General features: G+C 41.8%; 1 protein-coding gene across 1 annotated transcript; it reads left to right on the forward strand.

The window, feature by feature from the left end:
• The first annotated feature begins 5,509 nt into the window (after nucleotides 1-5,509).
• LOC105482516 (membrane bound glycerophospholipid O-acyltransferase 1) lies at nucleotides 5,510-117,376 on the forward strand. Its single transcript, XM_011742648.3, has 13 exons — nucleotides 5,510-6,322; nucleotides 67,250-67,395; nucleotides 68,762-68,839; nucleotides 74,188-74,283; nucleotides 87,348-87,403; nucleotides 89,811-89,865; nucleotides 91,709-91,892; nucleotides 93,807-93,999; nucleotides 99,856-99,959; nucleotides 103,065-103,129; nucleotides 105,474-105,606; nucleotides 108,345-108,496; nucleotides 115,996-117,376. Exons 1-13 carry the CDS (start codon nucleotides 6,224-6,226, stop codon nucleotides 116,120-116,122), a joined length of 1,488 nt encoding a protein of 495 aa, XP_011740950.2. The 5' UTR covers nucleotides 5,510-6,223; the 3' UTR covers nucleotides 116,123-117,376.
• Nucleotides 117,377-144,179: the final 26,803 nt, after the last annotated feature.

Raw genomic sequence — 144,179 nt, forward strand, 5'->3', positions numbered from 1 at the left:
CCCTTCTTCGAAACTGACATGAGTACTTATTGGTAGATTTTTTTTGTGATCTCTGTGAATATCAAAACTTACTTTACAGGATACTCAAGGAGATCAACCAATCCTGATGGAAAAGTGTTTAGAAAGGAAATGAAAGTTGCAGCAATTATACATTAGGAGTATAAGAAGAGAGCCTAATGAATAGGGGCAAATACGTACTTTAGTGCTATAAATAACATTTCACTGTACACTCAGCATTTAGGGCTGGCTAGTCTAATGTGCTGACGGAAGCCCACACAGACTCAGAACAACAAGCTGGGTCATGAGGACTTAAGTGAGAAGAGAAGGGACAGTCATGAGTTCAGCTGGCTGCATTGATTGCCAGGAAACTATCCACCCATTCATTCCAAAACATTGTTGTGCTTGGTACTATCATTGGCCCTGGGAAGCGGGCCACAGAACAGAGTGAAGAGTAAAGGAAAAATACAAGAGTTGAGGGAGATTCCAATTCGTCTCCAAGGCAAATAAAAAGTCTTGGGTTGAGGGGTTAACACTGTGCAGCTCCCTGAAGTCTAAGGTAGCAGTGGCCTCAGCAACAACACCCAAGGTGGAGTTAGGGTAGAGGATGGGGAGGGCGGGGCCAAGCATCTCAGAATACCCAGTGGCTCCAGGGCATTAGGCAAAGCCCCAGCTTGCTCTTTTTTCTTACTGCAGCCAACCATGGAATCTGGGTAGCACAGGTTTTTGTCTGTCTTTATGTACTCAAACATTATCTTCAATCACGCTTTGTTATTCATAGGACACTTCTTTGGCAACAGTAACTATGTGGAACACAGTCAAAGAAGTAGGAAGTATGGAAAGTGCCTCTGAAACAATGGCATGGAGGGTAGAATGGCGTGGAGTTTATCTGCTTAAAATAAAAATACTTCACTTCTTTAGGAACTCCTTAGGCACTCTGCCAAAGCCGAGTGACTCTACGGCAATTTGTAGAGCTCCCCAAATCACAGGACAACCAAAGTAGCAGGCAAGGTAGGAACAAGTGAAATATGAGAGCAGAAGGGGAGATGGAAAAACTAGAAAGCAGACACAGTAGTCGAGAAAGTGTACCTCTCTGGGCATAGTTTAGTGCAAGGACAAACTCTTTTTTTTTTTTTTGAGACAGAGTTTCATTCTTTTTGTCCAGGCTAGAGTGCAATGGCGCGGTCTCGGCTCACCACAACCTCCGCCTCCCGGGTTCCAGCGATTCTCCAGCCTCAGCCACCCGAGTAGCTGGGATTACAGGCATGCGCCACCCTGCCCGGCTAATTTTTGTATTTTTAGTAGAGACGGGGGTTTCTCCATGTTGATCAGGCTAGTCTCAAACTCCTGATCTCAGGCAATCCGTCCCCCTCAGCCTCCCGAAGTGTTAGGATTACAGGTGTGAGCCACCACGCCCTGCCGCAAAGACAAACTCTTGATGTGTCAGTGGACTTCAAGACATTGCTGTATTGCAGGATGGGTTCCTGTTCACAATAATGCCTGAGTCATCAGTAAGGATTAAGGTAAGATCACTAACTCTGTTTTAGTATTCAGGGTCATGTGCAATGCATTTTAGAACGATCTCCCTCCCCTAAAACGAAGGCAAAAATAAAACGTTAGTGCATAAAGGGTAAGCTTCAGTTCTTTTATGTTTTTTGAACAAAATCTCTCCTTCAGTTCTTAGACCTGCTGCAAGGGATCATTATTCTTATTCCTACTTTACAGAGGAGGTTACAGAGGAGGAAGCTGGGGCTTCGTGAAGTTCATTGATTTGCTCAAAGTCCCCAAACTAGTAAAAGGCCGCACTGGGTTTTCATACCCAGTTGTTTTACTCTAAAGGCTGAGTTCTTGGCCTCCTGTCCTCAAGACACCTTCCTGCTTTGGCCTCCCAAAGTATCAGAATTGCAGCGTTGTAATTCCTGTACTGCGCCTGTAATTCCTGGTTTAATACAGTATTCTTAAACAAAAAATGCTATAACATAGCTAAATCTGGCAGATGTTCAGTTATATCAGTTTCTTCATTTTCTGAACATGTACAATGTTTAACTGTGATCCCCACTTGGAAAATATGTTAAGTAGGCAGGTTGCAATACAGGTTCCAAGCAAACACATATCAGTTGAGCTAAAACATGAAGAAATGGATCATTGATTGAAAAATATAAATTACCTGAAGTTTTGTGGATGATGCTTAAAGAAACTGCTCAAAAAACAATGGTGATACCTATCATGGGTCAATTTTGACCATTCTTTCAGATCAGCTCTCAAATGTTAAGCCTGGAGTTTAATGTCCTATGTAGGCAACAATTTCTGCTATTTCCTGAAGGAAAATAGTATTATCCTCTTAGCATAATAAAAAGTATAATAAAAAGATTTCTGTATAGTTAAAAAGAACAGTAGAATACCCAAGTTTGAACCCTACACTTGCTGTTTACTGGATGGATAAGCTAGCTGCAATTTATTAGAAACAGTATTCATTTGACTGAAAATTGAGATGACATAATAATACAAATGAAAATAACACCTGCCCTTCCAACTTTATCATAGAGTTATTGGGAGGATCAAAGGGGATAAGTGAGTATGCTCTGTGAATATATAGTATCATTACATTAAGTAGTATTATTAAAATGGTAATTCTCTTTTTACATGGGTTATATCATTTCAGATGGCTTAAATTTAGTTTTATTGGTCATTGTTTTTTATTGAATATAGACTGAAGGTATCAGTAGAGTTTTATCACCTTGAGGGATTATACTTTTGTAAACTTTGAGGATGTATTTAATTCAGTTTTGTTCTTTGATTATCAGTTTTGTTGTTTGATATGATTTGGTATGTGAAGTAGGAAGTATGGAAAGTGCCTCTGAATATCCACGATAGAATGGCTTGGAGTTTATCTACTTAAAATCAAAATACTTCACTTCTTTAGGAACTCCTTAGACACTCTGCCAAAGCCTAGTGACTCTACGGCAATTTGAAGAGTTTTTATCAGTCCATGGTAACATGCAGCCTTCCCAATACGCTAGAATCTTTTTCAGGTCTTTTTGTGCCTGGCTTTAATTTTTGACCAGTCTTCAGGATGTGCAGTGGATCTCCTGGATAATGTCACATTCTGAGTATGGCTCCATAAGGAAGATTTATAAAACTGACCTTGATATCAAGCCTCACTCTACTGCAAATAGAAAACAGGAGAGACAGACAGCGTGTCTGTGGCATCACCCCTAGCATCTCATTTTGAACAGTAAATGTAATGCCTTGTCTACAAAAATGACAAGGCTGTATCAGGTGTGTGGGCTGGCCTCTTGATAAAGAGAAAAATGCTATGTTTTAGAGAAGGCAATGCCTAATGAATAAAGAGCCCAGGCTCTGGAATCAGACAGACACATTTCCCTTAACCTCCCTAAATACAACCAAGTTACTTAAGCTCCCTTAACCCCAGGTTTCACATCTATAAAATAGATTATTGTAACTACCACAGGATTATTAGCACTGGTAAATGAAACAGCTTTTGTAAAGTGATATCTAACATGTAATAATTATTATGAACCTACGAATGACAGAGGATGGCAATAGAGATACTGATGAAGGAAAAGAGAGCAATGTGTCCATGGTGCTGCTGTTATACATCTGAGCATCATGTAAACAACTTCTTCAAAGTCTGTTTCATTCATCTGTAGTGTAGCTGAGCTACTGTCTTGGTTCTGGGTTATCCAACAGTAGTTTTTTTTTTTCTTTTTTTAAAGCATTAATTATACTACAGTATCAATAGAACAGAACTATTAAGTTCTGTGCCATTTTGTTTGTAAGCTCTAACCATAGTTACTACATTTTTATTTTTATTTTCTTTTCGATGGAGTCTTGCTCTGTCACCCAGACTGGAGTGCAGTGGCGTAATCTCAGCTCACTGCAACCTCCGTCCCCTGGATTCAGGCGATTCTTCTGCCTCAGCCTCCCAAGTAGTTGGGATTATAGATGTCTGCCACCACACCTGGCTAATTTTTGTTTTTAGTAGAGATGGGGTTTCACCATGTTGGCCAGGCTGGTCTTGAACTCCTGACCTCAGGTGACCTGGCTGCCTCAGCCTTCCAAAGTGTTGGGATTACAGGCCTGAGCCACTGCACCTGCCATTTTTAAAAGAAAAATTTAGACTAGGTTATGAATTGTGTTTGTTGAAGAGAAAAAAACCTGTGTAAGGCTAATATATGTATATATTATATATATACATATATACATATGTATATATGTAAATTAATATAGTTATATATAAATTAAATATTTATGTATACATTTATTTATAAATATATAAATTAAAATATTTATATATAAATATATATACACACGTATGCACACACACACACACACACATACACATATATATATAGCCTATGTGAGGACTATTCTTTGAAGTCTTGAAAGACATAGCTTTGTGAAAATTATAAAGGGTTTGAGGCACTTGCTCCAGAAATACTTCCCAAAGTGACCTACTTCTGTTTTTCAGCAACTCATATCTGAGTGTTAATTTTTTTTTTTCTTTTAAAACAAAGCCCCGTCTGCTCTCATATGTCTCACTTCAGCTGTCATCTAGCTCCAGAAAAGATCAATGTTGCTCCAATGCTGGTCATTTTCCAGGACTATATGATATTAAAGGGACCTATCTAGCCTAGTGATCCTCGAGTATATGCCTGTGTGCGTGTGTGTGTGTGTGTCTGTCTTTCTGTCTGTAGTGTGGGTTTGCTTGTGAGTGGTAGAGATTGTCATTTGGTGGTGACATCTCCATTCGGTTAGGTTGTGGGAGTGGTGGTACAGACTTTTTTTTTTTTTTTTTTTTTTTTTGGCCTCCTCCATAGGGGACATAGTTTGAGAAACTCTGGCCTGGCAATTTAATGCTCTGTGCAGTTTAATGGTGATAAAACTGAAGAAGGCAAGAGTGAGGCTTGAGTCTTGGAGGTTATAAAACTCCTGAAGAAGGCAAGAGTGAGGCCTGAGTCTTGGAGAGAAAGTGGTTGTCAGTGCCTGAAAGGCCTTCGGTTTAATTTGAAGCCAGAGGCCACATTGATAAAGTCTGCCCCGAAAGTCATTGCTTGTCTGCGCGAATGCTCCAGGGGTTTACCCGGCGGAGCCTGGGGGCCACGTGAGCTCACTTTCTTTCGTTTTCTACCCGGCAGCCTGGAATACTGCCTTCCTGAAACCCCTTTTCATCAGCTAGCGATTCCTGGAAAGGCTTCAAGATTTTTATGTTTCTCAGAACCTAGCAATAACTTGGAAAAGTTTTCCGAGTAACAGTGATGCATGGGTGTCTGGGGGCAGAGAAGGAGCAAGGTGCCTTTTTTGAGGACCTGTGGCATGCAAATGACTTATCAGAATGAACACAGTATAACAGTAAACACCGTTTCTTATAGAGGTGAAATAATTCTCACTCCACAGAGACGGAAGTGACCCGAAGCTAGCAGTCTCCTCTATTTGCTTGTGTGACACCGAGCATGTCAGATCAGGGTGTAGGAAACTATGCCTAGCGCAGAGGAGGGTAAAGGAAGTAGGGAGTCTGGTGGCTGCGGCATTCTGGAGCAGCGCAGGGTCTCTCGAGCTTCCAGCCACTGGCAGAGGAACCCTTTGGGGCTTGAAAGGGAAACGCAGCCACTCAGCCGCTTCGACTGCGGCGGCGACGAAGAAACCAAAACAGGGTGGGGCGGGGTGGGTGGTGCTCTGTAGTGGAAGGCGCCCGCTGGGTGAGGTCTTTGCGTCTGGCGGGGGGCTAGGACGGTCAGCCCAGGAGGAGGAAAGGCGCGTCCCGCCTCCAGCTGTAGGGCCAGGCGGCGGCGCCCGCTGGCGTCGCTTTCACTCTCCTGGTCCGCCTCGGTGCAGGCCGGGCTGGGCGGGCCGGGCGGCGCTCGGGGGCCGGGCTCGGAGTCCCCACTTTTCCTCCCTCCTTTCCTCCTCTCGGGGCCGTCCCGAGCGGCCGGGCCAATGGGCGTGGAGAGGAAGGGAGCGGGAAGCGGGGCGCATTGGGCCGGGCCCTCCTACGGCGCCCGTGGCTGCAGCGCCAGCGCCAACGCCAAGTTTGCGCCCCGAGAGTTTGCGCCGGTTCGTGTCCCCCGGTCTCCGGTTCGCTCCCCCGCGAGCCAGGCGGCCGTGCGCCCCTCGGGGCAACCACCCACGAGCACCCGGGCGGGAGGACGCCGAGCAGGGGGTGTTGCAGGCTGGGACCGGGGCAGCCACCTCCCGAAGATGCAGGATGGCAGCAGAGCCGCAGCCGTCCAGCCTCTCCTACCGCACCACGGGCTCCACCTGCCTGCACCCGCTCAGCGAGCTCCTGGGCATCCCGCTGGACCAGGTAACTGTGGGCCGCGAGCGCAGCGACCCCAGCTCCCCAGCGATCGCGGGCGTGGGGCGGGCGAAAGTGTTATCCACCGTCCCTCCGCCTCCATGGCGAATTTTACAGCCACACACTAGACAGTTGGCTTTTTTTTTTTTCCTTCTTGAGTTGATGTTAGTGTTTTTGTGTGAAAAATATTGGTACAGCCTGCGCGGCAAGTTCGACTGACTGAACTTTTTTTTTTTTTTTTTTTTTTTTTTTTTTTTTTTAAGATTTTTTCTTTAAGTTTGGGATTGCCTCGTTTCCTGTAATCAAGTTCAAGTTCTGAAGTAGTCTGATAAATGAAACCAGAGTTTCTTTCATCAGTGTCCTCAAGTCGTTATTATTTTTAACTTAGATGACCCTACTTAAAAAATAAGGGCGATTAATCTGTAGACTGTAGTCTATAGATTTTGAATGCAAGACCTGGGTTTTAGACTTCTGCGGCGAGGCTTGTTCAGGGGTGACAGTTACTTTGTACCATGTGTGATGCGGGACACACAAGGACACTTCGGTTTTCCCAGGGTTCGGTTGGCTCATATGCCTGGGGCTGGAGCTTCTGAGTAGGACAGGTTAGTGGGACGAGAGGGGCCCCAGTAAAGTTATTTGAACTGTCCAGGAATTATCTACAACCATTAAAATTAAAAATGGCAACAACAGCGATTCCTGGCAAGAAACCTTCCTGAAGATGAAGCCCGTCTTACGCATTTCCTTGTCTCTTCAGGTGCTGCAGGCTAGGTCTGCGGGATACTTAATAGTGACCCAATCAGTAAATGTTGATTTAAATGGAAATGGGCAGGGCATGCGGGGGGAGGACCCAATGCGCTCCTGTTTTCTTTCATGCTTTTTGCCCGGTTTTCTTCCCCTTCCTCTCACCAGTGCTCCTTTTCCTTTCCTTTTAACAAGAGCACACCTGCTGCCCTTTCCGCACACCCCTTCAGCAACGAGAAAGTGAAACCTGGACATTTGCCTTATTCGGGTCCTGTTTACTGAGCCACCCTCATACCTGGCTCACTCTGAGGACCTGACTGAGAACTCCACCTGACACGACCATTGTGTTCTCATCAGTCGCAAAATCGAGAAAGTCAGGAACTTGGGAAGGGTTTCAGGTGCCAAAGCATTTGTGCTTTTGTAAATTACTCTTTAGTTTCTGGTGAGGATGAGATAGACCCAGGGACCCAGGCAGAGGCAGACATAATAGCAAATTCTTTAGTTCTGAAATTAAATAAAACTCATAGCTGAATTTCCTTAAGGGGAGTTTGTTTTGTACTTACCTCTCCACTCCCTATCAGAGGGTATTTTAATTGCATTTTCTCTTCTAAGCTCTTCTACATAGCTAGAAAGCCTCCAGGAAGGCTTTTTGTATGGCTACAGGACCGTGACAAGTTACGGCTGGGAGGTGCTAGAATAATGTTTTTAATGTCTTTCAATTGCATCGCCTACTTTCCTATAAAGGTAATTCTGGTTTTAATTCATAAAAAGGAACAAAAGAGCCTTATGGATGTTTAAGACTGGGAGGGAGGGAGGGACTTCCGGGGTAAACCGAAGGAGAAATGTTTGCCATGGCCAGGAGCACCTGAGATCTCTTGGCTCTTGGGTCAGTCTGACCACCCTCCAGCAGGAGCGAGTCTGGATGACCCTTGGTGGAAGAAGCACTTAAAAGGCAGTGCCCCAGGTAGCTTATTTTAGGCCCAAGGAGGCTACATTGTGACTTGCGAGTTTGGAAGCTTTGTGTGTTTTTCCCTTTCACATTTTTAAGGCTTTTTAAGGGCTTAGATGTCAGACTGACCTGGGTGCAATTCCAGCTCTGCCAGCAAACTTCCCTTCGTGACTGCCAGCTGGTACTGTACCCTCTTGGAGCCTCAGCATCCTTGTGTAAAATGGGAGATGACAATAAGACCTACATTTTGAGGTTGAGAAATTTTATATGATGTAAAATGCCTTACATTAGGAAGGTTCTTGTATCAGACAGGGTGCTTGCAGGAAACAGGAACCAACCCCATTGGCTGAAATGAACGAACTTTAATGAATTACTTAGAGGGGCATGGGCAAGGTTAAGGGAATCAACAAAGGATGTTGAGGTGCTGAGATCAGAAGTAGGGGGCAGCTGAAAGGGAAAGTGGAGGAACTTCACTGCCATTTGTGAGAGCAGGACCAGCTTGGACGTCGTGAAGAATAAGAGAGAACCTCAGTCCTTCTTCCTACCTTGTAGCCTTTTCATCTCTTCATAGTGACCCCCAAAAGTTACTGGCCTCAGCCTGCAGGGGCTCCTCCTATGGCACAGGACAGGCAGGGTAACGGTGGAGCCAGATCTGAGGGGTAACCCGAGGATAAGAGTGCAGGCCTTGATACGTGTTTGCTCCTGTCCTATTAGAGAGTGACTTTTGATTGGTCTGGGATATGCTCAAAATTATAAAATAAATATCTCAAGTTACTCAAATAGGTTTTTTGTATGCCTCTTAAGGACACTGAATCATTTTCCTAATGTCTTAACATCCTAATTCCTGATTGATTGCACTCCTGTGAATGTCTTTAGCCTCTGGATCCTGTGTCAAGTAGTTTATTATCAGCAAAAATGGAAATACCTGGTAAGCATTCTGCTTCGTATGTGGAGAACTCTTTATTCATTCTTTTTCATCTGATTCTTGCATTTATCTGTTCTGTTAACTTTGTGGCATCCTTAAATAGGAAAGCCTGAATGGTTAGGACTACACTCAGGAAAAGTCTATGATTTTTTTTTTCCAGGGACTTTGATTAGTCTGACATCCTTCTAAAGATGTGAAATGTGGCCGGGCGCGGTGGCTCAAGCCTGTAATCCCAGCACTTTGGGAGGCCGAGGCGGGTGGATCACGAGGTCAGGAGATCGAGACCATCCTGGCTAACATGGTGAAACCCCGTCTCTACTAAAAATACAAAAAACTAGCCGGGCGTGGTGGCGGGCGCCTGTAGTCCCAGCTACTCGGAGGCTGAGGCAGGAGAATGGCGTGAACCTGGGAGGCGGAGCTTGCAGTGAGCCGAGATCGCGCCACTGCACTCCAGCCTGGGTGACACAGAGCGAGACTCCGTCTCAAAAAAAAAAAAAAAAAAAAAAAAAAAAAAAGATGTGAAATGTAAAATTATCTCCCTTAATTAGAGACAGATAGAGCATAGTAATTCAGATGCAGAATACAGGAAATGGGATGATGACTTGTGGGCCTCTCTAGGTGCTTCAAAGATAAGCTTGTTGAAAACTTTATTTCTAAATGATGGGCCCCTGTCCAGTGAGCAAGTACAGAGCTACGGTAGTTAGTAGGATTACTCCAATAAAAACCTTCACTTAGGATAAATTAGGCAAGCACTTTTCTTTCCCATTTTGGGGGAATCAAGGAATCATCTGCTCCTGTCCTCCCCACTTTGTTTTGGTTGTGGAGTGTAACTTGATGTGCCTTTAAACTAAAGGTTTGCAAGATTGATTCAGTTGCCAAAACAGATGATAATGTTGACGTTAGTACTTTGTGTAGTGCACAGTTATGTCCTAGGAGATGTGAAAGCTGAAATGGAAAGTTTTTCCAGGCTTTAAGGAACTTCCAGTTTGGTGGTTGGAAATTCTGCCCACCACCAAAGCATTTTTGGGGTATTTTACCTGATGGTGACCCCAAACTCTGTGTGTGTGCGTGCATGAAGTATGAATTCAGGGTTACACTAGGACTCTCTGAGGTGTTTCCCGCCCCCCCCCCCCCATTTAGCTTCAGCAGAAAAAGGGGCAACGGGAAAATAGACCAGGAGATAAGAATCCAGGAAATAATTTTGAGGTTAAAACAGCGAATGTTTAGGATTATTAATGTAAGCTTCTGTCACCATTTAAAAGTCTGAATGAATGAAGACCAGCTTTAAAGACGTGGCACTCCATACTAATGGTGATACCAGGAGTAAGTTTGATTATTTCACCTGGGCCCATGACTACAACATTTCTTTCTTTCTTTCTTTTCTTTTTTCTTTTTTTTTTTTTTTGAGACAGAGTCTAGCTCTGTCACCCAGGCTGGAGTACAGTGGTGCCATCTTGGGCTCACTGCAAGCTCCGCCTCCCAGGTTCACGCAATTCTCCTGCCTCAGCCTCCGGAGTAGCTGGGATTACTGGAGCATGCCACCATGCCTGGCTAATTTTTGTATTTTTATTAGAGATGGGGTTTCACCATGTTGGTCAGGCTGGTCTCGAACTCCTGACCTTGTGATCCACCCACCTCGGCCTCCCAAAGTGCTGGTATTAGAGGCGTGAGCCACTGCACCCTGCCGACTACAAAGTTTCTTTACCTCTCTGGAGCTGTCAGTCCTGGTTGCTTCCCTTGGCCATGCTTGCAAAGCCCAGCCTTCAGTTCTCTTCTTATCTAAGTCTTGTCCTTCATTAAAAGCTCAGCTCACATTCCAGTCATTGTTAAATCAATTAAATATTTATTTAATGCTGTTAGTGCCAGGTACCTGGCCATGTGGTAGAAATACAAGGATGAAAAAAAATCAATGTCCCCATCCTACAAGGGCTTATATACTCTAGAGGAAACAAAAGGCCGATGTAAGTGTATAGGCTGTATATGGTCACAGACCTGTGTAGGCGCTGTACAGGTTTGTAGATGGTGCCGTGGTAGAATAGAGAAGGGATGCCCACAGGACATGCTGGACTCATGTAGAATTGACTGTTTACATTTAATGCTTGGTAAATGTGACCTTCTATTGTTAGTTATCTTGCTGGGTTTATAAGCTTAATTCCAAACTAACTTAAAGTCTCTTTGTAGTCAAGGCTTGAGTTCCCATGGAACTTTATTTATGGATCCTGAGATCTAAATTTCATGTAATTTTCACAAGTCTTGAAATGCTCTTCCGTAGATTTTTTTTTTAACCCTTTAAAATGTAAAATGCATTTGTAGCATGTAGGCCACACAGAAACAGGCAGTGGGCTGGATTTGGCCTGATAATCAGATCTCCTCAAATATGGTGCATGGATTGTCATCAGAATCTTCTGCCATGGGTGTTTCTGGGATCCCGCCCTATCCTGCTGAATTTGAATATCAGGGTGTGAGGGCACTTCCCGAGTGATTCTTATGCCAACTAAAGTTTGAGAGCCATTACTGTAGTCAAGGGAGGATATTGCGGGGTTTAAGTTGTGAAAAGATTTTCATTTTGTGAAGGGGTATGGAAGGTCCTCACTGAAGGAGGTAGGGATGGAGGAGGAAGCAGGGGTTTTGCGGATGAGTGCAGGGTTAGAGAAGTATTTAAGGGAAATTGAGCAAGCACTGACAAGGTCAGTTGAATGAGCCGCTGAATATAATCAACCTACTGACAATTATACATTTTTAGACCGATGAATATGCACAAATACGTGCTTTGTTTCTTTCAGCAGCTCCTTTCAGGAGCAAAAGTGAAACAGAAGTTTTCAGAGAAGGTTGTTGGGAAGTTAAGAAGCTCGGATGTTAAAAGATGCTGACAAATGGTTGGTGGTGATAAGAGTGAAGAGGAAAACTTCTTGAGATGGTGGTTCGTGGAGGGGCAGGTACAGAGGAAGTGAGAGAGCTGGAGGGCTGGGATATGCGAGTGAAGGATTTCTAGTGAAGTCTTTCTGGGTGATGATGAAAATCGGGGTATGCACCTGTGGGTTGACCGGGGTGAAAGTCTGTTCACTGTAGCAAGCAGGGGAAATGGGGTATTTGTATTTGATGGATTGTCCTTCTTGACATTGACGGTATCCAGGTGAATTTGGGGAGTTGCGGTGGAAAAAACTCTGAGGTCCCTAAGGTGTCCAGGAATATGGAGGAATCACCAGAGGTGGGTAGATTCTGAAAGCAGGAAGAGGGAGCAGAGAGGGTGTGACCTGGCCTGCTGTCTGTCATGCACTCAGCCTGCACCTCTGCCTGCATCTTCTCACATAACATTAGGAGTGTGGGGGAGTCTGGAGGGACGAAAGGTTTCCTATGAGGATAGTGGAAGGAAAATAGTACAAAGCGGCTGGGCTTGGTGGCTCACGCCTGTAATCCCAGCACTTTGGGAGGCCGAGGGGGGCCAGATCACCTGAGGTCAGGAGTTTGAGACCAGCCTGGCCAACATGGTGAAACCCCATCTTTACTAAAAATTCAGAAATTAGCCAGGTGTGGTGGTGCATGCCTGCAGTCCCAGCTACTCGGGGGGCTGAGGCAGGAGAATCACTTGAACCCAGGATGGGGAAGTTGCAGTGAGCCAAGATTGTGCCACTGTGCTCCAGCCTGGGTGACAGAGCAAGACTCCATCTCAAAAAAAAAAAAAAAAAAAAAAAAAAAAAAAGAGAAAAGAGAAAAAGAAAACAGTGCAAAGCAGCAATGGGGGGTTCTGGGAAAGCCCTGACCTGCTGCTTCTGACCTTGGCTTTGCTGTCATGGTGGTAAAATGAGAACAGAGGGCGGGCTTTGTGAAGGTCAGCAGTAGAAAGGAAGGGAGTGGGAATATGAGTCACAGAGGAGGGGGAGAAGGAAGTCAGGGGCAGCACATGGATGCAAGTTGAGAAGTGGCTCTTGCAAAACGCGAGTGAGGGTTGGAGAGGTGTGGGAGGGGTCTAGGCAGCTAGGGTGGCCCCCTAGGGTCTCAGAACCCTGATGAAGCAGTGTCCAGTGACTGATTTTGAACTTTGCAGTCCTTCCTGGAGCTGCACGTTCATGTGGTGGAAAGTTCCTTTGTGGTTCTGAAGAGCTTGCTGGTGGCAGGTGGGGGGGCCTTTTGGAAGCAGCCTGAGGGCATTGAATGTGGATGTGTTGGGGGTAAGATGGTGAGGTATAAACCCCCAGGTCCACACAGTTGCAGAGGACAGGGCTGGTGGAGTTGGGGACCGTCCCTCTGAGCCTGTGTGAGGATGGGCCATCTCCATGGTGGAGAATTCCGGGTAAGTCCAGAAGGTGGGCTGGCCTACTGGAAACTGCTGGCTGGTGTCACAGTCTGGTGGCTAGATTTGACAAAAATTGAAGGGAGGACAGAGAGATCACAGGTATGGCCATATATTCCCTGGCCATTTGAAGCAGAGGCCTAGTGTGTCCTGGAGCTTTAGCCTTCCTGTCATGGAACAAGAGGTGGTTCTTCACAACTTGGCCTCAGTTTACCTGTCTGGCTTAAGGACACTGACAACTCCATACATTGAATGCTTATGCTCCCAGCACTGCTCTGCATGCATTCTCTCAGTTAATACAGTACTAAAAGTTATTCCCCAAATTTCTTCCTTCTTTCCCCCAATTTTTTCTTTCTTTTTTTTCTTCTTTCCTCCTTCCTTTTCTCTCTTTTCTTTCTGAGATGGGATCTCACTCTGTTGCCTAGGCTAGAGTACGCTGGCTTGATCATGGCACCCTGCAGTCTCAAACTCTTGAGCTCAAGCAATCCCCCTGCCTCAGCTTCCCAAGTAGCTGGGACTAAAGGTGCACACCACCCCACCTGGCTAATTTTTTTGTATTTTTTGTAGAGATGTGGTCTTGCCATGTTGCCGAGGCTGGTCTTAAACTCCTGGCCTGAAATGATCCTCTCGCCTCAGCCTCCCAGAATGTGGGGATTATAGTCATGAGCTACCACACCCAGCCTGTTCCCCAAATTTCAAGTTAGGAAGCAGCCCCCAGGGCTTATGTTACTTGCTTGTAGCTGGGCAGGGGCAGAGGCAGGACCTGAACTCAGGTCTGTCACTGGAGGCCGTGCTCCTGGTTGCTGCACTGCATCCCAGCACCGTTTTCCCTGTGTGCTGTGCTTCCACCACAGTGGACTGTTTACTTCCTATCCCTCAAACACGGTGTGTCTTTCACACCCTCCAGCCTCTGCACACACACACTTCCTTCTCCTTGGAGGTTTATTCCTCGTCCTGGTCCTCAATTCCTATTTCCAGGCTGGACCCTGAAATCCTTTCCTCCTCTTTTCCCTCTGCAACCCAGTTCTCCCTCCCCACCAGGGCCAAATGGACCCCTTCTTTCTCTGTTTCTCCATAGCATTCTGTCCATATTCCATTGCTCTGCCTTTCACTTTACGTCTTCGATATTTATTGGTCTTCCTGTCCTGCCTGACTGAGGCTTCTTGCCATAGTTACTTATTGAGCGCTGTGTGCTAGTGGGCTAAATGGAGATACAGAGATTAGTGAATTACCTGTGCCTTCTATGAGATAGACGTGTAGACACTTGGTAAACTGCTGTTTGCCTGTAAGCCTTGAAATACATGTGCTCAACGCACACACCATTGCCGGAGGACGCGGGGCCTCGGCATCTCTGGGCCTCTCCTGAGACGGTGCTGGGGGAGAACTTCCTGGGAGCAGCTGCTTTAGAAGCAGGAGGGAAATTAGAGGGGAGAGGGACCAGATGAGACCGTCAGAATATTCTGGGAGGAAGAGAAGAGAGTCACATTCTTTGTGGGCAGGGATCGTTATCCAAAAAGAAAATATCAACAAATTGAATGTAAACATCGGATTGTCTTTTATTAGTGATTCATGAATCAGGCATCATCCCATCTGTAAAATGGCAAGGCTGAGCTGAGCTGAAGAGGTGGACTTTACAGGTAGAAAAGGCTGAAGAAAGCAGAAGCAAAGAATAAGAAGCAAAGTTACTTTCCTTATAAGATTAAAAAAGATGGGACTTCCTTATACTGGCTCAGGTAGCCTGGGCCCCTTTTCTGTTGGTTGCTGTGAAGCTCCTGTTTTTTTTTTTTTTTTTTGAAAACGGGCCCATTGTAAAGTTGTTTGTTTATATAGCTCCTAGTACCAGTGACTCCATTCTGGTTTGGTCTGGTCTGTGGGGCCTAGTGCAGGAGCTCGATCCAAAACAATCGTTCCTTATTAATTTTATTTAACACCACCCAGGATACATCTTCGTCATCTTTGTATGCTTAGGACAAAGTAGGAGCTAAATACATGTTTGTTGAATTGAAATGGAATTTTATTTACATTTTTGGATTGGAATGAATGACTTAATTAAGATAAAATTGGGAGCCAGTTCTTTTCACCAACTGAATTAGGCCTGTTTATTATTTGGAACCTGAATATCAGATTAAATGGGCCTAATTTCTAATTTGAAAATTAATTCATGGCTCAGTTGCTGATAGTGAAATGTTTATCTTGGATTATTTAAAGATGGCATACTCCATTCCCATTTTCATTGTGTGCAGTTCATATACTCATCACCTCCAGTTATAAATGCAGCTATTAGTATCATTTTTTTTGGCCCAGTTTTTTCAGATTTCTGTGAACATGTAGAAATTTCCTTTAGCAGTCTAAAGTCAAGTCATACATACAAAAGATGCCATATAGTCAAATACTCTCAAGTATTCTGTAGCTTGGCTTTGGAATTACATTTTTTTGTTTTATATTTACTTTTTATTGAGACAGGGTCTTGCTGTGTTGCCCAGGCTGGTCTTGAACTCCTGGGCTTAAGTGATCCTCCTACCTTAGCCTCCCAAAATGCTGGGATTACAGGCGGAAGCTACCATACCCAGCTAGGAATTACATTTATAAAGGAAAATTTCATTAAAAGATTATATCTAAAGAGATAAAATCTGGAAATATCTTTTGTACCAGTGACTTGTATAAAGAATTCAGTCTGTGTCACTTAGTAACAGTGACTGTGTGCTTTTCAACGGTTTTCTATTTTAAGTCAGCTCTTTTAGTAAACAAGATAAAGGGATAACTTATTGCAGTCTCATTAATAACAATTTCTAGTAGTTTTGCCATGCAAACACAAAGATAGAGAGTCATCAGTGGGAAAAGTAACTCCAAATAGTTTGTGCTGGTTAAAAATGTGCTTTATTAAAAGATAACTATTTCTTTGGGCTTGAGAAATATAACTATCTGCAAAAAGATTAATTCATTAACCTATTTGCATTGTGATTTTTAGTTATCAAAAAAAAAAGAAAAGAAAAGAAAAGAAAAAAGGCCCTTGGTGAATCATTTATCAACTTCCTTTTATTAGTGGAGCTCTGTTTTTAATTGTTTAAAGTTATCAGTGGTTAATCTTTTATGCATTAGTAAAACTGATTAATTTGAGAGATGGGTTTGAAAGTCCACAATCACCTTAAAGGGTTTAATGAAGGTTTCTGGGCTGATATTGCTGGGGATTTCCAGCAAACTACCATTTTATTATAAATATTCCACTCTCAGGTTTATTTACCAAAAAAACACAAACAAACAAAAAAACAAAACAGGGAACTCAGGTTCTAATGTAATTTGGAGAAAGGCAAGGGTACCTTGGAAAAGTTTGTGTTCAAGTTGTCCTAAACTCTTATTTCAAACAAGGAGTTAAAATCTTAAAATATTCTGTTATGTATTTATTTATTTTTTAGCTTTGTCTCATTCATCATTCTGTGGCTGACTTGAAACAGGTAAGTCAGCAAAGGTAAACAGCAAAAGGTTGCTAAGACTTACAGGAAGTTACTAAACTCAAAAGTCATTTCATGAAATTTCATGAAGTGGTTTAACTGTGAGTGTCACTAGATTGGCACTTCTTTGTTCCTAAGACTCCCCACCCCCTACCCCCTACCCCGGTATTCTTTTTTGCTCTCTGTTTTCATTTTATTTATCTATCACATTCTTTTAAATTTTTATTTTTTATTGATTTTTTAAAAGCTTTTATTTTATACAGATACAGTTTACAAAAATCACTTTTCCGGCCGGGCAGGGTGGCTCATGCCTGTAATCCTAGCACTTGGAAGGGCCAAGGCAGGTGGATCACTTGAGGTCAGGAGTTCGAGACCAGCCTGGCCAACGTGGTGAAACCCCGTCTCTAATAAAAATACAAAAATTAGCCGGGTGTGGTGGTGCACGCCTGTAGTCCCAGCTACTTGGGAGGCTGAGGCAGGAGAATTGCTGGAACCCAGGGAGGCGGAGGTTGCAGTGAGCTGAGATCACGCCACTGCACTCCAGCCTGGATGACAGTGTGAGACTCCATCTCAAAAAAAAAAAATCACTTTTCCGATTAGGTAGTACAGGCACTTACTATCGAAGTCACAAGCAGAAAATGGGATATAAGGAAAGGTCCATCTCTTTCACCGCTGCTTCCCCTGTTTCCAGCTGGCCCGATTTCCATGGTTCAGTTGCATGGTTTCAGAGATAGTCTGTGTCTACATATGCCCAGAATCTTTTTGTCTCATTTTTTGACATAAGTGATAGCCTATGGTTCCCTCCCTCCCTCCCTCCTTCCCTCCCTTCCTTCTTTTCTTCCTTTCTTCTTTTCAACTTAACAATGTCTCTTAGGGATTGATTCATGTCTGTATAGATAGAGCTCTGGTGACTTTTGAACTTCCTTTCTGCCTTTTCTGAAAGCTTTGTTTCTGTTCTTCCAGTCATGGTTTTGTGTTATGAGAAAAATCTGGAATTATAACTCCCCCACAAACTGGGAAGGAGCTGAGAGACCAAAGAATGACTCAGACAAGTCCAACTTGGCAAGTAGATGAATTTATTAGGACTTATATATGGGATACTCCTGGGTGGCAGCAGGACAGCTCTAGACATCTTCATCACCTCTTGTGTCTAAATTGCTTTGGAGATGATTTTCTGGCTCTTTGCCTCCTGTGTTTGAGTGATGCAATTGTGTATTTTTTTTTTTTGGATAGGTTCACAGATACTCTCTGGGATGTTTGGGTTCTCGGGGACACCTGCTCCTTGGCTGGGCACCATGACCTTGGCTGACTGCCCAGCCTTCAAGGTTCAAGCAGCGGACGTACACCCTTAAATAACCTGGTGGGGGACTGGTCACCCTACACTTTCTCCTTTAACAAATGCTGCAAATGGTGGTGGTGGGGGAGTGAGAGGGTTGGAGAGGGGTCCTTTCATGGTGACACTGCCTCCTCTGCTCACATTCCCAGGAATATGGACACCCTGGAGTGCTACTTACAATGGGATCTGTGAGGGGAAGAGCAATGAGCTGGGGGAGGCAGAAGACTTGGGGTTTGTTTCCAGTGTCCCCTTAAATGGAGAGAAGTGACTTGGGATATGGGCGTAAGGACATTAACTCTTCCCTTATCTCTTGTGCCTTAGGGATAAAAATGACTCTGCCTCCTACTGGCCTGGTGGCAGTAGACTTCTCTAGAATTCTTGATATCCCCATCTCCTGGAAACAGTGCTCTTTAAGACCAGTTTGGCTCTGGAATTTCAAGACCTTCGACCTTAGTTCAAAAGGGTTGGTTTTAGCTTGTAAAAGAACACATTTTGAAGGTAAAGATGACAAACCAAGACTTTTTTTCTTCCAATTTTAGTGGACTTAGCTAAAAAGATTGTACCTCTATAATTTGCTTTCTTGTTTCTCCAAATGAAATGTGTGCCATTCACCACATGTTGGGTGAACTGAGTTGGCCTTTGGGGCTCTGGAATCTTCTATCTTCTTTCACCTCACCTAGAGTAAGGCCAGGATGCCTTAGGAACATGTGAACTATACTCTGGCAGAAAGATGTTGCAAAGAGCTTCTATTTTTTGTCCATTAGGAATGTTGAGGTGTTTATAGCCTCCTTTCTGCATTCTAGTAAAAGATAATTGCCTATTGTCTCCAAACAATAAATGTTAACTTACCTGCATATTATTTTATTATTTTATGTTTTTTGGGACAGAGTCTCACCCTGTTGCCCAGGCTGGAGTGCAGTGGCATGATCTTGGCTCACTGCAACCTCCGCCCTTTGGTTTCAAGAGATTCTCCTGCCTCAGCCTCCCAAGTAGCTGGGATTATAGGTGCCCGCCACCACACCTGGCTAATTTTTGTATTTTCAGTAGAGACAGGGTTTCACCATGTTGGCCAGGCTGGTCTCAAACTCCTGACCTCGTGATCTGCCTGCTTCAGCCTCCCAAAGTGCTGGGATTACAGTCATGAGCCACCACGCCGGGCCCTGCACGTTATTTAACAAAAAGGAGGGAAATCAACATTTATACAGAATTAAATTCAGAAAGTCAGTTTATATAAATTGTGGAAGGAAGGACAAAAAGAGGGTTTTCTTCTTTCTTATTCATGTATGCAGACTGGGGAAGAGTTTACAAAAAGGAAATAAAAGACTATGTTTTCTTGTTTTTGTTTTTAGTTTTTTTTGGTACTTTCATTCTTGTTGAGTTAAAGTTTACCTGGTTTCATATTTAGTTTTATTATGGTACAAAACTTAAGTTGATGTACATGGGTTTTTTTTCTGTCTACAGATGTATTTAGAGTGTCTTTAGAAAATATATTCATCTCATTACCAGTTTTGTTAGTTTAAAAGAAGGGCAAAGTGAGGCTGTATATTAGAACAATCATTTCATCAAAATAGACGGTGGAGCTCTGTTTCATCATAATGATAAAATAAAAACTTTAGCCGAATTAGATTTAAAGGAGTTAATTGAGCAATGGGTGGTTCCCGAATCAAGCAGCCTCCCAAGCCAGAGTAGGCTGTGAGACTCCAGCACGGCCACGTGGTGGAAGATTTATGGACAGAAAAAGGAAAGTGAAGTACAGGAAACGGAAGTAAGGTACAGAAATAGCTGGATTGATTACAGGATGGTGTTTGCCTTGTTTGAAGAAGGTTTGAATATTTGGATACATTTGATTGGCCAAAACTCGGTGATTGACACTAGTATGTAGGTACGGTCTGTTTACACCTCCACTTGTTGAAGTTTACGATGTACAGAAGAACATTTAGGTCGAAATTAAAATATGTAAGGAGGCAACTTTAGGATAAACTTGATTTAACATTAACAATGAATGATGAATTATTGCTGTTTCTCTTAGCTGGTTGCAATTGCAGAGAGAATCCTGAGGAAGCTAGTGGGCTATAAAACAATTTAGAAATTGACTGCTTATGACTTTTTGTGAGAGCTGAAAAACCTCTTGTATACTTGGCAACCTTCAAATGTTTGTTAGAGTAATATGTGTCTAGATTTGGTTCGCTGCTGCAAAGTTTCTAGAAGAACTGGAGAAGTTAGAAAAGAGCAAGAAAAATGGTTACAAGAACAACTAGGCTGAAAATTGCTAAACAAAAGGAAATGAACTTAAATGTCAATGAATTGACTAAGAAAAGTCACAAGATGGTAGAGTGACCATCAGTGAAGACTGGAAAATGCTAGTTAGGCAACCATAGATAGGGTGGGCCACTAATGCATCTCATTTCCTGAAGAGGGTCTTGAACTTGTTGGTCTTTAGAGAGCACCTTTGTTCTGTTATTTTGCAACGAACCTTCTTTACCTCAAGTGAAAGTGCCAAGGGTCTCATGGGCATTTCAAAAAGTGACTTGCAGGATTTTAAAAGATTGCCATTTGTTTCGTATTAGATGGAACAAATTCTTAGGTGATCTTTTCTTTTCTTTCTCTCTCTCTCTCTCTTTTTTTTTTGTTGTTGTTTTTTGAGACAGAGTCTCGCTGTGTCGCCCAGGATGGAGTGCAGTGGTGTGATCTCTGCTCACTGCAGCCTCTGCCTTCCAGGTTCAAGCGATTCTCCTGCCTCAGCCTCCCAAGTAGCTGGGATTACAGGCGCCTGCCACCATGCCTGGCTAATTTTTTTTTTTTTTTGTATTTTTAGTAGAAATGGGGTTTCACCATGTTGACCAGGCTGGTCTCAAACTCCTGACTTCAAGTGTTCCACCCGCCTCAGACTCCCAAAGTGCTGGGATTACAGGCGTGAGCCACTGTGACCAGAGAGGTGATTTTTTAAAAATAAACTTTTAATTTTGTAATATTTTTAGATTTAAAGAAAAGTTGTAGAGATAGCCAGGTGTGGAGTGTGAACCCAAAATATCTGAGACAGGTCTCAATCAATTTAGAAAGTTGATTTTGCCAAGGTTAAGGATGCATCTGTGACGCAGCCTCATGGGGTCCTGACGACATGTGCCCAAAGTGGTTGGGGTACAACTTGGTTTTATACATTTTAGGGAGAGAGGAGACATCAATCAATTTGTATAAGATGTACATTGGTTCTGTCCTAAAAGGTGGGACAACTTGAAGCAGGGGAGGGGGCTTCCAGGTAATAGGTAGATAAAAGACAAATGTTGCATTCATTTGAGTTTCTGATTAGCCTTTCACTGAATACACAATTTAGATGTGAGAGGAGCATAGAGGAACAGTCACTTTTGCTTAGTCTGGCTTAGTGAAACCATAGGGCAGAGGAAGCCATTGGATATGCATTTGTGTCACATGGGCAGAGAGATGGCTTTGAGTTCTGCTTGTCCTTTGTCCACAAGGAATCTCCTTGTGGGCAGATTGTGAGGGTGGTTTGTAGCTTTTTTATCTTTGTAGCTATCTTATTTAGGAATAAAATGGGAGGCAGGTTTACCTAATGCAGTTCCCAGCTTGACTTCCCTTTGGCTTAGTGATTTGGGGGTCCTGAAATTTACTTTCCTTTCACGGGAGGCATGTGCTTGTAAGCCCAGCTACATGGGAGGCTGAGGCAGGAGGATCCCTTGAGCTCAGGAGTTTGAGACCAGCCTAAGCAACATAGTGAGACTCCCATCTCTTTAAAAAAAAAAAAATTATAAAGATAGTATGGAGAGGTTTCACATACATCTCACCCTGGTTACCCCAGTGTTAACATCTTACATGACTGTGGTATATTTTTCAAAACTACAAAACCAATATTAGTATATAACCATTAAATAAACTTCAGACTTGAATTTCACCAGTTTTTCCATTAATGTCTTCTTTCTATTCTGGGATCTCATTACCTTACCTTATAATTCCCCTATGTAAAGTGTACAGTTCCCTTTTTTTTTTTCTTTTTTAGATGGATGGAGTTTCGCTCTTGTTGTCCAGCCTGGAGTGCAATGGTGCTCTCTCAGCTCACTGCAACCTCCACCTCCTGGGTTCAAGTGATTCTCCTGCCTCAGCCTCCTGAGTAGCTGGGATTACAGACATGCGCCATCATGCCTGGTTAATTTTTGTATTTTTAGTTGAGATGTGGTTTCACCATGTTGGCCAGGCTGGAGTGCAATGGTGCTCTCTCAGCTCACTGCAACCTCTACCTCCTGGGTTCAAGTGATTCTCCTGCCTCAGCCTCCTGAGTAGCTGGGATTACAGACATGCGCCATCATGCCTGGTTAATTTTTGTATTTTTAGTTGAGATGTGGTTTCACCATGTTGGCCAGGCTGGTCTCAAACTCCTGACCTCAGGTGATCCGCCTGCCTCAGCCTCCCAAATTGCTGGGATTACAGGTGTAAGCCACTGCACCTGGTCCAGTTCACTGTTTTTTAGTATATTCACAAGATTGTGACAATGGTATTGAATTTTAGAACATTTTCATCCCATCTAAAAGAACCTTGGATCATTAGTAGTCCTCCTTTCCTCCCATATTCTACCTCCCTATCCCCCCTTCTTCCTTAACCCTGGAAATCACTAATCTACTTTCTCTCACTCAGTTTGCCTCTCCTGGACATTTAATATAAATAGAATCATACAGTATGTGGTCTTTGTGACTGGCTTCTTACATTTCCAAGGGTCTTTGGTGATTTTTGATTGGGTGCTTATGTTCTGTTGTGCAGTATCTGTGGAAATATTTTGAGACCAGATTTAAAGTGGAATCCTTTTGATAGAATTTAGGCTCCTGCAGCTGAGGTATTCCCAATCCAGGCTCACTTAAAATGCATTTGCTGCTTTGGATTTTTGTTGACCACACACGGCATGTGAATTTAGGCCCCCAAACTCTCATTCTCAGGGGAGGCTTTGCACTTTTTGTCCCTCTACCCAGAGACAAGGCCCAAATAAGAACACATTTGCTGTTTCCCTCTGTGGGGAGGACCTCATCCCTGTAAGGTGTCTCCCTTCAGAATTTAGGAGGGGTCCTGGCTTCGGGATAAATCTTAATTTTATGCACAACCTTCGTTTCTTCCTTCCACCTCTCCCTTCTCAGCCTGCTTTGTCTCCTTTGCCCAAACTCTAGGCCACCTGGATGGATATATACCCCAGGGAAAAATGCCAGCTCCAGGCATGCTTGTATCTCTGATTTTTGGTTTTTCTTGCATTTCTGGCATCTGAGGAATCTTCTTACTTTCTGACAGTTTGGTTGTGCATGAAGTGATCAGTGTATCAGTATGAACTCATGTTTAGTTTAATATAGATACAGATGGTTACATATAAGCATATTTATAGATCGGTGTATATTCAAGGATTTGTGTGCATGCATACACACACACACATACGCGCGCGCGCACGCGTAGTTTCTTTCCGTGTCAGCTGAGACGTATACAAAAGGTGACAACACCATTAGCAACGAGTACACTTAAGCCTGGATCTTGGTTTCTAAGACCATTTTCCAGTAAAAGGATCCAGGCTTTTTGGAGAAATGCCTGATTCTAGCACTGGACCAGAATATATACAAGATGAACCTGGAACATTTTGTATGGTAGAGTGTATGGAAGAATTCCAACAGAAAAACCAAAAGTCATAAGAGTATGTCAAATGGACATAGGAGCCAACTGAAGCTGCTGTCAGTGGCCAAAGCTGCAACAGTCTGAGCAACAAAATAAAGAAGCATTCGATTATAGAAGTATAGATTAGATAGAGAAGTCTAGGCTGGCACAGTGGCTGATGCCTGTAATCCTAGCACTTTCGGAGGCCGAGACAGGCAGATCACTTGTGCCCAGGAGTTTGAGACTAGCCTGGGCATCATAACAAAACCCCATCTCAACAAAAAATGTAAAAATTAGCCGGGCATGGTGGCATATGCCTATGGTCCCAGCTATTCAGGAGGCCATGGAGGGAGGATCCCTTGAGCCCGGGAGGCAGAGGTTCCAGTGAAGCCATGATTGAGCCACTGCTGATTCCAGTGTGGGTGTCAGAGCCAGATCCTGCCTCAAAAAAAAAAACAAAAAAACAAAAACAAAAACAAAAACAAAAAACTTAGATTATAGATCTATAAATCTATAATCTATAGGTTATAGAAATTTTGGGTTGTAACTCAAAGTATAAAATAAACATCTGTGGGTTCATACCGATATAAATAAATGATTGAATAGGCAAATAAATAGAGAAAATGGACAAATCTCCCTGCAGAAGAATTGCACATAATTATGTAGACACTCACCCTTAAGATGGTGGAATGTAACTCTCCACTCCTTAAATGTCAGCTGTGCATAGTGACTTCCCTCCAGAGTACAGTGTGGAAAGGGGAGTGGGGAGAATAACTTTCCAGTGGAGAAACCTGTCAGACACTACCTCAGCTGAGTGATCAAAGTCAGCATCAACAGTGGTAGCTCTGTGGATAGTGTGTTACCCTTAATATGGTGTGGTGAAAATGGCACTTTACATCTGTGGTCTTCCTCGCAAAGACCTATAACCCTTAACCCCGTCTCTGAGAAAAACATCAGACAAATCTCAATCGAGGGTTTCTACAAAATACCCGAGCAATACTCTTCATATGTGAAGGATTTTTGGTTCCTCTTGGCTCTTTAGGCTCCTCACAGGTAATTTTCATGAATGAATAGTATTTTAATAAGGGAAATATTTTTATCTCCCCATAACATCAAACATCAGAGCCATACCCAAATGACAATCTTCATGCATTTACCATTGCTCACCAAGGTAGCCTCTCATTAAGTTCCGACCTTGGAAATGCTATTCTGCCTCTCAGGTACCGGATTCAGTCTCTCCTTATTACAGAATCATTCTAAGCATATCTTGTGTAAGCCACAAGAATCCATGCAAAAATCTGCTTATGAGAAATTATAGCGTACCAGCTGAATAAAAGTAGACAAAACTTCAGATCCAGGTTGTGTAACCGATGTTTGGATTTCCTCCTGAGGTGTGTCCTGTGAGCTCACCTTGCTATAGTAATGGGAAAAACACTGGCATAGGACTAGGAAGAGCTGGGATCTAGGCCTGGAGCCAGTATTTATTAGGCGTGTGACCTTGGGCAAGCTATTTAAACTTTTGGAGCCTGATTCCTTATCTGCAAAATGAGCTAATCATACCTACATGAAGGGGTTGTTATGAATATCAAATGAGGTTGGGGAAGCGTGGGAAAGGTTTTAGTGGACTCTTTTTTTTTTTTTTTTTTTTGAGACGGAGTCTCACGCTGTTGCCCAGGCTGGAGTGCAGTGGCGCGATCTCGGCTCACTGCAAGCTCCGCCTCCCGGGTTCCCGCCATTCTCCTGCCTCAGCCTCCTGAGTAGCTGGGACTACAGGCGCCCGCCACCGCGCCCGGCTAATTTTTTGTATTTTTAGTAGAGACGGGGTTTCACTGTGGTCTCGATCTCCTGACCTTGTGATCCGCCCGCCTCGGCCTCCCAAAGTGCTGGGATTACAGGCTTGAGCCACCGCGCCCGGCCTTTAGTGCACTCTTTAGGCAACAGATAGGCATTTTTGTTTCCTGTTATTTCCCATTGTCAGCCCCATCACATTTTTGAAGCCAGTAGAGAAAAGGCTTCATTGTTACAGCACTGAATGTCAGAAATAGACATTTTCCGTCTTGTAGGACTTTATTTCTGATGGTCTAAGTTGGACAATTGTCAGGCTCCACTGAAATGTCTTGGACTTAAATGTGTTCTTGGGACTCTCTTAATGAATAGATAGGATGCCTGGGCGGTGAGGAGGGCGTGGGTGGTGTTTGGAAGGAAAGTTTGGTTTTTAGTTAGTAGCTGGAAGAGAAAGAAGAGACTCAACTTGGAGGATAACAAGGGGATGATAAAGTAACTTCTGCTACTTTAGGGCAGAAAAGATGAGGCAGAAGAAGGCAATAAGTGAGAAGTAGATGACAGATGGAAAGAAAAACATTTTTGACTATTGTGAAATGGGAGGGTGGAAATCTAATCTGAAATGCAAATAAGTTTAGTGTACCCAGGAAGTGTGAAAGAACCTTGCAAAGGAATGACTTTTTATCAGGTAAACATTAGTTCTTGTCAGTGGACTGAAAGGTTGTTAGTTTGAGTGTATTCTTAGTCACTCGAGTGCTTCATCTGTGGGAATTAAAAAAAAGAATTAGTTGTTTTCTAAAACAGATGCTGAGCCACAGTGTTTACTTATTTTCCAACTGGTTGGACGTGTAAAAGATATAACTTCTTTCTGTCTCTTCCAATGTAAAGGAAAATATGCATAACTCCTGAAAAGGTATAGGCCATAGGTACCCTTATTTGTTCTATCATATGGGAGTATTTCTACCTTCAACTTCTGGTTATAGTGCTAATATAGCTATAAAAGCTATAAATACGCTTTTTAAAACTGAGTGCTTCCTATATTATTATATCGAGCTAAATACATGGGTTATCTCATCTCTGCAATTGCCCTGTTGGGCTTGTCCAATGTGGCGAAATGACTCAGAGGACTTATTTTGCTGTTATGTCTGCAGCAGGTGATACTGTGGCAGGCAGGTGGCCACAGTGGTCCACTCTGTGCTGGTCAAGTCACCACTCACCCAGGTGTTCAGTGGCTTAAATCTGGGTGTTAGCTTTTAGGAGGGACACTGGCAAACTGAGGTGTAGCCGAAGGAAAGTGAGCAAGAAAGTGTGGCCTTGAACCTATTTCTTATGAGGAGACATTGTTGGAGGAAGCGGGGATGTTAAGGTAGAGAAAGCCTTCAATATAATATCGTCTTAGTCTTTTCTTGCTGCTATAGCACAATGCCATGGCCTGGGTAAATTATAAACAGTAGATGTTTATTGGGTTCAAAGTTCTAGAGACTGGGAAGTTCAAGAGCGTGGTGCCAGCATTTTGACAAGAGGCATCCTAGGGTGGAAATTAGAAGGTGGAAGTGAGTGTGTGAGACAAAGAGGCACCAGGGGCTAGGCTTGCTTTATAGCAACTTATTTTCGAGATAACTAACCTGGATTTTACAGTAATGACATTAATCCATTCTGCCCTCATATATGTTGCATCGGGGATTAAGTTTCCAATGCATGAACTTAACTGAGGGACATATTCAAACCACAGCAGATATGATAGGAATTATTGGCAGTTTGAGGAGAATAATTGTTCTGTGTCCTTAGCAGAATTAAGCCCAATGGATGGAAACTTTAGGAAGGTAGGTTTCAACTCATCATAAAGTAGAGTTCCTTTGTAAATCAATTTTGATCACTGCTGGAGTTGATGAGTCCCCTGTCCCCCGTGGTGGTCAGGCAGAGGCTGTCTGGTAATGATTGCCATCGACAGAAACTAATTCCTGCCTGCCTGATGTTCCTACCTATCTGCCCGAAGTTCTGCTTTTTATCTAGCTGCCAGTCCACAGCGGTTCTTGTTTTAGTATTAATTGACAAATAAGTGGTTTAAGCAGTGGCCTTTCTCAGTGGCACTTAAAGATAGAAAGATTCCTAAATGTGAAGCAGTAGAGGAATAGATTTAATTATGGTATACTCAAGCTATGGAATTATATGCAAGTATTATAAAAAATGAGGTCACATTGAAAAGTACTCATCATACTGAGTGAAAAGAACAAGTGGTAGAGTAGTGTGTATTATGACCTCATGTCCCATTAAATTTAAAACGTAAAAATACTTTATCTTCCTATCTATGTAGTTCTGAAATGGCAGTCATTAAAATAAAGACAGAGGTTATGTTGACCGTGACTCTCTCAATCACCTGGCTTACTGGGGAGGGTGGAGAAGACTTTTACTTTTTAATTTTTACATTTATATTTTTTAAACAAGCATAGTATTTTCGTATTTAAAAACTTAGAGCGGCCAGGTACAGTGGCTTATGCCTGTAATCCCAGAACTTTGGGAGGCTGTGGCGGGTGAATCATAAGGTCAGGAGATCAAGACCAGCCTGGCCAACATAGTGGAAACCCATCTCTACTAAAAATACAAAAATTAGCTGGGCATGGTGGCGGGTGCCTGTAGTCCCAGCTACTTGGGAGGCTGAGGCAAGAGAATTGCTTGAACCCAGGAGGTGGAGGTTGCAGTGAGCCGAGATTGTGTCACTGCACTGAAGCCTGGGTGACAGAGTGAGACTCTCTTGAAAAAGGTAGAAAAAAAAAAAAAACTTAGAGCTTTCACAATAGCCAGGATATAGAATCAATGTTAGTGTCCATCAACAGGTAAATGAAGGAAATGTAATATATAAATAGTGGAATACTACTTAGCCTTACAAAGAAGAAAATCCTGCCCTTTAGTACAACATGGATGAACCTGGGGGACATTATGCTAAGTGAAATAAACCGGACACAGGTAGACAAATGCCATATGATCTCAAAAGGAAGTGGAGTCTTAAAAAGTTGATCTCATAGAAGCAGAGAGTAGAGTGATGGTTACCAGGAACTGGGGTTTGGAAGGTGGGTGGGGAGATGTTCCTCAAAGGGTACAAAATTTCAGTTAGACAGGAAGAATAAGTTCAAGTGATCTATTGTACAACATGGTGATGATAGGTAAAATAATAATGTGTTGTATTCTTGAAAACTGCTACTTGGGTATAGTGGTGCATGCCTGTAATCCCAGCTATTTGGGAAGTTGAAGCAGGAAGATCACTCGGGCCCAGGAGTTCAAGGCTATAGTGTGCTATGATCGCACCTGTGAATAGCCACTGCACTCCAGCCTGGGCAACATAGTGAGACCCTGCCTCTTAAAAATAAAATTACCTAGAAAGTAGATTTTAAGTGTTCTCACCACAAATAAATGATGTGTGTGAGGTAATACATATGGCAGTTAGCTCGATTAAGCCATTCCACAATGTGTGTGTATTTCAAAACATTTTTTATTCAACTGAAGAATATGTGAAAATGTTAAAAATAATTTATCCCAATTTATCCTTCAGAAGGAGCCAGGTGAATGGAAATGATCAAATGGTAGATGAGTCTCAAAATGTCCTAAGGACCTAAGGCATTCTTAGGGGTGCAAAATGTCCATAGTTTATAGCACTGATTCTGAAAACAGTGATCACCATCAGGATCTTCTGGGCAGCTCTTAAACACATGGGTTCCTGGGCTCTGTCTGTGATCTTTCTTAGTTGGAATTTTCTAAGAATTCCAAGACTCCGAGGGAATATAAAGAAGGAATCTATCCCTCAGGAACTGTGAGGGGGGAAAGGAAGAAACTGGTCAGGCACGCATTTAGGATGGGTCCTTGGTTGAGTTCTTTCAAACAAAAGAACAATGTGCAGGCACAGATAAGGGAACTCGCACAGGGGGCTTGCCTAAGACATGCCCACAGCCACACAGATAAGAAAAACTATACAGGTGACTTTCCCAGACATACCCACAGTGGAAATTTCCATCCCCTCATACATGTGCAGTAAGGGGAACAAAGTAATATGGAGTAACTCAAGCTAAGGGCCTGCATGTGCATTAGGAGAATGGCATGGAGCTACCAGAAATTCATACCTTATGCAAATGAGACACCCAGCCCTCATCAGTTTCTTATAGAAGGCTTTGCATTCAACTGTAAAAATGGCAACCCTCTTCTGGGCCCTCTGTCTGCGGCAGAGAGCTTTCTTCTTTCGCTTATTAAACTTTCGCTCCGACCTCATCCTTTGTGTCCACACTCCTTAATTCTCTTGGTCGTGAGACAAAGAACTCCAGGTAATACCTCAGAATGAGAAACTACTACACTGTGGTGCATTGGTGAGACTGTAACAGAACTACCTGGGATATGCTGAGGGTCTTTAGGAGGAAGCAAGATTTTCTAGGGTGTAAGTATGCTGTGTATGGTATGGTTTGTCTGAGCATTTACTCCTTTAGGGACTTGTTCTAAATTTTTGCTCATGTGGGAATTTTGTGTCTCCCATGATGATTAGGCAGCTTGCTATTTCTAAGGCCAAGTCAGCTTTTGTGTGTGTATGCATTGTGTTATTTAGCATTCTTAGCCTGCAGTTTCTTATCTCTACAAAGACTGAGGCATCTCTGAATACCCTCTAATCCTTCTCATTAGATGCCCTTGTAGTTCATAGGGTTGCCTCTTATACATGATCCATATAGTGCTATAACTTTACTTTTAAACGTAGGTAGAAAACCTATGCTCTCTTATACTTCTCTCTCTCTTTTTTTGAGACAAGGTCTTACCCTGTCACTTAGTGCAGTGGGGCAATCTTGGCTCACTGCAGCCTTGACCTCCGGGGGTCAAGCAATCCTCCTGCCTCAGCCTCCCATGTAGCTGGGATTACAGGCATGTGCCACCACACCCAGCTAATTTTTGTATTTTTTGTGGAGATGGGGTTTCACCCTGTTGCCCAGGCTGGTCTCAAACTCCTGGCCTCAAGTGATCCTTCTGCCGTGGCCTCCCAAAGTGCTGGTATTACAGGTATGTACCACCGGCCTCCTTCCCTTTTTGACCTGACCATAGGCATTATTCTTTTTTGACTTATTCTTTCATATTAATGAATCCAGGGGTCTACCACTTATTGGTGTGACTCTTTTCCTCCTTCTCTTCTTTGTTGAAAATTGAGCTAGCTGAATCTTTTCTGGTTTTGTAAATGATTTTAAATTTGTAAAACTAGAATTTGAAACTATTTTCAGTGGGAAAGTGGGAAGGAGAAGGTGAACTCTCTGAAACCACAGCAGAGACTTGCCCTGAGGCACACTTCCCATGAACACCCCCCGTGTGCATTAGTTGCATGTGGAGGGGCCATTTAGATGCTTGTGCAGGATGTGTTGTATTTATCTTGTTATGGAATTTTAAGAATTATCCTAATAATAATCCTTTTCCCTCCCTCACTTGCAGGTGAGACCTAGACTCGAGATTAGATTTATGTGCCCAAGGCAAAACTGATTGGCACCAAAGTCCATGCTCTTTCCAAGATGGCATGCTTGCTACTTTACTCATCCTTCAGAATCAGTAAATGTGGTACAGTACGGAGGCTAGACATCTGAATTCGTTTAGTGCCAGTAGAGTTGTTGGTCAGCGTTTAAACATTCCAGGCAGTTTAGGAATCCTGTCTCATGTCTTTGGGAGGACTTTAATATCTGAACGAGCAAGTCATGGTAGTCAAAGATGTTTTAACAGAATAAACATAAAAGGTTATTTTTATCCCAATATGTTTAACTTTGCAATAAACATTTCCACCTAACTTGGTAAATTTGTTTCATTAACCATGTTTATAGGCTGCAGGTTTTGCTTAAAGCTCAAAGGCCCAGGTGCCCACAGCTTATGCTTTGCTTTCTCCATGTCAGAGTGTAGAACCTGTTAAATTAACTAGAAATTGATCATTGAGCCTGACCCAAGTCTCTGTGGTTTTTCCTCTGAATTTCTGGTTATTTACTTTCAGAAGTACGTGTTTTCTCTCTCATGTAGTGGTCCTAAGTCCCAGACCCAGATACAGTTTTTACCTCCTTACATTGCCACAGGTGTACCTTTGATAAAATATTCCCATATGTGCTACTTCTTCAAAGACTCCCCCAGGACTCTGCCCCAAAGTGATGGCATTTCAGGCTGGCCTTGTTGGGGACCCTCTGGATTCAGAGACCCACTAGCTCCAGGGAAGAGCTTGCTAGTCCACTTGGTTCAAGGCAACAGTTTCTTCTCCATTCTACATAAGAGCTCACTGTAACCTTAAACTCCTAGACTCAAGCAATCCTCCCACCTCAGCCTCCTGAGTAGCTGGGACTTGAGTCATGTGTCACTGTGCCCAACTAATTAAAAAAAAATTTTTTTGTAGAGGTGGGGTCTCACTATGCTGCCCAGGCTAATCTCGAACTCCAGGCTTCAAGCGGTCCTCCCACCTCAGCCTCCCAAAGTGCTGGGATTATGGGTGTGAGCCACTATGCCTGCCCTTACACAGATGAATAAAACTTGTTCTTGTCTTCAGAGAACTCAAATTTAGCTAGAACACACACACACACACACACACACACACTGCAGTTATAATGTTAGGTATGCATAGGTAGTATAGAGGTGGTACAGAGGTAGTTCAAGGCAGACGTCTAGCCCAGCATGTGTGTGTGCTCAGGGGTTGGGGACAGGAGGGTAAGGATGAGGGGAAGGTTTCCTAAAAGGGAGAAGGAGGTAGGGAGTAGAGGGAGAATGATAAGATGATGGCAGGGTTCCATTCTGTAGGGAATGAGGGTATACATAAAGGGCTTTCAGCCTGGGAGAGGCACAGCTGGATTTGTGTCCTCCATGGTTCATTTGGTGGAGGATGGTTGGGGAGGGACACACTAATTGCTCACCACAAAATCTGGGGCTTATAGACACACAGGGGCTTGTCATCCTTCAAGGGATTGAGGTGTAGCCTGAACCTTGGCTTAGTGACTAGGATCCACTTCCAAGGGTCATTGTCCATCCCTTGCCCACCTGTCTGCCAATGTGGGCTTCCAGTGTGGGCTACACTAGATAGTCACCCTCTGTTCTCTGTCCACCTGCTGTGATGTGATATTACTTTAGTGTCCCGTCCTCCACCTGGCCCCCCTTACCAACTCCATCTGCATGGGGACGAGAGGTTTTGCCAACCTTGGTACTAACTTTGCCAGCCAGGCTGAACTTCCACATCAGCACTGGCATCTGGGTGGTTCCCCACATACCCTCCCCTCATGGGTGGGCCTGATGCAGGTGCCTGCCTCTTCCTGCCCCTCTTGCTTTGAGTTCCTGTCCAAAGACTCCATGCATTGTTAACATACTGTTAAATTTAAATGGAAGAGTGACATGGTTTGTCTGTGTCCCCACCAAATCTCAACTTGAATTGTATTTCCCAGAATTCCCATGTGTTATGTGAGGGACCCAGGGGGAGGTAATTGAATCATGGGGCTCGGTCTTTCCTATGCTATTATCATGATAGTGAATAAGTCTCACGAGATCTGATGGGTTTATCAGGGGTTTCCACTGTTACTTCTTCCTCATTTTTCTCTTGCTGCCACCATGTAAGAAGTGCCTTTCGCCTCCTGCCATGATTCTGAGGCCTCCCTAGCCATGTGGAGCTGTAAGTCCAATTCAGCCTCTTTGTCTTCCCAGTCCTAGGTATGTCTTTATCAGCAGTGTGGAAACAGACTAATACAAAGAGGTATCAATGACATTTTGGGGTTGGCAAGCGTTTTGGGCAGGGTGTTGCCAGCAGCAATACTTTTGTGCAGTCACAACTGTTCTGGGTACTGTCCTTAGCTTTGCTAAGTAATCTGATTTTTTGTTGGTGAACTTACATTTGGCAGGGCTTAGAGATGGATGCCAACCAGACGGAATGCCATTTTATCCATTTCCTTTGACTTATACAGCTAATAAACAGGGTGAAAATACTGATGTTGGATAGCCATTGCTTTTATATCCTGTCTAGGAGACTTTCCTGGCAAATTCAAAGTATAATCAGAAGCAAAGGGAGTTAGCTGGGTGGACATCATAGTCATGGTGGTTGAGCCAAGCTGGTCAGCTGGACCCAGGTGTGTCGTGTGGCTGTACCTGGCTCAGCTGGTTGTGGCACCTGCTCACCTATAGAGGGCTGGGAACATCCTCACATAGTCTTAGTAAACTTATTTTTTTGGTTTGTTTTAGTAGAATCCTTGCAGACTTCTCCTTTCTGTAAACACATTTTTTTTTTCCAGGTAGATCATACCATGGATTATGTTACAGTTTATTTTAGTTACTTTCCAGCCTGGAGGACAGGGCAGTCTGCCAGGTGCCTTCAGTGAGAGAGTCATGAAGGGGAGGTGACACAGAGGACAGGGAGCCCTCTGTGGCTACAGGTTGGCCTCTCTGGAGAGGAGTGGGAGATCAGGCTAGGGGATCTTCACTGTCTGAAGAGCACTTTATATTACTTGTTCTTTTTATGCATGTACTGTCAATCCTTTCCATTGTGTTTTCTGAAACTGTGTCTATCTGTGAAAACTTCCCTGTCATCTCCCATAGTTATAATAATGGTTGGGGTTTGAGAGTTCCATTGTCACCCCCTCCTATGAGTTGACAATCAATCGGAAAACACACACAGGCGCCAGTCAGGGTTCCAGATATCAACTTTAATGTGGAGAAAGCTAAAATGGATGTGTCAGTATGGACCTGGGTTAAGGGAGGAGCTCCTGCAACCTGAATGATGCTGATTTTCCCCTACTGTGGTTGGAGCAGCTGCACAGTATCACAGGGGTTTGGCTCACTGAGGGCAGGAGGAAGGGGCAAGGGGCAGTCTGTGGGCTGGCAGCTTAGGAAACAGGCCAGAGAACAGACCCAACACATTGTTCCCCTGGGAGAAAGGGTCTCCCAGAGTCACTCATTCCCTTCCCTTGGGCAGACTGAGGGAGAGAATAGAGGAAGGTCTCTTCCGAGTGTTCTGGAAATGAGAGGTCCTCAATTCTGTGTGGACCCAGGAGGAAAGATTAGCAGTCTGTTAGATGTTGCTATGGTCTGAATGTTTGTGTCCTTCCAAAATTCATATGTTGAAACCTAATTCCTAATGCAATAATATTAAGAGGTAGGCCTTTGGAGTGGGAAATGTGTTTTTATAAGAGACTGGAGGGAGCTTGTTTGGCCCTTCCACTGTGTAAAGACACGTAGAAGGTGGTGTTTATGAGGAATGGGTCCTCATCCAGACACCAATCTGCTTGCTCTTGGACTTCCCAGCCTCCAGATCCATGAGCAATACATGTCTGTTGTTTATAAATTACCTAGTCTAAGGTATTCTGTTATAGCAGCCTGAACGGACTAAGACAATGTCAAATACTTTCCATGCATTACTCAGATTCTCCTAACAACTCTGGAAATAGGCATTAGACATCTATTTTATAATGAAGGAATTTGAGCAATTTATCCAGGGTGACCCAGGCACCTATGTAGGTTACCCTGTGATCTCTGTAGATGAGCGGGGATTTAAACCACAATTGTTCCGACTCCAGAGCCCAGGCTCTTGTATCCCATAGTGTTGTCTATGAGAAGTTCTGTGTGCTGGTAGCCCTTCCTTAAATTTACTATAGATGTAAAATAATCTCTCATTATTCATTATTCAGAGGCACTAAATTATAAACATATATACCCTGCCCTTTCATAGCGCTGTATACTGGGAAACACAGTCTCTACTTAGAATGATCCCTCCCTCGTCATCTGGTCTCCATGCAGGCGTGCACCCTCCCCTTTGGACGCCCACAGGGTGTGTGTTTCACATGCGTGAGCACTGAGGCCACCTTATGTGTAAGTGGTCTGCTATGCTTGTTTTACTTCTTTCTTTAGAAGGTGGATAGCAAAGCTTCTGCCATTTTTGTAAGCACAGTACGGTGTAGCACAGTCCCTGAACTCAGAGAGAGGCTCTCTGGGAATTTTTATTTAATTGAATGAGTCTGTAACTACTTTCCATCCATTTTGGAGTTCAAGAAAGAGGAAAACAGATGGACGCAAAGGCCAGCAGGAGAAAATAGAATCAAGTGGGGGTGGATGGGGGAGGGGAAGAAGAAGGCAGAAGGGAGATGGTAATAGGAGGAGAAAGAAAAGAAATCTAAGAAAGGAAGGGTCTCACCCTGGGCAGGTGAAGTGCGCCAGGGAGTGGCGTTTCCTCCTCCACCTGTGGTGGTTCTATCTTTTTTGAGATGCTCTGGCCATCCAGAGGTGGCCTGGGGTTCCTCCTCTTAGGGTGGCACCTGGGGAGGGGGGAGTCACTATAACAGTGGAAGTTGTGGCCAGATTGTCATTCATAATTCATCTCTCCCCACTGCAGCCACAAGACGGGAAATGCCCTCAACAGGCAAGTACTTTGGCAGCTGAGAAGCAGGCAAGATGAAATCATCCTGTTTCTATTTTTAACTGCTATTAGCACTGCCTAAAACTGATTGGCTCAAGGTAATCGTTTGCTAGTATTTCTATTTTAATTATATGTCTCATTAGGCCAAATCAAACTGGTTCCTGGTCATTTCGCTTTCTTTAATTCTTAAATTTTAAGTTCTAATTAAGCCTTTCTAGGCCTCCAGTTGGAAAACATGTTGCAAGTTTACGTAAGACATGCCATTTATTAAATGAAAGTTTTAATTAAATGCACTTGCCCATGGATACATTGTATGTCTCTGAATTTAAAACATCAGAAGTATCAAGTAATTGGTATTTACTAAGTGGCCAAAAGGGAGAGATGGTGTCAAATTTAAAAGCCAGAAATTCGTATTTAAAGTCCAGCAATTCTCGTGAGGGTAAGGGCAGCTCAAAGTGGGATTTTGTTGTCAGGTTCATCAAGTGTGGACAAGTCTTGAACTTAATGCCAAAAACTAGAGCAGCTCATTCTATGAGGGTCAGAGAGTAGGATGTGAGTGAGGCAGAGCCGTGGTGTTTATTGGAGCAAGAAAGGGGAGAGCGAGCTGTCTGAGGGGCCCCAGAGTCCCCACTGGGGAGGCCCTCGGGAGATGGCAGGGGTGAGCCAATAAGGGAAAATAGCAGGGCTGAGGGAGGGGGAAATGGCAAGTAATGAGGGCAAGAGTGAGCGGAAGTGGTTGGGAAAAGGAATGAGGGGGAAATAGGAGCAAGTTGGAGGACATCAAGAGCTGTCAGGGTTTGTTGAAAAGAGCCCATGAAAGTGTCTGCTCTCTGGGCAAGGGGAAGGTCTACTGGGTAAGGGTCCTCTCTTCAGAGAAGAGCCAGGCTAGTAATGGAGATGACATATCCGCAGTTACTTGTGGCAGAAGACTGTCTGTCATGGGTGCAGTAGGCTGGCAGAAGCAAATTGCAGTGTCACCGAAAGGAGGGAAAGATTCAGGGCTTGTCTCTTTCCGGTTCTTGTGGGGAAGTTACTGTTGTTTTATTTCTTTAATCCAACCCCCGGCAAATTCCCAGTGCCTACTAGACACCTGTGTATGTTCTGGTGAGCTGAACTTTGAGGAGGAGTGGATGTTTGGTGGGATAACCTTGCTGCTTCTATTATGTGGTCAACAAACATATGAAAAAAAAGCTCAACATCATTGATCTTTCAAGAAATGCACATCAAAACCACAATGAGATACCATCTCATACCAGTCAGAATGGCTATTATTAAAAAGTTAAAAAAACAACAGATGCTGGTAAGGTTGTGGAGAAAAAGGAGCACTTGTACACTGTAGGTAGGAGTGTAAGTTAGTTCAACCATTGTGGAAGACAGTGTGGTAATTCCTGAAAGTCCTAGAAGCAAAAATACCGTTTGACCCAGCAATCCCATTACTGGGTCTATCCTCAAAGGAATATAAGTCATTTTAAAGATACATGCATGGATATGTTCATTGCAGCACTATTCACAATAACAGACACATGGAATCAACCTAAATGCCCATTAATGATAGACTGGATAAAGAAAATGTGGTACATATACATCATGGAATACTACGCAGCCGTGAAAATGAATGAGATCATGTCCTTTGCAGGGACATGGATAGAGCTACAAGCCATTATCCTCAGCAAACTAATGCAGGAACAGAAAACCAAATATTGCATGTTTTCACTTATAAGTGGGAGCTGAATGATGAGAACACATGGACACATGGTGTGGGGGCGGAGGGAACAGCGCACAATGGGGCTTAATTCAGATTTTCTCCCGTACAAGAATGAGATCTTGAGAGGCAACTGCATGCAGCCTAAGCACCTCAGTTTGACTAATGGAGCTGCCTACAGCTGAGTGTTTTGGGGCCATTAACTTTGTGTGGAGTTTTCTCAGTAGCACATTGAGGGTTGTTGAGAAGATTAAATGAGATAGTAGACTTGAAACATGCAGAATAAAAGTCAACATTTGTGGGGTGTGGAGGTGGGGAGAGGGAGAGCATCAGGAAGAATAATGAATGCTGGGCTTAGTACCTAGGTGATAGGATAATATGTGCAGCAAACCACCATGGCACACGTTTGCCTATGTAACAACCTGCACATCCTGCACATGTATCCCTGAACTTAAAAGTTGAAGAACACAAACAAACCAAAAAAAAACATTAAACACATTTATAGGAGTTTTTGAGTTAGAATCTTATGGATCATTAATATGATCTTCTAATTTTCCTAGCTAGAAAGCTTAGCCCCTGAGGGACTAGATGAATGGTCTGGTGTTCAATTCATACCAGGCAATGATTGCATCCCATGGTGTGCTTGTCCCAGAGCTAGGTGGTGGCTGGTTCAGAATCAGGGAATGAATGTCTTCACCCTGACTCCAGGTGTACTTGAGGTATACCTGGAAGGACTGTCATGTTTAGAACAACAACAACTATTAATTTTGAAATATTTACTTCCCAGAATTCTATGATGCTTTTCCAACATGTGTGTTCCAGGGATTAGCGTTTGGATTGCAAGGATGAGCTCTTCTTTGAACTTGGTGGCCATAGCAAGGTTAGCCTATTCTCCGAAGGGAAGTGGCGTCCTTTGGGACAGGTTAGAGGATTATTCATTGAATCAACATGTTTTATTTTTATTTATCAACAAGTTTTATTTTTATTTATTAACTTTATTTATTAACTTTCCTGAGTGCCCCTCTGCCTAATTGCAACCCCCTTGCCCACAGAACTTACATCCCTGGGGACTAACTAGTCGCAGCAGAAAGTGACTTCCGCTTCTCCTTGGAATGGTCCAATTTAAATGTAAAACAGAAATAGAAAACAACCACAGTGGGAGACAGGAAGTTGCATCTTGGCTTAGTGGGGTTGCAAAGTAGTAGATTTTTTAAGTTTATGCCACTGAAAAAATTAATTGTGTACTGTATAGGGCTAAGGGGTTTACACAGAAAACCAAAGTATATTTCCTTCCACATGGGGATAGAGTAGCTTTAATGTCAGAATAGAGCATTGAGAACCTTTCAGGTACCTGCGGGACATGAATCTTGCGAGTGACACTCAATGTCAGGGAGTCTCCCCAGGTATCCATTCTACCAAGACGAATTTAGGGGAACCGGCTTCAGAGTAAAGGGAAAGAGGGAAGTGAGGCTGTAGAGGTGGTGGCGGTTAGGCTGAGCTTTGGGGGAAAGAGACAAAAGTGAGTAAAGAAAAAAGTGTCAGAGAAAGCAGACATTTTAGGATAATGCCTTGGAAACATTTGCCACGTTTTATGGGAAATCAGAATGCTGTGCTTTGTTCGGGCACAGTGGCCCACCCCTGTAACCCCAGCATTTTGGGAGACTGAGGCAGGAAGATCTCTTGAGCCCAGGAGTTCAAGACTGGCCTGGACAACAAAGTAAGACTGCATCTCTACAAAAAATCAAAATAAATTAAAACAACCAACCAACCCCAGATGCTGTGCTTCACTTTATTGTCCATATCTGAGGACCTTGGTGGGTTTTAAAATGGATCTGTTTGTTATCATTCCCAAGATAGGTCTAAACCCATCTGTCGGCTGCTTAAGAAAATGAACCAGGAGAAAATGTACCTTACTGAAGATTGAAGGCCAAGCACTGGCAAAGGTGACAAAGTTCTGGCCTATGTTTAATTGTTGAAACACCGCCCTGGGAGGTCTTTTAGTGGTTTTCTTCAGGGTGCTGATTGTAGGCAGGACATTCTCAATGGTAGGTTAGACGACTATGAAATGTTTAGTGTTTCTAGTATGTGTGAAGTAGCTTTGAAAATTGTGGAGTTCTGACCATAATTATAATGAATGACTATGAAGCTAGACCTCGTTGTAATCTTTGAAATGGAATGAAAACTGATAGTAGGCTGGGTGCAGTGGCTCACACCATGCTTTGGACTTTGGGAGGGTGAGGTGGGCGGGCCACCTGAGGTCAGGAGTTCAAGAGCAGCCTGGCCACCATGATGAAACCCCATCTCTACTAAAAATACAAAACTTAGCTGGGCGTGGTAGCACGTGATCCACCCACCTTGGCCTCCCAAAGTGCTGGGATTACAGGCATGAGCCACCGCGCCCGGCCGGCACGTGCTTTTAATTCCAGCTGCTTGGGAGATTGAGGCGCCAGAATTGTTTGAACCCAGGAGGCAGAGGTTGCAGTGAGTGAAGATTGCACTATTGCACTCCGGCCTGGGCGACGGAGTGAGACTGTCTCAAAAAAAAAAATAAAAAAGCTATTTCTGAAGTAAAAATCATCATCATTATCACAACAAACACTTTGATAGTCCTTTGCCAGTACTGTTATCAGTATTAATATTTTACACATATTAACATATTAAAAACTCACAATTACTTGATGAGGTAGGACATGTGTCTATTTTCTAGAAGAAGAAGGTGGGTAGTGGACCCCAGGTTTGGACCCATGCAGGCTCCAGATCCTGTGCTCATAGTCGTGAAACTGTATTGCTGTATTATATTAACTCAAACAGAAGCAGAAGCACAGGCTCTCATCGTGAAGTTCTAAATAGCTCTTTGCAGACAGTCATTTCATCTATTGGCCTATATGACACAGGTTGTAATTTTTTTTTTTTTTTTTAAAGACAGGGTCTCACTTTGTTGCACAGGATTAACTGCAGTGGCTCTATCACAGCTCACTGTAACCTTGAACTCTTGAGCTCAAGCAATCTTCCTGCTTCGGCCTCCTGAGTAGCTGGAATTACAGGTGCACACCACCATGCCCAGCTAATTATTTTGCTTTTGGTAGAGACGGGTTCTCACTTTGTTGCCCAGTCTGGTCTTGAACTCCTGGCCTCAAGCAATCCTTCCACTTCAGCCTCTCAGAGTGCTGAGATTACAGAAATGAGCCGCTGTCCTCACCTTGTTTTAATTGTATAGATCATTGTCAGCAGGTGGTACTGTTTCTTCAGTTTCTTGTGAAGAGAAAAGTATATATGTCTTTAAAGAACTTGAGCATTGGCTGGATGCAGTGGCTCATGCCTGTGATCCTAGAACTTTGGGAGGCCAAGGTGGGAGGATCACTTGAGCCCAAGAGTTAGAGACCAGCTTGTGAAACACAGTGAGATCCAGTCTCTACAAAAAATGAAGAGGCCAGGTGCAGTGGCTCGTGCCTGTAATCCTAGCACTTTGCGAGGCTGAGGCAAGTGGATTGCCTGAGCTCAGGAGTTTGAGACCAGCCTGGACAACACGGTGAAACTCCATCTCTACTAAAATACGAAAAAAAAAAAAAGAAAGAAAAAAAAGAAAAAAAAAAAAATAGCCAGGCGTGGCGACGTGCGTCTGTAGTCCCAGCTACTTAGGAGGCTGAGACAGGAGAATCACTTGAACCTGGGAGGCAGAGGTTGCAGTGAGCCAAGATCACGCCAGTGCATTCCAGCCTGGCCAACAGAGTGAGACTCAAAAAAAAAAAAAAATTAAAAAAAAATAAATAAAATTAAAAGATTAATTGGGTTCAGTGACTCGTGCCTCTAGTCCTAGCTAGTCGGGAGGCTGAGATGGGAGGATCACTTGAACCCAGGAGTTTGAGGTTACAGGCTTATAGTGACCTATAATCTCTCCACTGCACTCCCGCCTGAGCAACAGAGACCCCATCTCTAAGAAGAAAAGAACCTGAGCTTAAAACTCTCAACTTAAAAAGAAGTGGTGTCTATGCTAAAGGCAATTTTTCTTTTTGATTCTTTCTCATTATATTATTTTTAGTAATTAAATTGTTTTTTCTTTTGTGGGCTCTTATAGGAGATCAGCACTTAGGAGAGAGAATGGTTTGTGAGGTGTTTCTGTTTCCTTTGCTTGCCTGCAGAAGTCTTCATTCTGCCTTTAGTATCTACCAGACAGTGGCTTTTCTGCAAACCTTCTTGACTGTCTTATTAAATGGTGTGTTCAGGGTGAATTAATTTGCCTCTTGTGACTAATACTGCCTCACTTCTGACATGTACCCCAGTGTCAGATGTGAAAATAACAAAGAACTTTAAAAAGTCATAACTAACTTTTTGCTTTGAAAAGTCCCCTTCAAAAATTGGTTAGCTGATATAGTTTGCCATCAGTGTGGATCCTGTGTGTGGAACTGGTTTCAAATACAGTCATGTACTACGTAACAACGTTTTGGTCAGTGAAGGACCATGTATTCTATAAGTGTCCCATAAAGTTACAATGGAGCTGAAAAATTCCTATTCCCTAGCTGTCGTAATGTCATAGCACACATTGCTCACGTGTTTGTGGTGATGCTGGTGTGAACAAACCTAGCATGCTGCCAGCTGTATAAAAGTGTACACTCGTGTCCTAGGTTCACCACCCTCTCACTGACTCACTCAGAGCAACTTCCAATCCTACAAGCTCCATTCATGGTAAATGCCCTGGACAGGTGTACCATTTTACATTTTTTTCTACTGTATTGTTACTGTATCTTTTCTATGTTTAGATACACAAATACTTGCCTACAGTATTCAGTAGAGTAAGATGCTGTACAGATTTGTAGCCTGGAAGTAATAGGCTCTATCAGTAGCCTAGGTATGCAGTAGGTTACACCATCTAGGTTGATTTAAGTACTCTATGATGTTTGCGTGATGACGAAATTGCCTAATGACATGTTTCTTAGAACATATTCCCATTGTTAAGCGATGCAGGATTGTACTTCTTATGTGCCAGGCACTGTGCCAGGTGCCAGGGATCCAGAGTAAGAAGCCACTCTGTTTCTGTCCATGAGACCCTCACATTCAATTGGAAAAATAATTAGACTCTGTCCAGAGTTTTTATTGTTTACACTGTGCGGTCGGTGCTAAGACCTTGTCTGATGTTTATAACTGTCTTGTGAAGAACCAACTGTTAACACATCCTTTTTGTCTTTCCTCTTCGCACTTATTTCCTATCCCCTACATTTTTGTCTTTCTCCTTTCTTTGTACTTTATTTATTTTGAGACAGAGTCTCACTCTGTTGCCTAGGCTGGAGTGCCGTGACGTGATCCCGGCCACTACAACTTCTACCTCCCTGATTCAAGCAATTTTCCTGACTCAGCCTCCAGAGTAGCTGGGATTGCAGGCCCCTGCCACCATGCCTGGCTGATTTTTGTATTTTTAATAGAGACAGGGTTTCATCATGTTGGCCAGGCTGGTCTCGAACTCCTGACCTCAACTGATCCACCCACCTTGGCCTCCCAAAGTGCTGAGATCACAGGAGCGAGCCACCGTGCCTGGCCCTGTCTTATTTAAGCCTGGTATTCCTAAATATTTACTTGCACTGCCTAGCTCTGTGTGTAGTACTCAGATTTAAAAAGTTGTCTGATTTCTGGTCTGTTTCTTCATCAGTCTCTGATATGTCTTTCTATTCATGAACAGTCAAATGTATTTTGACTCTATTTCAGGTATTTTCCAAAATGAGGCTTTAATCATTTCTGATAAAATATTTCCGTTCAATGTGATATCTATTAAAAACCTGTTTTGAGATTTTAAGTTCTAGATTAACTTCCAGAAGTTTTTTGTTTTCTTTTTTTCTTTTTTCATGGATGCAGAAGTCTAGAAGACACCAGTTTCTATTACTTAGAGGCCACAAGTTTCAATTTTGTGTGATATGGATGAAAACTCACATTTTCGTCATAGAATCCATCCGTATTAGTCCATTCTCACACTGCTATAAAGAAATACCTGAGACTGGGTAATTTATTAAAACAAACAAAAAAAGACTTAATCGGCATATATGGTTCTGCAGGCTGTACAGGAAGCATGGCAGCATTAGCTTCTGGGAGGGCCTCAGGGAACTTACAATCGTGGTGGAAGGTGAAGGGGGAGAAGGCATGTCCTGTGGCCAGAGCAGCAAGAGAGAGTGAGGGTGGAGGTGCTAAACACTTCCTAACAACCAGATCTTGTGAGAACTCACTCACTATCACAAGAACAGCACCAAGGGGATGACAGTAAACCATTCATGAGAAATCCACGGCCATATTTCAGCCACCTCCCACCAGGCCCTGCCTCCAACACTGGGGATTACAATTCAACCTGAGATTTGGTGGGGACACTGATCCAAACCATATCACCATCCAAGGAAGCCAAATCATGCTTTTCCTCTTTTTACCCCCTATATTTTTGAGCATCCTATCATATTGAAACATTTATTAAATATGCTATTGATGGTCTGTGTAGATCAGTGTTATATTTGCATATACGTATTTTACATTTATTTGCTTGCATGCCTTTTCATTGTATTTCTCTTTGGAATTGTCTTTTTTGGAAAAAAAAAAAAACTTAAGCACACAAAAACTTAGGGTATTTGCTAACTACACTTTGGGCAGGCAAAAAGGCTGACTTCACATTCTGTTTGGTTTTAAGAGCAAGAGTTGAGGAAGCAAGGCACAAGAGGGTGTAGATAGTATGAGAAACTTCAGCCATCCCTAGGAATCAACATTTTTTGTTTGTTTGTTTGTTTGAGACAGTCTTGCTCTATTGCCCAGGCTGGAGTGCAGTGGTGCAGTCATGGCTCACTGCAACCTCTACCTCCTGGTTTCAAGAGATCCTCATGCCTCAGCCTCCTCAGTAGCTGGGACTACAGGCACTCACTACCATGTCCAGCTAATTTTTGTATTTTTAGTAGAGATGGGGTTTTGCCATGTTATCCAGACTGGTCTCAAACTCCTGGCCTCAAGTGATCTGCCTACCTTGGCCTCCCAAAGTGCTGGGATTAAAAGCATGAGCCACCACCGCACCTGGCCCCTAGGAATCAATTTTTTACGGTTGTTTCTATCAGTCACATTACACTTGCTATCTTCCTTTTCTTTTTCTTCTTCTTCTTATTTGTTTTGTTTTTTTAGAGATAGAATCTCACTCTGCCTCCCAGGCTAGAGTACAGTGGTGTGATCATAGCTCACTGCTGCCTTGAACTTCTAGGCTCAAGTGATCCTCTTGCCTCTGCTTCCCAAGTAGCTGGGACTATAGGTGAGCACCACCACATCTGGCTAATTATTTAATAATTTTTTTTTAAAGTTTTTTGTAGAGATGGCATCATGCTATGTTGCCCAGGCTGGTCTTGAACTCCTGGGCTCAAGCAATCCTTCTGCCTCGGCCTCCCAAAGTGATGGAATTACAGGCATGAGCCACTGCACCCAGCCTAAGTAACTTTGATAATTAAAAGACACCTATATCTTAGAAAGGAACACTTTTACTGAAGTCACCTATAGCTCTAAAACATTCCATTCTTAAACATCAGGCTTTCAGTGAAGGTTTTCTCAATGTCTTGTAGAGGCCTGAAACTGTATTTCTTTTTTCTTTTTTAAAATCCTTGCCAGCAGGAAGTTACCAAAACTGTATTTCCTACAGAATAAAGAGTAAGTACGGTCTTTAGAGGCCTTTATTACCTGTTCTCTGCTCTATCTTTCCTTTTTCTACCTTTAAAAAATTTCCCGCCAGGCACGGTGGCTCACGCCTGTAATCCCAGCACTTTGGGAGGCTGAGGCGGGCGGATCACGAGGTCAGGAGATTGAGACCATCCTGGCGAACACGGTGAAACCCTGTCTCTACTAAAAATACAAAAAAATTAGCCAGGCGTGGTGGCGGGTGCCTGTAGTCCCAGCTTCTAGAGAGGCTGAGGCAGGAGAATGGCGTGAACCTGGGAGGCGGCGGAGCTTGCAGTGAGCAGAGATTACGCCACTGCACTCCAGCCTGGGCGACAGAGTGAAACTCCGTCTCAAAAAAAAAAAAAAAAAAAAAAAAAATTCCCTGGCATGCTGACGAATTTCCTTTGCTCCTGAGCATTTCTTTCATTCCTTCCTTCCTTCCTTCCTTCATTCACTGAGAATATTGAGACCCTAATATATGCCAGGCGCTCTGGATGCATTGGTGAAAAGGATAGACATGGTTTCTGCCTTCTTGAAGCTTTTTGCCCAGGTAAAGAGGCCATTACAATACAGAGTGAGAAGTGCTGTGACTGCAGAAGCTGAGGGTGTTCCCACAGCACTGCAGCAGACCACCTATCTTGCACTTGGGCAGAAGGGAGGGCTTCCTGGAGGAGGTGACTTCTAAGCTGAGATCAGAAGGACTATGGGGGAGGAGCAGGAGGGTTGTGCAAAGTCAGAGGCATAGCTGTCTTTTAGAGTTGTCCAGGTGAAATGAATGGTGGCCTGAATTAAGGTAGCTATATGGTGGGAAATGGATAGATTTAAGATAGACTTAGGAGGCAAAAGAAATAATATGAGATGATTGATTCTGTTTAATGGGGTGTTAGAGAGGGAGATACAACTCTAGTTTCGGGCCTGAACGGCTGGCTGGTTGAACGACCCCACTGTTAGCTAAGAGATCTGGAGGAGGAATAGTCAAGGAGGAAGATGAATGAACTCTGTTAAGGACAGTGAAATTTAGGCGTCTATGGTTTATCCAAGTGAGGATTTCTGTAGGCATTGGGCTGTATGCTTAGGGTGCACTGTATGTCTTCAGGAGAGACATCCAGGCTGGAGGTCAACATTTGGAAGGCATAGTATTTGGAGGCATAGGAGCGAGAAAGGTTACCTTGGCATATAACATGACCTAGCAGAGACACTGGCCTGGGATTGCCCTTAGAAGCGCACCATCATTGCAAGGGTGGGCAAAAGGGGAACCGCCCTCAAAGGAGAGGGATAAGCCTGGTCAGAAAGGTAAGAGAAGACAGCCATGGGAATGTGGTGTCAGGGACTCAAGAAGGAAGAGCAGAGAGTAATGTGCAGTGTCAGAGGCTACCAAGAGATCGTGGCAGGCCAAGACTGGCTATTTATTGTTCATTGACTTTGCAAGCAAGGAGACAGTTCATGACTTGGATGGAGTAGTTGTGGCGTGTTAGGGATATGTTGCCATTTATGGCACAAAGGGGAGGTTAAAAATGGAGTATAACTTTAGAGATTCTGTGGGGTTAAATTTGAAAGATACAAATCCCTCCCCCTTCCTTCCTCCTATGACTATCAAGAGATGGGAGGATGGGAGAATTAATAGGCCCCACAGCAAAACTTGTTTATTATTAAGTTTTTTAAAACCTATAATTGATAACTTGTTTCCCAGTTTTGAAAACTGTTGTCTAGTTTGCTGTTGGGTAGGATAAGGTTTTCCCTTTTTTATTTGGAACAGAGAATTATAGTTACTTTGACTCTTAGTCCACATCAGAGTTTCCTTTTTAATATACACACATATTTTGGAGAAGGTGATTACATAATAGAAGCTCAAAATAGTTCAGTTCCTAGGGACCAGGCAGAATCACAGATATTCCTATTTCGTCAGTCCCGCATTGCACAAGGGTCACCAAACTTTGGGTCCCTCCACTCTTGGAGTCGTGACAATTGTGCTGTATCCCAGCCTGCCCTATAAGATCTCTGTTTGGAGAAAGCTAAATGGCAGTGTGTTTTATTTTCAAATTAAACCAAATTAAAATCAATTTTGTTTTGAGACTTTTGAGAATTTCACAACACACTCTGAGATAATTGGTCACACCCTGGGGTGTTGCATAAGAAAATATAGCCCTGGTTCTGCATTTTTCCATTGTCTCCAGAGATCTTACTCGTGGCAGCATCTTAAATAGCAAGTCGTATTATTGGTATATAGGAGAGTATATATGGCTATGGAGTGATAATGTTTTTATCACTTTGGACTGATAAAGGTTTTACCTAAGTCCACCAGGAAAATAACTCTTCAAGTCAGTTTTTGTTGTTGTTGTTTAGGAGACAGCATAGGTTGTTGGGAAAAGGTGTTACTTGGGAATCTGTTTCATCTGTTTTCCTCTCTCTCTTTAAACGACCTTATTTAACCTCTTTATTTTACCCATTGGGAAACCCCTGGTGATATTTGTACTTAATGCCTCCTTAGGGATATTTAACAACCAAATACTCTTCTCTCCTCTCCTCTCCTTTCCTCTCTTCCTTCCCTCCCCTCCCCTCCCTCCTCTTCCCCTCCTCTCCCCTCCCCTCCCCTCCTCTTTTCTTTTTCCTTTCCTTTCTTTTCCTTTCCTTTCCTTTCCTTTCCTTTCCTTTCCTTTCCTTTCCTTTCCTTTCCTTTCCTTTCCTTTCCTTTCCTTTCCTTTCCTTTCCTTTCCTTTCCTTTCCTCTCTCTCTCTCTCTCTCTCACTCTCTCTCTCTCTGTCTTTCATTCTGTCTTTCTGTCTTTCTTGAATCTGGCTCTGTGGCCCAGGCTGGAGTGCAGTGGTGTGATCTCAGCTCACTGCAACCTCCACCTCCCAGGCTCAAGCGATTCTCCTGAGTAGCTGAGACTACAGGCATGCGCCATTATGCCTGGCTATTTCAGTTACTTTTTAACAAGAAACATGACACTATAGTATCAGAGCATAATTGATTTATGCTGCTTGGGCTTATATTTTTTGATTAACTTTTACTATTTCAAATGTGTATGTCTAAGAATTTTAAAATAAATAATGAAGAGATTAAAAAATGAGTAATGAATGTGGCCTCTTTAAAGCACAATTAACAGCCCAAATCTCATTTGGGAAAGAAGATGGGCTAATTGCATTTTTAGATTTAGGACGCATCAGTTCTTTGACTATGATGGAACTTATTATGCATTTGGTAGGCCAGGTAGGGTTTCTGGGGAGGTCTTTTCATCTTATATGCTTCCTACTGGAGGATGTGCAGGGAAATTCATCAACTCTAATTAGTGTCTTTGAGCTTTTCTCCTTGCCACTGTGTTGGGTAAAGAGTTTGATGGAACAAAAGAGGCACTAATGATATCTAGCATGCATTGTACAGTTAATGTTGTGACAGGCACTGTGGAATCACTTGACATGTATTAACTCACCTAATTCTGTGAGAGTAGTTACATGATTCCTATTTTATAGAAGAAGAATTGGGGACACAGGCTAAATAATTTGGCCAATGTTGTACAACTCGGGGGTTAGGGTGGGACTTTATATCAAGCAGTCTAAGCTTGTTCTCTTAACTTTATACCAATTCTCAATTACCACTGATTAAAATCTGTGCATCTAATTAATCTGGGTAACTCCACCCTTTTTATAACAAATACTTAGAAACGTTAGTTCAGCGGGTAATAAACTCATTGGCCAAAGCCAGTAATAAATGAAAAGGCGTTCAACCAGCAGTAAGGAAAATGCAAATTAAAATTAATGCAGTATCAGTTTTTCACAATCTCACTGAAAATAATTTAACAGATTAACAGCACCCTATGCTGGCAAGGGTGAGGAGAACATACTCTTATATGTTATTGGGGGGAAGTAAAACATTGCTTTAACTTTTGGAGAATGTGATCTGGTGGTATTTATACAATTAAAAAATTATATACTACTTGATCAAGCAAGGAATTTGTCTTATAGACATAAATTTACCAGTACATGAAGATATAGATACAATAATTTTTATGGTGCTATTTGTAATAGCAAAAAAACTGAAAATAACTTGGAAGCTGTAGAATGGTTGAGTAAATTATGTCACATCCATAGTATTGGAGTTTCGGGCAACTAACAGACAACACTCTGCTTTCCTCCTAGATGTGGAACCAGTTTGGAAATAAGACCCAAGAGACAGACAGGGGGAGATCAAATCATTATCTTCATTAATGATAAAGCTGTGACCACAATGGGTTTCCTCTTTCTTTTCTTTCCATTTTCCTTTCCTTTCCCTCCTTTTCCTTCCCTTTCCCTTTCCCTTTCCTTTCCTTTCATTCATGACAGGGTCTCACTCTGTCGCCCAGGCTGGAGTTCAGTGGCACCATCACAGCTCACTGCAGGCTTCATCTGCTGGGCTTAAGTGATCCTCCCACCTCAGCCTCTCAAGTAGCTAAGACTACAGGTGCAAGTCACCACATTTGGGTAATTTTTTATATTTTTCATAGAGATGAGGTCACACTGTGTTGCCCAGGCTGGTCTTGAACTCCTGAGCTCAAACGATCCTCCTGCCTCGGCCTCCCAAAGTGCTGGGATTATAGCACCACGCCTGGCAATTTTCCTACTTCTTTATCCTTGAATGACACTGATTCGGCCACCCAATTCCTGATACTGCTGAGCAGACACTCCAGGACCACTGCGGGCAGGACAACATTATGTGCCACAACTCTGTGCAGGGAGCACAGAATGGAGAATACCTTTGTCTAAAGGCAGGCTGGCTCCCAAAGAGAGAAGTCCTCAAAGGCCCGAGCTGGGCCTGCTCAGTGCCTCTTCTCAATTTAGCAGCTGGTTAATTCAGTCAGTCCTCCTTCCCTGGGGAGGAGAGTGGGAGGGAGTCAGGGCGGAGGAAAAGGGGAAATGTTCCTTCCATATTTTTCCTCCTAGGGAATGGAGTAAAGATCACCCTCTCTCTATGAAAATCTAAGGCATGGGGAAAGTTTACCACACCTGCCATGCTGTGTGGAATATTATGCAGCTTTAAAAAGTACAAGCTATCTCAATATGAGTTGACTTGGAAAGATGTCCATCTTTTGCTGATTGAAAAACAAGTTACAGTGTAGTTTTTACACCATGGTTATGATCAAGTAAAGGAGAAATCAATGCATATGGGTATATGTTTGGATTTTGAAAGTAAACATAGAAAACAGTATTAAAGTATATGCTTCATCTTCTAAAAAGGGAGACGCACAGTAGGTATAGAAGGTTGGGATTATGAGGGATCCGTGAGCTTCTTTCATGTACTTCTCTGTATTGTTCATTTTTAAAAAATGAGCATTCATTAATTTTATAATAAAATGAAATTAGCCTGAACTCTATGGCTTCTTTTAATGGACTTCATTTGTATGTAGTTCTCCTAGATGCTTGGAAGAAGGACCTGCAGTTCTTATATGTTTCATTCCATCTTCGGAATATAGGATGTTGGGTTAGTTCGCTTAGTTTACCTATTCTAACCAAACTGGTTTCCCTATTCTTTTTTTTTTTTTTTTTTTTTTGAAACAGAGTCTCGCTCTGTTGCTCAGGCTGGAGTGCACTGGCACAGTCTTGGCTCACTGCAACCTCTGCCTCCTGGGTGCAAGCGACTCTCCTGCTTTAGCCTCCCAAGTAGCTGGGATTACAGGTGTGTGCCACCACGCCCGGCTAATTTTTGTATTTTTAGTAGAGATGGGGTTTCACCATATTGGCCAGGCTGGGCTTGAACTCCTGACCTCAAGTGATCCACCCAGCCTCGACCTCCCAAAGTGCTAGGATTACAGGCGTGAGCCACTGCACCTGGCCCACTATTCATTTTTAAGCCTTCTGCTTAGAGTTGGGTACACAGAGTGCCAAACGTTTCTCATAGCCCCTCTGTAGGTTCATGGAGCAGGGTGTGTGGAGTGGTGAGGGAATGTTAGAGAGCCAAGATGCAGTCGTAGTCTGTCAGCTGGTACATGTAGACTAGTTCTCAAAAAAGTATCAAGCAATACAGATGTTGCAGTTGTTGGACATGTAGTTTTGAATCCATTTATAAAGCTGAAGGTGATTGGACCACGGAGTCAGGAAAATCTGGCCACCGTAACCTTTCCCCTCTGTGGACCGGTTTCCTTACCCACAAAATGAGGGACTTGGACCAGATAATTGCTAATAGTCTTCGCTTCTCTTGTCTATTTTATGCCTGATTTAAATCTTTAATTACAGATGCTCCTCAAACTATGATGGAGTTACATCCTAAAAAACCTATCCTAAATTGAAAATACCAGAAAAATCAAAAATGCATTGAATATGCCCAACCTATCCACATCATAGCTTAGCCCACCCTATCTTAAATATGCTCAGAACACTACAGTTGGGCAAAATAATCTATCACAAAGGCTATCTTATAATAAAGTGTTGGGTATCTCATGTAATTCGTTGAATTCTGTACTGAAAGTGAAAAACAGAATGGCCGTATGGGTACTCAAAGTTCGGTTTCTACTGAGTGCAAGTCACTTTCACACCATCGTAAAGTAGAAAAATCGTTAAGTCGAACCATCATGAATAAGTCAGGGAATGTCTGTACTGTAACACACACTCGTTAAGCTGCCTCTTTCTTCCCGCTTGGCATCATAAGTTGAAGCTGTAGATCTCAGCCCTGGCTGAATATTAAATTCGCCTTGGAACCTAAAAAAACTTTTTTTTAAAGATGCCTTACTCCCCACCCCCGACCCCTCCCCCCCAACACAGTCTGATCTGGATTGGGATTCTAAAATCAGTCATTTTAAATTTTAGTTTTCAAAAAAAAAAAAAAAAAAAAAAACCCAGCTCTTTGGTTGATTCCAGTTTTGAGAGCTGCTGTCTTAGAGAGGTCCTGCTAATTAGCTACCACTTTGGAGCCTGTCTAATACTTGTGAAGCTTTATAGTTCTTTTAAAGTACTATACAAAATACTTTCATAGTACTTTCACGTTCCATTTAGTGCCCACCACAATCGGGTAGAGTAGATGTTATTAGCATCCCACATACCCACTTAACCTTGTAAGTGATCGTGGTCTCTTATTTGAGGTTACTTTTCACGATGGAACCAGACTGAAAGAAGGTGACTCCAGGACCAGGTGGGTGGACCTGAGCCACAGGAGAAATTTCAGGTTACATATATATATGGGATGTGTTTGTATATGTGTGTGTATACATGTACACACATTCTTTATTAAATATATATGTTTATATTATATATAGATTTTATATGCATGTATTCTATATTAAATATAAGTATATATTATGTACATAATATATACACAAATATTAAAAATATGTATATATTGTATACACACATTATACAGACACCTGCACACATACATGCTGTTGGTGGTGATCTCTCTCTGCATAAAACTTGACATCCCCGGCCCCAGTCAAGGTTATAAAGTCATCCCCTAACCTTCCACCTCCTTATTCAGTGGGATCCCTTCAGCAGTGTGTGCCCCTCACTCCCTGTGGAGGCCCAGAGTTCTTTACTCAGGCTCTTATTCCTAGATGGGCCCCCACTGACTCCCTGCACCCCAATTTACTCCCTCCCCACCTCCAGGGCTGCTGGGGAATCCTCAGAAGGCCTGCTGGACTGGAGTCAGGATGCCTGAGTTCTGGTCTCAGCGCTGATGCTCAGAGGCTGTGTGACCCAGGCCAGGTCATGGACTGTCTTGGGGCTCCAGTTTCTTCATCTGGAAAGTGACATATTGAATCATGCAAGAAGGTTGTGCCTGAGTAGAACCAGACTCCCTGAGATGAGATTCCAGTGTTGCCACTGACTGGCTGTATGATTTCGGGTACATTTTCTAACCTCTCCGTGACTGAATTTCCGTATCTGTAGAATGGAAGCCTCAAAGCACATCGAGAGTTGTCAAAATAAAAGGAATTATACAGGCAGAAGGAATGAAAACAGTTCCTGGGAGGTAGTCAGCACATTAGTGCTAGCCAATGTTAATATTATTAACCATAAAGTATGAATAATATTAACATTTTTAACTGGTTAACAGTGGAATTAACTCTAATGGGAATGTTTTATTTCCAGAGGAGGGGACTGACAGCGTGCTTGTGGACAGGGTTTTTTAAGACTCCTAAATGGTCCTGAGTTCTTTACAGTCTTCCCTGCCTGCTGGGCCAAGGATTATAAGGATTTGATTTATGGGATGGGAGGCAGGCTGAAATATGTAGATATCACCTATGTACTTCAGGGTTTTTTCTTGCCTCGAAGCCTAAAGAGACAGCACAATCATTTTCCACCTTTTAGCCACTGGAGTAAGTTTTTAAAGGGCTTTCATTCTAAATCGTAACTAATCCATGTGACATGATATTTGCAGAATAAGGTAAGCCAAAAGTCTCCATGTACAATTTAATCTCTAACCAAGTGTATAAGGACTCTTTCTCTGAGCATTAAAAGAGGGATTATCCCATTCTACAGGGATGGAGGACATACCCTGAACTGACGGAAAGAAGCTTGGTTCATGACTATACTATAGACAGAGAGTTTATACATGCCTCAAAGAACAGTTGTTGGAAAGGACTTTCAGCTCTATCAGTTTAATTCACATCTTCCCTTGTACAAGAATGAGATCTTGAGAGGCCACTGCAGGCAGCCTAAGCCTCTTAGTTTGACTAATGGAGCTGCCCTACAGCTGAGGGTTTTGGGGCCATTGACGTTGTGTGAGTTTTCTCAGTAGCACATTGAGAGTTGTCGAGAAGATTAAATGAGATAGTAGACATGAAGCATGCAGAATAACAGCCAATATTTGTGGAGACCATGGCACATAATATGTGTTTAATAAATGCTGATTATTATTGCTTTAAAACTTGTATGTTTAAAAGAAAGGTCAAAGGATAATGAACTTCCTCAACATGTGTAAGCCCATTATACCCATTATAGGTTAATAAGCTTCGGACACACACAGGAGCTAGGAGAACCCTCTCTGACACTATTTATAGTGGCTGAGGCACCTCCAGGCAGATAGCAGGTGCTGAGGCTCCCAGCATCCCACACAGCCTTTGCTTTCAGTCTTACCTGCTTCCTAGCTATAGGGGCAAAGAAAATGAAGTCTATTTCATTCCATGGGTTTGAGTAGAGGATTTTTATTGGGCAGTGTTGTGGGTCAAATGTGTTCCCCCAAAATTTAAATGTTGAAGTCCTAAACCCTGAGTACCCCAGAATGTGGCTGTATTTGAGACAGGGCTTTCAAAGCAGTCATTAAGTTATTACTTAATAACATAGTAGTGAAGAAAGTCATTACAGTGGGTCCTAATTCAACATGACTAGTATCCTTGTAAGAAGAGATTAGGACACAGACACACACAGAGGGAAGACACAGGGAGAAGATGGCCATCTGGAGCCAAGGACAGAGGTCTCAGAAGAAACCAACCCTGCCGACACCCTCGATCTCAGATTCCAGCCTCCTGAACTGTGAGAAAATAAATTTCTGTTGTTTTTTGCCCCCCACCCCACCCTCTAGTTTTTGATATTTTGTGGTGGCAGCCCTAGAAAATGAATACAGGCCATTACTCAATTCTCCCTGAGTGATATTATTTCTGGGGAGAATGTTGGGGGTTAAAAGTGAAGCAAGGGAATATACCATGAGAGAACTCAGGCTGCGTTTGAAACCCTGGCTCTACCACTCCCTGACTTTGTGACTTGCACCGTGCGCTTAACTGTTTTGTTCTTCATTTTCCTCCTGTATAAAGTGGGAGTGAGCTATTTCCTAAGGTGTGGGAAGGCTGCAATGGAGTCATTTGTGGAAGGTTTATCACTGTGCACAACACATAGTAGGCACTGGATAAATGGCATTTATTGTGATGATTAGACAAAATCTCAATTAGAGCAGCACTCTCTAACCTTTTTGGCACCAGGGACTGGTTTTGTTGAAGACAATTTTTCTATGGAGTGGGGGTGGGGGATGGGGATGGTTTCAGAATTATTCAAGCTCTTTACATTTATTGTGCACTTGATGTCTATTCTTATTACATTGTAATAGATAATGAAATAATTATACAACTCACCATGGTGTAGAATCAGTGGGAGCCCTGAGCTTGTTTTCCTACAACTAGATGGTCCCATCTTGGGTGATGGGAGATAGTGACAGATCGTCAGGCATTAGATTCTCATAAGGAGTGTGCAGCCTACATCCCTGGCATGCACGGTTCACCCTAGGGTTTGCACTCCTCTGAGAATCTAATGCCACTGCTAATCTGACAGGAGGTGGAGTTCAGGTGGTAAATTAGCAAGCGATGGGGAGTGGTGTAAATACAGATGCAGCTTCTCTTGGTCACTTGCCACTCACCTTCTGTTGTGTGGCTTGGTTCCTAGTAGGCCATGGACCAGTACTGGTCTGTGGCCGGGGGATTGGGGACCCCTGAATTAGAGGTCTTTTGGGCTATAAATTGTGTACATTGATTATCAATCTTAAATAAAATTTGCTTATCCACAAACTGGGAGAAAGAAGGCTCTGTAGAGATTTAAAAATACTTCTTGCCAACTTTCTGAGGAGTGTGGAATGAAAGTGTAACAAAGGATCCCTTTGAAAGTGTAAAGTAACTCAAGGGTATTCTACAGTCACTTTTTGTTCTGTGGTACAGGAAGGAGAGCATTTTTAGCACTTTTTCCCAGCTACTTTTATTCGTAGGGGGCAATGCAAAAGAGTACTCTTTGTGGTGGAAGGATGGCTTGCCATTAAATAAGAAATTGTTTAACTTGATTGGTTTTGCCTTGGAGCATATAAGGCAGTGTTGCCGAGTGTTTATTTTCTTGTTATTAAGCAGTTGGAGTTCTTTGCATATTTTGAATATGAGCCCCTTATGATTTGCAAATATTTTCTCGCAATCTGTAGGTTGTCTCTTCACTGTTAATTTTTTCCTTTGTTGTACAGAAGCTTTTTAGTTTGTTACACTGGACATTCCAGGCCTGGACAGTTGCCTGTTGCTCATTGGCGAGCCACTGGTAAACCACTGCAGTAGGGGAAATACTTTTGAACCGTTAATATTTGCTATTTGTTAAAAATGGCCTGTTTGTATCTCTTGGTTAGGAGAAAGGCGGTGTTTTTAACTCCTGGCAAAGTGTGTTGTTTTGTTTTAAGAGTATGAAGTCCATGGAACAGAAATCCCCAAATAATGTTTTTCTAGCAGCACATTAGAATAGATTTAAGACTTGTGTTTGAAAATTTGCACACAGTTTGATTGTGGTTTGATGAAATAAGAAGTCAAACACTTGGGCATGTGTTTTATTTTCTTGTAGTGACTTTGAAATCTTGCAAGAACTGTGGAAATTGAGCTTTTGCTGAATCTGAGCTATGTCAGTCTTGCTTGTCTGTAAGAATCTGATCAAAATAGCTACACTCTACTGTCCCCTCTTGCATAAAGGCCCACACAATACTTCAATTGTTGAGAGCACATTGCTGGATGTCATGAATGAAAGTGCCACTTTATTTGCTGCTCTGGAGGGAGTGGATCAGTAGAAAAGTAAACTTTGTATATATTCCTTTTAAATGTGAAGGGTTTATTAAGGAACATCATGATACATATGTTTTGTAAGTTTTATTTTATTTTTAATTGACAAATAATGTATATGTTTATAGGGTACACTGTGATGTTTTGATACATGTGTATATTGTGGAAGGATAGAATCAGGCTAATTCACATAACCTATCACCTCAAACAGTAACTTTGTACCCACTGATCCATATCTCCCCTTTCTTCCTCTACTTCCTTCCACCCCCAGGCTCTGGTGACCACTGTTAAACTCGCTGCTTTTTCGACTTTTTTAGGTTCCACATATATTTAAGATTCTACGATGTCTGTCTCTCTGTGCCTGGCTTATGCCATTTAACACAGTATCTTCTAGGCGTATCATGTTGTCACAAATGACATAACTTCCTGCTTTTTAAAGGCTGAATAGTATTCCATTGTGCATCTAGACTACATGTTAAAAATCCATTCATCCCTTGACGGCACTTAGGTTGCTTCTATATCTAGGTTATAGTGTTGCAGTGAGCATGGGGGTGCAGATATTTATTCAACATACTGATTTCAGTTTCTTCAGGCATATACCCAGAAGTGTGATTGCTGGATCCTATGGCAAATTCTAGTTTTACTTTTTGGAGGAACTTCCATCCGTTTTCCATAATGGCTATACTGATTTCCATTTCTCCTGACAGTGTGCAAGCATTCCTTTTTCTCCAGAAGCTCTCCAAGCACTCGTTGTCTCTCATCGTTTTGATAATCGTCATTCTAACACATGTGAGGTGATGTCTCTTCATGGTTTTAATGTGCATGTCTCTGATGATTAGAGATGTTGAGCATTTCTGCACATATCTGCTGGCCATTGGTATGTCTTCTTTTCAGAAAGGTCTGTTCAGATCCTTTGCCCATTGGTAATTAGAATTATTTATTTTTTTGTTATTAAGCAGTTGGAGTTCTTTGTATATTTTGAATATGAGCCCTTTATGATTCGCAAATATTTCCTCCCAATCTGAGGGTTGTCTCTTTACTCTGTTAATTTTTTCCTTTGTTGCACAAAAGCTTTTTTAGTTTGGTGCACTTTCATTGACCTATTGTTGCTTTTGTTGCCTGTGCTTTTGGGGTTAAATCCAAGTCATCACTGCCCAGACCAGTGTCATGTAGTTTCCCCCTATATTTTCTTCTAGCAGTTTTACAGTTTCAGGTCTTACATTTCAGCCTTTAATCCATTTTGAGTTGATTCTTGTATAAGGGATGAGATAAAAGTCCATTTTCATTCTTCTGTATGTGTTTATACAGTTTTCTCGACACCATGTATTGAAGAGACCATCCTCTCCACATTGTGCGTTCTTCACACCTTTGTCAAAAATTGACAGACATTGAAGTGTAGGCTTATTTGTGGACTCTGTCCTATTCTGTTGGTTAACGTGGTTGTTTTTAGGCCAGTAATCATGGTACATATTTTCATTTCCTCCTCCTCCTCCTCCTCCTCCTCCTCCTCCTCCTCCTCCTCCTCCTCCTACTCCTTCTCCTTCTCCTTCTCCTTCTCCTCCTTCTCCTCCTTCTCCTCCTTCTCCTCCTTCTCCTTCTCCTCCTTCTCCTCCTTCTCCTTCTCCTCCTTCTCCTCCTTCTCCTTCTCCTCCTTCTCCTTCTCCTCCTTCTCCTCCTTCTCCTCCTTCTCCTTCTCCTCCTTCTCCTTCTCCTCCTTCTCCTCCTTCTTCTTCTTCTTCTCCTTCTTCTCCTTCTCCTTCTCCTCCTTCTCCTCCTTCTCCTCCTCCTTCTCCTCCTTCTCCTCCTTCTCCTCCTCCTCCTCCTTCTCCTTCTCCTTCTTCTCCTCCTTCTCCTCCTTCTCCTCCTTCTCCTCCTTCTCCTTCTCCTCCTTCTCCTTCTCCTTCTCCTTCTCCTTCTCCTCCTTCTCCTTCTCCTTCTTCTTCTCCTTCTCCTTCTCCTTCTCCTTCTTCCTCTCCTTCTTCCTCTTCTTCTTCCTCTTCTTCTTCCTCTTCTTCGCCATAGTCTTGCTCTGTCACCCAGACTGGAGTGCAGTGATATGATCTTGCCTCACTGCAACCTCTGTCTGCCAGGTTCCAGCGATTCTCCTGCCTCAGCCTTCCGAGTAGCTGGGATCACAGGTACATGCCACCACACCTGGCTAATTTTTGTGTTTTTAGTAGAGACAGGGTTTCACCATGTTGGCCAGGCTGGTCTCAAACTCCTGACCTCAGCTGATTCACCTGCCTTGGCCTCCCAAAGTGCTGGGATTACAAGGGTGGGCCACCGCGGGCTGGCTCATGTTTTCATTTTCTTTGGCCACCCACGTTTTTACTCTTGACTGTTACTTTTGTTACTGTTAACTGTTATACATTGTTTCTTTTGCTGTCTATAAAAAGTGTCTTTTTAAGATGAATTTTTTTTTTACAGTGTAACATCTTCCATTTATGCCCAGCTCCTCCCTAAATTTTATTTGTAGCAGGTGCTAATAATTGCAACGCTGAGGATAGAGTAAGTAGTATTAAAATAAGGTGCTAATAATTACAACACTGGGGATAGAGTAAGTAGTATTAAAATAAGGATTTTGGGGGGGATACCAGTCATAAGCATTATGAGTTCCTTAGAGTATCACAGTTTGTGTATGTGAGTGTGAGTAGGCTGTGCAGGGAATGTGTGGGCAATTCTACATGTAATTTTACCTTTCCAAATGATGAAAATAATTTACAAAAAAAATTGCCTAGATTCCTGCCATCCTGATATAATAGTCGTATTCCATTTTACACGTTATTTTTGCCATTTTCTACATGCTACCTTTTTTACATAGTTGCAAATATACATATACTTTTATATTATCTTATTCATTAGTTATCTCAAATGTTTTTCATTTTATGGCAGGTGGGATAAACTGCCCATTTTTTTAAAATTAAAGAAACAAGGTCTCACTCTGTTGTCTAGGCTGGAGTGCAGTGGCATAATCATAGCTCTCCATAACCTTGAACTACAAGCTTAAGCAATCCTTCTGCCTCAGCCTCCTAACTAGGATTACAGACTTTCACTATCATGCCCAGCTAATTTTTTATTTTTTATTTTTTGTAGGGATGGGGTTCTTGCTGTATTGTTGAGGATGGTCTCAAACTCCTGGTCTCAAGCAATCCTCTTGCCTCAGCCTCCCAGAGTGCTGGGATTGTAGGCATGAGTCATTGTGCCCAGTCTATAATGCCTGTTTTTAATGATGGCATACTTTTCTATTGAATGGGTTTACCATTGATTACTATCCTTCTGTTGTCCTCTATTTAGGTTGCTTTAACATCATTTTGTCTTGCAAAGAATGCCTCAATATTTTTTCAGTATTTAGCTTTTTATTACCCAATGAATGAATTTCCAAGAATCAGTCAGAAGTTATGGCTTATAGCAAACACTACCGTATTACACTAAAAAAGGACAGTGATGAAGGGCACGTCCTTTATTTGCTCCCTGTGCTAACCAGTGCCTTTACTAATTGTTGAATTTTTAAATTCCTTCTTCCTTTTGCTACTTGAAATCATGCTGAGATGAATATTTTTCATACAGAACTTTTGTGCCTATTTCCCATAGGGGCAATAATAGTGGGGTTGAAATATACAGCCACAGACACAGGATGCTACAAATGTAACTTTTAAGTTTCTCCCAACTAAATTTAATGTAGCTTTCATGCTACATGGGCAGTTTTAGGCAACCTATTCCAGTGTAGGACTGGTTACACTGAAGGCTTGCGCACCCCTTCACCTGGGGAGGAACTAAGCCCTGAGGAGTTTACAGTCCTTCCTGGCCTTGGCAAGGGCAGCTGGTCCTGCTATTGGGGCCTGGCTCTCCTCTGCTCTGATAGAACACATCCTTGTGGTCCTGGTGTTGGCCTCTTGTTGTTGTATCTGCTGCTCCCTGCAGCTCCTTCTATGGCTCCAAGTGGATGGTTCACACTTGATGGTCTCCTCCGTCCAACTTCAAGACCTCCTCAGGTCCGCCAGCTCTCATCCTGCCTCTCGGTTGTTCCCAGAGCCTGGGAGAGAGGCTGTGAAGTACCCAGGTCTGTGTACCTTGACAGCCACTCATCCTCTCAGAAGCAGGACTTCCCTGCAGGGCTGGCCACCTCCCTTGGCTGCACCCTGAGAAGCCAGGCAACTGTCTCTTCAACTGTGATACCTTCATCGTCCCAGACTTCTTGAGGGAGCCCATCAGTTTCTGTGGTTTCAGTGCCTTTGTGCTCATGTATCATGTGAGCCTTCACACATGTAACTAAGGGCTCGTTCTGTACCCACTGAAACTGGAGACATCCCTCCTCCAGCCCGTGGACCAAGCTTGCTATCTCATTTTGTGCAGAAAAGTAGCCCTTCCATCATTCAGGGCTTTCTTTCTCTCCATAATTATGGTAGAAACTGTGTTAATTTCTTCAGCTTTGCTTTGATTTATGAAGATGAACTTTTGGAATTAAAAAGAAAAAATGATTTTCCCCTAATTTCTGGAAACTGATTTGACTTTCAGATTTGTCTCTACTTCAGGTTTATAAAACTTGACTTAGAGGCCAGGTGTGGTGGCTTATGCCTGTAATCCCAGCACTATGGGAGGCCAAGGTAGGCAGATTGCTTGAGCCCGGGAGTTCAAGGCCGGACTGGGCAACATGGTGAAACCTGTCTACAAAACTAAAAAGAAAAATTAGCTGGGCATGGTGGTGCCCACCTATAGTCCCAGCTATTCAGGAGCCTGAGGTGGTAGGATGGCTTGAGCCTGGGAGGTTGAGGCTGCAGTGAGCCAAGATCACACCACTGCACTCCAGCCTGGGTGATAGAGCGAGACCCTGTCTCAAAACACAAAACAAGCAAAACGAAATAAAACAACCACACACATCAAAACAAAAAACCCAAATAACTTGGCTTAGGAGCTGGCAACCCAGAGATTAATTCTTTGTCCTAGGCTATATTGCCTCTCCCTGTGGAAGAAAGGACATAGAAGACTTAGGCTGCTGTCTAAATGTTGGGTGGAAAAGGAGATGGTAGAAGGCAAGAAGGGAGGAGGCTGGAGAAACAAGTTCTTAACAGCTCAGCAGTAGTTCCCAGTTAATGCATTTATTTTGTGCACAATGTATGCAAGTGTCAATTTAGTAGATGTAGAGTAATATTAATAGCAAGTGCTTATTAGTGCAAAGAACTGTTTTAAGTGACCTTACATTTTTGACTTGTTTAGACCTTACAACAACCCTGTGAAGTAGAACTACTATTATTACCTCCCTTTTATCGATGAGGACCAAGACAAAGTGAGCTTTTGTAACTCTCCACTAAGTGGTGGGTCTAGATCTTGCAGCCAGCGAGCCTGACTCTATGTTGACTTTTTGCTTATAACCACTTACTGTATTGTTGGTCACAGGATGGGAGATCACAATTAGTTAATCATTACTGAAGACAGGTCTTTTTCTCTTGTATTTGTTATGATTTGATTCATTTCTTTCCTTTTTTTTTTTTTTTTTTTTTTTTGAGACAGAATCTCGCTCTGTCGCCCAGGCCGGAGTGCAGTGGCGCGATCTTGGCTCACTGCAAGCTCCGCCTCCCAGGTCCACGCCATTTTCCTGCCTCAGCCTCCTGAGTAGACTACAGGTGCCTGCCACCACACCCAGCTAATTTTGTTTTTGTATTTTTAGCAGGGATGGGGTGTCACCATGTTAGCAAGGATGGTCTTGGTCTCCTGACCTCGTGATCTGCTTGCCTCAGCCTCCCAAAGTGCTGGGATTACAGGCGTGAGCCACTGTGCCTGGCCGATTTGGTTCATTGTTTAATGCATATTCGATCATTTCATAAAAGGTGGTTCTTTTCCTATTAAGACATCCCATTTTTTGTTTTAGTTTGTTTCTTAACTTACGTATATTACTTCCCTGATTTAGGCGTTTCTCTGATGTGGATAAAAAGAACTTTTCAGTTTCAAGTGCTTGGAATCACCAGGGTTTAAAATCTGTATCTTAGGCCAGTGATTTGCTTTCCAGAGTTTTGTAATTTTTTTTTAAAAAAAGGCCTTGTTATGGAAAATTTCAAACATACATCAAAGTGGAATGATTAGTAGAATGAACTTTCATGTGCCCGACACTCAGCTTCAACAATTTCCAACTCATACCCAGTCTGGCTCATCTAACTGTGTTCCACCAGAGTTTCGTAACTTTGGCACTTACTGACATTTTAGGCTGGAAATTTTTTTGTTGTGGGATGCTATGCTGTTCCTTTTAGGATGTTTAACGACATCGCTGATCTCTAGATGCCATTGGTACACTCACCCCTTCTTCTAGTTATGGTAACCAGAAATGTCCGGGTAGGAGCACATCAGCCTCAGTTGAGAACTGTTGATCTCTACTCATCCCATTCACCCATTCCCATTAGATCCCATTAGATTATTTGGAAGCAGATCCCATATATCATCAAATCAAAACAATTCCAGGATGTACATCTAAAAGATCAGGCCTCTGATTTTGTTGACCCTTTATAGAGGAAAGGAACAAAAATCGAACTCTGTGCCTGTATGAATTGTGGTAGGAGCCAGCTGCACTTGGCTGCAGAGATGGTTATATTCTCCACCAGCCACGAGTGTAGATATGAGTCAGCCAACACAAATTCACATCACACTCCAGCCTGGACCTTTTTAAAAAAAATTGTGGCAAACTGTACATAACATAACATAACATTTACTATGTTAGCCATTTTAAGCATACAGTTTAGCGGCATTGAGTATGTTTACATTGTTGTATAACCATCACAACCATCCATCTCCAGAATTCTTTTTATCTTGCAAAACAGAAACTCCATACCCATTAAACAATAACTCCATTACTTTCTTTCTCTAGTATCTGGCAACCACCATTCTACTGGCTATCTCTGGATTTGAGTACTCTAGGTTAATGTCATATAAGTGGAAGCATACTTGTCCATATTTGTACCTTGTGATTGGCTTGTTTCACTTAGCATAATGCCTTGAAAGTTCATACATGTTGTGGCATATATCAGAATTTCCTTCTGTTTTAAGGCTGAATAGTCCGTTATATGTGTATACCACATTTTGTTTATTCATCCATTGATTTGGGCAGCTTCCACATGTTGGCTATTGTGATAATGTTGCTATGAATATGTGGGTACAAATATCTCTTAAAAATCCTGCTTTCAGTTATTTGTGGCTCATTCCTAGAAGTGGGATTGCTGGATCATATAGTAATTTTATGTTTAGCATGTTAAAGAACTTCCGTGCTGTCTTCCATACTGACTGCACCATTTTGCATTCCCATTAGCAGTGCACATGGGTTCAAATGTTTTTACATCTCTGTGAATACTTACTATTTTCTGTTTGGTTTATAAAAATATATAATAGCCATACTAATAGCTGTGAAGTGGTATCTCAGTCTGGTTCAGCCCGTACCTTATAAGATGTACACGTGTGGTCACTGAAAAGCAATCCTATATTTGCTAGTACCCTCCTGCTAGAACTGCGTGGTGCTGTTGTGTTTTTCTACTTTTGCTTGAGAGGAGTTTGCCGTGGAGCACTCTGCTGGCCATCCAGGATTACCTCTTGGGGAGAGGGTGGTGGAGCAGGTTGAGTCTGTACATAGAGGGCAGCTTTTAATCCATGATGAAGTCTTGAGTTTAGGCATTTACCATTAACAGTCAAGGAAAGGATTCTGGTGTAAAAAGATAAACTTATACACATTAAAATTTTAAAGCATTTATTTGAACATTCAGTGGTTCATGAGTCAGGCAACACCAGCCTGCAAACACTTTGGGCTCCACCAAAAGGGACTGGGGGAAACTTTTATAAGGTGTTCAAAAAAGCAAAACCCAAGAAAATATTTGATGAGTTAAAGTGGATAGCCCTTACTTAGAGGTTATTTGGTAAAGTCTTTACCTGATTGGTAAAGTCTCTAGTTAGAGTTTAGTAGGTAGTTTCTGATTGGTGAAGCCTGTAGCTGGAGCTTAGTTGGTAGTTTCTGATTGGTCAAGCTTGCTTTTCTGGGCTATGACTATTCCCTCTGAATTAGGTTTTGGCTTGCTTATGAGGGAACCCAAGGCACCAGAGCTATCTCAGCCTACTGGCCTCCCAATTAATTTTTTTCTTTTAAACACAGGTTAGATATAGAATCAGAGACCATTAGACCTGGAAGAGATGTTAGACACCAATTCCCCCAAAGCACACATTTTAGAAATAAAGAAATCGAAGCCCAGAGCATGTAAATCTTCTCTTCTTGATTGGAGGGTAGAGACAGTCTCTTACTGTCATTTCACAATTACTTTTAGGTTAATTATGTTGTTTTCCTAGTTAGATGATAAGATCCTTGAAAGCAGGGAACATACCTTCTTTCTCTTCTATCCCCGTGGTTCTCAAACTTGAATGTGTATCACAGTCACCTGGGTGTTGGGGGTGGTTAGAACACAAATTGCCGGATCCTGCCTAGGAAATGTCTAATTTGGTAGGGCCAGGGTGGGCCCCAAGAATGTGCATTTCTAACAAGTTTCCAAGGAGACGTGGATGCTGTTGGTTGGGGGACTACACTCTTGAGAACCATGCTCCATACTCCAAATCATTCCTCATGTGCACATGCTCAATAATTCTGGCCAAATCAAAAAGAATGCAGGAAATTTCCCTGTTGCCACTTTCCTGAGTTCTGCTTTGGTTGCAGGCTGGGCTGTGAGAATGAAAGAACATGTGATCTGTCACCTATTATAACTTTTGGACTTTCCAGTTGCCGTTGGATGTTGATTGCAAGGCTGTGTCACCATTTATAGATCTTCAGTGTCACACCTTGAATTTGAGGAAAGCTCTTGTTTATTGGATGCCACTTTAAAATGAGACATTGATATAAGTCCTGCATTTTGCTAGAATAGAACAATGGATTTAGTACCAGTCTTAGGGAATGTGAGTCTTGAACCTTGCTAAGGTGATTCTTTTTCTATATACATTTTGTTTGTGTGTGTTCCTTGGCTGTTCATTCAGCCTAGATGAAAAGATATGACCAAATCATGCAGGACAGGCTCACAAGTCACTTCTCTATCTTTCAAGATAGAAAGTGAAGGTGGGCAGTGGTGAGAACAGGTTTTCTTGGAAAGGTGAAACTCAAATAAGGTCAACTTTTAAATTTTATTTTTAATTTTATTTATTTATTTGGTTTTTAAAAAATTTTGGGATGAAGTTTTGCTCTGTTGCCCAGGCTAGAGTGCAGTGGCACAATCTCAGCTCACTGCAACCTCTGCCTCCTGGGTCCAAGCGATTCTCCTGCTTCAGCCTCCCAAGTAGCTGGGATTACAGGCACCCGCCACCAAACTCAGCTAATTTTTGTATTTTTAGCAGAGACAGGGTTTTACCATGTTGGCCAGTCTGGTCTCAAACTCCTGACCTCAGGTGACCTGCCTGCCTGGGCCTCCCAAAGTGCTGGGATTATAGGGATGAGCCACCGCACCCGGCCAACTGTCAACTTTTAAAAAACCAAAACAGAAATTTTCTGAAAGCAATATTTTCTATGAGTCATAAAGGGTCTAAAGTATTGTTTTTCACTGGGCAAACAAAATGAGCTCAAATGGAGTTGATTTCTGCTCCCTCCAGCCCTACCTCCCAGCTCAGCCCTAATGAGTTTTGTTATCAGCAGCAGTTTATTGAAGCATGAAATGCTGATGCTGAAGTTGTGTCTCCATCTTCGGTCTCTTTTCAATTAAGTGTCTTCTAAAAGTGAATTCATACTGAGGTTTCAGTTTTGAATATTTCGGAGAGTTTAAGTTACTTTTCTAGTTTTAATGAGTGGTTAAACCACTTAATGTATTTGGAATTTGATTTTGGGTAAATATAAATTGCAAAGGTACATGTTTGCTTATTGCTTTTTAATATCAGCTGACCTTTTCTATAGATTTCAGTAAATTTTTTGTTTTCTTTTAGGCACAATATTCTCAAGAGGTAGACCACTGAGATTTTTTGAAGGAAATTTGGTGTCTAGCCTGCATAACTGGACAGGCTTGGCACTGGACGTTGAATGCAGGGCTGTGTCACTATTTGTAGGTCTGCAGTGTCACACCTTGAATTTGAGGAAAGCTCTTGTTTATTGGATGCTGGTTTAAAATGAGACATTGTTGTAAGTCCTGCATTTTGCTAGAGTAGGACAATGGGTTTAGTACCAGTATTAGGGAATGTGAGTCATTGGCAGAGTCAGAAAACAACTGGTGATCACTTTGGAGAACAATTTGATTTCCTAGGTACCAAATAAGGGAGCTCTTTCGTCAAACTTTGCATCTAATACCTTCTTTGTCTTAGAGTCCTGCTGGGGGTGAGAAAAGAGACCCACTAAACAGAGCTCACAGTTAGCTTAGGCTGTTTCCATGAGAAGCCCCCTGCTTGTCGGTGGGAAGGCAACCTTGGCCAGTCTTAAAGGTTAGAGAAGAAACTGTTGGGTTTGTCGCATCTTATACCACACGAGGGTATAGTTATCTTGTTCTGTTATGTTCATTTCCTCTTCCAAACAATCTATTGGGGAGAAAGAACAAATCCAAGTCTGAGAAGTCTCTTGATGTGGAAATCTGCAAAAACCAAGAGCAAATTCACAGAAAGGTGAAACGATAAAGGTTTTCATTTTCTCTTCCCCTGTCATAGGTGAATTTTGTGGTATGCCAGCTTGTTGCTCTGTTTGCTGCTTTCTGGTTTCGCATCTACTTACGTCCTGGTACAACCAGCTCTGATGTCCGGCATGCAGTTGCCACCATTTTTGGCATCTATTTTGTCATCTTTTGTTTCGGCTGGTGAGTATGAGTCTCATATGTTCTAATTTGGTCATTTGGATGTTTTGTGGCAATGTTCTTGGAATTGCACTAAAGCAATAAATAGATGGTATTATAAAATATGTATTATAAAATTTTATATTGTAAATACCTTATAGTAGGATAATGAGGACATTGCCGGAATCTCCATTTACTTTAAGAACCTGGAATCGCCAATTACTATGAGAGCCAATAAACTGACCATCCATTGGAAGTCAGTATAGTTCATTTTTTCTTTCTTTTTTTTTTTTTCCAATTTAATTTTTTGCTTTTTAATTGCGCTCTCTGTGGCCCAGGATGGAGTGCAGTGGCACGATCTCGGCTCACTGCGACCTCCACCTCCTGGGTTCAAGTGATTCTCCTGCCTCAGCCTCCTGAGTAGCTGGGATTACAGGTGCACACCACCATACCCAGCTAATCTTCTTTTGTATTTTTTAGTAGAGACGGGTTTCACCGTGTTGCCCAGGCTGGTCACAAACTCCTGAGCTCAGGCAATCCACCTGCCTTGGCCTCCCAAACTGTTAGGATTACTGGCATGAGCCACTGTGCCCAGCCCATTTTTTCTTAAAATTAGACTTCTACAGATCCCTCCCAGTCATGTAAATGGGATGCTGTAAGGTTTAATTTTCCCAAAAGGAACCTTTCCTAACTATTGTAGATGTTGATGTACTTCTTGCATTACTGCTAGAGACGTGAGTGTAAGTCCTGGATTTCACCAGAGCCGAGCAATGTGTTTGGTGCACATCTTGGGGGAATGCGGATCATTCTTTAACAGGGAAAGCTGGTCAATTGTACTTTCCTCTACTAGTAAGTTGGGCAAATACCCTGAAAGGTGTTAGGGAAGAAGCTTTGGAGACCAACATATTGAGAAGTACACCTTCAGGAATTTTGTGCATTTGTTCAGGGTACTATACTAGAATTCTGCCCCTATTCCTTCAACAAATATCTGAGAAAGGACGAGTATTTTAAATCAGCCACCAGGTAGAAGTCTTGGTATCTGGGGAAGCCCAGTTAAAAAAATAAAGTCTTAAAGAAAGAACTCATCTCTCTGGACTCTCAATTGCATATGCGAAAAAAGTGTAAGCATTCCATGTATGGATTCCTGACATGAGTAGCCCTGCAGTTGGCAAACTGTCATGAGTTCCCTGTGTCATTTTAAGATACAGCATCTTAATTACATAGAAGAAAAATATTTGGTTTATTTTCTCTCATATAAACACGAGTTACTGATCATTGATCATTTGTGTTTTTGGCGGGGATAGTGATGGATTCACATTTTGGGTGACCAAAAGGTGTGTTAATATGAAATATATTCATTACTCCTCCCCCTACCTATTATGTCTTAAAGGTACTCTGTGCATCTTTTTGTGCTGGTGTTAATGTGCTATGCAATCATGGTCACTGCCAGTGTATCCAATATCCACAGGTAAGATACTGGGAATGAACAATGCAAGGTGAGATTTTTTTGTGTGTGTGTGTGATCTTCTAGAAAGGAAATAGGAAATCCATTTTTCTAATTTGGAAAGAATGGGTTTTGGAAATGTTTCACATGATGACAAAATGATTATAAAAGCTTTTATTTTTTAACTAGAGGGTGAAAAGGCTTGGCTTTTCCAAAACTTGGTTTTGGAAGCAATTACACAGTAAATGATTAATAATAATGTTGGTGTAACTGTATAGCACATTCCCAACTTCCTTACACATTGTAACTTGTCAGCTCTTCCCACACTTGTGTGATGCTGATGGGGTGGGGTCCACTTTTCAGAGGATCAGGAACTTGACGCGCACACTTGCTTCATATTGGGCCTGTTTCACTGTGTTCAGGTTCACAGAGTTCCATTCCAGTGTCTAGGAATGGAATACTCTGGCCTTGGCAGAGTCACGTGGTTTACAGACAGGGTATGATGGTGCCAATATGGTATTATTTTGGTAGCAGGGGGCTCTGCCATCAGACCAAGAAGGAAAGAGGCCAGCACAAGATGGTCTTTTTTTTTTTTGAGACAGAGTCTCACTCTGTTGCCCAGGCTGGAGTGCAGTGGTACAATTTTGGCTCACTGCAACCTCTGCCTCCCAGGTGCAAATGATTTTCCTGCCTCAGCCTCCCGAGTAGCTGGGACTACAGGCACGCGCCACCACACCTAACTAATTTTTGTATTTTTAGTAGAGATGGGGTTTCACCATGTTGGCCAGGATGGTCTCGATCTCTTGACCTCGTGATCTGCCCACCTCAGACTCCCAAGGTGCTGGGATTACAGGTGTGAGCCACCACGCCTGGCTGATGCTCCTCTTGGTTTGCTCTTGTGGTTGCCAATATTGCCGAAGTGGAAATTGTTTCACAGTTCCCCTTGGATGAACTCAATGTAAATTTTTTAAAAGTCTCAGCGTTGTTTCCTGTTTATGGGAAAGAGCTCTAGCCTGGAGTCAGGAAATCAAGGTCCTCCTAGCAGTGTGAATTTGGACCGGTCGTGCAGCTTCTACATATGTCAGGTTTCCCACCTGCAAAATGCTGGGTTTGCAGTAGTTTGAATGCAAGTTCTCTTCAGTACCATGATGTCATGATTCTGTATGAATTGCTCTCCTCTTTGCTTCACTGAATCAGTGATAAGAGTTCTGCTACGTGGCTGAGAAGAGGAGGGAAAGATTAGTATTTGCTGCCATATGAAACTAATCCTTTTTTTTTTTTTTTTTTTTTGAGATAGAACCTCACTCTGTTGCCCAGGCTGTAGTGCAACAGCATGGTCTCAGCTCTTCTGCAACCTTTTCCTCCCCGGTTCAAGTTATTCTCCTGCCTTAGCCTCCTGAGTAGCTGAGATTACAGGCACCCGCCACTACACCCAGCTAATTTTTGTAATTTTAGTAGAGACGGGGTTTCACCATGTTGGCCAGGATGGTCTTGTACTGACCTTAGGTGATTTGCCTGCCTTGGCTTTCCAAAGTGCTGGGATTATAAGCATGAGCCACCACGCCTGGCCAAAACTAAGCCATTTCTGGACTGTTATACAGCATTTGTTTAGAAAGTTTCAGGGATACTCCCATGTTTCCTTCCCAAGCCACTGTTTTGGGCAGAAGTCACAGGCATCAGTTTGCCATATATGAACCAGCTGGAGCAGAACATGGCTTGTGTCTCCTGGGGCGGAGGGCCTAGCGTGAGAACTTGGTGATGCAGTTATCAATGCTGGAGTCCGTGCTTTGTGCCAAGTCTTAAGCCAAGCTCTTTTTAATGTACTTTATTTCATTTTTAACATATAAACTATTATCTAACATATCATTTAATTTGTTATTTAATATTTCATAATTTCAAATATATTAACTCTAGGACAACACTATGGAATATAGTTGTTGTTTTTTTTTTTTCCAGAGATGAGACAAAAGCTCAGAGAGATAAATAAGTAAACAGTTTGATGAATTTCCACAAAGTGAACACACCCATGTAACCACCGTGTCTGATGTGCCAATCTCTTTTTTTTTTTTTTTTTTTTTGAGATGGAGTTTCACTCTTGTTGCCCAGGCTGGAGTGCAATGGTGTGATCTCGGCTCACTGCAACCTCCGCCTCCTGGGTTCAAGTGATTCTCCTGCCTCATCCTCCCAAGAGGCTGGGATTATAGGCATGCACCACCATGCCTGGCTAATTTTGTATTTTTAGTAGAGACAGGGTTTCTCCATGTTGGCCAGGCTGGTCTTGAACTTGCGCCCACCTTGGCCTCCCAAAGTGCTGGGATAACAGGTGTGAGCCACCGCGCCCGGCCTCATGTGCCAATCTCTACCACACCTCTCCTTCTTAGAATAACTGCTTTGCCAACTTCTCCCACCATGGATTACTTCTGCCAGTGCTGGGATTTGAGCTCGTACTGGTCTGTGTATTTGTCTGTTTTCACACTGCTGATAAAGACATACCTGAGACTGGGTAATTTGTATAGAAAAAGAAGTTTAGTGGACTCACAGTTCCACGTGGCTGGGGAGGCCTCACAATCATGGTGGAAGGCAAAAGACATGTCTTACATGGCAGCAGGCAAGAGAGAACTTGTGTAGGGGAAATCCCCTTTATAAAACCATCAGACCTTGTGGGACTTATTCACTATCACAAGACACTCGCCCCCATGATTCAATTACTTCCCATTGGATCCCTCCCACAACACGTGGGAATTTGGGAGCTACAATTTAAGATGAGATTTGGGTGGGGACACAGCAAAATTATATCTACAGTCAATCTGTAGAATACATGTTCTTGCTACCACTTCTTGATTTCTTAGATGTTTTAGGTTTGGCCAGGGCACGAATGTGTTGCCTTATTGTATTGGGACTCAGCACTTGGCGCCGTCCTCAGGCGGGGTCTTACAACAATTGAGTTGAACTTGCTTTCTTTCTCCTGTGGGCCAGGGGAAGGTACAGGTCTAACTCCTGTTGAGGACAAAGGGGAAGCAGCAGGCATGGCTGCATTGGAATTGGTTCTGGAAGAATCTATCTTTTGAGTCAGCTTTGTGTTTCTGCCTTGAGCTTCATGAATTGGCTGGAGAAAGGGAACAGTTGCTGGAGGCGACAAGGCCTAACTCCATTCCACTCCTGCTTCAGCTCCTAAGGGAGTTATTTTCTCTTAGTCATTTGCATTGTTGACCATCTTCCTGGTTTGGAAGTGGTTTAGGATGAACCCACGGTAGAGAAAAAATCTTTTCTGCATAGTAACCACTTCGTTTGCAAATAATGGTGAATAGCACTTAAAAGTTATATAGTGCTTTAGAGTTTACAGAACTCCTTCACACTGTTTAAAGTCAGGCTATCCCTTGCTACCAAATGAATTTTTATTATCCCTACTTTACTGTTCCTTAGGCTGATCTAGTCTTCATGAGTTATTTTAATGTGAATATGTGATTTCAATATAATTTAATATCAGAATATACCTCTTCCCTGTTTTATGGCACATATTTAAAAGTTATACCTTCTGAATTTATGTCTATAACTGATGGGCTCCTGAATCACTTCAAATATGTAATGTATTCATTTCAGTTCATTTCAACTAACAGTAACTGAACCCCTCCCACGTGTCAGGTCAAGGGTAGGGATGTTCAAGGTCACAATGAGTTAGGGAAACAGACACATACATAAATAATTCTAATATTGTAATTATGTATGTTAGCATGTAGTACTAGAGACATACAGGCAGTGGAGCAGTGAACTGTGTTGGGGGTGGGGAACAGGAGATGTGGTGGGATGCATGGAGTAAGACCAAGCCAAGGAACATCGAAGAGGTGACTTTGGAGCTGAGCCTCATCTGAAAATTAGGCAGGTTCCAGATAGACTGTTGGATGGAGATGCGAATTGCAGGCAGAAGAAGGAGCATGCAGAAATACATCTTGCCTGAAAATACAGAGTTTCATTGTGGAACATGAGCAGTGCAGTGTCATTTGAGAGTAAGGTAAACATGGAGCATGGCTGGAGATGAGTCCAGAAAGGTGAGGTAGAGCTTAGCTTGCGAAGCACCTTGCATGCTGTGTTCAGGGGTTGCAATTTCACTAGATAGTGGGATCCACTGGAGACTTTTAAGAAGAGTAGCAGTCACATAGTTGTTTATTCATTTGACACACAGTAGGTGGATATAGTGAACAAAGCACAGGTGACCATCTTTGCCCTCATGGAGCTTACAAGTTGGTCAGGGAGATGGGTGTTAATCAGATTGTCTTAGCTGGGACTGCTATAACAAAGTACTGTATGTAGAGTGGGTGGCTTATAAACAACAGAAATGTATTAATAGTTCTCAGTTCTGGAGGCTGGAAATCTGAGTTCAGGGTTCCAGCGTGTTCTGGTGAGGACTCTCTTCTGGGTTACAGACTGCCATCTTCTTGTATCCTCACATAGCTCAAAGAGTGAGCGCTCTCGGGAGTCTCTTTTGTAAGCGGGCTAATCCCATTTATGAAGGCTTTGCCGTCATAACCTAGTCACCTCCCAAAGGACCCACCTCCTAATGTTGAGGGTTAGGATTTAAACATAGGAATTCTGGGGAGACATAAACATTCATTGCACAGCTTATCACCTATATTTATAATTACACATTTGACAATACTTATATGTGGATGTGTGTGTTTGTGTGGCTTGTGTGTATATTGCTAGTGTACACTATAAGGTGGTCAGGAACATATCTCTGAAGGAAGCCAGGGGGCGCTCATGAGCAGGTGGTAATTGAAGCCTGAGGCATGGATGGGTAGGGTCCCAAGCTGAGCTTGGAAATGCCAACACTTGAGGGGTAGGTGGAGGAAGGAAAGCTGAGCAAGGAGCCTTGGAGGAATTAACCAGAGAGGTGGGAAGAAAACAGGAGAATGGAAGCCAAGAGAATAAAGTGTTTAAAGAGGAAGTGGCCAGCAGTATGGCGATGATTTGTACTTTACAAAAATCATCATGTAAACGTGAGGGCTGTGAAGAGGAGAATCTTGAGTGTGAGACCTTACAGGTAGTGATTCCCAGCCCTGGCTGTGCACTTCCATTACACCTGCCAGGTGTGGCAGGAATTAAACAGGAATAGCTGGGAGCAGGTCCCAGGGATCTGTGGTTTGCAAAGCTCCATTCCATTATGCAGCTAAGGCTGACAGCCACTGTAGTGGTCCAGGTGAGAAGAGATGAAGGGCTCAGCTAGAGTAGTGGGTGGAAAGCTGGACTGGGATGTCGCTGGACCAGATAGGACATTGAGACCAATTGCATGTGGAGGGTGAAAGAGAGGAAGAGGGGAACATTAAGTGCGTTATTGCTATGCATAATAACCTGATCATCTATGTTTTTGCTTCCAGATATTCCTTTTTTGTAGCCATGGGATATCTTACAATATGCCACATCAGCCGAATATACATCTTCCACTATGGAATTCTCACTACGGATTTTTCTGGGTGAGTATCTTACTTTAGGGAGAGGGGTTTGACTGCTGATTTTGACTTGGTCTCTTGGGGTCTGTAAACATCAAGCATGCACAAAAGAATCATTGGTGCTTGGTTAGATCAGTTGGTAAGATACTACTAATGAGATTGAGGCTCGAGACTTGATTGATTGGTAGGACTATTATCTCTGCTATGCTGTAAGACAGGAATCACAAACTACAGCCTGTGGGCCATATCTGTCCTGCTGCCTGTCTTTTACAGTTACAGTGGAACACAACCAGGCACTTACTCATTTATGTATTGTCTATGACTGCTTTTACACTACAGCGGCAGAGGTGAGTAGTTGTGAAAAACCACGTGGCCTGCAAAGCCTAGGATATTTACCATTTGGTTCTTTACAGAAAAAGTTTATCAACCCCTATTCTGAGGTTCTGAACTCAAGGGTGGTTTTCATCTCTTTCTTTTTTTAAACTCCTTTTTTTTAAAATTCAGGGGTACATGTGCAGGTTTGTTACATAGGCAAACCTGTGTCATGGTGGTTTGTTGTACAGATTATTTCATCACCAAGGTATTAAGCCTAGTACCCACTGGTTATTCTTCCTGATCCTCTTCTTCCTCCAATCCTCCATCTCCTGCGAGGCTCCAGTGTCTGTGGTTTTTTCTATGTATCCACTTATTCTCATCATTTAGAAGTGAGAACACGCAGTATTTGGTTTTCTATCCCTGTGTTAGGGTTTTCATCTCTCACTAGTTAATATAGAAATTCTTTCATACTAGCTGATAAATACCTACTACCCTGACCGCTTTGAGTGTTCCTGGCTGCCCTTGCCCCGGCCCCCAGGCCTCCTTGACCTTCAGCAACTAGAAGGATAATTTGTAAACATTTTGTCTATCACCATGGCCTTAATCTGCTGGGCCACCCCATTCCGACTGGTCACATGGTAAAGACTGTGGATAGAACACTGAGAAGTCTGTGCCCTGTTGAGGTTAGTTCAGGAACAACTGTTTGTGAATCTTGAGGAATGAACATTACAGCAGAGCTGTTCCTGGTGATGCGTGATCTGTTGTCCACATTACTTCCTGGGAGTTTGGTTGTGTTCTCTGCAGGCAGCCTGAGGACAGGGAGAACCCAAGCTCCCCACTCAGGTTGGACTGTACCTCCGTCAGTGAGTTGTTGGCGACCAGGCAGTGAAATGAGGGAGTGAGTGCTTATGGCTCATTAACTTTGCAAGTTGTGCAACTCAACTATCCCACCTTGAAAGGTCTCAGGAAGGCAAAGAGTGTTGTTTTGGGACAGAGATTGTTGCATTTAAATCTTTATGGCCATGGTTTGGTCTCAGACTGGTTTTTCATGCATAAGTTCTTCTTACCCTCAGGCCTCTGGGATTTTACCTGTTTTTCTTCCAGTGGTATGCCTTCTCCCCCACATTGTGGAGTATGCTTTCTCAGTCTTTCAGAAAGAAATTCACAGACTTTGTTTTTTTAACAATATGCAGGCCGGGCGTGGTGGCTCATGCCTGTAATTCAAGCACTTTGGGAGGCTGAGGTGGGTGGATCACTTGAGGTGATCAGGAGTTTGAGACCAGCCTGACCAACATGGTGAAACCCTGTCTCTACTAAAAATAGAAAAATTAGCTGGGTGTCGTGGCAGGCACCTCCTCTCAGCTGCTCAGGAGGCTGAGGCACGAGAATCACTTTAACCTGGGAGGCGGAGGTTGTAGTGAGCTGAGATTGCGCCACTGCACTCCAGCCTGGGTGGCAGAGCGAGACCCTGTCTTAAAAAAACAAAAAACAAAAGAAATAAAAAGCCCAACATGCCTTGCTAGTAAAATACGGAAAACATGGGGACAACAATGATAACAAAATAGCCAGGCAGGTAGTAGCAAAAGGAATCTCTGAACGGGGATTGCAGCTCTCCATAGCATTCCATCAACAAACCACTTTTTTGGTTTCACCCCAGAGCCCCTCTATAGTTAGAAAAGTTCTTGACACTTAATAGGTGGTCAATAAATGAATGCTTTAAATACTGTAGTATTTACTATTCTTTTCTTTAAGGTTTCCAGGAGACTCATTATTAAACATCCATATTGGTTGGGATATTAAATAAAAATCGCTGACTGGCTGAAATGACATTAATACCTATGGCTCATATATATCTTCTTCTCTTTTTAAGGCAGGAAGCATCTATTCATTTCTGCGACAACTTTTGAGTGGCCAATATGTTAGGTAAATGCCAGGTTCCAGAGACACTGTGTATTCTAGGCAGGAGGAAGGACATTCCAGGCAGAAGGGAGGGCTTTGCAAGAGCACAGAAATGCAAGACAGGTGCCTGTGGAGGTACGAGAGAGCCTTTCCTTTACCACCCGCGTCCTTGTGTCACCAGGTCCTCTCAGTGTGACAGCCTGTCTATCACTAGAATCCGACCACTGCCCTTCATGCCCACTGCCACCACCCTGGACCACCCCAAGCCTGCAACACCTGCCTGACTGGCTGTCCTTCCTTCTGTCCTTCTCCAGTCTTTGCTCTCTACGCTCATCAGAATGAGATTCTAGACCAGGTACAGTGGCTCACACCTATCATCTCAGCACTTTGAGATGCCAAGGTAGCAAGAGGAGGAGGAGGACCATTTGAGCTCAGGAGTTTGAGACCAGCCTGGGCAACATAATGAGACCACATCTCTACTAAAAATTAAAACAAAAAAACAAAAAAACAAATTAGCTGGGTGTGGTGGTACGTGCCTGTAGTCCCAGCTACTCAGGAAGTAGAGGTGGGAAAATCTCTTGAACCCAAGAGATTGAGGCTGCAATGAGCTATGATTGTGCTCACTGCACTCTAGCCTGGGTAACAGAGCAAGACACTGTGTCCAAAAAAAAAAAAAAAAAAAGAAAAGAAAAAATGAGAATGAGGTTCTAAAATACAAAGCTGATGATGCTCTGGACCTGCTAAGTCTTCATCTCCTGCCATCTGCTCCCACTGTACAATGCAGAAAAGTTTGTGGTCTGCACACACGCTGGGTTAGTTCCTGCCTCTGTGCCTGTGCCTTGCTCATTCCCCTGATAGAAAGCCCTTCCTATCTTTGTCAACCTGGAAATCTCTTACTTTATTTTTAGAAACTCAACTCAAATATCACTTTCCTTAAAAAGCTTCCCTGGTCCTCATCCCCTCCCTCCCGCTGGCTCCCTGCACCCCAGAGTCATGCATTGGGATCTCAGGTAGCAGGAGGTCTCTTGCCTGGCTCTGAAGGGTTGGTGCTACTATTGCCTGTCTGTCATATCTTGTCCCTGGTGCACAGAGTGTTTGTAGCTGGTGGCCCTCATCCATTGTGTCATACACTTAGCTAGTGTTTTATGTGTTTATTCCCAAACTTGTTTATTGCCGTTGTATGTATGTATCAGTATCAGGATTCTCTAGAGACACAGAACCAATAGGATTTTTATGTGAGGGGATTTATTATGGGAATTGGCTTATGTGATTATGGAGGACAAGAAGTCCCACCATCTGCCATCTGTGAGCTAGAGATCCAGAAAAGCTGGTGGTATGTTTCAGTCTGAGGCTGAAGGCCTGAGAACTAGCAGTGTAAGTCCCAGAGTCCAAAGGCCTGCACACCAGGAGCTCTGATACCTGAGGGCAGGAGAAGATGATGTCTCAGCTCAAGGAGAAAGAGAATGAGTCCTTCCTTTCGCCTTTCTGTTCCTGCCCTCTAAGGATTGGATGATGGTCTTCCACACTGACAAGGGTGGATCTTCCTTGCTCAGTCCATGGATTCAAATGCTAATCTCTTTTGCAAACCCTCATAGACACACCAAGAAACAATGTTCTACCAGCTATCTGAGCATCCCTGAGCCCAGTCAAGTTGACACACAAAATTGACCATCACAACTTACATGTAAGCTTATTATATATGAACGTGAAAGGAGAGAGAATAGTTTCTCTAAATCTAGGTTGGGTCTCTTGGAGAGCCACCAAAATAAGTTTAGTCTATTAAAAATAATTGCCATTGAATTAAATGTGAGTGAGAATGCTGAAAGAATTGGGGGTTGGGAGAAGGAAGTATAAACATGAAGGATTCTTCACTCAGATGGCTTTTGCAAGCATCTTTACTTTCTTTTACCTTCTCAGCCTGTGCTAGAGGGAATGACTCTGGAGGTAGTGGCTGGGGTTTGTGTGAGAGAGATGCCATCTTTCAGCAGCTCTGCACTCCAAGGAAACACTTCGGTCCTGTGTCGAAAGCTCCTTAGTTCATTATTCAGGAGGCAGTGACTGGGGAACCCTGGTGTCCTATCACCAGGCCCGGTGATAGGAGACAGAAGCGAGCAAAGGCTGCAGAATGAATGTCTAGTTACATATTTTAAGTTTGTATAGAAAGTTAAGGCTGGGCACGGTGGTTCATGCTTGTAATCTCAGCATTTTGGTAGGCTGAGGTGGGAGGATCACTTGAGTCCAGGAGTTTGAGACCAGCCTGGGCAACATAGTGAGACCCCATCTCTACAAAAAAATTAAACACTCAGCTGGGTGTGGTGGTGTGTACCTGTAGTGCTGGCTATTCAGGAGGCTGAGGTAGAAGGATTGCTTGAGCCCAGGAGGTCAAGGCTGCAGTGAGCTGTGATAATGCCACTGTACTCCACCTGGGCAACAGAGCAAGACCCTGTCTTAGAAAAAAAAAAAAAAAAAAGAAGAAGGTTAAAATATGAGTGTATCATTGTGTACTGGGTTGAATAGTATCCTCCCAAAATTCATGTCCACCCAGCACCTCAGAATATGTCCTTATTTGGAAATAGTCTTTGCAGATGCAATTAGTTAAGATAAGATGAGGTTACATTGGGCAGGGCACCGTGGCTCACAGTTGTCATCTCAGCACTTTGGGACTTTGGGAGGCTGGGAGATTGACACCAGCCTGGCCAACATGGTGAAACCCCATCTCTGCAAAAAAATACAAAAATTAGTGGGGTGTGGTGGCACACACCTGTAGTCCCACAGATACTTGGGAGGCTGAGGCAGGGGAATCACATGAGATGGAAGTTGTAGGGAGCCAAGACCACGTCACTGCACTCCAGCCTGGGCGACGGGGTGAGACCTGGTCTCAAAACAAACAAACAAACAAACAAAACAAAACAAACAAATGAGGGCACACTGGATTAGAGTGGGCCCTAGATCCAGTATGACTGTGTCCTGGTAAGAAAGCCATGAGGGACAGACTCACAGACATGCATAGAGGAAGACGGCCATGTGAAGACGGAGGCCAACACTGGAGTACTGCAGCTGCAAGCCCAGGGGCTCAAGGGTCGCCGTCAGCCACCGGAAGTGAGGAAGGAGAACAGAGCAGATTCTCTCTCAGCGCCTCCAGAAGGAACCAGTCCTGCAGATCTCTTGATTTTGGACTTTTAACCTCAAGAACTGTGAGAGAAAGCATTTCTGTGGTTGTAAGTCACCCAGCTTGTAATTTCTCACAGCTGCCCTAGGAAGCTCATGCGCATTGTTTTATGATCCCCACCTTTTGATGAATTAACAACCGTCCCCTGATCCTGATCGTACAGGATAAGGATGCCTCTACCGTCTGCATCTCTGGCTGTTCTTGTCACATCTCCATTTGTTTTATTAAAACCATAAACTCTTGAATAATTTCCACATCATTTTGGGTGTAATCAGAGTTCTGAAGTTACCAAAGGGAAAAAATAAAGGGCATTTGTGGAAAACAGTCACGTGTTTCTGAATGTCGTGGATTTGGGGGTCTGACACCAGAGGAGGATGGAAATCAGTTCCTGTCAACCTCGCTTTCAGCCACGTAGTCTTGATAAATGTCCTCGAGAGTTGTTTATTCTCTGGCATTTTTTGGATCTCCTTGTATTAAGAAATCTCTGATGTTACCCACAAAACTATAAAATGTTTGAACTAGAAAGGACACTGTTGTTAGGGAAATAATACAGAATAAAAATCTGCTTGAAAATTGCACGTGATTCAGTTCTCTAATTACTGAGTGGCCCTACTATCTAGTTCTCGAAGGGTATGTTGTCTTTTTTTCTTTTTATCATTATTAAGCAGCATTATTTTTCCCTACCACCATAAAGGCACACTGCCTCACTACCATAAATCCCTCTTCCTGGGTAATGTCAGTTAACACCCATGGAGAGTACATACCAACCTGAAATTGACAAAATGTTTTAAATCACAAATTGCCAATTAGAGAGGTTCTTTACCAGTGTTTATTCTCATTACAGGCATGCAAGCAAACCACAAGTTCATCAGAATGGAATTGATTTAACTCTACTATTGCAGTTGAAATATCTTGTTTAGGATTTTGTCAAGAGATAAAGTAGTATTTTGAAGTTGAACCTGGTGTTTTAAAGCAGCCTGATGTATAGGCATTCTCTTTTGAGCATGCATGCAAATCTAAATATTTAGCATACTTTATTATGCCTTCAGAATAAGAGCACAGATAGGAATTGAATGGGATCAGATGAGGTTAGTGTTTGTGTCAAACAACATATATATATATGTGTGTGTGTGTGTGTGTGTAATTTTGGAGAACACATAAACTTGTACTTTAGGTTATTCTGGGACTTGAAATTGTGTTTATCATTCTAAGAGTAATCAAGTTTTCATGGACTGGACTGGAATTAATGGTAAGAGAAACAAACAAGACACACTTTTATTGGTGCTGCTGATACAATTCATATCAATACATGTGGTGGTGAATGTCCTATATGTTTTCTCTGTGAATGTGGGCTGTTAAAAGCACTAGAGTATTTCCTCTTCTCCTGGGGGAAGCTCAATGATTGCTTGTAATACGGCTGGTACTTGGTTCCTTTTAGGTGTGTGAGAGCAAACTGATTCTTCCTTTTTGCTCACAGAGGGTGCAAATTGAGTTTTCTTTGGAGGGCCCCAGCAAGAACTCTTATTTCCTTTTGCCATGGTAGGCCAGATTCAGGCAGATAATTGCTCTCCCATCACGATGGCAGGTTGATTTGCCCACGTGTTGTTGCAAACACTGTGAGATGAGAACTCTTATGTACTGCTAGGGGGAGTGTAAACTGCCATAAATAACTCTTCTGGAAGGCAGTTTCACCATCCATTTCAAGCAAGATTTTTTTTTTTTAAAGGTCATGTCCTATGATAGGATAAATTCCTAGGAGTTAAATTACCATCAGAAAATCAAAATTTGTTCATAAAGATGTTCAGCTGTTGTCAATAATGGTGATAAACCAGAAACATCCTAAATGGTCTAAAAGAGGTGAATGATTAAATTATGGTGCTAATATACCTCCATTGAAAATGATATTTTCAAAGACTATAAAAACCGCAAGACAAATACATGTCCCAAGATTGCATTTTTCTTTTTAATGTGGACATATATAGAAAAAGAGTGAAAGGAAATACTGAAAATGCAAAAACAGTATTGGTGATTTTGATACTCATTCTACTGTTTTATATTACTATAATAATGAGAGAAAATCCTGGAATTTTATTTAAATATATTTGCATGCATGTTAAAAGGTTATGGTACACTGAAGCTAACAGAATTGGAACAACTGCCATTTGTGTTCCTTGTTGCCTTAACTGGGTGTAATAGAAATATTACTTGCCTGTACCTCTTGCTAGTGATGAAGATCATTTGTCCTGTTGTTCCATGCACAATGTTATCCTCTGTTGGTTTGTGACATCTTGGTCACTCCATCTGACCAGGCCAGTTCAAATAATTGGGTTCCATAATAAGGATAAAAGAGGATATTTGCAAAGAGATTTCAAGATTTGTTTATTTCAGGTTTCTTTTTCATGCTGCTGCCAGCTTTTCAAAAACTAGTGCAGTCACTTGGAATTCAGTTCTGCAGACGTAAGTTATACCAAGTATATTCGATGGGTTCTTGCTCAAATAGAGAATTGGTGATTTTGCTGTTGAGTGCCAAAATATAGAAGTTAAATTTTTGAAGAAATTAAAAGAGTAAAAGCTTTCCTACTCTAGTTGACCCCTGGATTGTTCTGAATAGATACCAGGGAACTCTGAAATGAGTCCAGAGGAGTGATCTCTGCCTTTATTTGCATCCCTAGGGAGCCCGGTAGAACTATGTACTTCCTTTGCTGCAACTTCTGGAGTTGCTTATTTTCTCCCTTCATGCCGGCATAATTGATAGGAATTGGGAGCATTTCACTGAAGCTGTAATATCGTCCTCCTCCTCTGCAGTCATTCAGGGAGTGTGGGGAGGGTATAGGAGAGGCAGAAGCAATAGGGAGGTGAAGAAATGCTGCTTGAGCTTTCTCTGTCCCTTGCTACTGGGTTTGAGCTACAGGTTGTACAGGTCACATTGTATCTTGGCACCCACTGGAGTTGTGCAAGATGGCAGTAGTGGTCTAGGTTGCTGTTGAGTGGAAGTTTGTTGAACTTGTATTCTCTTACCCTGCCAAACTTCTTGCTTGCCTGACTTCCTGCTTTTCTACTATTTAAGTACCACAAGTGGATTTTTATTATAAGCAAAGGAAGTAATAAAGATATGAAGTAGAGCCTTTTGGTTCTAAAATTACCTGTTAGGACAATATCAGAGTCTTGAATGTCAGTTCATCTTGATGCTGGCCAGCCAGATGTGTGATTGGTTGGCTCTTCCAACACCAGTAACCAATGGCTGGGTTATCTCATTGTCCCATCCTACCTTTACTGGGACATCAGAACTCTACCACTTTAGGTCCAAAGATTAAGGTAAAATAGGTAGGTTTTATTGAAATATTGCTCAAATCTAAGATTTTGTTTAATGTTTTAAAGATAAGTTATTTTTGGTTAGAAGTTGATGTTGGGAATGAATGAATGGGTACCACATCTAGTGAATTGCCTGGAGTCTGTATCAGAAGGCAATAATGGGGGGCGCTGGCATTGTTCTACCTTCCTTTTTACTTCAAACATATCTTCAGCTACTTGTTTTCTCTTACTTTTTCCCATTCTATTATATTTCATTTTCTAGTCTTGACTAATTATCTTAGTTTCGAGAAGAAACATAAGATTTTTCTTTGGCTTTTTTAAATAATAAAAATAATTAATAGGACAAAAGGAAAATAGCCTTACTTCATCCATGCTGGAGTCTGTCCAACTCCAGGTTGGTTTCCTTGGATCCTATAATTGACAAGTATGTTTAAATACAAGGTTGGAGAGGTGAAAATCTGAGGGAAGCTCAAGTTCGGAGGCCTCATAATCCTAAGGAAATTGTTGGGCTGCATCAAGGAGCCATTTATGGATCTCCTCCTTTTTTTGTCCTTCCTGTGCTTTTAGTATGTTCTTCTGTACTGAGTTTTGTATTTTTTTGCAAAAAAAAAGAAAAAAAGAACATGAATTCCAATAATAAATCAATAAATGTGTTCTGGATTGTTTTATGATTTGATTGAAGTATGACATAGACGACTTAAGTTTTATCTTAAGTCAGTAACTCTAAGGATTTGATTCTCGAGTCTTAGTAACTTGGGCAAAGTAAATTTTCATATCAGATCTCTCTATAAGTTTAAATAAATTCATCAAATTAAAAAGTGTTCAGAGAGAACTTGTTTTGAGAAAGACAGTATGGTGCTTTTCCTTGCACTGCACAAAAGTAAGCATGTAGGAAGATTCTAAGCTCTTTTTCCTTTTAGTTGCTTTTAGATCAGCATTTTTACAAGTTACTAGTTTATCGTGTTTTATAAACTCACTGTCATGTGAGTATGTGAGTTATTTCTTTTTATTTAGATTGTTAAATTTAAATATTTAAATTAACTTCTTTAGCTATCTAAAATGGAAGCAATATATTGTTGAAAGTATGGTCTAGATGATGTGTGACAACATTTGACCCATAGCTTCTAATTTTTTTTCTATAAAAACATCTTTTCTGAAGAATGACAGTATGGCTTTTACATAGACCCAATGGTACAGATTTTATATTGAATAATTAGTATTTATTGACTTTGCTCTAGCTATTCAGTATTATGTACTGCATTAGTCTGGGTTCTCTGAAAAGCAGATGCCAAGCTGGAAACAGGCATATAAGAGATTTGTTTGGTGAAATGCCTGCTAGGGAAATTGGAGGGGGAAATGGATGAGGCTGGAATAGCCAACAGATTGAAATGCAGGTTTGACGCCTGAGAAGGAAAAAGGGAAGGAAGGAAGAGAGGTCCTGGATTGGAGTGCAGTTCTAAGACAGTTTTGGCAAATTCAGTAGAGAGTCCTTGAGTGAGATAAAATTCCTGGACAGATGAGAATCACAGTTTGTAGGGAGGGGCCTGCCTAAGTATCCCTGCTGTACTCAGTCAGAGCTGGGAGCAGCCCGAGGGAGGCATGGCCTCAGTGTGATCATGGGTAAAATCGCAGCAATGGGGCCAGCTCACTCGCACAGAACCAGATCTGAGAGGTGCATTCTCATGGCCACAGCACATGTGAATATCAGGTACTAAATGTTTTGCTTAACGTGTACCACCCAATCATGGAATACATTAGGTCTAACCCAATATAGAGGAAAACAAATGTTCTCTTTCTACAGAGACAGAAAGGTAGGCTAATACCATGACATATCTTATCTCTTTATCAGTTGAACATAGGAACTTACTTGGTTTGCAAATAGCATGGTTGGCACACTGGGCTTTTTTAAGGAAGGCTGGGTCCTGGAGGTTGGTGTTTTTTTTTTTGTCGTTCAGACAGAGCAAAATAAGACAAAAAGGCTTTGGAAAGAAAACTCTCGTGCTTTGAAGGCCATGTTTGGAAACCACCTTGAATGTGATGCTTAGAGCGAATCTCTTTCAAGAAAAATAGCCCTTGTCATCTGTTACGTGTTATGGGTCAGAAGTCTTGTTGTCAGGAGGGTGAGCTACAGTCTAGTCTAAAAAAGCTTTAATGTAGCCCTTATTACTAGGACCAAAACCTCATGCTTCTGCGAGAGCAATTTTGTTTTCAATGTAAAAGAGCATGGTGTAAGTGGCTGTCATCTGTGAGTACATCTTGCTCTACCTGCCTCACCAGATCTGGTGGAGAAGATGACCTTCCTTCTCTTCTTTCACAGCCAAACTCTCTTTCTCTCTCTCAGCCTCGTGTACAACATTAACAATTTTGTTTCAAATAATGAACACTGGCCATTGGGCTTTAAGACATAAAGATATTGCAAATAAGATATAAATTTCGGTAATAGTGGTAAGATTTCAAAGGGTATTTGTTGGTACTTTCTTTAAAATAGTTTATCTTATTTACATATATTTATAGTTTACAATATATCTTCATTATTTTCAAGAGATGGAAAATGGGAATTAGGATGAGAGTAATGAGATAAGAAAATAGACTCACAGAGAAGTGGATGAGTGTCATTGACAACATCAGATGTGGCCTAAAAGTGGTTTGTATTATTGAGTTGTAAGAGTTTTTTTTATATAGTCTAGTAAAGTCCCTTATCAGATACATACATATTACATACATACATACATATTACATATTACATATTACATACATACATACATATTGCAAATATTTTCTTGCATTCCGTGAAACATCTTTTCACTTTCTTGGGTGGTATGTGTCCTTCGAAGCACAAACATTTAAATTCTAATGATATTCATTTAATCTATTTTTTTCTTTTATTGTTTGTGCTTTTGGAAACCAGTGCCCAACCTGAGGTCGCAAAGATTTATACTTATGTTTTCTTCTAAGGGTTCTCTTGTTTTAGCTCTTAGATCTAGGTCTTTGATACATTTTGAATTGATTTTTGTGTTCTTTCCTGTGTACATCGCATTGTGCCAATACTATTTGTTAAAAAAAGACTCTTCTTCCCCTCATTAAGATATCTTGGCAGCCTTGTTGACATAGATGCCACTTCTCAGGCAAGTTTTTATTTGATGGCTTTTTCCAAATTAAAGTTGGTGTTATTGTTGGCCAATAAATGGTTTATTTACAGGCGGTTGCATTTTACAAATGTGTCTTCTACTTCATGTGTATGGAAGAATTGCCTTTTATAGAACAAAGCATAGAAGAACACTTTTAGATGAAGGAGCCTGTGTATCTGTCTATCCAGGTGGCATCAGTGCACTGGATTAGGTATCTTCCAAACAAGCTCTTCTCACATTTTAATGAGTGAATTCCCTGGCAATCTTGTTAAAATGCAGATTCTCAGGTGGGCATGGTTGCTCACATCTGTAATCCCAGCACTTTCGGAGGCTCATGTGGGAAGATCACTTAAGCTCACGTTCGAGACCAGCCTGGGTAACACAGTAAGACCCAGTCTCTACAAAAAATTACAAAAATTAGCCGGGTGCGATGGTACATAACTGTAATCCTAACTATTTGGGAGGCTGAGGTGGGAGGATTGCTTGAGCCCAGGAGGTTGACGCCACAGTGAGCCATGTTTATGTCACTGCATTCCCCGCTGGGCAATAGAGTTTAAACAAAAAATCAGATTCTCATTTTCTAGGTCTGGAATGGAGTTTGCATTTCCAGCTAGCTCCTGGGCATGCTGATGGTGCTGGTCCAGGGGCCACACCAATTAACGACACTAGAGTGTCCAATGTGAGCTTGTTATTCACTGTTGTTATATCTACCTATGTAAAGTGATTTCGAAGGGAAATAAAAATGGTTTATTTCAAATTCATTATTTTTGTATTTTATTTAATAAACTTTGAGATGAAAAAAACCACCATCCAGAGAAATAGAATAAAAGTTTCTTTCCAAAGGCTGTATTAGTCCGTTCTCACGCTGCTAATAAGACATACCCAAGACTGGGTAATTTATAAAGAAAGAGGTTTAATTGAATCACAGTTCCTTATGGCTGGGGAGGCTCAGGAAACTTACAATCATGGCAGAAGGAGATGCAAACATGGCTTTCTTCACATGGCAGCAGCAAGGAGAACTGCAGAGTGAAGGGAGAAGGGGAAGCCCCTTATAAAACCATCAGGTCTTGTGAGAACTCACTTAGTATCATGAGAACAGCATGGAGGTAACTGCTCCCATCATTCAATGACGTCCCACTGGGCCCCTCCCACGACACGTGGGAATTATGGGAACTACAATTCAAGATGAGATTTGGGTGGGAGCACAGCCAGAGCACATCAATGGCCTTCTTGCCAATCTTAATTATTTTCTATCTTCCTTCCAGGCCTCTGATGATTGTCACTCAGAAGATCACAACCTTGGCATTTCAAGTTCATGATGGTGAGAATAGCAACCCTCCTTTTAGTTCTCAGAGTGAGCCTGACATGCAGAGCTCATCTTTTTATACAGTGTACACAGTCCAAAGTTTGGACAAATGCTGGCAGATCTTGCTTTATCTTGTTCAAAATTTCCAGGCCTCGTCAATCATAGCCTTTCACTTTTCCAGCCATGATTCACCATTTTCCTGCGGAATCGGCAGTCTGGATTTGCTGACGTATTTGTACTGAGAACTCTGTGTTTTCTGTTTATCCTTACAATGTTTTAAATTTAAGTTAATTTGTGATACTCTCTGCCCTTTGTTTTCAAATCTGTTGAAAAGAAGTGACATCCTTTTCGCTTTGGTTTAATCTCTGAGAAGCTCACAGGCTAATGAAAGATTAAATAGTATTGGCTGGTTAATCATTTTTAAATGCTAGGTTGTTTTTGTTTTTGTTTTTGTTTTCATTTGTTTGTTTGGCTTGGAAAATTATCTAATGATAATTCCCTATAAAAAGCTGGGAAAAGGGCCAGGCACGGTGGCTCACGCCTGTAATCCCAACACTTTGGGAGGCCGAGGTGGGTGGATCACGAGGTCAGGAGTTTGAGACAAGCCTGACCAACGTGATGAAACCCTGTCTCTACTAAAAATACAAAAATTAGCCAGGCGTGGTGGCATGTGCCACCTACATGTAATCCCAGCTACTTAGGAGGCTGAGGCAGGAGAATCACTTGAACCCAGGAGGCAGAGATTGCAGTGAGCCGAGATCGTGCCACTGCACTCCAGCCTGGGTGACAGAGCGAGACTCAACAACAACAACAGCAACAGCAACGACGACAACAACAACAAAGCTGGGAAAAGGAAGAATCTTCTGTTTGTGTAAAGCTGAACATTTTCTTCACTCAGGCACCGCCTAAAAATGGCCAGAAAGTGTGATTTACATTGTTCAGACTGGGTTCCAAGAAAGGGAGGAAGATTATTTCAGGGTGGAAGATTTCAATATGGGCTTTAGAGAGGCCAGGAACAATTAGTAAAAGTATATTCTGTGGATTTGTACTGCTCTAACAAGCACTTTTTGACTGTTAACATTTTTTTTTTATATGTTGACAGGTTGAAATTTATCTCTGACAGCTAGTTTCCTTATTTTTCCTTAAAGCTTGTGAACTGATTTAATTTCATTTGACCTAGTGTATTCCTCATTCATACTTGGTGATTTAGTCATTCTGTAGAGAACCGGGTAGTTTTATACCAAGGATGGAGTCTTTCTAGGGTAAACAACCATCCTGGTTTGCCCAGTACTAAAAGGTTTCAGAAGATGTGACTTTCAGTGCCAGAATCAGAGAGTCCTGAGCAAAGCAGGGTGAGTTAGTCACTCTACTTGTAGTTGGAAAGTCCCCTTGGTAGTGGTTATAGACATTAGCAACTGAAATCAATAGCTAAAATCAGTTTAATTTCTAGGATTGCCAGAGATTACTATTTGATGAGATCTTATAAAAATGTTTTTAAAAGCACTGCTTCTTTTTTCTTTTTAAGCAGCCTTGTTGCCTAAATTTACTTTTTAAAGCATTCTCAGTTTACCATATTTCCTGGAACATCCCTTAAATGCAGCAAAATGTTTACTTGCCTTTTTCTTTCTTTTCTTTTTTTTTTCTGGTGTGTGGGAGGAACAAGTAAATTCCAGAAATACTCTACCTCCTCTTAGGCATGGTTTTGAATTGCCTTCATGGTTGGTGACCATACTCAGCCTTAGCTGAATATACAGTTTTACAGTTGACATATTGCTTTTAAGATAATACTTCAGTTTCTTTGACTCTATGTTAATGTGTACATTTCACAGAAAGCACAGATGTGACTTGGTTGGGAGTTTTTCTGATACAAACAAATGATAAAAAGAAGAAAACGTTGATAATTCCTTTGTAATTTTCTCACACTCAAGATTACATCCCCCCCCACCTTTTTTTGGAAGAGGAAAGTCTCCTGTTTCTTTTTCCATTATGTCCCACAACCAAGCTCTCAGCTGGTAGTAGGTGTCTGCACCTAGTGCAACCAGGGAGGTTTTTAAGCTGTGGCAGCCTGTTAAAGGCAAGATGCTCTCTCTGATGTATCAGGGAAGACATATACAAAGTGGCAAGGAACTCCCAGATGGGGAGGGTTCTCTGGGTCCATGTCATACTGTGCAGATTAAGTAGGAGAAAACTTTGAATCCTTCCCTCTCCATGTGAACTTACAGAGACTTTGCTTCTCACACATGTACTTATGGGTAGCTCTTTTGGTCCAGGGCATTAAAAAAAAAATGGAAACAGGAACTCTTTATGATTTATGAAGCAAACAAAGATTACCTGGTTCAAATGACTTTGATAAGAGCCTTTTAAAATTTGTCATCGAATTCACTTCAAGCATCTTATTTCTAAATTCTTTTCTTTTTCGTAGGATTAGGTCGAAGAGCTGAAGACCTTTCTGCTGAACAACATCGACTTGCTATCAAGTAAGTGAAGTGTAATGATATATTAACGAGCCCTTTGCATATCAGTATCTAGAGATTTTCCTCATTTAAAAAATATCTGCACATTAATTCTGTTCTATGGATTTAATATCATTTATTTTATGAATCTGCTATTGATGAACATGTGCATTGTTACCGGTCTTTGACTTTTACAAATGATTAAGTGATGAATAACCTTGTATTAGGTCATTTTGAAATGTGTTAGGGTAGAACTATAGCATAGAGTCTCAGAAGTAGAATCTGTTGGGTCAAAGAGTAAATAGAACTGTACATCTGCAAGGCTCTCCTTCCCTGGGGTTGTTATGTTTACTCCGGAAGTATTCTTATTGGGCATGTGTCTTGGGGGTCCTAAAGAATAGTGAATGATCAGTGTCAGTATGATTAAATGCCACTGTGAAAAAAGATAGGAAGTAGGGCAGGAGAGGTGAGTATAGCTGAGTTAAATACAGGAGGAGGGCTACAGCTGGCTTTGCCAGTGTTGATATGAAGTAGGAAGGGGGAGTGTTGGAGAAGAAGTGGGAGGGGAGGGAATAACTTTGATCTGAGAATAAAGATGGCATGTGGGGTAGCACATTGGGTGCAGCCATGGTGGAGGGCTATAGGGCAGCAGTCCCCAACCTGTTTGGGATCAGTTTAGTGGAAAGCAGTTTTTCCACTGACCCAGGGTTGCAGGTGGTGGTGGGGGGGATGGTTTCAGGAGGGCCTTACATTTATTGTGCACTTTATATTGTTATTACATTATGATACACCATGAAATAATTATACAACTCACCATAATGTAGAATCCGCGGGATCCCTGAGCTTGTTTCCTGCAACGAGGTGGTCCAATCTGGGGGTGATGGGGAACAGTGACAGATCGTCAGGCATTAGATTCTCATAAAGAGTGACAGCCTACATCCCTGGCAGGCACGGTTCACCATAGGGTTCGCACTCCTCTGAGAATCTAATGCCACTGCTGATCTGACATTAGGTGGAGCTCAGGAGGTAATGTGAGCGATGGGGAGAGGCTGTAAATACAGATGAAGCTTCGTTTGCTCACATGCCGCTCACCTGCTGCTGTTGGCCCAGTTCCTAACAGGCCACAGACCAATACCAGTCTGAGCCTCAGGGGTTGGGGACCTCTGCTATAGGGGATAATTCCAGCAACTGGTTAGCAATGGCATTTCAGGGAGCCTTTATTCTATCTTGCTAGAACAGGCCTTCCAAAATGCCATTAAAGCACCACACAGAACTGTTCTCTACAGGCTTTTTTCCTGCCACTAACCTGGTCTGTTGCTCAGGAACTCAGGCCTGGTTGCCAAAGCAGACAACAGGCTGCTACTGCGGTTCTTCTGTGTGGCCTCTTCCAGTGGAAACTGGTTCCACCCATCATTTGTTTAGTATTTATGTTGGCAATCGGGAGGGAGTTTTCCCATTTGGAAGGATCTCGATCAGCTAACATTAGGTCAGGCTCCGCCCTGCTTTATGTTTGTTACCTTCGTTTTGTCCTGTAGACAGGGAAGGTTGATGAGAAAAGGACATTTCACAGCCTGAGTTGCACTTGCCCTCGCCCACCTCTGAGTGCTTACAGCTGTGTCTGGCCAGCAGAGGGCGCCATGGAGCTCTGTGCCTGCTGTGAGCCACCTGCTTCTTTAACCTTTCCTTTCCACAAGATTTCTCCTCGGCCGACTTTATAGAAACAAAACAAGGAAAGGTCATGTCATATATCGAATCTACAGAGATAACATTTGTGTTTGCTTATTTACAGATTCTGAAGAAAAAGCAAAGACCGAAGACTTTTCAATTTATTTACTTTATTTTCAATTTATTTACTTTATTTTCACAGAGTGAAACCCTCTTTTTTGGAGTACTTAAGTTACCTTCTCAATTTCATGAGTGTCATAGCTGGTCCTTGTAACAATTTCAAGGACTACGTAGCCTTCATTGAGGGGAAGCATATACACATGAAGTTGCTGGAGGTGAACCGGAAGCAAAAAGGTTTCCACAGTTTGCAAGAACCTTCTCCCACAGTAAGTTTTTAGTGTCTAGAGAATAGGGTTTTGCTGCCAGGATTGACTCTGTCGAATAATGGTTCTAATTAAGAAGCGAAACAGTTTACCAGAAAGCTTGGCCAATAACTTTTCTCATTTATTTAAAATACCAGTGTAGTTACTTATTTGCAGCAGTTCTATGTTGGAGCAATGGGTGTTTATTTTACTGTGAAGCTCATCGGCTAGGAAAATGAAAGCAATAAGTTCATCAGTCAATATTTAGTGCATACAATGTACCCAGCACTGTGGAGTTAACATGTTTGAATACTATGGGTGTTTTGCCTTTATGAGTTGAAATTCAAGTATAGCCAAAAGATAATATGTCATAGAAGGTGGGGGGACCGCAGAACTGGAATTAATGTGTTTTTCTTGCAGAGCCCACTTATTGCAAAAGAAACCAGTTTTACCTTGGCATGCCCAAAGCTTGCTTATATTGACCTTGAGAGAATTTAAGATGACTTTTTGAAATAATATTTTAAAATTTAACCTGAATTTTATCCATCTCATATTAGTCAATATTAGGATAACTCACTGAACTTTACAAATATGCTGAATTTATTGAGATCAAATATCCTGTATTTAAGGGACATTTGTAATTAATGAAAGGAGTGGTGAAAATTGGGAAAGGAAGGAAATGAGGATATTTCGAGTTAAATATTTTGAAAGTGCTGAAGCCTTGGCAAAGAATATGAGTTAAGTATTTGAAAATGTAAGGAATTTATTAATTAGGTATGAGTTTTTAGAGATTTTTGACATCATTCGGTTCTCGGCACTTATGACTGGTCAAGTATCTCAAGTTCATCTGCTTTACCAAAACGATCTAGGAGTGAAGTCACCATGGCTGTGAGAGACACCAAAGTGACCGCATTTCTAGGCAGTATCTGTCACCTTAGTGTTTTCATGCTTCTTGTGCTTTTATTTATAAAATAATGTCATCAGAGAGTCTTTCTGCCACTCTCCAAGGAAACGCTTGCATTTCTGTGCACAGATAAGCTGAAGTGGTGAGGTTGCGTTTTAGTTCAAGACATACAGCTGGGAAAGGGCTGGGATCCATGAGCAGTGCCTATCAGTGGTACAGCTGTAATTGTGGCTGGGCGTGCTAAGCACTTAACCGGGATCCAGGCACTGTTCACAGGACCTTGCAAACACTCATTCACTTAAACCCCAAGGTGCCCTCTGAGGGAGGTGCTATTGCTATGCCCATATTACCAATAAAAGTCTTTTTTTTTTTCTTATGAAGTCGGAGACTAGAGTTCTGTTGAATGTTGAAGGACTTTCCCTGAAATGTCAGGAAAACTGGGCAAAGTCACTCTGTCCAGTGGAATTTAAAAAGTCAGCACACAATTAACTCCAGAGTAGGCTACATCTAAACCATCCTGGAAGGCTGTCTAGAGCTCCCCATTATCTGCCTATGTCCTGGCTGGCCCAGGTATTCAATTACTTGCTCAGAATCCTTCATACCTGAGCCTCTGTCTTCTCTGCTGGTGACTCAAGGACATTTCCTGGGCTCTGCTGGTCACAGGAATAGAAGGCAAAAGTGCAAACATTTTTCATTTTTCTCGATGGAAACTTGCCACCCTGTTATCCATTTGTCTTGTGTTTTGGATAATATAAGTACTTGCATTTTGTTCGCTGAATATGCTGATGGAGATTTTCTTCCAGTCTAGATACATTCAACCCTCAAGTGTCAGAGGCATGTTCTGTATCTAAATATAGCACCTAATCTCCATTGTCAGATTTGTCTCATGAAAAAGAATGCCTATTTCCACTCCTTCTGGGGAATAATGCCAAGCAGCTGTTGGAGCAATGTTGTCCTTAGCAGGCCCATGCCAAAGCTGTTTTCTTCGCACCTGAGCCTTCTGCACGGTGACACTGATTTTTCCCCATTTTCAGGGAGCTGTGATACACAAGTTGGGCATCACCTTGGTGTCTCTCCTTTTGTTTTTGACGCTCACGAAGACCTTTCCTGTCACCTGCCTTGTGGATGACTGGTTTGTCCATAAAGCAAGCTTTCCGGCTCGACTCTGCTACTTATATGTTGTCATGCAAGCCTCAAAGCCCAAGTATTACTTTGCATGGACTTTAGGTAAGTTCGATGGAGTAGCTGCAAATGAATGAGGGAGAAAGGCTACTCCTTGGATGGCTTAGCCAGAACGACATTTTGGATCAGTTAATCAAAGAAGCTCAACACGTAATGGGAGGCAGTTGAGCCAGGGTCAGTTTTAACATTCCAACATAGCACTCCTCTCTCCCACCCTCCATAAACTCAGTTCTCCACAATAAGGAGAAAAACGTCCTGGCCGTTGTTTAAACCCAATGTTATTAACAGATGTCAAAACTTGGAAGCTTCTCCTTCTACCAATCAAAGCTGGCCGTGTAAAGCAGTGGAAAGTTGAGGGGAAATTCCGGAATGATCTGGCTTTCTTGTCATTTTTCTGGTTTTTATATAACATAGGATGCACCTTGAATTAATCTGACCAACACACATGCTAATTTAGGTTACACTTCTTTAAGGAACTGTTGGTTAGGTTTTTATGTCTTAGAAAGAAGCTGACTTCAAGTGATTTTTTTTTTTTTTTTGGTAGAGAGTTCAACTTCATTTGGTTTTATCACACTTTTTTTTTTTTCCTGTGGAATAACTTGGTTCATATTAAGCTTTTATCTCTTTCCTTTCAAACAATTTTAGACTACAGTTGCATAAAGCTTTGCTAGCATGAGCTATAAACCTGTCTGTGTACTTAGAGACTGGGAAAGGGTGTTGATGAAGCATGGAGGCCCTGTCTGTATCACACTGGAACCCTTTCAGGGATGGGAGTTGGACATCTTAGCTGCAGGTGACCTGCACTTGATGTCAGAGAGCAGTGACTTGGCTTATTAAATAAAATAGATTATTAAACTTGATTTCCGAGGGTTCAGCCCACATCTCACGAATGAGGGAGTAGCACTTAATTGCTTGAGTTCCTCTTCCCTCTCAGTTCATCCTTCAAGTTTTAAGTTTCAATTAAAGTTTGCAGGTACCAAATTACTTTTTTAAAAAATTATTATTTTTTGGCTCAGTTTAATGGCTCATGACTATTATCCCAGCACTTTGGGAGGCTGAGGCTGGCAAATCACTTCAGGTCAGGAGTTCAAGACCAGCCTGCCCAACATGGCAAAACCCCGTCTCTATTAAAAATACAAAAAATTAGTGGAATAATCCCAGGTACTGTAATCTCAGCTACTCAGGAGGCTGAGGCATGAGAATCGCTTGACTCGGGGAGGTGGAGGTTGCTATAAGCTGAGATCACGCCACTGAACTCCAGCCTGGGTGATGGAGCAAGACTGTGACTCAAAAAAAAAAAAAATTTTTTTTCATTGTGGCAAAATACATGTAAAATTTACCATTTTAATCATTTTTGAGGGTATACTTCAGTGGTATGAAGTTCATTCACAATACTATGCCACTATCACCACCGTCTATCTCTAGATCTTTTTCATCACCCCAACAGAAACTCTGTACCCCGTAAAAAATAACTCCCCATTCCTTCCTCCCCCAGTCCAAATTATTTTTAAGGGCCAACTTATGTCCCTGCATAAGTTCAGTCCAATGCTGTATTTATGTAACATTTGGCCGGAGAGATCTGACTTAGAGCTTTTGTAAAATTTACAATGAGGGAAATTTTGTTTCTGTACGCTTTCAATTTAATTCAAGGAGTTTTTGTTGAGTACCAGATTCTGTGCTAGGAGGAATCGAAAGGTAGGACATTGACTCTCCCTCAGGATTATTGCATGGTTGGGAACACAGATATACAACCACCAGGCAACACTCTTCCAGCGCCGTCCCAGTGGGAGGAATAAGAGAAAAGGATGAATACAGATTGGGGAAGGTTCAGTAGTCTTTTATCTTATTTCTTGTTCTGCAGTTACAAATGATGACTTCTGTAGCAGGTAGGCCTCAGACCTGCTATGATTGGAACCCTCCTTAGAACATTGAGCTTATTTTTTCTATGTTATTTTTTTTTTTTTTGAGATGGAGTTTTGCTCTTGTTACCCAGGCTGGAGTGCAATGGTGCGGTCTTGGCTCACTGCAACCTCTACCTCCCAGGTTCAAGTGATTCTCCTGCCTCAGCCTCCCAAGTAGCTGGGATTACAGGCGCCTACCACCACGCCCAGCTGATTTTTGTATTTTTAGTAGAGATGGGGTTTCACCATGTTGGCCAGGCTGGTCTCGAACTCCTGACCTCAGGTGATTCACCCGCATCAGCCTCCCAAAGTGCTGGGATTACAGGCGTGAGCCACTGTTGCTGGCTAAATAATTAATAGTTTTAATTTCCTCTAATCTGAATGACTGTGTGTGTGTGTAGGGGACTGAGAGAGAGAGAGAGAATATATCTAATTCCCTCCTACTATCTTCTGCTGCCTCACCCACCTTCCTTTTCTCTTTTCTCTTCCTATCCTCCTGCTCCCATTTTCTGTATCTCAGAGCTTAAGGGCTGGCTTCTGGACTAAATCAGCTCCTGATCTCAGGAGGAAAGAAAGGCCATTCCTTTCTATAGGGAAAGTCTGAGACAAGGAGGGACCTGGACTGGGAAGTGTCATGGAAACAGGGAGCACCTGCACCTTTCTACCCTTTGGGGAGTTCCCTGGACATCTGGAGTACAGTGGAGAGGTACCCCTTCCTGTAGAGAGCTTTCTATGTGGACTTAGCTCTTTTTCTCCCCCCATGCTTCCCTTTTCTTTATTTTTTTTTGGGGGTAGCTTCAGTAGAAACACTTCATTAATTTGTATGGCCTCAATTTGAAGTTTGTTACAGTTTAGATTGCATGGGCTGGTTGGAAATTAACCTTTGTCTTATTTATGAATAAAGAAGCAATGAATAGTGTATCAGGGAATATTTAAACTGCTTAACCGAATAATTGTTTTCTCCAGCTCTCTTTAAAACACCATTTACATATAATTGATGGACTAATTACACATGATTATAAATTTAATCCTTAAAGCTGGCCTCTTGATGAATCTCCGCTGAGCTTCACTGTGTTAGCCTAGCTCTAGATACTGTTTATATTCAAATAATCAAACTATTTCTTTTGGACTTAGTGTATGGTCCTGGCTCTTTTCCCCCTACTACTTAGTGCTAGTACTAGTTAGTGAGACTTTAGTCTGGGCTGTTTTCTGAGGACCACATAGTCCAACAGATGGGCATACAAATTAATCTATCTGTAATAATAGATTGGAGACATGCACAGTACAAGTAAAATCACTTTTGGACTGGTGAACTTAGAGCCTGTCACTGCTCTGAGACAAAAACCAGGCTTGGATAAATGACTGTGGGATCACTAGGTGGAGTGGGGATTCCAACATCGGCTCAGTGTGGTTCTAAGAGTCAGTACTTGGGAACCTTTCACCATTTTCCTCTTTCAGGGTGGCTGTTACCTACTCAGGTTGTGGAATTGAGTTCTAGGATCGAGATTCTGGCATTGTTGACAAACTACATTTTTTTTTTTTTTTGAGACGGAGTTTTGCTCTTGTCGCCCAGCTGGAGCGCAATGGTGCGATCTCGGCTCATTGTAACCTCCGTGTCCTGGGTTCAAGTGATTCTCCTGCCTCAGCCTCCCGAGTAGCTGGGATTACAAGTGCCTGCCACCACACCTGGCTAATTTTTGTATTTTTAGTAGAGATGGGGTTTCATCATGTTGGCCAGGTTGGTCTCGAACTGCTGACCTCAGGTGATCCTCCTGCTTCGGCCTCCCAGAGGTTACATGATCTTAAAGGTTACCTAATATCTCTGGCCTCAGTCCCCTTAATAGCATAATAATAATAATAGGAGCTAACCTTTCTTGAGTGTTAACTTGGGCCAGCACTGAGCTATCTACTGCACACATATTTAATTTTATTTAATCCTTTCAACAGCCCTTTAAAATGAGTACCATTATTATATCCATTTTATGCTCAAGGGAATAGGTTTCTAGAAGTTAAATGATTCTTCTCCCAGGCCCATGTATGTAGTATGCTGCCAAGTGGAGGTAGAAACCTTTCCAATTTCCACCCGGAGCCCATCCTTAACCTTCTGTCTCAATACTGTTAATGAAGATTAAATGAGGAACTGCCTGTAAAGTATTATATAGAGTCCTGGAAAGATAATAAGCACTGAAAACACACACACACACACACACACACACAGAGAGAGAGAGAGAGAGAGAGAGAGAGAGAGAGAGAGAGAAAATATAGTTCCATTATTCTCTTCTCTTAGGTCTAACCAGCTGTGCCAGAAATGAGGCTGGAGATGGAAGAAGGAATTTAGAAGTGGTTATACTGGTCCCAGTGACGGTCAGCCTGGCTCTGGTTTTAGTTCTCAACGCAGACCTCAAGGCCCTTAGTGTCGTTGATCTCTGTCACTCACGAATTAGTTCCCACACGTTTAAAACCATCAGTTTCTTACAGGCACACCCTCACTTTGTTTGTCTTTTTTTCTCCACTGGGTTCCCATCCAGTTGGCGAGGGGAGAATGACATAGAAGGACTTGGTCTCTTTCATGCTTCCTTCTAAAAGAAACCAGATCATCTTACAGTGAAGCCAAGTGTAAGAGAAGCAGTGTTAAATCATCATCTCTGCCAAATATAAATGAGACAGACTTAGGACAGGTTGTTTTTCTTTAAGGCAGCTCTTCAGAAGGCCATCTAGAGTTGGACTTTTATAGAAAAAGAAAGATTTCTCTAAGATCTCCAGATCTAAGATTTCATAGTGCTGGCTGGGCGTGGTGGCTCACGCCTGTAATCCCAGCACTTTGGGAGGCCGAGACCGGCGGATCACGAGGTCAGGAGATAGAGACTATCCTGGCTAACACAGTGAAACCCCGTCTCTACTAAAAATACAAAAAATTAGCCGGGTGCGGTGGCGGGCGCCTGTAGTCCCAGCTACATGGGAGCCTGAGGCAGGAGAATGGAGTGAACCCGGGAGGCAGAGCTTGCAGTGAGCCGAGATCTGGCCACTGCACTCCAGCCTGGGTGACAGAGCGAGACTCCGTCTCAAAAAAAAAAGATTTCATAGTGCTATCTCTTAATTATTTTGGTTAGTTCATTTTAGTTTTTTCTTAGAAAATATTCTAACAGATTTTTAAATAAGCAGAAAGACAATTAGCCTCTTGGTCATCATAATAAAAGTGTGTTGAGTTCATTAAGGAATTGAATGGAGATGAAATTTTTCCAGCAGGAGGACATTCTCTTATAGTTCAGTGATGTAAGATAAAGATGGAGACAGGAGCTTTTAAAGGGACTTTATGGGTGGCTGGCTTGGATGATTTTGTCCACACGTGGCCTCTATTGCAGCTGGCCCCAGAGTCACACCTCTAGCTCTGTCCTTTGTCTTGGGACCTAAACTTTTTTTAACCCCATCTCGGCAGCTCCAACCGATACACTACTGGCAGGTCATGCTTAACATGTCCAGACGGAGCTCCAGTCGCTCTTGCGGAGCTGGTTCTCCTCCTGATTTAGCACTACCTCTTAGGTAATGCCCTGCTGTCTTTAGTGACAGTTCTGAGACCTCTTCTGGGTCCCCTGTTTCTTCTGGTCTTTGTATTTGAACTCAGATCTATTTTTACCTCCTTTCTTTTCTCCCCTCCTGTCAAGTTGGTCACTAAATTCTCCTGTTTACTTATTCATTTTGGTTCTTCGTTTCTTGTTTATTCTCATTTTTGCATTCTACGGACATCTAGCTTCTTTCTTCTTACCTTAGGTGGTGTTCCCTAAATGCAAGGGAATGAATGCCTAAAAATCAAGGTTACCAAACAGCCAATACATGTTTTTCTGCTTCAGCATGTTAGCAGATCCTTTACATTTTGGGGTTCCTTTTCCAAGGACACTACTGCATATTTCTCCATCTTGAAGTTGACAGATATTTAGTGTCTTTTAAAAGCAGCAATGTGACTTTTGTTCCATATCCTAATGTGTCACTTTAAAAACCATAGCTGATGCAGTGAACAATGCAGCTGGCTTTGGGTTCAGCGGAGTGGATAAGAATGGGAATTTCTGTTGGGATCTGCTTTCGAACCTAAACATCTGGAAAATTGAGGTGAGTATATGATGCTTTTAAGTCCAACTTCCATAGTGAAGAAAGCAAACGGTTTGCTTTGAGTGTCATATCCCCAGAATGCTTCATCCATGTGTCTGAAGAAAAGCTGCTCTCAGGGGATTGCCAGGCTCAGCAGCCTCCTGGACATTTTGAATCTCAGAATAGTTTTTTTCTGTCGTTTTTTTTTTCTTTTTCTTTTTTAAAGATATCTACTTTCTTGACAGTTTTAATGGTTCAAGGAAGAATGACACAAAAACATCTGAAAAAGAGCCAGGAAAATCTTTTTGTTGTTTATATTCTTGTTCTTTCAACTAGAAGGTCCCAATGTGTGATCGCTCTCTGTTCTCTTTCTACCTATTTCAGTGATGAATGCAGACTGGAAGCTCCTGTATTTTGATTTCAATATTGCAAACATTCTGTGTGGTTCCTTTGGAGGCATTTATAATGCATTCACTTTTAAGAAGAATTGTCATAATGTACAACTTTTAGGCCACTAGAATAGTGTAGTTTTTCTGTCTTCATTCTTGCACCACAATTTTTGGTCTGCTGTCATTATCAGAGGTGGTCTCCTTGGGGCCACATCATTCTGGGTTTTCTTTGCATTGATAGCTCTTGGAGTAAACAGGAATGCCAAGTCTCAGACCCTTTCCCCCCTTTAGCTGAATGGGCGTGATTCTCAACATGCAGAAGCATTGGGTTACTAGCCAGGTGACTCATGTTTGCTGTTGGTTTTGGTTTTCCACCTGCCACAGGGCAGACAGAGCCCACTGGAGAGTTTGGTCAGGAGGGATTGTGTGTATAGAGCAAGAAGCCAGAGACAGATGGAAACTGACCACCTGCCACCCACATTGGGTGGAAAGTAGGCCAGAAGGAGGCATGGGGGAAACCCCCAACATCTTTTGCCTGAGGCTTTTTGCATGTGGATGGCCTCCAGAGGGAAAGTGATCTGCATTTTAACTACAAAACATGGTGGAATTTATAGGGAGGATTATATTTTTACTTTTCTTTTTTTTTTTTTTAGCATTGAGACAGCGTTACTTCAAAAGACAGACAAGCAGAAAGAAATAGAAGCATGCCACTGTTATCTAAGTAAATTACATCATATGTTCAACTTAAACTCATCATGCTATTTGGTTACTCAGGTCAATCAGATTCAACAGATATTAATTGAGGGCCTACTGTGGGCAAAACATTCATTTTTGTATAGTCCTAGAGGATCTGGGGTCTCCTGTGGGTGGAAGGCCTTGGCAGATGCTGTAAGAGCATGGCCAAGGTCCAGCATCAGTTCTGAATGAACAAATAATACTTTTACTATTGGTCGCTGCACGTGAGGCAGGAAGCAGTCCCCGGTCACGATGGGCCACAATGTAAGTGGACAAGGTCCAGCTTTCAGAATGACCTATCTCAGTTTTGGAAAAGCAGTATAGGTGATCCGTAAGCTTCTCTTTTTTACATAGATGATGTCAGAGAGAGTTCAAGTGTGTTACGACTGTTTCTCACTAACATTCTTCTCTCCCTCAAAACTCATGGACTGGCTGCCTTGGAGTTTTGTTGGGTAAATGTCCTTTAGGGTGGTCCCCCTTGACCTTCGGCTGCCTACTAGTCCCCCTAGCTATGCGCCAAAAAACAGAATCCTTCCACAGTGGACATGTCTTCAGGGTAAAGGGCTAAGTCATTAAGTATGTATTTCTTATAAAAGAAAAGCAGAAGGAGAAAGTTTACATTGTCATCATACATTTGATATAGAATAAGGAGGTAAAGAAAAACAAGGAAGTCTGATTAGTTAAGACACCCCAAGGCTGGGCTTATAGCATTTTATTAGCCATAGAAGAAATAGATAAATAAAACTCCTTGAGGTTTTGAAATAAAAACTCACAATAAAAAGATCTATTTTCCATCTATCTTCCTTCCTCCCTCTTTTCTCTCCCTTCCTCCTTCCTTCTGTCCCTTACAGACATACTACATTAGGCCAATGTGTGGCCTGTATATGATTTTCTTATGGTTGAAAACACTTCAGAAAAAAGTGGCACTTAGACTTTCTACCTTCTTTAGGAATTCTGATCCTTGTATGTTTGCATCATGCTTTTTATTTTATATTATTTTATTTATTTATTTATTTATTTTTGAGATGGAATCTTGCTCTGTTGCCCAGGCTGGAGTGCGGTGGTGCGATCTCAGCTCACTGCAACCTCTGCCTCCCAGGTTCAAGCAATTCTCTTGCCTCAGCCTTCTGAGTAGCTGGGGTTACGGGTGCCCGCCACCATGCCCAGCTATTTTGTATTTGTAGTAGAGATGGGGTTTTGCCATGTTGGCCAGGCTGGTCTTGAACTCCTGACCTCAGGGGATCCGCCCACCTCGGCTTCCCAAAGTGCTGGGATTACAGGCGTGAGATACCACGCCCAGCTGCATCTGCTTTTTATCACTAGACTTGGATAAGACCTTTTTTTGTTTGTTTGTTTTTTCTAAAGAGAAAACGCAGGTAATGGGTTATCATGGGGATGTGCCTTCTCAGTAGTTGATTTGCTTGCGTCACTGCCAGTTGGGTGATATTTGTTTCCTTTCCTGTGTTTTGATCCCTTCATGCATAAAATCTCTTAGTATTCCAGAAACAATGGGAAACGTTGGAACCTGAGTAGCTATCTATAGAGTTAACTGTACAAGACTGACCTAGTTTTAGAGGGCTACACAGTGAAAAGATGACAATTAAATTTAAGCTGTCCCCGTAAAGGCACCAAATTCCCATGATTAAACTTTTCCTGGGGCAAATTCCTTTTTAGAATATTTAATTATAAAATTCAGATGGCTTAAAAAATTTTAACCAGAGTGGAAGGGAAACCCACAAAACGTTCCTTCAGTTTTCCCGTAATTTGAAAATACATTTTGAAAAAAAATTGAGATCTTGCAAGCCAAGTTTTAGTTGCAAAGTGGATCTTATAAACAGCAGAAAATTGTCCTGTGTAGGAAGGAACAGCTGATTTGCTCTTGACTGTGAGTAGTCACTATTGAAATACCGTATCTAACCTGCTGCCAGGGAAACTGGGGAGAACTTCCCATTACTTGGGGTATTTTTAAAGTTAATGATAGGTGTTATTTTCTTCTTTCCAGACTGCCACAAGTTTCAAAATGTACTTGGAAAACTGGAATATTCAGACAGCTACTTGGCTAAAGCGGTAAGAAAAACAAAAACGACCTCATTACTTAGGGCACTGGGATATGTTTGGAGGGGAGTCAGTAGCTGAACAGTGGGAGTCTGCCTGTGGCAATGTCATCTGACACTCTTGTTTTGTATTAACATCTGTGCCCCGTAAATGAAAAAGTAGAAATACAGTGATTTGAGAAGGTCATAATGTAGCATATTTATTTTATAACCCTGAATGCTGCCATTCCTGTATACCAGGTCCTGGTTTTATCCTCCATCAATCCCATGAGATGTTGTGAGTCATTACCCCCATTTTACAGGTGAGGAAAAGTGAGACCCAGAGAGGTTATGTCACTTGCCCAAAGTCACCCAGCTAAGGGACAGATACAAGTACAAATGGTCTGCTTTCAGAATTAGATGATTCTTCTTCTTCTTCTTCTTCTTCTTCTTCTTCTTCTTCTTCTTCTTCTTCTTCTTTTTCTCCTCCTTCTTCTTCTTCTTCTTCCTCTTCTTCCTCTTTTTTTTTTTTTTTTTTTTTTTTTAAGAAGGAGTTTCACTCTGTCACTCAAATTAGAGTGCAATGGTGCGATCTTGGCTCACTGCAACCTCTACCTCCTGGGTTCAAGTGATTCTCCTGCCTCAGCCTCCCGAGTAGCTGGGATTACAGGTGTCCACCACCAAGCCTAGCAAATTTTTTGTATTTTTAGTAGTGATGAGGTTTCACCATGTGGGCTAGGCTGATCTCAAACTCCTGACCTCAGGTGATCCACTTGCCTCAGCCTCCCAAAGTGCTGGGATTACAGGCGGGAGCCACCGCACCCGGCCCAGAATTAGATTCTTGCCCTCTCTGCTGTGCTGCCTCTTACCTTGAGGGAGAGTCTATTGCTCAGATGTCAAGGAAGGTTAATGCCTGCATCAAATCACCGATGACTGCAGTGTTCACCCCTAGCAGTAAACGCTTTATGGTATCCCAGATGTTTATGCTTTTAAAATTTATATTTTTGTTGATATTTCCCTATCCTTTTGTTTTCCTACATGTTCCAAAATTAAAAATGTTATTTACTACAGAAATAATAATATGCCGTCCTTGAAGCAGCAAGCTCTGTTACCTAGTGATATGCCTATCATAATTAATACAGGGAGTATGTAAAAATATTAAGCTTTAAAGGAGATTCTACTGTTTTGTTAAGCAGCATCTTTCATGGGTCAAAACATTGGGGTAAGAGAAGAGACAGAGTGTGTAGTAATTCCTCCAAAGTAAACTCATGCAGTATTTTCTGACAATTGATCTGAACATAGCCATCTTGAAATTTTGGCCTCAACATTATTGCTATTAATTAATTTTGCAAATGATTTTAGCATAAACTTCTGTTTCTACATACAGAGTACTCCCAATGTGCTGAGTCATCCAATGTCCAAATCTGCTCTCAGTCCTGTGTTCATCTCTCCAAATGCATTCTTTTTCTTTGTATGAAGAGGGAGCCATCATGCTTAGTTTGTGTTTAAATTGGTTGCTGTTGACCACCCATACAGTGCTGTGTTGGTGTTACCTGTTTGAATTTCTATTTTATTTTTTATTTGGGTCCTCTCATTTAGCAAATGAGGTGGTGGCTTCCTTAGAGTGCCACTGGCAATTCATAGACTGAGTTTTGGGGGGAAATTCCGTATCACTTTTTTTTCAAATAAACAGTCAGAAAGCCAAAAACCTTCAGGGTATTTGCTGACATTTGCTAGATTGTCACAGTATCACTCTTTAAGGCAGATTCATGGATTGAAGTCTGATAGACACTGGGAGACCTGAAGAGGTCACATAACGGACATATTGATTTTGTAATGGAGTCATTGCCAAAACAGATGAACAGGGTGATGGTGCTGATTAGGTTAGATGGCATCGGAGCCTGGTGGGAAAGGTAAATTAATTTTTACTAAATAAGGATATTCATTTCTAAAGACCCTGATTCCAAAATTGTTACTGACAATGGCACTTACTTAAGCACCCCCAGTAAATGAGGCCATTGGTGGATTAAGCATCTGTAAGGCAGGAACTCCTGCTGGGTGGAAAGTGATCACTCAGACCTATAACAGATGTAACAGATGTAGTGTGATGGGTCCAGATCATTTAGTCTATGGAAATTAAAAATGTATAACATCCCTTCAAAAGGCTGAGCTGTGAATTACCTATCTGGTAACGCTTAAGGAAATCAGGGTAGTCCAGGCTGCTTGGATTGCACTGCAAGTCCCTGAAGACGGTTAGGGAGGCATCGCATCAGTAATGGACCAAATGATTTCTGCATAGTCTTATCCAAGAAACAACAGCTGTAGTTAGAAGTTTCTGGTATGTTTCACCTGTGTCTTGTTCCTTCCTGTCTTCACAGCGTGTGCTATGAACGGGTTCCATGGTACCCCACGGTGCTAACCTTCATCCTCTCTGCTTTGTGGCATGGTGTCTACCCCGGATACTATTTTACCTTCTTAACTGGAATTCTTGTCACATTAGCAGCTAGAGCGGTAAGCATCCTTTAGGCCTAGGGTCTTTCCCCTCAGCAATCTGATGCCTGCATGTTTGTTATCTGTTGGGTCCTAGTAGGGTTGGGGGTGGGATGTGAACATGGGAGCGATGTTTTGAAAAATCAAACAGTATGCAAGAGTTTTCCCATTAGAGAAATACTTGAATATGTAGGAACCTGGAGTCATTACAAAAATGGTTAACCATTTTATGTTCGTAGTTTGCGAAACAAAAGGAATTGTAGGGACAATGTTTAGTACCCTAAGAGATGAAAACATTTTTAATCGTTAAAGTCTGTGAACATATACAGTCTACTAAGTACAGATGATGATGATGATTAATTAATGTAGGCACCATAGGACTTCAATTTGCTTATACTTTGCTTAATTTCTCATTTCATTACTCTGGGCCTAGAAATAATTCACAAAGTCTCTTGAGCAGTCAATGAGGTAGCGGCCACAGGAAGTGAGTCTGTCGGAGATTAATCTAACCTCGTGTGTTCACATGCCCAACGCAGTTAGCTTAGTTTGTGTTTGTGAATTTTGTAAATTTGCTTCTCTAGGTTTTTTCAGGAGCCTGTAGTTTCTCTAGATTGTTCTGCAATTTGCTTGTTGTACAGCACGATAATAAAGAATAAAACTTTCCTCCAAGAAGACGAGCATGCATAGAAGTAATTGTGATTCAGTGCTTTCGTTGCCAAATACAGGAGTTTTGTATTTAATTTTATTTTAATCTTTGATTGTGATTGTGGCCTTCCTTATTTCTGATGCCAAGAGTTTTTATTGACATTGGTTGAGCCATATTTTCGATGTGAATTCAGGAGCCCCCACATAGCTATCCACTCACCGTTTAATTCATTTTATCCTGTGAAGGTTTCAGGAGCCCTACTATGTGCTAGTCAGTGATTTAGGTGTTGGGCTACTGCAGTGAACAAGACAAGAGTCCCTCCCCTGAGGATCTCTTGTTTTAGTCAGACACAGGTGTGCTGGAATATATATATATATGAACAAAGTGAATTACTGTTCATGCTGGCTAGTATACTTTTGAAATTAAGTGCAAATTTTACGTATTTGTACATAGAAAACAGGGGGGACATTTTCTTCTCTCCTGTTCATGTAACTATTTAGATTATAAAAGAAAAGAACAAGTGGTCAGGCCAAATTAAGAAATAAAACTCAGAATTCTGTTTGCTAATATATCCAGAGGATTATTCCCTCAGGTGTCTTTTACTCTACGGTCTCAACTGGCGTAAAGGCTCAGATTTGTGTAGAGCTTTTCTTTTGGATGGCCTGGAAACACTATTCGCAAACAAATTATGTAGGGGATAGAGAGGAGAGAGTTGATAGAACAGTGTTTTTATTTTGTCTAGAAGGAGATTGAACTCAACAGTCATGAAGTGTCTTTGGGCCCTAGAAGTTACCCAGTAAAATCTCACACCTGACGTGCAGCATTGCTCGATGGATGGACCCTGGTCTCTGTCCTGAGGAACTTAGGGCTGACAGGCAGCCTTGGGCACTGATGCGTCTTCTGCTTTGAGGCTGACCTGCCTATTGCCCAGCCATTGTTTCCAGCTCTGCCTTTGACCTGAATCTGGAAACTGGGGGTCTTTCTAGAGCCAGATCTAGTCACATGTGTCAGAAGACCTACAAAGGAGTGTATCCTTTGACCTAGCATTTTCCATTTCAAAGAATTGTCTCTTTACCTAAGTCTCAGTTTCTTTATCTGTAAAATGGGAATCATGATGCTAACATATTAAGCTTGATGAGAGAATCAACCAGAGATGAGTCATGCAAAGCATTAACACAGGCTTGGCACAGAGTAAGCACTCAGTAAATGGTAGCTGCTTGTATTATTAGTAATAGTAATATTATTTGTGTTATCATTACCTGAAGGAAGTAACTAGGAAACAGGGCAGAGATTTATTTACAAGGATATGCATCACAGAATTGTTTATATTAGCGAAATGGGATGGAAAGACAAGCTAACTCTTCCAGATTAACTTAAAATTATATTAGAGATTAATATTTACTGACATGGAAAAAAGTGCATGATATATTACTAAATGAAAAAATGAGCTAGGAATTATATTGGTGCCAGTAAGAATATTAACATGGATGCATATGAATAGAAAAAGCTTGGATGGCTCTGCGCCAAGTTTTTAAGTGATGCTTTCCTTTGGGAGGTGTTAAAAGAGAAAGAACATTTTTTTTGTTTGCTTAGTTGTTTGACCATTTTTCTATAGTGAACACGTATTATTATTATTATTATTTTAATAAGAAAAGTTGGCCAGGCACAGTGGCTCACACCTGTAATCCCAGCACTTTGGGAGGCTGAGGCGGGAGGATTGCTTGAGCCCAGGCGTTCAAGACTAGCCTAGGCAGCAAAGCGAGACCCACATCTCTGCAAATTTTTTTTTAAAAAATTAGCTGGGCATGGTGGCATGTGCCTGTAGTTTCAGCTACTTGGGAGGCTGAGGTGGGAGGATCATTTGAGCCCAGGAGTTTTAAGCTGCAGTTAGCTATGATTGTATCATTGCACTTCAGCCTGGGTGACAGAGTAAGACTCTGTCTTGAAAAAAAAAAAAGGAGTCCTGATGGTATTTGTAGCTGAGAATACAACTCAGATGTTGGTCGTCTTCTGTAGCCTGTGTTGCTGTGGCGTACTACCTGCATGCGCAGAGTAGAAGTTGTCATTTGTTTTTTACCCGCTCCTCACTGCAGTTGCCTGTGTTGGCTTGCAGGTCAGGAACAACTACAGACATTACTTCCTTTCTTCAAGAGCTCTCAAGGCTGTGTATGATGCAGGCACCTGGGCCGTCACTCAGCTGGCTGTCTCTTACACGGTGGCACCCTTCGTGATGTTGGCAGTTGAACCGACCATCAGCTTATACAAGTAAGTTTCCATTGTTCTCAGTCGCCATCTAGTAAACAACTCTATTTTCACTGTGTTTGACTTAGGAGGCAGCACATTGAATGAAGCAGTCCTAAACACTTCGAACGGGGGCTTCGGTGTGGGAAATGTCCATAGAAGCTTTAAAAGGAAGTGGCTGTCCTGGAGACGCCAGTGTACAAATTCCAATACATACGAGCACATTTGACAGGAATTCGTTAAGCCATTCAGAATGTCACTCAGGGGCCCTCTCATGGCAGTATATTTTGAAGGGATGGACCCTGATTAAAAAAAAAACTCAGAGGGTGAATTTGCTGCCCTTAGCTCTTCCTCCTGGAGGATAGGAGGTAGGCTGTATTGGGGACTATGAGGTGTCTGAGAGCAGGACAGAAATGGAGGCAGGAGTTGGGGTGCGGCTGAGGCTGGCATTGTCTGATCGAGTGGTGTGCAGAAGGGCTCCCTGGTGAGGCTGGTGGGGGATTTATGCGGCCAGTAGCACGTGTTGGAGGGGCGTATGTGGAATTGAGGCTGGAGGAGGAGGAGGCTTGCACCACAGACCAACCCTTATAGTCAAACACCTGTGCTCCAGGTGAACTAATTACTGACTTTCATTCTTGCACAGTTGTGTGATGAGTTGTGTTTCTCCACGGTTGTGAAGTGGTTGAGCACATGCTCTTGTGAACTGATGGTGTGTGACCTCTGGCAAGTTGTTAACCTCTTTTACCTGTGTTTTCTCAACTGGAAAATGAGGCTGAGAAGAGAACTCACCTGAGAGCACCATCGTTAGTGCTGGGTGTTAGAATTAATGAGGTAAATGTGCAGAGGGCTCAGGCCAGTATCTGGCATATAATCTGTACCTAATAAATGCTACCTTGCATGATTTAATGAGTTGCACGGGCTTTTCTAGGTTAACTTTGGAACATCGTATCAGTTTTTAAAAGGTGACTTGGAGGCCGGGTGTGGTGGCTCACGCCTGTAACCCCAGCACTTTGGGAGGCCCAGGTGGGTGGATCACGAGGTCAGGAGATCGAGACCATCCAGGCTAACATGGTGAAACCCCGTCTCTACTAAAAATATGAAAAATTAGCCGGGCGTGGTGGCGGGCGCCTGTAGTCCCAGCTACTCAGGAGGCTGAGGCAGGAGAATGGTGTGAACCCGGGAGGCGGAGCTTGTAGTGAGCCCAGATCGCGCCACTGCACTCCAGCCCTGGGAGACAGCGAGACTCCGTCTCAGAAAAAAAAGAAAAAAAAAAAAAGGTGACTTAGAAATAAACAGTACAAACACACCTTCTTTTTAAGTTGGGAATTCCCTATAGCTGATGGAGGGGTCATGAAGGGATTGAAGAAGTTTTTACTACTCAGTATGTGTGTAAGTATCTGTAAGTGGGATGATTTATTTGAGGCTATAGAAAGAGAAGGTTGAGGGAACCATACAACACTGATCAATGACGTCCATGCTGTTACAATATATGCTTTTATACTTCTAGTTGGGTGATAAGAAGTTATATCAATATAACATGGAAGCTGTGCTGGTTTATACCCAAATTTTTCTATGCAAAGGGGTGTCAGAAGAGTGGGAAGAGAATTATAAGCTTCTGTCAAAAAGAAGCCATCAGTTCAGCTGCTAGAGAGGTAGGAGTCATTTCAGTCCTGGATGAAGAAAATGGAACTGAGAAACCCAATATATGTGGCCATTGAGCATTTGAAATGCAGCTAGTGGCGCAGAGGAACCAAATTTTCAATTTTATTGAATTGTAATTAATTAGAATTTTAACAGTCACGTGTTGCCAGCGGCTATTCCAGATTGATGACACTTCAAACAGGAGCCCCCTTCACTGGGACTCCCTCCTCAGAGAGGCGCACCCCCAAGCTGGCATTCTGACTGCTTCTGCCTCCTTGTGCCCACCTAGGGCTGCCCCACGTGCTTCCAGCTCCAGTTTCATTCCTATTTGTCAGTGCCCTCAAGCCAACATTTGCCCTTTTGTCTTCTGCATTTTTAACATGCCCAGAAGCAGCCTTTGGCACCATTGAGCTGTCTGCAGGGGCTGTCCAAATTGTTTCCTTTAGAGCTCTGTTTTTGTTACAGAGTCCTCCTAGGTTTTGAGTTATGTATTTCTAACATGATTTTTTTTTTCCCCTGTAAGCCCTGGTATTCTAAGCCCCTGATATTGCCTCATAAGAGATTTTTAAGGAATATATTGATCATGTTATAGCAGAAGCGCCTGTATTCCACTCAGTATCATGTAATACCTGTAGTGTGCTAGGCATTGTGCTAGAATGTGGGGCTAGAATGGAAAGCAAAATATAGAAATCATTTCTGCTCTCACTGGGGTGATAGCTTGATGGGAAAGACAGGTAGTAATTGACAAATGTATAAATACATGCTGAGATTGTACTTTTAGTGAATGATATAGAGTTTTAAGAGAGTATGTAACAGGAATCTGCCTCAGCCTAGGCATTGGGCACATCTTTTTGAGCTCAGTGCTGGAGGTTGTGCAGTGGGAGTGAAGCAGGCTCAGTGCGTGTGAGCATCGTGGGCAGTGCTCCAGACTGGGAAACAGCCTGGAAAAGCCCCGTCATGTAGCCTCCCATAGTGTATCATGACGCTCCATGCACTGAAGACCAGGGAAACGTGAATGTAGGCAGAACATAGAATCCAAGGTGGAGGGAGGTGAGCTGAGCTGAGGAGAGCAGAGGGTAGGTATCAGTGTCCCTGTTTATCACATGAGGAAGTGGAGGCTCAGAGAAGGTGAGTAACAAAATTTACACAGCAGCTAAATGTTAAACCCGAGTTTCAGACTCAGCGTTCCCTTAATAGCAATATCAGTAGTGGAGTTCCTAAAAATTTCTTTAGGAGAAGTTATTTTGGATGCAAACTACTGCTTGGGGATCATAATAAGTGATTTGTTAGTGATAATATTGCATTTAGCCAACTAAAACAACAATTCCTGGGCTTAGGCAGGAACTCAAGGGGCAGAATTAAATTATCAAGTAGCCTTTCGCTTATTTTTAAAAACAACCCAGAATATTTTTTTTAAACGTCTTTGTTTAGGATGAAACAGGAGTTGACATTTTTTGGGTCAAGTAGGCCTATTTTAAATGATCCAGCCTAGTGTATTTTCTGGTTTCTAGTTATTTATATAATTTAAGTTTCCTGTCTAGATCAGCTCTGTCCAAGAGAAGTTTCTATGATGGCTGGGCATGGTGGCTCACGTCTGTAATCCCAGCACTTTGGGAGGCCAAGGCGGGCGGATCATGAGGTCAGGAGTTTGAGACCAGCCTGGCCAGCATGGTGAAATCTCATCTCTACTAATTATACAAAAAATTAGCCGGGCATGTTGGCATGTGCCTGTAGTCCCATCTACTAAGGAGGCTGAGGCAGGAAAATTGCTTGAACCCAGCAGGTGGAAATTGCAGTGAGCTGAGATCACACCACTGCACTCCAACCTGAGCGACAGAGTGAGACTCCATCTCAAAAAAAAAAAAAAAGAAGTTTCTATGATGACAGAAATACTCTACATCTGTGCCATCTGAGATGCTGGCCACCCAACATGTGTGGCCAGTGAGCATTTGAAATGCAGCTAGGTGGACGGAGGAACTGAATTTTTAATTTTATTGAATTTTGATTAATTAGAATTTTAACAGCCACATGTTGCCAGCGGCTATTCCAGATTGATTACACCTCAAACAGTGTTTTCATAATCTTTTAAGAAAATCCCTGAATTTGGACAAGAAAGAAAATTGCATAGTTTTTTAGTGATGGCAGGCCTGGTTGTGTTCCAGATCTGTTCCTCCCCTTTGGCGAAATTCAGTAGCCAGCAGTAAACCACAGATGTTTGCAAATGCTTTTCTCAGTAGATCCTCATTGCTTAACGTTGAAATTTCGCTTGTACTTCATTGTTAAGTCTAGTCAGTCTAGTCAGTGTTCAGTCGAGAGTGGCTTCAGATCTCAGCCTTAGAGTGCTCAGTCTAACTTCTTTAAGTTGTAAATGAGCCCAAGTGAATACTCAAATATATTATGAATGAACCTTTCGATGAAATCATTTTGAAAAGCAAATTCACATACATCATTTTGTCTTTAATTGGATAACTCTTTCTTAAATTCAGTGGGTAATAACGTTAGAATTTGTTTCTCTTTTTGTTTTTTGAGTTGGGGTTCTCCTCTGTTGCCGAGGCTGGAGTGCAGTGGCGTGATTGCGATCTCAGCTTGCTTCCGCCTCTGCCTCCTGGTTCAGGTGATCCTCCCACCTCAGCCTCCCACCTCAGCCTCCTGAGTAGCTGGGATTACAGTTATGTGCCACCGCACCTGCCTAATATTTTTTATTTTTGTAGAGATGGGGTTTTGCCATGTTGCCCAGGCTGTTCTCAAACTCCTGGGCTCAAGCATTCTACCCACCTTGGCCTCCAAAGTGCTGGGATTACAGGCCTGAGCCACTGCACCTGGCCAGAACATTAGAATTTGCATAGAAACTTTCATAGATGGCAAACTCTTTGAGAGCAGGAACCCCGCCTAATTCATCTTTACATCTGGGTCCTTAGGCCAGTACCTGACATGATCAATAAATGTTAGTTTAGTATTTCTATAATAGAAAGATGAAATATTCCTTCAAATTTTAGAGAAATATGAAATGTCAGAAGAGGTTACTAAACCTCACTAGGTGTTTTCCACTTGATGCTCAAAGTAGCTGGATTTTACCTAACATAATTGTCCCAGTGTAGATTTGGCCACATATGAAAGATTAAGGCAAAGCTCAAGAACAAAGTATAACATATTTTGGATGTGCAGATTTTGAAAGCTGGAGTTATCTGTGGCTAAGGTGTGCCCATGAGAATCCCAGTCTATACCTGTTAAACCAGCGTGTTTATCTGTGGAGCACTTTTTCCACTCTCAGTAATGTCTTGGTTTAGACAGTAAATTAGATGGTCACTTGCTGTGGCTGCTTACCCCTTCCCTGGTTAAACAGCTGTTAATCATGTACTTGTCTTGTTTCCATTCCCACATGGGAAGGGGTGGAGGCTGGTGCCTTTTTGTAGATCCAGTTTATTGTTTTGCATATCCTAAGCAGTAAATGCTTACTGAAAGAATAAATGAATGCATGTATGTTCGCTTCTGTACGAGCTCTTCACTATTCTGTAAATATTGTCGGGGAGGCATTCCTCCTGCTAAAGGATGGAGAAGTTTAGGGGCATATGCGAGTTTTCTGATTCTAATGTGCCTGACCTTATAATCACAGAAGTTAGGGAATGATGCACAAATTAATTGTGCTTTCCTCCTTCCCCATCGTTATTTTCCTTTCTTCAAAAAGCATTAGGGAAAATATAAGTTGAACCTTTCCAAATGGATCTAGAACAGTTGTGCCAATGCAGCTGTTTCTAATTACTTGCATGTATTGATATGCTCGATATTTATTGCATATCTACGTTGTACATACTGCTGAATACTACGCTTCGCAATAGAAATCCACAAACATCAAAAGCAAAACTTGTTTTTTTATTAGTTTAGATGACAGTTATTTTTAGGGTTGTGGACTGGATTTTCAAAATCGGGATTCTTCTAGCTCATAAGACACAAAAGAAGAACCTTTTATACTTGAGTAGAGCAATGGGTTAAAGTGTTAGTTGCATTGTGTTTAGGGAATAGGATACAGTCATATGTTGCTTACCAACAGGGATATGTTCTGCGAAATGCATCGTTAGGCAATTTAATTGTTGTTTGAACAGCATAGTGTATACTTGCACAAACCTAGATAGTATAGTCTACTATACACTGAGGCTATATGGGATAGCCTATTGTTCATAGGCTGCAAACTGGTGCAGTATGTTACCATACTGAATACTGTAGGCAATTTAAACACAATGGTAAGTATTTGTGTATCTAAACATAGAGAAGGTACAGTAAAAATCTGGCAAAGATGAAAAAGGATACACCTGTATTACCATGAATGGAGCTTGCAGGACTGGAAGTTGCTCTGGGTGAGTCAGTGAGTGAGTGGTGAGTGAGTGTGAAGGCCTAGGACATCACTGTATACTACTGTAGACTTCAGAAACACCATACACTTAGTCTGTACTAAATTTATTAAGAAAACTTTTCCTCAATAATAAAGTAACCTTAGCTTACTGTCACTTTTTTAACTTTATAAACTTTAAACGTTTTGAAAATGGACTCTTTTGTAATAAAACACCTTGGTTAAAACAAACATGGTGGCCGGGCATGGTGGCTCATGCCTGCAATCCTAGCAGTTTGGGAGGCCGAGGTAGGTGCATCACCTGAGGTTGGGAGTTTGAGACCAGCCTGACCAACATGGAGAAACCCTGTCTCTACTAAGAATACAAAATTGGCCGGGTGTGGTGGCGCATGTAGTCCCAGCTACTTGGGAGGCTGAGGCAGGAGAATCGTTTGAAACTGGGAGTTGGAGATTGTGGTGAGCTGAGATCATGCTATTGCACTCCAACGTGGGCAACAAGAGCAAAACTCCATCTCAAAAACAAACAAACAAAAAAAGAAACAACAACAACAAACATGGTACAGGTATACAAACATTTTTCTTTATGTTTTTTGTAAGCTATTTTCTATTTTGTTTTTTACTTTTGAAACCTTTTTTATTAAAAAAATTAAGACACAAACACACATCATCAGCCTAGGCTGCATAAGATCAGGATCATCAGTATCATTGTGGTCCACCTCCACATCTTGTCTCATTGTGGGAGGTCTTCAGAGGCAATAACACGCATGGAGCTGTCATCTCCTGTGATAACAGTGCCTCTGGAATCCCTCCTGAAGAACCTGCCTGAGGCTGTTTTACAGTTAACTTTATTTCTTAATCAGTAGAAGGAGTATACTCCAAAATAACAAGGGAAAGTATAGTATTGTAAATATATAAACCAGTTACAGAATCATTCACTGTCATTATCAAGTACTATGTATTGTACGTGATAGTATGTGCTAGACTTTTATTCAACCGACAGCGTAGTACTGTTTACACCAGCATCACCACAAACACATGAGCAATGCGTTGCCTATGATGTTGCAATGGCTACGACGTCACTAGGTGATAGGAATTTTTCAATTCTATTATAATCTTATGGGGCCATCATCATTAATGTGGTCCATCATTGGCTGAAATGTCCTTAAGTGTCATATGACAATACTGGGTTTGAATTTGGTCTTGGGAGTCCTTAGACTTTGAATATTGCAGGTGTCTGGCTGTCGTGGGGTTAATTCTCTTGGTTGGCCTGTTATGTCAATGGGACGGTACCATGTATATCCACAGATGAGCCGGTTGGTTTGCCCTGCCCGGTTTTGTGGTTTCAGTCTATCCGTGACCCACTCACCTACCAAAGGGAGTTATCTGTGGAGTGAATCAAGGGAAGCCTGAGTGCAGACAGGTCTCCTACTGCCAAAAACAGTGCTCTCACTTACCATACTGTAGGTGATGTAATTAGGTGATGTTTCCTGTCTACATCCTTATTTGAAATATAATTTTTGTGTATTTTTATTCCCAGGTCCATGTACTTTTATTTGCATATCATAAGTCTCCTGATAATACTATTTCTGCCAATGAAACCACAAGCTCATACGCAAAGGCGGCCTCAGACTGTGAACTCTATCAATAAGAGAAAAACAGATTGATACCTCCAAGAGAAGCGGACAAGCAGAACTGCAGAACTTTCGAAAGATGAGATGACAAGGCTCAAGGGTTCCTCCGGTGACTTAGAGGCGATGTTTACATGCATCTTTATTTTGTTCTTTTTTAAAGTGCAGGGAGTATTTTTATAAAGCCTTTTTGTACGGATAAATCGGCCATGTCCAGGTTATTGGTTTTAATATTTTATAGGACATTTGAGTGGTGCGGCAGGGTGTGGAGAATGTGCCAGAGCTGCAGAGACAGTCCATTCTGGGATGCTGGCTTTTTGCCCTTCCAGCATGATTTCCAGCTACTGTGACCTGGATGCTGGAACCCAGGCATTGGCTCCAAAAATTAGAAGGCGAGTGCTGAGAAGACTTGACACAGGTTTCTCAAATCAGAATATACTTAGACATGGTGGTTCCCTGGGAAGCCCCAGATCCTTTGACTTGTGACGTTACTGGTTTGCAGACATAATAACTACACTCAGAGGACCATGGAGGCGGAGGGATCATGGTTTCAGGGCACTGAAAACTCTACGAGTCAAGAGGACTAGTGCATGGACTGAAAGTCAGACATGCCCTCAAATAGGCTGCATTTTTTTTTTTCCAGGAATGTAACCTTTCCCCTTTTTCTTCTGACCTGAGCCAAGACTGAAAATCAGAAAGTTTCCTGTACGTGGAGCTGAAGAGGGGTTGCTGTTTCCCGAATGTTTTCCAGTTCACAGGCGCCGCCTGCCTGCCCGGGGATGGCCTTGAGAAGACACCCAAATGTACATGAGGCAGCAGAATGCCTTTTAGGAAATTTTTAAAAAGTAATTTAAAGTTATGTAGAAGTTTGGTAAGAAGAAGCAGTTGTTTCTCTCTTCTCCCCTCATTTCATGGAGGTGTTAATGATCATGGCTGGCCGTGATGTACGCATGGGCCGATTTTCATTTTTTCAGTTTCATGGCTGAGAAATTCAGCTTTGTTCTAGTTGAATCATCATATTGGAAAGCAGATGTTGAAATTTGTCTTTTCTATCTTTGTTATGAATGTGCTATGGCCCCTTTTGGAGACTTCTATTGGGTAATATTCCATGTGAGAGAAGGAAACATGATATTAAATGTTGTGAAAAATAATGATGATGATAATAATACAATATATGCTGCAATGGTGTACTCTCAATCAGGTTGCTTGGGAGGAGAAAATTTATTCAAATCCAATGATAAAACATTAGTTTCTTATTGAATAAACAGTTATGTTCCCATATAAAGGAAATGTTTCTGATGGGAAGAATTGCTTTTTGTCTGTGAATAGAGACTTGATGTTCAGAAGCCTCTGTGTGTGTGTGTGTGTGTGTGTGTGTGGTGTGTGTGTGGTGTGTGTGTGGTGTGTGTGTGTGTGTGGTGTGTGTGGTGTGTGTGTGTGTGGTGTGTGTGGTGTGTGTGTGTGTGTGGTGTGTGTGTATGTGTGTGTGTGTGTGTGTGGTGTGTGTGTGTGTGTGTGTGTGTGGTGTGTGTGTGTGTATGTGTGTGTGTGTGGTGTGTGTGTGTGTGTGTGTGTGTGTTTTAACAAATGTGCACCAACTTAAGGTTTTACTGTATATTTCAGGCCCTTGGGTGTCTTGTGTTTTGGTATAATTTCAGATCTTTATTCCCAACTTTGCAGGTAGGATTTTATCCCCTTTCACAGATGAGGGTACTGAGAATCAGAGAGACTTTTGCCAATTGCCGTAAGATCACAGCATTAGTGGTAGAGCTGAGATTTGTGTCCCAGATGGTCCTATGAAGACCACCAGCTGTGAGTCTTTCCATAAGGTGTCCTACTGGTGCTTCTCTTAGGATAGTGAAATGTGAATGTAATGTGCCTATCCCTCTTAAGCATGCATACAGTCCTGGTGCTGGGGGCGAGTACTAGAACCCAAACTCTAGTCCTTATTTGGGATAGTGAAAGTTAAGAAGTAGTAGATGTGAGCTAGTGCATGAGTCTCACCCTACTTTAACAAGGAAATCTTGGGGTAACCCAACTTTGCTATCTCAGGAAGAATCTTAGATAGTGGGTAGGGGAAGGGGCTGTAGGTACCTAAAATCTATCAGAGTTTGTCTCCACCAGGAATAGCTTGAGGTACAAGCTTCCTCTCTCAGGAAGAATCTTAGATAGTGGGTAGGGGAAGGGGTTGTAGGTACCTAAAATCTATCAGAGTTTGTCTCCACCAGGAATAGCTTGAGGTACAAGACCAAAAAAAATGTACATCTTATAAACTAGCAAAAATGGTAAAAATTACCATTGGTGTGTAGTAATAATATGGACATGTAGAATATCCATATTACAGTGAAGTCTTTGAATTTACAATGTGATTGATGACCAGGTTTCACTGTATGTACTGTAAGTATCCTCATGTCTGAAAGAAGAACTTGGTAATGAGAGGAGGGGTGTCTGCTTCAGTGACCAGCTGCCCTGGTTTACCAAGGACTCTCTCAAGCCTTCAGTCCTGGGCAAACTGAGGCCATTGGTCCCACTAGTGACTGCCCAGAATTGATTACTCCTTATGGAATGAGGATAAGTCAAACCTCTAGGAGTTGAGCTTATGGATGCTATATGTTAGACTTGGTAGTAGGCTCTGGGACACAAACATGAGGCTTTATTCTGTATAAAAAGAACAACACATAGGAGACTGATTAGCATCCTTCTTCTTCTGAAAACCACTTACCCATAGAAAAAGATTTCAATTGAGGACCAACATTTAGACAGGAGGTTGGGACTGTTTTTATTACCTTAGATTTCCAAGTTGTCCTAAATATGAGATGCATTTAATAAATACTTATTGGATTGTGAGTTTTCAGTTGAAAATAAATACACTTTCTGGTTTTGTTTTTGAAAAAGCCAAATCTAAAATATTCTATTTTTTTTTTCATACTTTGAAGGTGACTATATGGAGCAAGAATATTATTCAGATATTATTCAGTGGTTGCAAAAAGCAATAAATAATTCAGTTTGAGATTCTGACTGGCTAAGAGAGAAAAAGGCAGGAGGAGAAAACTGGAAGAAGAACAGAGGAGTTAGGTGGCCCCCAGAACTGGTGCGGTGTGTGTCCTTCCGTTACTCTGCAGGCTCCCAGGTGGTCCTTCTCAACTCCCACTGCACATTGGAACCACACAGGAAGCTTAAAGAAAGTGATTGATGCCTGGTTTCTCCAGGGACCACATGTTTTTTCTCTTCTTGTCTCTGGCATTTGGCATAGTGCCTGTCCTGTAATGAAGATTCACTAAGTGTTTGTTGAGTGAATGAGGGATTGAATGGATTAGTTTAATGCATCATTGCACTTGACAGTTTTGATTGAGTCACTTTTACACTGGGAAACATCGTTTCTGCTTTTCAGAATTCGTTTCTGAAATAAAGGCTTGTGTTTTTGGGGAATTCTGAAAGCACATTATGTGATATAATCACTCAGACAGCCAGTTTACATAGTCTGAACCCCTCTGGTCCACCCATCCATTAATTAATGCATTCACTTATTTATCAAATGTGTCATGTCTGGTGTGGGCCTGGCATTCTGTGAGGCACTGCAGGGAAAAGATGCTGAAAACCGCCATTCTCTGCTCTTGGAGAGTTCACAGTATGCCCAGAAAGACATGATCCAGAGGAGTGTGCAGTAGGAGTGCCCAGGAGAATTCCAGCATTCAGAAGTTATAAAGTGATCTATTGGCTGATCCTTGTTTCCTTAGAGTGATCTCATTTTACAGTGTTGAGAATTACCCAGGACAGCAGCATCACTGCTGCCTAGCCTCATGTCCGGGTGAAGCTTAAACTTGCCCTTGTCCTGAAATTGGGTATTGAGCTTGCAACATGTCAATGCCAATCAATGCAGTAGCTACCCAATGGAGCAGACTGAACTCTCATGGTTGCCCATAGGGGTAGTAGGGTGGCCAGTCCCCCTCCGGAGGGACCTTTAGTGAAGTTTGCAGGCTTAGTGAAAGACTTCATGAAGCTTCAGAGGGAAGGTATTTGCTTAGAGAAGGTGCAGCCCACGTGAGCTTTGTCTAATGCCCTAAAATTATCTGACACTACTTACTTTGTGCTAAGACAAAGAAAACTAACAGTTATTGACAGCTACTTTCACATGCATTCCTAACACAGTCTGTGAACTTGGCAGTATTCTCTCTTGCAAATGTGGAAAGCAAGTAGCAAGTAACTTGCCGACAGTCACCCAGCTAGTTAGTGGAGGAGCTGAGGTTGGAATCCTGGTTTGGCTGACTTCAGAGTCCATCTCACCGCCTGGTGCAGAGCACGTTCATTTTCAAAGAGACAGAGTTTTAAAGCTGGAAGTAACTCCAGCACTTACCTGGTCTAGTGGTTTCCTAATGCAGACCAGCTGGCCTTGTCGCTTGGGGAGCTTGCTAAACACGCAAGGAGTGGGGAGATCGATTTGCTTTTAAGTTGCTGATAGTCACCATTCCCTTTTCTCAGGGGAACGGTGTGATTGATATCAACGTGGGATAATGGTCGTGTTACCATAACCTTCTTCCCAGTGGTTAAGGGTGATTATATCCTGGTGGAATGGGGAGGTGAGAGCCTAGCTAGATTGTTTACTTCAAAAAGAAGGTATTTTGGAACATCTGTGATTGCTTTGTGTTCCTAAAAGACCTTTTAACATGGTTGTTTTAATGCATTTTGAGATATGCAAAGTTTGGCCTAGACTTTAAGTAGCTGGTATGCGTAAACTTTGGGGAAATTGGGCAGAGACTACTCAGTGGAATAAAGAGATGGCAGAAAATTGGGGCCTGAGGAGAAAGGAAATTCCCAGTGGGTGGCCTGGTCGGGGAGATCTTTAAGAATAGGAAGGTGGAGAATTCCTGGACTCTTAGGTAATGTTCTCCTCTACTAACATAGCTAGAGACACATTTCATCTTTAAAAAGAGAACAAAACCTGTTTCCAGTTTAGGCTGGCATTGGGAGGAGAGAAGAGAACAGACTAGGATATGCCTAGCAGTAACCTAAGCCTCCCTCAAGAATCAATCTCCAGAAATACAAAATACTAGCCGTGGAGTTGGGGAATGGAGCTATGTTCTCCATTATTTGAATTTCTAAATCCAAGGGCATCTTATAAAGCAGTAGACCTTAGGGATATGCAGGTAACAGATGCCTTCACAGATACTTGATTACAAACAGACTCCTGGGTCCCACTCCCCAGATATTCGGATTCAGTCGGTCCGAAGCCATGCCCGGGAATCAGTATTCCTAACGAGTTTCCCACAAATTCTGATGTACAGCCGGGTTTGGGAAGTACTGGCTTCATCTTATTCTTTACATTTGAGGAAACAGGGTCAAGGTGGGTGGGTGGGTTAATGTGTTGCCCCAGGCATCAGAGATCACTTCTGTAGCAGAGATGAGGGTGGAAGCGCCTTCTCTTGACCCACTAGGGTGTACTTCCCACAAATAGACATGCGTTCTCTAAAAAACACCCAGCACAGTGGGTCTCAGAGGAGCCCTCTGTCTTTCCTGGGACATTTTCTCAGATGAGAACACCTTAGGCCTGAAAATGAGGGTCCAGGTGAGGCGGATGTGTCCTAGGGACCTGTAAGTCTGCATTCTCTGAGTGTGGGTTGGCCTCCGATCTTACGCAGCCTCACAGACAGTTTTATTGTCACTGCTGATCCAACCTGTGGAGGCAGATTGGGAACAATTTTCTAGAAAAAAGCCTTTCTGTATCCACATGGCCCTCAGGATCCAATGGCCCCTTTTGTTCTCAAACAAAGAAAATTCATACGGGATAAGCACTTTTGGCATTAAAATTTACACTGTCTAAGCAGTTGCTGGCTACAATCAATCGTCCATTCATCCTTGGCCTTCTTTCGGTCTATTGTCTGCTTGACAGGCAAAATGACCTTTCAGCATTTCCAGCTGCAGTCCCAGGTCGCAACTGTCTCTGTGTCCGCTGGCCTGGAAAAGCCACCAGATGCTGGTACACGTTTTCTGCATGGTCACTGGTAACTTCTTCCCTCCAGTCCTTCATGCTGCTGCCTGGGACACTTCCTGGTGAGCCCTTCAGGATGCCACTCTTTATCAAAACTCCTGCCGGCTCCTGCTGTCTACACCATAAAACCCATGCCCTTCCCTTCCACCCTCACCAACCTGGGCTCCCGGCCCTCCTTTCAGGCGGGCAGCTGTTCCATGTGCAGCCAGAGTTTGTGACTTGGCACCTTTGTACCTTTAAGTTCTGCTGCCTGAAAGAACCACATTTTTTGAATAGGCACTTCCCAAAGCAAAAAGGGCAGAAGGCCTTTTAGACAGAGAAAATTGTGCAGTACAAGATGCTATTTTTTCTGTGAAGTCCTTCTCACTTCTAGCTTCTGCTCATAGATCCCCAATAATACCTTGTGTTGTGATTAGCTTGGCGTCATTTGTCCTTCCCCAACCAGACTGCCAGGTGCCTGACAACTCATTTCTTCACACCTGGCAAGGCTCTGACTCAAAAGGGTATTGGATCAATGTTAGTTGAACAAATGAGGGAATGAATGAATTCCATTAGCCACGGCAGGATTTTCTCTGGGATAATGAAAAGGGGCCGTCTTGGACAGGTGGGTTGAGTTTGGTGTTCTGGCCCCTGCATTTACTGACCAGGACTAGAAATGGCCCTAGTAAAAATGAGCTAATCACTGTCTATTTCCTAGTCCCTTAAAATCCGGGCTTTCCCTTTACTCTGGTGCTCCATCAAGCTCTCTGGCTAGGATTCGGGTTGGGTAAGTCCAGCATGTTGGAACGAAGTTCCTAAGAGTTCTCTATTTCCTGGGAGTCCATACTGGACTTTCATCTTTTACAGCTTTTGGTAGTTAGTGGTTCCATTAGAGACTATGTAGTGTTTCATTGTCTGTATAACCAAGAATGTATTCATCTATGCTTCTCCCGATGAACTGGCTAGCCCTGCCATAACCAAGAACCACAGGCCGCATGGCTTAAACCACAGAAGCATATTGTCTCATGGTTCTGGAGGTTAGAAGTCTGAGATCAAGGTGTCAGCAAGTTTGGTTTCTTTTGAGGCCTCTCCTCTTGGCTTGTGGCTGCTGTCTCCCTACTGTGTCCTCCCATGGTCTTCCTGCTGTGTGTCTTGTCCTAATCTCCTTTTTCTTTTCTCTCTTTTTTTTTTTTTTTTTGAGATGGAGTCTCACTGTGTCGCCCAGGCTGCAGTGAAGTGGTGCAATCTTGGCTCACTGCAACCTCTGCCTCCTGGGTTCAAGGGATTCTCCTGCCTCAGCCTTCCAGGGAGCTGTGATTACAGGCACTCGCTATCATGCCCAGCTAATTTTTGTAATTTTAGTAGAGAGAGGGTTTTGCCATGTTGGCCAGGCTGGTCTTGAACTCCTGACCTTAGGTGATCTGCCTACCTTGGCCTCACAAAGTGCTGGGATTACAGGCATGAGCCACCATGCTTGACCATCTCCTCTTCTTATAAGGTCTCCAGTCATATTGGATTAAGGCCCACCCTAACGACCTCATTTTAACTTATTTACCTTTTCAGAGACCTTGTATCCAAATCCATTCACATTCTAAAGTCTTGGGGATTAGGACCTCAACATATGAATTCAGGAAGGATGCAGTTCAACCCATACAGACCTTTAGTGGTTCTTGCTGTTTCTGTGGTAGTAAACATTCTCTTTTTTGCTATGGTGAACATTCTCTTTTTTTTTTTGAGGCAGAGTCTTGCTCTGTCACCCAGGCTGGAGTGCAGTGGTGCGATCTCGGCTCACTGCAAGCTCCACCTCGCGGGTTCATGCCATTCTCCTGCCTCAGCCTCCCGAGTAGCTGGGACTACAGGCGCCCGCCACCACGCCTGGCTACATTTTTGTATTTTTTAGTAGAGACGAGGTTTCACTGTGTTAGCCAGGATGGTCTCGATCTCCTGACCTTGTGATCCTCGCACATCAGCCTCCCAAAGTGCTGAGATTACAGGCGTGAGCCACCACGCCTGGCCGGTGAACATTCTTTTGTATTTCTCTGGTGACAGCGTGGACATCATGAAGTGGCATTGCAGGATCTTAGTGTGAAGAAATGCACTCTCAGCTTACCTGGGTGCTCTTGTTCTCCAGCTGGTTGTATGCATTTTTTCTTTCCCCAAAATGTGTAACAGTTTTTCTTTGTCCACATTCTCATCAGTACTTGGTATTAGCAGACTCTTATGTTTTGCCAATTGGATCAGTGAGAAAAAAAATGTACAGAGAAATGTACTTCTCAGGCCGGGTGCAGTGGCTCACACCTGTACTCCCAGAACTTTGGGAGGCCAAGGTAGGTGGATAACAAGGTCAGGAGTTCAAGACCAGCCTGACCAACATGATGAAACTCCATTTCTACTAAAAATACAAAAATTAGCCGGGCATGGTGGTACACACCTATAATCCCAGCTACTCAGCAGGCTGAGGCAGGAGAATCGCTTGAACCTGGGAGTCAGAGGTTGCAGTGAGCTGAGATCATGCCACTGCACTCCAGCTTGGGTGACAGAGTGGGACTCGTCTCAAAAAAAAAAAAAAAAAATGTAGTTCTCCTAGGCCTGCCCTCAGCTCTTTGGTTTCATCCTCTGGATGCAGCCACTGTTATCTTCTTATGTGGCCTTTCAGAGAAATTCTGTGCCCTGCATCGAGCTTTTCAACTTGTTGCAAACATTTCGTACGTTTCGTATCATAAGCATTTCTTCATATTATTGCAGAAGCTTCCTAAAAGTTGTTTTTGATGGCTGCATAATAGTCTGTAAATAAATGTGCCATAATTTTGAAAAGCATTCCCCTAATTGTTGAGCATTTGGTTTCTGCTACTTTATTTAGAAAATATATTCCTTTTAGAAAAATTTGAAAATACAGAAAAGGAATAAGGCATCTATAATCCCAGCCCCTGTTGGCATTTTATTTCTAGTTTTCCTGTTGAAGGCTTGTTTTATTTTGTTGTTTTATATTTCTGGTTGTTCTTTGGTATCGGCATTTATCTTTAGAAAAGTCTAATGCTTCCCATAGAGTTTGGAATTTTAATTTTCCATTGAACTTTACAGTATGAGAATGTCCCCATGCCATGAAATCTCCCATCTCTTTCTCTTCTGCTCTAATGAGCATAGCAAGGAATGAAAACAAGTGAAGTTGTAATGAGGGTTGACTTGATGCAGTTAGGTAATTTATTTAATTTTAAGTGGTAAATCACTTGCAAACCTTAACTCTTTAAACTATTGCTAGTAACAAATTACTTTTACATATTGTATAGTTCATCACAATGTGGAGATTGAGGCCTCCTTCTCTGAACCATTTAACCCTTAGCCTGGCAAGTGACTGTTCGTTTAGCCTCTCAGTAAGTAGGATGTATTTGTTCAGGAAATATGAACCTTTAAGGCAAAACGCTTTTTTGGCCTATAAAATTGAATGATCCCCAAACCCACCAAGCAGTTTATTTTTATGAATGAGCTTCCTTCCTTCTCAGGTTCATCAAACTTAAATTGCTAATTAATGAAGATTATCAACAATTCCAATAAGAAATATTAGGAAGGGGAATGTAATAGAGAATGCCAATAAAATACATCAAACTCCAAAACTTTCTAGGACTGTTAAAAGTCAATCTACAAGCATCAGTTGATCTCGTATGAATAAACTATTTCATGCAAAATAAATTTGAACTTTATTTTATCAATGTTAAATATAGCTGAAGTTGAAATAGCAAGCTTGGTTAACATCATTTTGGTGTTTAAAAACTTGTAAGAACTTGAAATGATGATTTGCAAACTGGATTCTAATGATACTTAAAGAAAAATACCAATAAGCCTAGGACAGCCCTGAAATGAATAATTAAATGCATTAATAGCTTACGTAAACTCCCTACAGTAATTTGAACCTCATTCCCGGTAAGGAAGGTGTGAGGCAAACATTTCAAGAAGAAAGCACTATTTAAAACCCCAGTGTGCTGCCTTTTGGATGTTGCTGAATCACTGTTTTTTTGTGAATCTGAAGCAGTGAGAGAGGTAGAATTACAAGAAAGTGCTGAGAGAAAGCTTTGCAAACAGAGCAGGGTAACGGAGTAGTCAAAGTGTCAATCCTGCCTTTGTTTTTTGCTGAGAAGTCCCTGGAAACAGGTGAGTGATTGACTTCTTGATTAATGCTTCCCAGCTTTAGAGCATTCAGCCTCAGGCTTCATTTAAAGTCTACGTTTTGCAGTATCTCTTGAGGTAGATAGATTTAAGAGAAAACAAGGAAGCAGTCCCAAAACACATGCAAAATAACTAAGCCTTTCTCAATGATGAACAAGAAATTTAGATCCATCCAAAGGATCTAAAATTCTTGACTTGGAATGTGGTTTTTCTGAAGTGGTGTGAAGTAGTGACATCTTGTGGCCATGTGAGGTAATTTCTGGTGATTTCCCTGTTGAATTAGAAAGTCAAGCATTCATTTGTTCATTCATTCATTCACACTCTGAATGGTTAGAATGCTTAGCAATTGCCACTTTAACCTCTCTGGTGTTTTTTTTTTTTTTTTTTTTTTTTTGAGACAGAGTCTTGCTCTGTCACCCAGACAGGAGTGCAGTGGCATGATCTCGGCTCACTGCAACCTCCGCCTCCTGGGTTCAAGCGATTCTTCTGCCTCAGCCTCCTGAGTAGCTGGGACTACAGGCATGTGCCACCACGCCTGGCTAATTTTTGTATTTTTTAATAGAGATGGGGTTTCACTGTATTGGCCAGGCTGGTCTTGAACTCCTGACCTCGTGATCTGCCCGCCTCGGCCTCCCAAAGTGCTGGATTACAGGTGTGAGTCACTGTCTGGTGTTTCTTTTGAACAGAACATGATAGTCTTTTGGAGTAAAGGTCAGATTTTAATGATCCTTTTGCTATAGGGTCAAATAATTGTTTCCCTGCCCTGTCCTCTCTCCACTATAGGAAAAAAAGCCCACCGGAGGGTGTGTAAACTCAAGGCAGCAGAGATGCTGAAGGCAAAATAGCTTCATTTAAGGCAAATTTCTGCCTCTACATGTGTGTGACCATAAAAAAAGTGAGCAACCCGCTCTGAATACTTTTCTTCTTAGGAGGAATACTAGCAATTATAATTACCCTTCAGAGCTGTGGGGATTAAATGAGTTAAACCATAACGTGAGTTATGAAGCTGACAGAATTCTCAAATGATGATATGGTGGAAATAGTCAGGTCATTGTGATAAGGGGCCATATAAGTTTTTTGGAGATGAAGTTTCTTGTTTGTAAAATGTGGGTATTAAATAAGCTGACCAGCAAGGTTGCTTCTGTTTCTAACATTCCATAATTTGATGTTTTTCTTTACACTCTTCTGAACCTCTTTATTTCTAGTAGTGAGCTTCTCAACACCTATTTTTTGGCCTATAACTTTGTAGTAAGTATTTTGTTTCCTGGGTAGTAAGTTCTGAATGACTTAAAGGAAAATACAGGTGTTTTATATGTTATCTTCCACCACTGACATTTCAGTTTATGGTTGGAGCAGTTAGGCAAGTTTCTTTTTTGTTGTTTTTTTTGTTTTGTTTTTTTGTTGGGGGGGGGGCGGGGGACAGAGTCTTGCTCTGTTGCCCATGCTGGAGTGCAGTGGTGTGATCTTGACTCACTGCAACCTTCACCTTCTGGAGTTGAAGCGATTCTCCTGCCTCAGCCTCCCAAGTAGCTGGGATTACAGGCATGTGCCACCACGACCAGCTAACTTTTGTATTTTTAGTAGAGACAGAGTTTTGCCATGTTGGCCAGGGTGGTCTTGAACTCCTGACCTCAGGTGATCCACCCGCCTCAGTCTCCCAAACTGCTGGGATTACAGGCCTGAGCCACTGCGCCTGGCCATTTAGGCAAGTTTCTGAATTTAGAAAGAAGCACAAACATCATGGCAAATATTTAAGTCTTCACTCTGTGGCTAGAAGGCACAATAAATAACATGCTTTGTTCACACACGGAAGTGTGAAGTAGGCATAGGTTCTCTTCTGGCCCATGGCTACTAGGCCAAGCAATGCAGTGAATTAATCTTTCTTTCTAGTTCTTCCTTCCCAGATCACTTGTTTCTCAACAGAACCTGAGACCTGGATAAAATTCACAGATTGAGTTTATGTCTTATCGTCATGGGGGAAAATATTCTAAAACAACCTATCTTTTAGGCAAGTTTATTCTTCTTTCCTTCCTTCCTTCTTTTTCTCTCTTTCTTGTGATTAGTTTTCCTAATACTGCAAGACTAGTTTCAGAACCTTGTGAAAAGAGGTGACACTCTTTTTCATCCCACATTTTGTTTGTAGTTCAATTTATAAAGCCTTTTATCTTACATTCTCTCCTTTGTTTCCCAAACCAACAATCTAAAGGTAGTGGAACCAGATATTACTATCCATTTTAAAATTAGAAACCTGAGGCCTGAGGAAGTTGAGTGAGTTTCCCATGGACACACCTCCAGTGAGTGATGGCAACAGAATCGAGACTGTGGGCTTTCCCCTTGGATTTAGGTCAGGCGTCACCAAACTGCCCAAGTTCATTTCAAGAATTATATTGGCAGGGCACGGTGCCTTACACCTGTAGTACCAGCACTTTGGGAGGCTGAGGCACACGGATCACTTGGGGCCAGGAGTTTGAGACCAGCCTGGCCAACATGGTAAAACCCCATCTGTACAAAAAATATAAAAATTAGCCAGGCATGGTGGCACATGCCTGTAATCCCAGCTACTTGGGAGCCTGAGGCAGGAGAATCACTTGAACCTGGGAGATGGAGGTTGCAGTGAGCCAAGATCATGCCACTGCCCTTCACCTCCATGACACAGTGAGGCTACATCTCAAAAAAAAAAAAAAAAAAAGCCAAAAATTCTTCCTGCGTTATTTGAATAACTTATAACTTGTATTTACAATTTGTTTGTTTTGGTCATGTAAATAAAATTGGGAAGCAGAAAAAAGTAAGAAAAAGAAAAAAGTTGTTTTTTAAGGTTTGTTAATCTCCGAATGATGGATAATCCCTTTAGAGAGACGGAAAGGCCAACAGACAGTCTTAGGCTATTTCCCCATATGTAGACCCTGAGATGAGGATTGAATTTAAGTAAAAGTAGTTTGTTTGGGAAGTGATCTCAGGAAGGATTTGGAATGGGGAGGTGAGACAGGGAAGGGACGGATGCTAATGCAGAGTGCATTGATTAGCAGATGACCATTGTTGGCTCTGGGGCTCAGCATACCAGATACCTCTGTGAGACTGCGCAGAACACAACTCAGAGTCATTCCACTGGAGAGAAGAGGAGGGTGGGGTGCTCATGGACCAACTCTTGTTTGTCATTGACCCAACTTCCAGCATCATGGAATGTCCTGCAAGCAGTAAAAGCATGCTTAGCAGTTGGAGAGAGCCCCTTGGCACAGTTGTAGAGGATTGCAGTAAGAAGCTGCTGCCTGCACAGGAAACATGAGTGTTGAGAGCATGTGGGCAGGGCATGCTAGCCCTGTCCCCTCTATCCATACACCTGCTCTGCCTGTGTCTTATGTGATTACCAACTGCGATTCACACATCTAGCACCATGCAACATGCTAACGGAGACGCAAAGTATTTGTAAGGATCTAGTGCCTCTTATCACAATATGTTGATTGAAAATCCGTGCACACCTGAAAAAGTAGCACAGTAAGATGGTTTATTGTCAAGTGTCAAAATGAGTAAAGCAGAAGTCAAATACTATAGAAGCTCAGAGAAGGGAGTAATCAGCCAAGAAAGACTTGCTGAGGAGGAAATTCTAGGGCTGAAGGGATTTGGGTGGGAAGAATGAAGCTTGAACGTGGGACCGAGCAGGCAGGTATGCCGCATCATTCTCACCTGTCCTCTAGACAATGGGAAGTTGACAGTTTCCCCCTCCTCTATCAAATTAATATGTGAAGATAAGGCCAGGCGCGGTGGCTCACGCCTGTAATCCCAGCACTTTGGGAGGCTGAGGCGGGCGGATCACCAGATCAAGAGATGGATACCATCCTGGCTAACATGGTGAAACCCCATCTCTAGTAAAAACACAAAAAATTAGCTGGGCGTGGTGTCAGGCGCCTGTAATTCCAGCTACTTGGGAGGCTGAGGCAGGAGAATCGCTTGAACCCAGGAGATGGAGGTTGCAGTGAGCTGAGATCGTGCCACTGCACTCCAGCCTGGGTGACAGAGTGACACTCCATCTCAAAAAAAAAAAAAAAAAAAATGGTGAAGATAACTTAAAAGAAAAAATAGTTTAGAGGCTTATGCGGGGATGTGATTAAAGGCAGATCTAATATTTTTTAAATAATTGATAAAACTAATTGATTCAAAGTGACCAAGGTGCTACTACTACTGAACCAGATGGTGGGGTACTATTAAAGCCATGGTTAAAGTTTATAGCCTTAAATTTATATGTTAGGAAAGGACAAGGTATAGAAATAAATGAGCTAAGCTTTCATCTCAGAGGTTAGAATCAGGTAGGAAAATTAAACTCCCCAAAAATTTAGAAAGGAGAGAATAAAGGTAAAAGGAAAAATTAATGAAATAGAAAACAGTCAACAAAGAGGATCAGTAAAACTGAAAGTTCGTTCTTGAAAAAGGAGCAATAAAAATTCATAATCTCCTGGATATACTCATTTAAGAAAAATAGATAGAAAACACAAACAACTATTAACACGTATCAAAAAGGAGACAATACCATAGATCCTGATGTAAACAGGATCCTTTGCAAATGCAAATTTAAAAGATTATAAGAATATAATGAACAGCTTTAAACAGTAAGTTTGATGAGTTAGATGAAATTGACATGTTCTTTAAAAGGTCACAAGTGACCAAAACTGACCACAACAAGGAATATAAAAATCAGAATAATCTTATAACTATTAAATAAATTGGATCTATAATTACCAACTTTCCCACAAGGAAAACTTTAGTCCCAGAAGTCTCAGTGGTGAATTCTTCCAAATATTTAAGAAAGAAGTAATGCTAAACTTTTGCAACTTTTTCAAAGAATAGGAAAGAACAAAGATAATCTCTAATGTTTGAATAACACTGATACAAAATGTAACAAACATTATAAGAAAACTACAGGTGAATTCTACTCAGAAACCCTGAACAAAATATTAATGAAGTGAATGGAGCAATATGTCGAAAGGATAATAAACCTTGCTCAGATTGGTTGATTTTGGAAATGCCAATTTGGTCTAGTATTAAAAAAAACCTATGTGATTAGCATGCTCACAGAATAAAGAAGAAAAATTATAATGATCATTTTAATAGGTACATAAAAAGCAATTGGTTACATTCAATATCTACTCAAGACGTTAAAATCCTTGGCAAGTTAGCAATAGAAAGGAGCTTCTTTTATCTAATGAACACAGAAAAACCTATAGCAATCAACATGTGTGAAAAGTTGAAAACTTTTTCCTTGAAATTAGGGACAAGAAAACATGTATTAGAGTTACTGGTAAATGCAATAAGGTGAGAAAAAGTTTGGAATGGAAGAGAAAAGGTTTGGAATGGAAGATTTTTTTTTTAAATTAAATAGAGCTGTTATAGTTTTGTACATAGAAATCCTGTGGGAAATACATTCAGATAAATTATTAGAATTGATAAGTGAGCTTAGCAAAACTATGAAATACAAAGTCTATATACAAAAGTACTTGTATAATAAACATAAAAGAAACAAGCAAAAAATTCACACAAATAAATACATAATACAGAACCCCGTTTTATGTAAAGTCCAAAAGCCAAGAAAAACTCAGGTATATTATTAGAATCATGACAGTTACTTTTGAGGAAGAGGAAGGAGTAGTGATTGGGTGTGGGAGGAAGGGTGCTTCTAGGGGGCTAGTGCACTCTTTCTTGATCTAGATAGTTTTTCACAGATGTTCACTTTGTGATAACTGAGCTGTACACTTATGTTTTGCTCACTAATCTGCATGTAGGAGAACATTTAACACAACAGAAAGCCCGGTAGATCAGTTTAGTAAGCAATAGTATCTATAAATAACATATAATGTTAACTTTAGAAACATTAAATTATTTGAAGGCAATTGGAAGAAAACCAACCAGCATTAATTTATAAGCACAGAACCACAATCAAATTGTGGCAAAAAGTAATTTTGCCATTACTTTTAATGGCAAAAACCGCAATTACTTTTGTACCAACGTAATATAAATAATGAAACCTAAGCATGTGTCTTTAAGAATTTCTGGAATACTACAAGTACATCACTTTTTCCATCCTCTCTGGTCACATCTGTGTCATTAGTTATGTAATTATGTATGCAGGTATCACATCTGTGACACTAACAGATTGATATCCCTGCCTGGAGGAATCTAGGGTCTGAAAAAGGTGCTTGGTAAATTGACCTGGGATTGCAGTGACCTTAGCAGCCTCTTGCTTGGAATGCTCTTCCTGCACAGTGCTCTGTCCTCTTCTGCTCCTGCACCTTCCCCAGTCCTGCCCCCCAGAGGCACCCAACTTCAACTCTTCATCATCTCTTTCTTCAGTTACTTCATCTCCATATTTTGACTTAGCATCCTACTGACATTTTTTCATTTACCCATTTTAGACCTCATCCATTGACTTCCTATTATGGTACTTTGTACCTCTTTAAACCTCTATTCACTTCCCCTTCCTCTACTCTCCTAAGATTCAATATTTACATTATGTTCTTATGTAAATATTGTCCACCCTTAAGCCAAGTGATGTATCCTGATAATATTTCCTTTCTTGAACAACTTCTATTTTGCCTAGATAAATAATTTATAGTTTGCCTATTTTTCTTTGTACCTATTGGTCATTCTTCCCAACTACCTCATAGATCTCATGAGTGTCTCTCAATTTTATTTCTCACATGGTCAATCTCTTCAGATTGTTGATCAATTCCACATTTTACTCCCCACCACCCTGGAGATACCTTCCTGAAGCCTTCCGTTTTCCTTCAATATAGATTCCTTTCTCTCTTGGGTGGCTGCTCATCTTCATCCACCTAGGACTTGCCTTTGCCACCCTCCTTTATTGAATCCCCTGTTTCTTGGAGTCTTTTGCATAACTCTTTCTTAGTTTTCTCCATTTTTTTTTTTTACTTCAATCTTTTTCCTGATGCTACTCCACTGGAGTAAGAGAGAAAGATTATTCAGGAGAAAGATTGCATGAAACATGATGTCTAGTCTACTCAAAACTTTATTAAGAGGTTGATAGGGTATAGAATTTATGGATGAAAGACATTTTCCCTTAGAGATTCAAGAAAAAATAAACCTCCATCAGTTGCTTCATTGTAGATTGTTTTTATTTTTGGCTCCAGAAGTTTTTATTTATAGAAATGTGTCATGTTTTGATATTTCTTTATATCTTGGTGTGGGTCATTCTTTATTTACTATTCTGGACATTTGGTAGATCCTTGCAATATGCAAAGTCAAGTTTCCAAAGTACTGGGACATTTTCTTTTATATTTCTTTGAAAGTTTCCTACTTTTGCTATCCCTTCTCCCTCTCTGGGACTTTTATTAGTCAGATGTTAATTTACAGTTCCTTATTCTTATTGAATTTAAACATTTCATGTGCTTGATTTCAAATGTTTTGTATTCTCTAATAGTTCTCTTTTATTGGGAGCTTGTTCACGTATCTCAGAGGAAGAATAATGACAGGCAACCAACAGTGAGTCCTACAACTATGAAAAAGGGACATGGGACTCAACTTAGTGTGAGGGAACAGGGAACGCTTCTTTGTAGATGTGACTCAGATCTGTACTCAACTAGGATTAACTAAGCAAAAAGGAAACTAGGGGGCACATATCCCAGGAAGAAGGAACGGCCTATGTGAAAATCCTAAATAGGGAAGGCGTGCAGTGCATTAGTAAGGAACTGAAAGTGGCCAGTGTGATTAGAGTTGAGAGCAAGGGGGAAAGCAGCTCATAATGAGGCTGATAATGTAAGCAAGAATCAGACCATTCAGGGCCTCTGGCTACATTAAGGATTTCAGAGTTTATCTTAAAGGCATGAGAAGTTATTACAAAGTTCAAACCAGAGCAGATCATGTAATGCTAAATTTTATGGGTGAAAGTTTGATGAGAAACAGGATATTTATATAGTTTCAAAGTACTTTGCCACAAAATACTTACTGATTGCCAAGAGAAAAAAAATAGAGAAATCTAACAGACACCACTCTAACGAAGTGATTAAAGTTACCATTACCACTAATGGATGAATCAGCATCATATGCCTCCTCATATAATGCACTGAGAAGAAGATAACATCACTCTGTAATACTTCTGCCAACAATGCATGCCTGGATCAGATTGTGGGAAAACGTAAGACACACCCAATGGGAGGGACATTCTACAAAGTAGGTGCCGTGTATTCTTTAAAAACACACACAAGCATACATAGTGAAGTACCAAAAGACAGGGAAAGACTGAGGAACTGTTCCAGGTAGAAGGAGACTGAGGAGACATGGCAACATGTGATCTGGGCTGGATTCTGGACCAGCACTTTTTTCTCTTGCTATAAAGGGCATTAGTGAGACAATTGGAAACATTTGAAAAATATCTATAGATTAGACCTCAGGTCAATGTCAATTTCCTGATTTTCATAATTGTACTGAGGCTATCTCAAAGAATATTCTTGTCTTTACACGCTATAACTTAAGGGTAGAAGGGCATCTTGTGTATAACTTACTCTCAAATGGCTTAGGAGAAAAAGTAGAGATAGAATGAATGAGAATGAGAGTGACTATGAAATCAATAAATGAACCATGATAAAACATGATAAAATATTAATATTTGTTGATGCTCAGAATTCAGGAAAAATTGATATTTGGAGAACCCAGGTGCAATAAATCCATCATGCTGCTTTTGCAAGTTTTCTGTAAGTCTGAAGTTATTTCACGATTTTAAAAGAGATTGCTTAGACTGCAGTAAGAGAAGCCATTAAAAGAGGACTAAAGACGATACAGCTCATGGAGCCCATTTAGCAGGCAGTATAGGCATCTAAGAGAATGTTTATGGTAACTTGGTGTTGAGTGATTGCAGTGGAGATGGAGAGGATTGGATGGAATCAAGAGGTATTTAGGACACAAAGTAGACACGAGTAGAGAAGGATGTAGAGCCGATGGGTGATGCCATTCACTGAAATAAGGGAGAGTAGGAGATGCAAACTTTTTTTTTTTTTTTTTTTTGAGACGGAGTCTCACTCTGTTGCCCAGGCTGGAGTGCAGTGGCCGGATCTCAGCTCACTGCAAGCTCCGCCTCCCGGGTTCACGCCATTCTCCTGCCTCAGCCTCCCGAGTAGCTGGGACTACAGGCACCCGCCGCCTCGCCCGGCTAATTTTTTGTATTTTTTAGTAGAGATGGGGTTTCACCATGTTAGCCAGGATGGTCTCGATCTCCTGACCTCGTGATCCACCCGTCTCGGCCTCCCAAAGTGCTGGGATTACAGGCTTGAGCCACCGCGCCCGGCCAGGAGATGCAAACTTAAAGAGAATGCTGCTGAGTTCTATTTTGTACAACATATATAAGACACTTTTAAAATATCCAAGTGGAGAGTTACAATAGGCAGTGGATTTGTAGCTCCAGAGATCAGGGACGGGTTCTGTGTTGAAGATAATAGTTTGAGGCCATTTAGCACATAGACGGCACCAGAAGCCATGAATGTGGGTGATGTTGTCTAAGGAGCGAGTGGAATAGAGAAGAGGGCTAAGAAAGCCCAACATTTAAAGGTTGGATAGAAAGGAAAACAAATGTGTTTAGCATTGTAATGAAAATGGAGATGCAACCACAGGTATTCACATGGTGAAAATAATTATAAAAGGATATTATATGCAATTCTATAATATATTTGAAAATGTAAAGAAAACAGATAATTTTCTAGCAAAAGACAAATTATCAATGACCAAACTTGGGCAGACTATAACTGTTGAAGAGTATTTCTACAGTTATAGTCTTCAGAACAACTTGTAGGGTCATTAAAGATCTATTTACCATTGAAAAAAGGAGACTTTTAAAAAAAATAGTTGAGTTCTTTACAACTTTCAAAGAACAAAACATTTCTGTTTCTAAGGTCATAACCTTGGAAACACACTTAGTTTGGAAGCAAAAGAAGATAAAAAGAAATGATCCGAGACTGAAGAGGAGAAGAAAAAAATGCAATGATGTGATAATTCAAAGAGACAGGAAGGCTAAATCCTTCCCTGGTTTTTGAACTGGTATTAATTATAAATATTTTCCTTCTCACGACTTGATGGGAATAGTTAGGAGTACCTATCTCTGCATCAAGTCAGAATGTGACAACCAGATGTTTGACACTTGTGACTAATTATATAATATGGAATATTTGCCAGGTGTTGAAGAGAAAATTGTAGTATGAAAATGTAGGTCTAGTTACGGCCTTATTTTCTAGGAATCTGCCATTGAAGATTTGGGCACAGAACTAGTATCTTCAAGAAGTTGAAGTTGTGTTTGGAGTTAGGTTGATCCCTCTTCCTCTCATTTGCAAAGCCCTATGAAGGGAACAAGCTAACATCATCATATGCTGTGATCTAGTTTGCACTCTCACTGGATGGATCCTGGAAACAGACCATGGTAATGGCTAATCAGGGTGCTAGCGAAAGAGGTTAGTTGACAGAAGGGTGGTCATGAGATGTCACAGCCTGAATTTTTTTATTTCAATAGGTTTTTGGGGAACAGGTGGTATTTGGTTACATGAATAAGTTCTTTAGTGGTGATTTCTGAGATTTTGGTGCACCCATCACTCAGGCAGTATACACTATACCCAATGTGTAGTCTTTTATGCGTCACCACACCCCCTTTCCCCCAAGTCCCCAAAGTCTAATGTATCATTCTTATGTGTTTGCGTCCTCATAGCATAACTCCCACGTATGAGTGAAAACATATAATGTTTGGTTTTCCATTCCTGCGTTACTTCACTTAGAATAATAATCTCCAGTTTCATCCAGGTTGCTGCAAATGCCATTATTTCATTCCTTTTTATGACTGAGTAGTATTCCATGGTGTGTGTGTGTGTGTGTGTGTGTGTGTGTGTGTGTATGTATGTGTGTGTGTATATTCCATGAGTAGTATTTCATGGTGTGTGTGTACATTATATGTATATATGTATATATACACACACACACGCCATATATATATATACACACACACACATATATAATACACACACCACATTTTCTTTATCCACTTGTTCATTGATGGGCATTTGGGCTAGTTCCAGAGTTTTGCAATTGCAAATTGTGCTGCTACAAACATGCATGTGCAAGTATCTTTTTCATACAATGACTTCTTTTCCTCTCAGTAGATACCTAGTAGTGGGATTGCTGGATCAAATGGTAGATCTACTTTTAGTTCTTGAAGGAATCTCCACAGTGTTTTCCATAGTGGTAGTACTACTTCACATTCCCACCAACAGTGTAAAAGTGTTCCGTTTTCACCATGTCCACACCAACATCTATTAATTTTTGGTTTTTTGATTATGGCCATTCTTGCAAGAATGAGGTGTTATTGCATTGTGGTTTTGATTTACACTTCCCTCAACATCATTAGTGATGTTGAGCATTTTTCCACATGCTTGTCCATTTGTAGATCTTCTTTTGAGAATAGTTTATTCATATCTTAACTCCATTTTTCATGGGATTGTTTGTTTTTTTCTTGCTAATTTGTTTGAGTTCTTTGTAGATTCTGGCTATTAGTCCTTTGTCAGGTGTATAGATTGTGAAGATTTTCTCCCACTCTGTGGGTTGTGTGTTAACTCTTATTTCTTTTGCTGTGCAGAAGCTTTTTAGTTTAATTAAGTCCTATCTATTTATCTTTGTTTTTCTTGCATTTGCTTTTCAGTTCTTGGTCATGAAGTCTTTGCCTAAGCCAATGTCTAGAGGGGCTTTTCTGATGTTATCTTCTAGAATCTTTATGGTTTCATGTCTTAGGTTTAAAAACGTCTTTGATCCATCTTGAGTTGATTTTTGTATAGGGTGAGAGATGAGGATCTAGTTTCATTCTTCCACATGTGGCTTGCCAATGATCACAGCACCATTTGTTGAATAGGATGTCCTTTCCCCACTTTATGTTTTTGTTTTCTTTGTTGAAGATCAGTTGGCTGTAAGCATTTGGCTTTATTTCTGGGTTGTCTATTCTGTTGAATTGGTCTATATGCCTATTGGTCTACATGCCTATTTTTATAGCAGTACCATGCTGTTTTGGTGACTATGGCCTTATAGTATAGTTTGAAGTTGGGTAATGTGATGCCTCTAGATTGGTTCTTTTTGCTTAGTCTTGCTTTGGCTATGCAGTATCTTTTTTGGTTCCATATGAATTTTAGAATTTTTTTTCTAGTTCTGGGAAGAATGATGGGGGTTTTTAAAAATAGAAATTGCATTGAATTTGTAGTGTGGTCATTTTGCTCAGTATGGTCGTTTTCACAATATTGATTCTATCCATCCATGAGCATGGGATATATCTCCATTTGTTTGTGTCATCTATGATCTCTTTCAGCAGTGTTTGTAGTTTTTCTTGTAGAGATCTTTTATGTCCTTGGTTAGGTATATTCCTAAGTTTTTTTTTTTTTTTTTTGCAGCTATTCTGAAAGTGGTTGAGTTCTTGATTTGATTCTCAGCTTGGTCGCTGTTGGTGTAGAGCAGAGCTATTGATTTTTGTACATTAACTTTTTTATCTGGAAACTTCGCTGAATTCATTTACCAGTTCTAGAAGCTTTTTGGATGAGTCTTTAGGGTTTTCTAGGCATATTATCATATCACCAGCAAACAGCAACAGTTTGACTTCCTCTTTACTGATTTGGACGCCATTTATTTCTTCCTGTTGTCTGATTGCTCTGGCTAGGACTTCCAGTACTAGTTGAATAGAAGTGGTAAAAGTGGGCATCTTTGTCTTGTTCCAGTTCTTGGGGGGAATTCCCCATTCAGTATAAGGTTGGCTGTGGGTTTGTCATAGATGGCCTTAAGATGTGTCCCTTCTATGCTGATTTTGCTGAGAGATTTAATTATAAAGGGACGCTGAATTTTGTCAAATGCTTTTTCTGCATCTATTGAGATGATCATGTGATTTATTTTTAATTCTGTTTATGTGGTGTATCACATTTATTGACTTATATATGTTAAACCATCCCTGCATTCCTGGTATGAAACCCACTTAATAATGGTGGATTCTATTTTTGATATGTTGTTGAATTTGGTTTGCTAGTATTTTGTGAGGATTTTTGCATCTATGCTCATCAGGGATATTGGTCTGTAGTTTTCTTTTTTTGTTATGTCCTTCCCTCGTTTCAGTATTAGGGTAATACTGACTTCATAGAGTAAGTTAGGGAGGATTCCCTCTTTCTTTATCTTTTGGAATACTGTCAATAGGATTGGTACCAATTCTTCTTTGAATGACTATTAGAATTCAACTGTGAATCCATCTGGTCCTGGACTTTTTTTTTTGTTGGTAATTTTAAAATTACCTTTTTAACCTTGTTACCTGTTATTGGTCTGTTCAGAGATTCTATATCTTCCTGGTTTAATCTAGGAGGGTTGTATATTTCCAGGAATTTATCCATCTCCTTTAGGTTTTCTAGTTTATGTGCATAAAGGTTTTCATAGTAACATGGAATAATCTTTTGTATTTCTGTGTTATCAGTTGTAATAGCTCCCATTTCATTTCTAATTGAGCTTATTTGGGCCTTCTCTTTTGTTTTCTTGGTTAATATCACTAATAGTCTATCAATTTTATTTATATTTTCAAAGAACCATCTTTTTATTTCATTTATCTTTTATATATATTTTTTGACTTCATTTAGTTCTGCTCTGATCTTTGTTATTTCTTTTCTTCTGCTGGGTTTGGGTTTGGGTTGTTCTTGTTTCTCCACTTCTGTAAGGTGGGACCTTACATTGTCTGTTTGTATTCTTTCAGACTTTTTGATGTAGGCATTTAATGCTATGAACTTTCCTCTTAGCACTGCTTTTGCTGTATCCCAGAGGTTTTGATAGGTTGTGTCACTATTATTGTTCAGTTCAAAGAATTTTTTAATTTCCGTCTTGATTTCATTGCTGATCCAATGATCATTCAGGAGCAGGTTATTTAATTTCCATGTATTTGCATGGTTTTAGGGGTTCTTTCTGGAGTTGATTTCCAATTTTATTCTACTGTGGTCTGAGAGATGATCTAATATAAATTCAATTTTCTTAAATTTACTGAGACTTGTTTTGTGGCCTGTCATATGGTCTATCTTGGAGAATATTCCATGTGCTGATGAATAGAATGTATATTCTACATTTGTTGGGTAGAACCTTCTGTAAATATCTGTTAAATCTGTATGTTGTAGGGTATAGATAGGTCCATTGTTTCTTTGTCGACTTTCTGTCTTGATGACCTGTCTAGTGCTGTCAGTAGAGTATTAAAGTCCCCCACTATTATTGTGTTGCTGTCTATCTCATCTTTTAGGCTTAGTAGTAGCTTTATAAACTTGAGAGCTCCAGTGTTAGGTGTGTGTATATTTAGAATTGTGTCCCTATTTTCCTTTTGAATTAGTCTTTTTATCATTATATAATATCCCTCTATGTATCTTTTAACTGCCGTTGCTTTAAAGTTTGTTTTGTCTGATGTAAGAATAGCTACTTGGCTGGGCACGGTGGCTCACGTCTGTAATCCCAGCACTTTGGGAGGCCGAGGCGGGTGGATCACGAGGTTAGGAGATTGAGACCATCCTGGCTAACACGGTGAAACCCCGTCTGTACTAAAACTTCAAAAAATTAGTTGGGTGTGGTGGCGGGTGCCTGTAGTCCCAGCTACTTGGGAGGCTGAGGCAGGAGAATGGCGTGAACCTGGGAGGCAGAGCTTGCAGTGAGCTGAGGTTGTGCCACTGCACTCCAGCCTGGGTGACACAGTGAGACTCAGACTCAAAAAAAAAAAAAAAAAAAAAAAAAAAAAAAAAAAAAAAAGCTACTCCTACTCACTTTTGGTGTCCATTTGCAAGGAATATCTTTTCCATCCCTTTACCTTAAGTTTATGTGAGTCCTTATGTTTTGGGTGAGTATCCTGAAGACAGCAGAAACTTGGTTGGTGAATTCTTATCCTCTGTGCCATTCTGTATCTTTTAAGTGGAGCATTTAGGCCATTTACATTCAATTTGAATATTGAGATGTGAGGTACTATTCATTGTGCTATTTGTTGCCTGAATACCTCTTTTTTTTTTTCATTGTGTTATTTTTATAGAGGTCCTGTGAGATTTGTGCTTTCAGAAGGTTATATTTTGGTGTATTTCAAGGATTTGTTTCAAGATTTAGAGCTCCTTTTAACAGTTCTTGTAGTGCTGGCTTGCAAGTGGTGAATTCTCTCTGCATTTGTTTTTCTGGAAAAGACTATCTTTCCTTTATTTATAAAGCTTAGTTTCACTGGATACAAAATTCTTGACTGATAATTGCTTTGTTTAAGGAGGCTAAAATAGGACCCCAATCTCTTGTAGTTTGTAGGGTTCCTGCTGAGAAATCTGCTGTTAATCTGATAGGTTTTTCTTTATAGGTTACCTGATGCTTTTGCCTCACAGCTCTTTAGATTCTTTCCTTCGTCTTGACTTTAGATAGCCTGATGACTATGTGCCTAGGCAATGATCTTTTTGCAGTGAATTTCCTAGGTGTTCTTTCAGCTTCTTGTATTCGGATGTCTAGATCTCTAGCAAGGCCAAGGTAGTTTTCTTCGATTATTTCCTCAAATATGTTTTGCAAACTTTTAGATTTCTCTTCCTCAGAAACACCAGTTTTTCTTAGGTTTGGACATTTAACACAGTCCCAAACTTCTTGAAGGCTATGTTTATTTTTTAAAAAAATATTTTTTCCTGTCTTTGATAGATTGAGTTAATTCAAAAGCCTTATCTTCAAGCTCTGAAGTTTTTTCTTATGCTTGTTTGATTCTATTGCTGAGACTTTCCAGTGCATTTTGCATTTCTCTAAGTGTGTCCTTGATTTCCAGAAGTTGTGATTTTTTTTTATTTATGCAATCTATTTCACTGAAGAATTTTCCCTTCATATCCTGTATCATGTTCTTGATTTCTTTAAGTTGGAGCTCAACTTTCTCTGGCAGCTCCTTGATTAGCTTAATAATTGACTTTCTTGACTTTATTCTTTTTCTGTCAATTCGAATATTTTGTCTTGGTTTGATTCCACTGTTGGTGAGCTGGTATGATATTTTGGGGGTGTTAAAGAACCTTGTTTTGTCCTATTACCAAACTGTTTTTCTGATTTCTTCTCATTTGGGTGGACTCTGTCAAAGGGAAGATCTAGCTAGGACTCAAGGGCTGCTGTTCAGAAACTTTTGTCCCATGGGGTGCTCCCTGATGTGTTCTCCCTTCCCCTAGGAATGGGGCTTCCTGAGAGCCAAACTGTAGTGATTGTTTTTGCTTTTCTGGGTCTGGCCACCCAGTGGAGCTACTTGGCTCTGGGCTGGGGTCCTGGAGAGTATTGGCAAAGAGTCCTGTGATGTGACCCGTTTTCAGGTCTTGCATCTGTGGATACTAGCACCTGCTTCGGTGGAGGTAGAAGGGAAGTGAAGTGGACTCTGTGTGCGTCCTTGATTGTGTTTTTGTTTAGTGCGCTGGTTTTGTGTTGGCCTCCAGCCAGGGGTGGTGCTTTTTCAAGAGCGCATCAGCTGCGGTCCTATAGAGAGGATGCAAACGTGCCCTAGGGACACCTGGTTAAGTATTCAGGTTTCCCAGGCAGTGAGCAGGGCTGTAGACCTCCCAAGAGATTATGACCTTTGTCTTTGGCTACCAGGGTGGGTAGAAAAAGACCACCAGGTGGGCGCAGGGAAAGGCATGTCTGAGCTCAGCCTCTCCTTGGGCAGGACTTACTGCAGCTACTGTGGGGGATGGGGGGGTGCTTCCCAGTCCAATGGAGTTATATTCCCAGGGAATGTATGCTTCTGCTGAGTCATACAAGTTGCCGGGGAAGTCGGGGGAAAGAGGGTAGTCACAGGTTTCACCCTGCTCCGACGCAGCCTGCAGTCCTAAAGGCTGGTCTCATTGCCACCGTGCCCCTACAACAGCACCGACTCTATTTCCAGGCAGCCGGTGACTAGGGCTGAGAACTTGCTCCAGACCACGAGCCTCCCCTTGGAGAAAGCAAGTAGACTCACAGTTTTTCAGCATCTCAGGGAGCCTGCAGTGGGGATCCAGTTCCTACAAAGGGTCTGTGGATTCTCTTGGCTTTCCTGGTATGTTTCTTTGGTAGTTCTTGGAGCAAAAGTTCATGATGTGAGTCTCCACATGCTGCTCTGTCTGCCTGAGTGGGAGCTGCAAGCTAGTCCTGCCCCTATTCACCATCTTAATCTGCCATTTTCAGAAACTCTCAACCATGATTTTCTTGTCTTTCCCACAATGTCTGGCATAGAGTTGACCTCAATGAATGTTTGTTGACTGACTTGACAAAATATAGGTAACCAGTTCCCTTTCCAAACAATTGAACATGCAGACCGCCTTTTAAATTAATTCCTGAGATTCTTGTTGAGTGAGTTCCTTGGGAGACCATGTGCCATTTCTGCTCTTGGGCTCCATGAACGTAACCTTAAAATTCATTCTTCCCCAAGAAGAATGAATCTTTACTACATCCCTTTGAGATCATTACTAGTATTATCCCATAATAAAAATGAAAAAAATGAGACATTAAAAAAAAAAAACAAAGTCACATGGTCAAGGGCATACAGCCAGAAATGGCAGCAGCAGTATCTGCTCAATCTTCCCCAAAGAAGAGTGAGTCCTTTGTTTTATTTAAATGAGTTTGACATTTATGTGTTACCTGGAATCAAAAGAAACCACTTTTCTAGATTGTTTGGAATCTTTTACAATGATCATATGTCATTTTTATAAGAAAAAAATTTCAAATGATAAATCAGTTTTTCTTGTGTAACTGGTGAAAAGCATCCTTCACATCTTCTCAGCTCTCAAGTCACAGTGCTGTCATGAACACTGGGGCAGGTTAGAGTTAAAGTTACGAGCCTGGGATTATGATACTGCTGCTGCCATTTCTGGGTTGTATGCCCTTGACCATGTGACTTCGTTTTTTTTAATGTCTCATTTTTTTTCATTTTTATTACGGGATAATACTAGTAATTATCTCAAAGGGATGTATTAAAGATTAAATGAATAG

Source organism: Macaca nemestrina, chromosome 5 (assembly GCF_043159975.1).
Source record: "Macaca nemestrina isolate mMacNem1 chromosome 5, mMacNem.hap1, whole genome shotgun sequence".
NCBI lineage: Eukaryota > Metazoa > Chordata > Mammalia > Primates > Cercopithecidae > Macaca > Macaca nemestrina.

Bases quoted from the DNA above. Each gene is read 5' to 3' on its own strand.
- LOC105482516 (XM_011742648.3), top strand. From the start codon at position 6,224: ATGGCAGCAGAGCCGCAGCCGTCCAGCCTCTCCTACCGCACCACGGGC. The intron at 6,323-67,249 runs GTAACTGTGGGC...CCCCTGTCATAG, and splicing joins TGGGCATCCCGCTGGACCAG to GTGAATTTTGTGGTATGCCA. The intron at 94,000-99,855 runs GTAAGTTCGATG...TAAAAACCATAG, and splicing joins TTACTTTGCATGGACTTTAG to CTGATGCAGTGAACAATGCA.